Source organism: Pristiophorus japonicus, chromosome 6, assembly GCF_044704955.1.
Source record: "Pristiophorus japonicus isolate sPriJap1 chromosome 6, sPriJap1.hap1, whole genome shotgun sequence".
In the NCBI taxonomy this organism is placed as follows: Eukaryota; Metazoa; Chordata; class Chondrichthyes; family Pristiophoridae; genus Pristiophorus; species Pristiophorus japonicus.
This window is the reverse complement of record NC_091982.1, coordinates 36,813,010-36,928,923: the sequence shown is the minus strand read 5'-3', so window position 1 is coordinate 36,928,923 and position 115,914 is coordinate 36,813,010. Positions and strand designations below refer to the sequence as shown.

Below are 115,914 nucleotides of genomic sequence, written 5' to 3'. Positions count from 1 at the left end.
TAAGACAAAACAAATAAATTTGACACAGAGCAACATAAGAAGTTAGCGCAGGTGACCAAAAGCTTGGTCAAAGAAGTAGGTTTTAAGGAGCGTCTTAAAGGAGGAAAGAGAGGTAGGGAGGTTAAGAGGTTTAGGGAGGGAGTTCCAGAGTTTAGGGCCCAGGCAACAGAAGGCATGGCTACCAATGGTTGAGCGATTATAATCAGGGATGCTCAGAAGGGCAGAATTAGAGGAGTGCAGACATCTCAGGGGATTATGAGGCTGAAGGAAATTACAGAGATAGAGAGGAGTGAGGCCATGGAGGGATTTGTAAACAAGGATGAGAATTTTGAAATCGAGGTGTTGCTTAACTGGGAGCCAATATAAGTCAGCAAGCACAGGGGTGATAGGTGAGTGGGACTTGGTGCGAGTTAGGACATGGGCTGCCGAGTTTTGGATGACCTCAAGTTTACGTAGGGTAGAATGTGGGAAGCCAGCCAGGAGTGCATTGTATAAAGCTTGTACAATCATGCCAACCAAACAACAATCTAACTTTTCAATTGTAGCTGCTGTCCCACGTTCAGCCAGGCCACAGAGGAAGTCGCATCCTGATCTGTCCGCCCGAGTGCTGGAGTCACTTGAAGGAACAATGTGCACATTTAAGATGAACCATAGTGAGCGATAGGTCTGCTTTACATGGAGCAAGAACCCAGAAGTTACAATGGAGACAGCTCAAACCAACTGCTATTGACGTGGGCAGGTCCAAACATAGATGCATGTCATGTGCGCATATCTGTACAATGGTGTAACATTTAACATTTAACATTTAACCACCATATTGAATTATGAGACAACCTCACATTTTCCTTTCATAGAATCATAGAATCATAGAATGGTCAAGCACGGAAGACGCTCATTCGGCCTGTCGAGCCCGTGCCGGCTCTCTGCAAGAGCATCTCAGCTAGTCCCATTCCCCCTTTATCTGGATATATATTGGTAGAGGTACGTAATACATTAATAGGGTTCATAAAAAGGCTATTAGAACACCTGGGATATCACAAATAACTGTGTATCTGTCATGAGACTATTATTAATTTAGATATCTGGGTTTTGCCTGAGACATTGATGTTCATGTATAATGACACCTTGCGGATTAAGAGTGGAAGCTCATGTGAGTTGCGCTGCTTCGTGACCTTTCGAACTTCTCCTGCCTACTGAGGGAGGGAGTCTCATGAACGCAGCAGTGTGCGCACACAAGAAAAGCTGTGTGATGATAGAAGATGGAGCTGCAGGTTACACCGATGACCAGAGCAATGCTGTCAGCATCTACAGGAAACCAATTACTAAAACCACCTATAAGTCATTCCAAAAAAAAATTCAGGAAGAGGATAAACAGTTTTGTTTATTCATAGTAGAGAAAATCTTCGGCAGCACCTCCCAAACCTGCGACCGCGACCACCTAGAAGGACAAGGGCAGCAGGTGCATGGGAGCACGATCACCTGCAAGTTTCCCTCCAAGTTAGGCACCATCCTGACTTGGAAGTATATCGCCATTCCTTCATCATCGCTGTGTCAAAATCCTGGAACTCCCTCCCTAACAGGAGTACCTTCACCACATGGACTACAGTGATTCAAGAAGGCGGCTCACCACCATCCTTTCAAGGGCAATAAATGCTGGCCTTGCCAGCGATGCCCACATCCCATGAATGAATAAAAATAAATCAAATGACATAAATTAACATAAGTTACTTAAATGAAACAATTGTAAGTTAATTGTGTTATATTAAAGTTATATATGCGAGGCAATTCTTTGAAGTGTATTTCTCAGGCAAATGCTATAAAAAGCAACAGCAAAATACTGCGGATGCTAGAAATCTGAAATAAAAACAGAAAATGCTGGAAATATTCAGCAGGTCATACAACATCTGTGGACAGCGAAACAGTTAGGTCGATGACCTTTTGTCAGACCTGTTGAGTATTTCCAGCATTTTCTGTTTTTGTTATAAAAAGCAAGTCGGAAACAGTCAGTGACAGGCTCAGATTGGCTTCAAACTTCACCGGGTTCTTTTTGTTTTATCATAATAATATCAAATCATAAGGACAGAATGTATGGGGTCAAAATTGATCAAAGCAAGTTCCGCCCATTTACTGTTGAAAAGACCGCTAAGATCCTGATGGTGCTTTGGGTGGAACTTTGGTCAAAAAAGGAAAAAAAAGCACCCAGCGGTAAAAATGGGCGTTACATGCTGAATTTGGGCAGCAGAGGGCGGTAGGTAGGATTGTGGGCGGCAAATGCAATCCTGGAGAAAGTTGCGCTGAGGCTGGAGTCGGGCCCAGGGAGGGGGGAACGCACACAAAAAAATGTTCAAAAAATAAAAAGCAAAAAAAAAAAAATCACAAAACCTTCAGAGGACCCTTTAACACAAAATCAGTGCAAAAGAAATTTAAAAAAATCTCACTAACCTTTTCTTACAGGTCTTCGTACCTACCATCCGGGTAAGACCTGCTTCCAACAGGGGTCTTTTCTCCTGCAGGAGCGGAGGATTGCTCGGATGAATCTCGGGGCGGGAGGACTTTTTGTTTTAAAAGAACCGGTGAAATGTTGTGAAAGAAGCTAAATAATGACCATCAATGCAATATCATTTACACATTCATTTACAATATTTTCTAGTGCGGACATACAGAGTGTTACTGTACTTCGATAATTGAGTTGGTAGCATACATGGAAACAGCAAAGGTGAGCATTCAGAATTAAATTGGTTTGGTACTAAATTATTAATTGATAGCTTTAAAATTGTTATGTGTGATTACATGGGGAGTCAAGACCAAGTGTAATCTTAAGATGAAGTGGGGTTAGTGAACATACCGTCACTGATGTAATTTATTCCCCATTTCAAACTTATAGGAGCCGAAATTGATGGTCCTACCACCAACTGCCGCTTGAGTTTTCTCGGCGCTCTCCCCTCCGTGTGAGATTGGTGAGGCCCTCACGCCGGCAATTTGAAAGGACCGCTGGGGAGCGTCCGCCGGCATGCGCCTGCGTGCAACGCCAAAAAAAGTCCTCCCGCCCGATCCCGCCCCGGGATTCATCCGAGCAATCCTCCGCTCCTGCAGGAGAAAAGACCCCACGTGGAAGCAGGTCTTACCCGGATGGTAGGTATGAAGACCTGCAAGAAAAGGTTAGTGAGATTTTTTTTCTTTATTTCTTTTGCACCGATTTTGTGTTAAAGGGTCCTCTGAAGGTTTTGTGATTTTATTTTTGCTGTTTATTTTTTGAACATTTTTTTGTGTGCGTTTCCCCCCTCCCTGGGCCCGACTCCAGCCTCAGTGTAACTTTCCCCAGGATTGCATTTGCTGCCCACAATCCTACCTACCGCCCTCTGCTGCCCAAATTCGGCGTGTAACGCCCATTTTTACCGCTGGGCGCTTTTTCCCTTTTTTGACCAAAGTTCCACCCAAAGTACCATCAGGATCTTAGCGGTCTTTTCAACGGTAAATGAGCGGAACTTGCTTTGATCAATTTCGACCCATACATTCTGTCCTTATGATTTGATATTATTTGCAGTTATGTAGAAAAACTTAGGGCAATTTGCGAAGAAAAGTAGAGCATTAGAGTTTCTCTGCAGTATGTGAGGAAGAGCTGGGAGATGCAAAATAGAGCTGCTGCAGCACTGCCACTGGCAGGAGGGTGTCATTACAGAATGAGGAGTTTACATAGGAAGTTTGCATTACAAAAGTCGACATCGAAATTTATAATAGAAAAGTTGTCAACAGAAAGTGTGTGCAGACAGAAATGCTTTAATAAATGATACAGAATATATATTTTATATCCATATTATAAAGAACATTTACTCATCATATATACATAAACACAGACAAATGTTAAAAGTCATCAATAGTCTGAAATACCTGATGACTTTTAACATTTCTTATATTGACTGTTAGCTTTTGATGTCAATAATTGAAAAAAAACTGTCATCTAGACTGAGACGGGCCATGAGCTGTAAGTTATGGGGATGCAATGCACAATAGGGCAGTATACCAGTAGACAGTAGGAGGAGCTGAATGGCCTACTCCTTACGTTCCAGTGGAGAAACAAAGGTTAGCGGAGAAAGAACATGGCCCTGTTTCCTGTTGTAACTGGAGTGAGAGACCAATGAAACACCCAGGGGAGCAGTGTAAACAACTGGTAGAGCAACGAGTTGTAGTGATCTGGAATGCACCGCCTGAAAGGGTGGTGGAAGCAGAATCAATAGTAACTTTTAAAAGAGATTTGGATAAACAAGTGAAGGGAAAACATTCACAGGGCTTTTGAGGAAAGAACGGGGGTGTGGGATTAATTGGATTGCTCTACGAAAGAGCCAATACAGACACGGTTGGCTGAATAGTCTCCTTCAGTGCTATATCATTCTATGATTCTATGGTTCTATGATTCTAACCCTGCAAAATTTCAGGATCATATATTTATGTTTGGCCAGGATGCCCTGTTCTCTTCCATTTGTTACAGGCTGTATTACTGAGCGCTCGGGCAGATTCGGTTCCTGGATCGTTCCACAACAGTTTGCTTTGAAAACCCTATTTGAGACCCATCCCATAGGACTCTGAGCTATTGGATGTAATAAAGTGTTTATATGCTGCACTACACACTGTTGCAGACTGGGTTTTATAATTGTTGTGTTTGTGTTTGTGTGAAATGGGCCTGTAACATTGAATAACCTGCTCACACTCCCTGTCTAGACTTTCATGTGAAGATTGGTCACCTGAATGAGGTAACAGAGAACCAAAAAGCAAACCAAAAGGAACTGTGCGGGTTTACATCTGATGAATGGCAACTTGGATAAGATACCAGACAGGAGACTAGACCTATATTCCCTAGACTGTAGAAGAATGAGAGGTGATCTCATTGTAGCACATAAAATTCTTACAGGGCTTGACAGGATAGATGCTGGGAGGATGTTTCCCCTGGCTGGGGTGTCTAGAACGAGGAGTCACTACATAGTGTATGAAATGATACAATGAACTCCGTACTGTGAGTCAGTGACTAGGTATAACCTGGTCAGTCTTTAATGGCTTCCAGAAGTGAAGATACAAAGTTAAAGTTCAGGTTATATACTGGGCCCAGCACGAGTGTACCTCTGACCCTAGGACTTCCGACGGTAGTGCCCCCTGGTGGTGGGCAGACCTTATGTACATACATTACAGTCACAGTGTCAGAATAAGGGGTCAGCCAATTAGGACTGAGATGAGGAGAAATTTCTTCACTGAGAGGGTGGTGAATCTTTGGAATTCTCTACTCCAGAGGGCTATGAATGCTCAATCATTGATTATATTCAAGACAGAGACCAATAAAGTTTTGAATATTAAGAGAATCAAGGGATAGTGCAGGAAGGTAGAGTTGAGGTAAAAGGTCAGCTATGATTTTATTGAATGATGGAACAGGCTCGAAGAGCCGAATGGTCTACTCCTGCTCCTATTTCTTATGTCCTTATGTACCCAAGGAACTATACCACAGAATGAGACAGTTGTTCCAGCAAACCTGATTGATGGCACCATGTCACCCAAATCATTGTGAATCTAGTTTACAAACCTGACAAAATGCCTGGCAAACTACTTTGCCATCTAGCAGTGTCCCTTTAATGATATTGCTGAGAAATAGTTTTCCCTTTAGCAATATATGATTACGTTTTGCCATGATGATTTTATAGACCTGAACATAATGGGAAACTATTAAATGAGTAATGTTTAAACAGATGGGAGCATCTGAGTATATATAAAAAAAAACATGTACATAAAAGGATAACAGATGGCTAGCAGAGAGGTAAATGGATTAATCAAACAGAGTGATTCGGATGTCATTATGGACTGTGAGTGATACATGGCAAAATTTCCTAAATAAATTAAGCAATCAAGCTCATTGCCATGGGTATAATCTATGTGTGTGTGTGTGTGTATATGTTTTAGTTAAATTATCGGGCCTTCCCCGATGGTTCTGTTGAGAAATGCACGGACCAAAGCAAAACTGAGCCACACAGATCAACAAGGACCGGGCATCAATGCTTGGTATATGACGATTTACCTGAAACAGTACCAGGGGTTCTATACAAAGGCAAAATACTGCGGATGTTGGAAATCTGAAATATAAACAGAAAATGCTGGAAATGCTCAGCAGGTCAGGCAGCATCTGTGGAGAGAGAAACAGAGTTAACGTTTCAGGTCGATGAAAGATCACAGGCCTGAAACGTTAACTCTGCTTTCTCTCCACAGATGATGCCTGGCCTGCTGAGTATTTCTAGCATTTTCTGTTTATATTTCAGATTTCCAGCATCCGCAGTATTTTGTTTTTGTTACGTTTCAGATCGATGACCTTTCATCAGATGTGACAGGTTTTAAGCAAGTACATGGGCAGAGAAAGGGGGGAGGGGAGCAAAGAACAAAAGGGAAGGTCTGTGATAGGGTGATAGGAGAGATGAAATGACAAAAGGGATTATGGTGCGAGGCAAAAGTTGTATTGTAGCTGGCTTTAGTGTCCTTGTGTCAGGGGGAGACTAGAAATGAATCAATAGCCAGGGTTCCAGCTCCTAACTGCTACTCATTTACCCCACAGTCCAATAGCCTGCTGGCATTCACTGTGAGGTTGGTGTTAGCGTGAATGTTTTCTCAGAAGAATCACTCAACACTCAGAGTCGGTTCCAACGCCGATGCGGCCTTTATTAACGCTTAGCGGAGAGGAAGTCTCAGGACTGTATCCAGGCTTCTCTCCACAGAACAAAGGGTTACATGGATTTTTATATGTTTCACAACAGTTTTTACTACAGTTACTCAGCCCATCACGGCTGGACATAATCCAATCAAAACGATTATAGATTACATATAGGTTCTTTTAACCCAATAGAATTCCCCTGGTGCCTCAGGAACTACATGTTCGGTTATTGTCTGCTCGGGCTGATTGATGACCTTGTTACAGGAGATAGGTTCTCTCCCTATCTCTTTCTTCTTGGGGAAATAATTGGTTTATGACCTTGTTTACAGGAGATGGGTTCTCTCCCTATCTCTTTCTTCTTGGGGAAATAATTGGTTTATTATTCTTATCCTGCATCCAAGGCATTCCTGGTAGTGGGCCTCACAGGGTTATTGCTCGGTCATTGCTCAGTCAATAGTTCACAGCTTGACTACCTGATTTCCCATCATGCCTGGGCAGCCATTTTATGTGTGGCCACTTTAAACTTATATGAGTTTAGATATATTTAGCAGGTGCCTAATGCCTAGTGTTTTGATATATACTGCAGGTGCCTACTTCCTACAACAATTCCCCCTTTCGGTAAAGGGACTAGTCCTAGTCCCCTTTTAACTGACCGTTCTACCTTTACTAGATTTTTGTGCACGGCCCGGTACTCCCTGCCTCAACGTGCTGGCCAGTCACGCGGTTTCAGGAGTCCCAGTTGCTTAAAGTGACAAAGGCCAAATCCTCCTGCCCCCTTATTACACAGGCTTGTTTAGTATCCGGGGAACGGTGATTGGTCCCTCTTTGTTGTGCGTGGTGTCTGCATGCCTGGCAGGCCATTATGCCCCATGTTATCGCTAAGATCAATTGTATCCCGACCAGTATGTGTGAAATTATTCGAATCCATGGATGTATGTTCACATTTATTCCCCAGTCCCAGACCTTTCTCCACCAACTCTGACTTTTTAAGCCTACATCGATATTGGTGATATAGCTTTACGGATTGACCCACTCTGAGCCTCAATTCTCGTAATACTTTGGTTAAATGTGGGATAGGGACCTGATCTGGCTCGTCATAATCCTGCAAATGATCATGGAGCTGATCGGTTACCTCAATAACCTCAGGCTTCCGGCGCCTAACCTGGGTGATATGCGCTTGCCCGATCGCGACATGTCGTAGTGGTGTAAAGCAAAAGTTTGGCTGTGGTATAGGGCACTGCAGGTCATTATACTGGTATGAACGCTCTGTGGTAGAGACGCAGTATCTTCCCTTCCCTCCGTAGCCTGCCCTCGCGAAGTGTCTGTGTGCGGGCACTATTTCTAGTACGCACCCGTCGGTTCGGTTAAACCCGCACTCGTCTAGCTCACCTCGGCCCACCGGGTGAGAGCATACTGTGATTTCCCCCTTTTGCTTGCAATCTGCTAGGGAAATCCCGGTAAGTATGTTGTTTCAACGAACGGCAGAGGTGGTGGTCAGGTAGTAGCGTATGGAGACATTTTCCCGTATTACTCCGATATTCTCTAGTTGGTATAGGGGGAACGGCCCTGAGTCCGGCGTGGCTATAGGGATCATCAGGACTATCCCTATCCCGGTAGTCCTACCCATCTGGCAATCTGGAATTGCTGGGTATACTCGGGTCAGTCCCTTCAGAGTACAATTATCCAGTGTCCCCCTCTGGTTAGCCAACTGAGCTAAATGTGAACTGTCTATCCAATCGGGTACTTCCCCGCGTTGGATCTGATCGAGATTGTGGCGGATCTGTCCCACCATCCACAGACCATAAGCGTGACAGAGTTGCCCCTGTCTTTGCTCTCCTGTATCTTCCTTTTCTCTATCAATGAGGTGATTGATGGTTTTGGCGTGAGCTTCCAGGACTGAGATGCCATCCAACTGGATTTCGGCACCCTCCTTTCCTAGGTTGGCTTGGTCTTCCTGGTTTTGCTCCACCCTCTCCAATAACCCCTTCATCACCCCTGTAAGCTGTTCCACCCTCTCATTTAATCCTTGTATGTCTATCGAGTTCACTACAGAGGTCCCTGTATTGAAAACGGTAGCAACATCATTAACTATTTCCCTCTTCATCCTGGGGGCTAACCCCTGTCCCCGGAACCTACTGGCACCCATTTCATCGGCAGCCTGCTGCATTACAACTTTACTTAATACATTGTACATTTTCCTTGACTATTCAGTACAGTATTCCGGCATCTGGATGCCTGAAATATTGATCAGAACAGGCACAATTTCATGTTTAACATTATCATACAACAGTTCCCTTTCGTTGTACATTACAATCCCATTCTCTGGTCCCTTGTTATGGGATAAGGCAGTTCCTCGGGCAATGTAGTGGTTCTTATGGGGCGCGGTGTTGGAGGGGGTGAGAAACATACATACAGTGATATTGCAGCCGCCCCCGCCTCCTTGTAATACCTACACAGCCCCATTCCCTTCTTGCGGATGACCGATTGCTGGGATTGTCCCGGAGGCGCGCAAATTATGCTGAAAGTACATTCATCGGGCCCTTTGACATCCCTCCGTTTAATGCATCTGCTCCTTATACACGTGGAGCACTGTACACATATCCGGTCCTTATTAGGATTTACTTGTAACCATGCATTAAAATAAGTCCTGTCCTTGCTCCAATCTTTAGTCGCTGGGACACATACTCTGTCCGTCAAATTGAATAACACTCCATAGTTCATGTAATTGTTTATTTCCTGAGTGCGCTCTGCTGTCCGTCGGTGTTGCCCAGGGTACGTGCATGTCGCAGGGCTATCCATATAACGAGTAGCACCGTTCGTATTCCCATTCCATTAAGTATTATCTGTAATTTTAAACAGACGGCCTGGTCGTCACCAGGGGTTAAGTTTTTTTGCTCTACGAGTGTCCCGGTCACCCTGCGAAATCAGAAGCACAAGGTTACAATCGAACCATTTCGAGCTGAATCTGTAGGACGTGCATCCGTGTCTTTACCCACTTAAATATTACCCAAACTCCTACTATCACCAAGGCCAAAGCTATTCCTCCGAACATCGTTGTCTGCTTTACCGTTAGGTTGGGTTTGTGGACTACACCTACCCACCGTGGGGTACATTGGCTCTATTGCCATAGGTGATGGTGCTATGGCCGCGCACTGCACTATCCGTCTAGTCCCGTTATCTCTTCCAGCCTGTTTATCTTAGCTTTTAACTCTTCAATTTGTTTTATTGAGTATCTATTTCTTTATTGTATCAGGCAAGTATTATTACATAAGCTAGTTCTGTTTTTATTTCATGTTTCCTCTGTTAGGTGAGTCTTTTTTTTCTATTAAGAAATCCAAACTAATAATGTTCAGTATCTTAAACGGCTGTCAATGGAAAGGGTTAACTCCTTTCCAGGTTTGTAAGAAGACCTGATGTCATTACGTGACTTCACGTAATCATCTGAAAAAAAAAAAGTCTTTGTGCCTTCAAAACTTACTTAGAAATTAGGAATCCGTTAAACAGCATAAATAATAAAAACCTTCTCATCAGGGAAGACGGCATTTTAGAGTAAACTCCAATGTTTTCTTAACTTCTAATTCAAGTACTTGCCAAATACATTTTTTTTTAATTGATATAAAATGAGACCACACATTTTTAATAGCAATTTTGTTTACTGAAATTCAATTTTTTTTTTTTTTTTAAATTTCTCTCTCAGCACAAAATCTAAACTTCTGTGCCAGTTCCATTTTCTATAAGAATTTAAGAATTCAGTAAGATTCTCTAATTCCCAGTTTTTTTTTCTCTCTGTGCTGAGTTCGCATAGCTTAGATCTTCAAAACCCTCCTGCTTGTTTAGACTGTTCGGGACTTTTCTTGATAAACACTGTCCATTTTTGAAATCTTTTCAAACTGCATTGAAACTTTCTCATAATTTAAAATGTTGAGTGTTTTTTTACCTCTTCCAAATTTTTTTCTTTTTCTAATTAAACCAATATCTTTTTCACAGCAAACATCAACTAGTATTTCGTAAGTTATGTCTTTTTCCATCACAAACACATTTTGTTTACTTTCAAAGTGGCGTCTTTATTTTCTGTGCCTTCTCTGAATATCTCAAAATCCCAATTCAAACTTTGCAATTTCAATCTTTATTTAAAACCTTTTTTTTGCTAGACGCTCTTTTTTTTTAAAGCATTCTTTATCTCATTCTGAGACTAAATTTATGTCTTTCAACCCAATCAATCATTGCATGTTTTCTTTCGACAAGTAAATTCTTTTTTTTTTAACCACCGGGACCATGTATTTTTTATCTTTTGTTCAACAAACCTATCCTTTGTACATTTCCTAGCTCCGTAACTTATCATCCGAATCATCTGATTAAATCCACACCTGCGTTTCTAACTTAAAATGTCTTAAAACTTCCCACATACAGGACAGCACTACAAAGGGTTAGTTAAAATAAACAGACACTTGCATTCCTCTTCCAACCAGGCTTTCAGAAACATGACAACATAAAAATTCATTCCGCAGTCACAAAATCACACAGGCACTTCTCATTTAAAACAGACGTTCACAAAAGTCTCTCTTCTTTCCTATTAATCTTTTTTTTTTCTTTGGCCGGCTCTATTCCTCTTCCATACTTCACTTAAGACAATCACCGTCAGTTTTTTAAATCTTAGCTTCCTATGTTAATTTACATGGGCTCGCAGTATCAAGACCACAGCCTTTTTTTCTTTTTAACTTTCCGTTCCTTCTCCCATCATTCCCTTTGCTTTGCTGGTAGTTCCTGAGGATTCCACCCTGAGCTAATCATTTTTTCGATTAGCTTCTTTTGTTTTTCCGCCAGATGGCGGGTAATGGACCCTTCTGGTCCCCACTCGAGTTTACTTGCTTTCATGGCCATTCCTGGGTAGGACTAGTACCGTTAGGAATCTACTCTCAGACGTCCGCTTCCTTCCTAGCGCAACTTGGAGTAGACCGTCTCCTAGCTACTGTCAGGTCACAAGTTCTGCTGTTACACAAACTTATACAATTCTTAAAACGCGTTTAAGAAATTTCCCGCAGTGCTCTACACCTCCTTAACGACTACCTACCACCGCTCGGCCCGTTGGTCCGACCCTGTTCACAGGTTTGGATTCTGTTAGCCACTGTACACCGCTTGGTTCTACCCCGGGGTATTTCAAATTACACTACTGGGTCCGGAAGATGTCTCTCGGTATCACGATCCCACGGTCTAAGTGTGTTCCCTACGCCTACTTGGTTCCTGGCCGTCACGTGGGACAAAAGTCCTCTTATTTCAGGCTCAGGCTAGGCGTTTGAGATATTAGACCTTCTCCTCGTGTCCATCAACCAGCTTCCACCTTCCGCACCCTTTATAATTAAAAATAGTTTTTTTAAACTCACCCGGGTTTTTCCAAGGGCGTCCAGCGACTCCGGAAAATCCTGCCGACTACGCCACTGTTGCGTGAATGTTTTCTCAGAAGAATCACTCAACACTCAGAGTTGGTTCCAATGCCGATGCGGCCTTTATTAACGCTTAGCGGGGAGGAAGTCTCAGGACAGTATCCAGGCTTCTCTCCACAGAACAAAGGGTTACATGGATTTTTATATGTTTCACAACAGTTTTTACTACAGTTACTCAGCCCATCACGGCTGGACATAATCCAATCAAAACGATTATAGATTACATATAGGTTCTTTTAACCCAATAGAATTCCCGTGGTGCCTCAGGAACTACATGTTCGGTTATTGTCAGCTCGGGCTGATTGATGACCTTGTTACAGGAGATAGGTTCTCTCCCTATCTCTTTCTTCTTGGGGAAATAATTGGTTTATGACCTTGTTTACAGGAGATGGGTTCTCTCCCTATCTTTTTCTTCTTGGGGAAATAATTGGTTTATTATTCTTATCCTGCATCCAAGGCATTCCTGGTAGTGGGCCTCACAGGGTTATTGCTCGGTCATTGCTCAGTCAATAGTTCACAGCTTGACTACCTGATTTCCCATCATGCTTGGGCAGCCATTTTATGTGTGGCCACTTTAAACTTATATGAGTTTAGATATATTTAGCAGGTGCCTAATGCCTAGTGTTTTGATATATACTGCAGGTGCCTACTTCCTACAACAGTTGGTGTGTGAAGAAAGACCACTGGAGGATGGCAGACACCCAGAGAACTATATATCCAGCTCCCCACTGGAGTGGAACTAAACTATAGAACCAATGGGAACCTGTACAACCTTCATCGCCGCCAGGTTAGATCCAAGACTGTCCCATCTGTAGTGTATGAAATGATACAATGAACTCCATACTGTGAGCCAGTGACTAGGTTAGTCTTTAATGGCTTCCAGAAGTAAAGATACAAAGGTGAAGTTCAGGTTATATACCGGGCCCAGCACGAGTGTACCTATGACCCTAGGACCTCCGACAGTAGTGCCCCCTGGTGGTGGGCAGACCTTATGTACATACATTACACCATCCTCTGTCATCAAACTACAGTACACGGACCACGCTTGCGTCTGCACACGTTCAGAGGCCGAACTCCAAGCCACCGTCAACATCTTCACCGAGGCTTACGAAAGCATAGGCCTTACACTAAACATCTATAAGACAAAGGTCCTCCACCACCAACCTGACCCCGATACCCAGCACTGCCCTCCGGTCGTCAAAATCCACGGAGCGGCCTTGGAAAACGTGGACCATTTTCCATACCTCGGGAACCTACTATCAGCAAGGGCAGACATCGATGACGAGGTCCAACACTGCCTCCAGTGCGCCAGCGCAGCCTTTGGTCGCCTTCAGAAGAGAGTGTTCGAAGACCAGGACCTCAAATCTGGCACCAAGCTTATGGTCTACAGGGCAGTAGTGATACCCGCCCTCCTATATGGCTCAGGGACGTGGACCATATACAGTAGACAACCTCAAATCGCTGGAGAAATACCACCAGCGCTGCCTCCGCAAGCTCCTGCAAATCCACTAGGAGGATAGACGCACCGTCAGTGTTCTCGCTCAGGCATCGAAGCACAGACCACACTCGACCAGCTTCGTTGGACAAGCCACATCATCCGCATGCCCGACATAAGACTCCCAAAGCAAGCGCTCTACTCTGAACTCCTACACGGCAAGCGAGCCCCAGGTGGGCAGAGGAAACGTTTCAAGGACACTCTTAAAGCCTCTTTGATAAAATGTAACATCCCCACTGGCACCTGAGAATCCCTGGCCCAAGACCGCCCTAAGTGGAGGAAGAGCATCTGGGAGGGTGTTGAGCACCTTGAGTCTCGTCGCCGAGAGCATGCAGAAATCAAGCGCAGACAGCGGAAAGAGTGTGCGGCAAACCAGACTACCCACCCACCCCTTCCCTCAGCCACTGTCTGTCCCACCTGTGACAGAGACTGTAATTCCTGAATTGGACTGTATAGTCACCTGAGAATTCACTTTTAGAGTGGAAGCAAGTCTTCCTTGATTTTGAGGGACTACCTATGATGATGATTCCAGTGAGTCAGGAGCTATAAAATAAGATCAGTGAGTTGAAAGATGAAAGTTTTGGGGAATAAAATCTGCTGCTTAATAGTGAATTTTTCTTTTTTTTAACAATTATGCAGCTTGCAGACAAAGCAGGGTAGAGGTTGCTTGACACGAGTGAAAAGGTAACACAGGTAACGGTGGCATAATGCCTGACGATCTACGAAACCACACAGGGCCATATCCATTCAGCACCTACGGAACATTTTCTGGCTGTAGACGCCTGGGCTATATACTTCACAACATTTAATGTTAAGTTGCATCAGGTATTTTAACAACCTGAAGTGGTACATAAAACTCCTCTTCAATATGTACCAAGGGAAAGTTCCCTCTGTTTACTATTTGTGGTGAAATGGTAAAGACGAGTATAAATAACATGCTACCAAAGCAGTCAGAGGAAATATTCCTTCCACAGTTATAAAATGAGAATATATGCACACATTACATTTTTCCATTGTATTTGTGTATTTTTAGGGGTTGCTACTCTAACATAGATTAGGTTGCTATTCGTTTAGGGGTAATGCCACTTCAGTAATGAAATACAATGCAAAGACCTTGAGAAAAACAACATGCCAGTTAATGTCATGCAGGTTGGTGTTTGAATAACTGCCTAGCAGATAAAAGTTCGCCACGTATGTTGAAAGAAGTCTTGGGTCTTCTGAAGTCTGGCGATCCAGGCTCAAATTGTCTCTGCTACACATTGGATATTTTTTCTTCATTGTTTTTTAATGTCAAGAATCCTTTATTCCAGCAATGTTCAGCAGCTAAATTTCTATATCTGTCATTGCTATGGGGGATGGGTGTCAACTTGAGTTATAAACTTTCCTCCCAGATTGCTTTTAATAATCCTACTCTGGTTTATTTGCAGCAATGGTCCTAATGCCATTAAGAATAACCTTTTGCAATGTCCTTCTTAATCAGTTGATAGCTTCTTAATCAGAGGATGAGGATTAAGGTTGCCATCTGCGAAGCTATCATTGTCCTCCTGTTGTGGGAGCTGTGCTGTTACATGGTATCACATATTGTCTTCTTCATAAACAGATCCTTGCCCTTCTGATTGTCATGGCTGAAAGAAAAGACAGAAAGACTTATATTTATATCTCGCCTTTCATGACCACCGGACATCTCAAAGCGCTTTACAGCCAATGAAGTACTTTTGGAGTGTAGTCACTGTTACAATGTGGAAAACGCGGCAGCCAATTTGCACACAAGCAAGCTCTCACAAACAGCAATGTGATAATGACCAGATCATTTGTTTTTGTTAGGTTTATGGCTGTAAAACTGACAGGATGAGGGTTAATTTTGGGAACCAACATCCTGCACCCAATGGACACCTGTAAGACATCCGACCAGGAATTGTGTTCATGTGTCCCTTCCAGCTGCCTATAATAGGCATTCGGCCCTTAGGTATGTTAATGAGGGGTCTAACACCGGTCTAACGCCACCAACAGGCAAGTTCTACAAAAATTGTTGCTCTGGGGCCAGGAGGGGCAACAAGCGCTCCCCCGACTCCACAGTGTCCTGATCGCAACCCCCTCCCCACCAATTGGCACTCCACACTCCACCTCTCACGACTTACCTTCGCATCACTGCTGCTGAGGGAGCTCATCCGATTAATATTAATGAGGCCCAAGGGTAATTCTGGGATGGCTTTGGCCTCCCGGTTCGGGCATGCATTGCGGCCGAGTCACTATATCTTTACGGTTTCAGGGTGGTAAAATCACCCAAATCATGGTGCCACTTATTTTCATGTTCCCTCCTCCTTGAGGGCGCTGATTTATGCTGGGAAAGAGTTTCATGGCAGTGAGTGGCAGCAAGCTATTCGACTGAGCTGCGGTTGAGTTCTAATCTATCCTCACCTCTTGCACAGCTACGGACTATGAATAGCGATTAGGAGCAGAAATCCTGCCTGGCTTTTTCCCCTCCCTAGTACTGGAACATGGAGGCCAGTTATGCCAATCCTACCACTAGCCTGACTGAAGTCAGCTAATACAGCACAGACCAGGGATTGAAACTAGGAATGTCTTAGAAAGAAAGAAAATAAGACAGGCTTGCATTTATAGAGCGCCTTTCATGACCACCGGACGTCTCAAAGCGCTTTACTGTCAATGAAGTACTTTGGAGTGTAGTCACTGTTGAAATGTGGGAAACACGGCAACCAATTTGCGCACAGCAAGCTCCCACAAAGAAATGTGATAATAGCCAGATAATCTGTTTTTATTATGTTGATTGAGGGATAAATATTGGACAGGACACCGGGGATAACTCCCCTGCTCTTCTTTGAAATAGTGCCATGGGATCTTTTACATCCACCTTAGAAAGCAGACATCTCATCCATAAGACAGTACCTCCGACAGTGCAGCACTCCCTCAGTGCTGCACTGGTGTATCAGCCTAGATTTATGTGCCTGGAGCGGGACTTGAACCCACAACCTTCTGACTCACTGAGCCACTGTTTTATTCTGTACGGGGAGTTACGTTTAGCCAGTAAACCACTGGAGTAATATTTTACCCAATTGATGCTCTTTCTCCCCTGAAAGCAGTCAGGAAGGACGCTCCCATGGATCCTGCTCCAGTAGCTTAACCAGGGGTCATTCTTCATGTATCGGTCTACACTTTGAACGTTACTGGAGGTCATTAGACTATGGGGAACATCATAGCTCAGCCTGATGCGCACACGTTTACACTTTGAGTAGGAGCCACTAGTTACTAATCAAAAGCATGAACCATGACTGAATTTTTTCCCATGACACGGAGACCAAATGTCGTGCCCTCCCACCCCCATTGCCCCTGCTGACTCAACTCAATGCCTTTGGCACCTTATTAAAATATAACTGCTTTAGGTTCGTTCAAAAGTACTAAACAACGGTATGGACACTAGGGGTTGAAATTCCCTATCGCCCTGGTGGGGGCGGTAACCTCTCTGGGGCCAGATATTCTGCGCCCGGCACAGAAGTCCTGCCCTGGAAGCAAAATTGGGGTTACTGCCCCTCACAAGAAGTGGAGCGCAATGTTGTGCTCGCCATCTACTTTTGGGGCAGGATCGGGGGGGGGGCGGGGGTCGCTACGCGGGCGCATCGCGGACATTTCTCCACGTAGCGCTGATACGTTTCAACGCCCCTCCCCTTCCATTAAAGGGGAGGTACGCTGTGAGCACTGTGAGCTTTTGATGGGCCTCCACTGGGCCATCAGGGATGAGGGGTGCCGTGACCACAGCCCGGCACCGAGTGGAGGGCTGCACGATCACGGCCTGGACCCCGCAATATCATTGGGCAAGGGCCCGATCAGTGAGTCGGGAAAAAAAATGTCAGCGCTCCTTTTAAGTTTCGCCACGCGATTGGTGTGTGGCCCGGTTTGCGACTTGCGAGGCTGGCGGGGCGAAGCCTCACGGGGCGCTGGCCACCTTCTTGAACGGCTATTCTTTTTGTAGCTGTTTGGTACAATTGAGTGGCTCATTAGGTCATTTCAGAGGGCAGTGGATCTGGAGTCACATTTAGGCCAACTCGGGTAAGGACGGCAGATTTCCTTTCCTAAAGGACATTAGTGAACCAGATGGGTTTTTACAACAATCTGGTAATTTCATGATCACCTTTACTGATACTAGTTTTTTTATTCTCAGATTATTTTTTTAATTAACTGAAATTAAATTCCCCAGCTGATGTGGTGGGATTTGAACTCACGTCTCCAGATTGTTAGCCCAGGCCTCTGGATTACTGGTCCAGTAACATAAACACTATGCTACCATTCCCATGGAATTTTGAATGGGACAGTTGGGTTTTCTGGTGGGATAATCATTAATAGTCACCATCTAATCCAGACAATAAAACTAGAAATTGACGTTGGTGATATTAGTGGATAAATACATAACATACTCATAAGATATTCCTTAGTCTACTTTATAACAGCAGCATTAACCTATTGAGAATAAGCTGTGGAAAACCATATATTAGGGCAATGTTTACCTCTGGTAATGGGAGCGCTCAGAAAGGAGAGATGCAGGCAGCTCTAATTACAAAAAGAAATCATTGCCCCAATATGTTGTTTTTCACTGTTACTCGCTCCTAAGTATTAACTAAAGTGGCAAGATTAAGGTAAAGGGAGCAATTTTACCCCAACCCACCAAGCAAGAACGGGGCAGCTGCACAGGTAAAATCACTTCCGAAAACCTGCCTGCTGCCACCTTAACATAAATGAGATAAGTCGTTGGCTGCCCTGGGCTCCTGCTCCTGCCCTTTCCAACCACAAGACCCTGCTGAACCCTCCCCCACCGGGACTTATCAGCTTGATCTTCACCTATCAGCAGCCAGCCAACTGCATCTCTCTGCCCATTGCAGGCATGCAATTGGCCGGTGGGTTGTAAATGAAGTCCATATTTAAAATAACTGGGTCTCAAATTGATAAAATAGTCCAGGGCTCAAATTCGTAAAATAGCACAGGGCACACATTGATAAAATACCTAGGGCCTCAAATTGATAAAAACAGATCAGGGCCTCAAATTGATAAAATACCCAGGGCCACAAATTGATAAACTAGCTCAGGCCCCAAATTGATAAAATAGCCCAGGCCTCAACTTAATGACAGAGGGGTTTGAGCTCTTCCTGCCCCGTTCACCTCATCCACTCAAAACCCACCTCCAATTAAAATTACCCCATAATTACAATCAGCTGTAAGCAGTTTTGATGAACAAATGAAAATGATAATAGGAAAGTGTTCGCTTTTTATGGTAGTCATATACCAAAATTTTGAAGTACACAGGAAAGTACACAAGACATAGAACATTATACATTTGTGCGTAAGATTACCTGGATCTTTTCTTTTTGCAGTCTGAGTGCTTTCATTTTCTTGTATCTTGCCATTTCTTCCATCTGCAAACCATGAGTATTTTGCCTGCGAAAATCATCTTTGAATGAGATGAGGCAGCAATAGCCACATTTGACAACAATACTTTGCTTCCCCATGCTTCAAATTGTGAAGGTGCTGGTAAAAGCTCGACAACAATACTTTGCTTACCCTGGCTTCAATTCTGGAGGTTTTGGTAATGGTTTGGTAAAGCCGTCTTTCCCCACCAGCCAATAGGTCTCTTCAAAGCCTAGACCCTTTTAAGAAAGGAGAATGTTCTTTTCAGTAGCATTGAACACAAAACTGGGGAAATTCTTACTCACAAGGCTACAGCAGGGGAAGTGGGCTGGTGCATACCTTTAGGTTGGTCCTGTCTCTCAGCTCCAGCTTATAACCTTCATTCAGACTTATAAGAATTTTAACAGTAGTGTGATTGACATGAATACGATAAGCTGTAAAAATAGATATCAAATCAAAATCACATGACACTTTTTTGATACATTACAATCAGCTTTACTTTACAATACATTACTTTCACCTAAATAATGCCACCCCATCCTCCAGAATTGCATTCAGCATGCCCATCACACTACAGTAAACAAGGAAGCTTAAAAAAAATCAGTATTTTCTCCCTAATATTTTTCTTCTCTCTCATGCAGGCAGAGACTCTGATTGGGGTACAGCTCCTTTGTTCCTGATGGCCCTGTAGACTCTCATCCAAGGGGTCATTGCTCATGTGTGAGCCAGTTAGTGTTGTGAGGCTATTCAACTAGATAAGGCACCACAACCACAACCAAGTCCAATCCAATCCTCAACCAACATCCACTTTCCAGCAGAAGTCACTGGATAGCAGTCAGGTGCAGGAACAGGCGTTGCTTGTTCCCATTCCTGGCCAAGTGACCGGAACCAATTACAATTCTGTTTGTTGTGAACAAAAAAGAAACATTAAATCAAATGCCCCCTGATTAAAGGGGGGGGGGGACACCAAATACTTTTCAAATGCCATTTTTTTTTTTTTTGTTTTTTGGGGTTTTTGGGTTTTTTTTTTGGGGGGGGGGTTTGAGCACTAAAACCACAAATTATATAAGTGCCCCCTGGCTAAAAGGGGAGGGGGACACTAAAACCCGGCACAATAAATCAATTAAACTTAAAACATATAAAATCAAATTAAAATTTGGTTGCTGGGGGTGATGATGCACTCCAGTCCCTCCGGCGCCTGGGACCAATTACAATGCTAACAAGCTAAGATCAGCTGGCTCAGCATGTACTGGGGTTTGAGCTTGGGACATTCTTATGGCTCAGTCACACACTGGGTAGTGTAGCTACCCACTGGGTCAAAGCTCAGTGCATGTAATTCAAATGATTTTACATTTGCACATATGCAACACAATCAACACATATGCACCCCAGGCAGCTAGATGGCACTTCAGAGCATGAAGGGACGTGCCTAAAAGGAATTTAAAAAAAAATTAACTCTCCCTACTCTTTGTGCCTGTGTTGAGTCTGAATTGCAGCTGTGCTTGCTTCTTCCTGAGGGAGACAACATTGTTTCCTCTCATTCCCATTGTTTCAGTGGAGAGCAAGAGAAAGCAGAAAAATATGATGGGGGCAGGCTTTATCAACATTCATAGCGGCATGGAACGATTAAAATAATAGAGGCTAGCGAAAGCAAAAGAAATGTTGAGAATTATCGCACAGTCAAATCTCAATCCACACATGTGCGGGTCTAAGATCAACTTCAAGATGTGAGACTCCACCCAAATGAGGGAGAGTTGATGGGTTGTTGTTAATCAACAAATGCACTGGGGTAACTAGAGGAACATGTTCCATAGTAACATTTGGGGATTAAGGTCGTCAGAGTAGAATGATAATATATTGCTATTTTATGGGTTAACCTATAATCTGTATGTATGTTGTGTTTAACAGGAGTTTTTAACAACCTTCTGACCTGCGGGTGTGACTTATACACTAGTGTGATGATTATCTTTTCACGCAGCATAAAAAATACCACAGATGTAATTTTTACACAACTGCAAACAACATGCTGGATTTCACAGTATATAAAGTATATCACTCGGCAGCAAGAAATTGAAGTGTAATCTCATTTACAGGAAGTTCCTAGAGGCAGGGTGCAACATGCAACATTGCAAGCACTGACCATATAATCTCAAGCTTCCCCTTTCATCTGCATCTTTCCTTTCCTAACTGTGAAATGTCACTGCACAGCAGGAATCATAGAATCATAGAATGGTTACAGCACAGAAGGAGGCCATTTGGCCCATCGAGCCCGCACTGGCTCTCTGCAAGAGCACTTCAGCCAGTCCCACTGCCCCTGCCCTTTCCCTGTAGCCCTGCAATGTTTTTTCTTTCAGGCACTTATCCAACTCCCTTTTGAAAACCATGATTGAATCTGCCTCCACCACCCTTTCAGGCAGTGGATTCCAGATCCTAAACACTCACTGTGTAAAAAGGTTTTCCTCGTGTTGCCTTTGGTTCTTCTGCCAATCACCTTAAATCTGTGTCCTCTGGTTCTCGGCCCTTCTGCCAATGGGAACAGTTTCTCTCTACTCTGCCTGGACCCCTCGTGATTTTGAACATCTCTATCAAATCTCCTCTCAACCTTCTCTGCTCTAAGGAGAACAACCCCAGCTTCTCCAGTCTATCCACGTAACTCAAGTCCCTCATCCCTGGAATCTTTTCTCACCCTCTTTAAGGCCTTCACATCCTTCCTAAAGTGTGGTGCCCAGAATTGGACACAATACACCAGTTGAGGCTGGGCCAGTGTTTTATAAATGTTCGTCATAACTTCCTTGCTTTTGTACTCTATGCCTCTATTTATGAAGCGCAGGATCCCCCTGGGGAACACCACTGTGTACCCTTCGAAATACAATCGTTCACCACTATTCTCTGTTTCCTGTCACTTGGCCAATTTCGTATCCATGCTGCCACTGTCCCTTTTATTCCATGGGCTTCAGCACTGGAGGTCAAACTAAGCACTATAATATAATTCGAGAACAGTTTCTTTTTGTACAAGCGATACGCCATGAATTACACAGAAAACAATTCACTTTCTGTCATTCAGTGGCCTGAAGCTGGTCACTCACGTTGCCCTGTGGATTCCATGCGTGAGGCTGTCGTGACCGTATCCCCGAAAAGACAATACCGTGGCATGGTCAGACCCACAACTCCCGCAACAGATGGTCCTACAAAAGTCAACATATCTTCATATCTTCTGTAGAAGCGGTGAAGGTGAAATACACTCTTTGAAGCTGTGATATAAATGTTTGGTCGTGGGTGGTGAGCAAGGTCTCCCAATTTTCCACCTTCTTTACTTTCGGCTCCGATTGATGCTCTGGTATGGTCTCCAGATGCCAGCAGCTCTCTACTACCCCACCACAGTGGGCCATCTTCATGCAGTTAACAGTGAGTATTGGCAAGCTATTCAACCATGGGGAGTGTCACAGGGGTTGCAAACTTACCCTAACATAAGTCATAACTGTGGCTCAGTGGGTAGCACAGTCGCCTCTGAGTCAGAAGGTTGTGAGCTTAAGTCCCATTCCAGGAACTTGAGCACATAAATCTAGGCTGACACTCCAGTGCAGTGCTGAGGGAGTGCTATACTATCGGAGGTGCCGTCTTTTGGATGAGACGTTAAACCGAGACCCCATCTGCACTCTCAGATGGACGTAAAAGATCCAATGGCACTATTTCGAAGAAAAGCAGGGGAGTTATCCTGGCAAATTTTTATCCCTCAATCAACAGAACAAAAAAACAGATTATCTGGTCATTATCATAATGCTGTTTGTGGGAGCTTGCTTGTGGGCAAGTTGGCTGCCACATTTCTCACATTACAACAGTGACTACATTCCAAAAGTACTTCATTGGTTGTAAAGCACTTTGAGATGTGGTTGTGAAAGGCGCTATATAAATGCAAGTCTTTCTTTTATAATATCCATACTCATGCATTTTCCAGCAGGGGGCACTAGATAGCAATTGGGAGTGGGAATTGTGGCTGATTCCCCTCTGCCCCCTTCCCCGCCCCTCTCCTCCATCATAGCCAATTGTTACACTCCCAACTACTGCCTTGGTTGCGATGAGTTATCTCAGTTTAGACCCCCAAGGATCAAAAATTGACCAAGTTTCCTATTTATCTCTGCCGGAGTTGCTTGATTTAGATGACTCAGTACTACAACAGACAGTGCATTTATAAACTATGGGAAAAGACATTGAGGGCATTCTTTTTGAGCTCTACAAATGTCCTTCTATTGAATGGCAGGCTGGGAGCTACTGTAATAGATGCAAATGTTTGGCTTATTTGTTTGCAGGTGGCATTTTCGTTCCTACATTCAAGGCATTTTTAAAGGGACAACTACCCACTAAGGCTGCACTATCTTCATTTGAAGGTGTTTGCAATAGAAAGAAAGACTTGGATTTATATAGTGCCTTTCACAACCTCAGGATGTCCCAAAGTGCTTTATAGCCAATTAAGTAATTTTGGAGTGCAGTCACTGTTGTAATGTAGGAAACGTGGCTGTCAATGTTTGTGCACAGCAAGGTCCCACAAACAGCAATATGATAATGACCAGATCATTATTTTAGTGATGTTCATTGAGAGGTAAGTATCGGTCAGGACTCTGGGGAGAACTCCCCTACTATCATTCGAAGCAGTGTCTTAGCTTGTTTTACATCCATCTGAGAGGGCAGATGAGGCCTCATTTTAATGTCTTATCTGAAAGACGGAGATCTTTATAACATTGTAAGCAATGTTACTGGAACTTAGAAAGCACCATGAGTTCTGGCCTCTTCTTCAGGCTCAGTCCACCCAATTCACAAGTACAGGCCATCTGGGATCCACCAACGGACAGGACAGGCCCAGCACCCCAATATCTACCCATACCTAACTTATCCTGCTCAATGAGCATTCTGAACCACCTTCTCTTCTTGACTGAGGCCTCCTGCCAAGGAATGGCTACGGCTCTGTCAGTTTATAGTATAATAAATGTAAAGAGATGTGTACAATCCTCAGTGTATTGTGCAGTTACTATACCGTGTAACCATATCATTCCAAAATGTTAGCGCTTCCTCCTTACCAGTCAGCCTTGCTATATTTTCAATATCCTTTGCTAATGTTAGCATCATAGCTACATAAACTGACGACTGTGGCTTGCAACAATGGATGTGTGAAATACGCACAAATATCTTACAGTGTTTACTTTAGGTCTTTACCAGACACAACATGATTCAACAGTGGGTGTCTTACCTGAGTGCAGACCTATCCTTATTCTAACTGGCACATCTGGCATATGTCTCATTTTGAAGGTGCCTACTGAACTCAGGATATCCAGAGACATATTTGCAATCTCAGCTGCATGCCTGTTACCATTCCTTGTGGGGAGGCCAGAGGCAACCATGTAAGCATCCCCGATTGTTTCCACCTGTGTGCCAAACAAACACAAACATATTTTTAGCTCTGAAATCTTTCGATCGTGGCCTTCGCAGTACTGTGCCTGTTACATAATGTGTAGGAAACTTAGAAAAGGAACAGGAGTAGGCCCCTCAGTCCCTCAAGCCTGTTCCACCATTCTATTAGATTATGGCTGTAGCTCAACTCCATTTACCTGCCTTTGCTCCATATCCCTCGATACCCATGATCAAAACAAAATCTATTAATTACAGTCTCAAAGATTTCAATTGATCCAGCACACACAGCCTTTTGGGTTCCAAAACTGCAGAGCCACACAATCAGTGACAAGAGAAAGCCAGGCAGATGATCCAGTAGTGCTCAACGTTATCATCCTAATAGAAACATAGAAACATAGAAAATAGGTGCAGGAGCAGGCCATTCAGCCCTTCTAGCCTGCACCGCCATTCAATGAGTTCATGGCTGAACATGAAACTTCAGTACCCCCTTCCTGCTTTCTCGCCATGTTAATGCTTGGGAGCTGGGACAGACAGCGGTTTGAGTCCTGCTCCACATTGTCCTTGGTCCAATTTGCACAGAGCATCATCATCATAGGCAGTCCCTCAAAATCGACGAAGACTTGCTTCCACTCTAAAAGTGAGTTCTTAGGTGCCTGTACAGTCCAATACGGGAATTACAGTCTCTGTCACAGGTGGGTCAGACAGTCGTTGAAGGAAAGGGTGGGTGGGGAGTCTGGTTTGCCACACGCTCCTTCCACTGCCTGCGCTTGGTTTCTGCAAGCTCTCGGCGATGAGACTCAAGGTGCTCAGCGCCCTCCCAGAAGCTCTTCCTCCACTTAGGGCGGTTTTTGGCCAGGGACTCCTAGGTGTTGGTGAGGATGTTGCATTTTATCAAGGAGGCTTCGAGGGTGTCCTTGAAACAGTTCCTCTGCCCACCTTGAGCTCACTTGCCCTGTAGGAGTTCTGAGCAGGCACTGAACAGGGAAGTGCCGAGTACAGATTGAGGCATCTTCCAGTGTGTAAGGGAAAATCAGAGGAGGCAGTCACACCTTCCAGGCAAACACTTATAGCCCCTGGCAATGGGTGCACTTCATTGTTGTGGTTTATGATGTCATATAAATTTCAGGAGTGTGTCATATCCTTATACATCACACTCCCAGAAACTTGTTATTCTGTATTTGTCTCAACGATGGGTGCACAATACATATACACTTACCTGATATCCTTGCCACTATACATTAATGATTTAGACGAAGGAATTGAATGTAATATCTCCAAGTTTGCAGATGACACTAAACTGGGTGGCGGTGTGAGCTGTGAGGAGGATGCTAAGAGGCTGCAGGGTGACTTGGACAGGTAAGGTGAGTGAGCAAATGCATGGCAGATGCAGTATAATGTAGATAAATGTGAGGTTATCCACTTTGGTGGCAAAAACAGGAAGACAGAATATTATCTGAATGGTGACAGATTAGGAAAAGGGGAGGTGCAACGAGACCTGGGTGTCATGGTACGTCAGTCATTGAAAGTCGGCATGCAAGTACAGCAGGCGTTGAAGAAGGCAAATGGTATGTTGGCCTTCATAGCGAGAGGATTTGAGTATAGGAGCAGGGAGGTCTTACTGCAGTTGTACAGGGCCTTGGTAAGGCCACACCTTGAATATTGTGTACAGTTTTAGTCTCCTAATCTGAGGAAGGACATTCTTGCTATTGAGGGAGTGCAGCGAAGGTTCACCAGACTGATTCCCGGGATGACAGGACTGACATATGAAGAAAGATTGGATCGACTAGGCTTATATTCACTGTCATTTAGAAGAATGAGAGAAGATCTCATAGAAACATATAAAATTCTGATGGGATTGGACATGTTAGATGCAGGAAGAATGTTCCCAATGTTGGGGAAGTCCAGAACCAGGGGTCACAGTCTAAGGATAAGGGGTAAGCCAGTTAGGACCGAGATGAGGAGAAACTTCATCACTCAGAGAATTGTGAACCTGTGGAATTCTCTGCCACAGAAAGTTGTTGAGGCCAGTTTGTTAGATATAGTCAAAAGGGAGTTAGATGTGGCCCTTACGGCTAAAGGGATCAAGGGGTATGGAGAGAAAGCAGGAATAGGGTACTGAAGTTGCATGATCAGCCATGATCATATTGAATGGTGGTGCAGGCTCGAAGGGCTGAATGGCCTACTCCTGCACCTATTTTCTATGTTTCTATGTTTCTAGATTTGTGCAACAGGATTGAGCATTTGGGCAAATTCAGTTTTACAAGTTTGGTATGCAGCCTGGAATGTCATGATACAGGCTAGTTCTGGAGATTCCCTCAACAATTGCTTCTCTTAAGGAAAATGGTAGCCATGAGTCAAGGCAAGATGTATTCTCACAGGAAGGGAGAGAAGATTGGAGATTAAGTAAACCTGAGCGACCTTTGTGCATCTCCTAGTGACTCAATGCAAACCAATATTAGCTGGGGTCTGGAAGCAGGCAACCTGCCTCACATCTAGTGAGGGAGCACAGTGCAGGAGATTGTGGCTCTTGCAGTAATGGGGCAGATCCATGTAAAATCTTCTCTTTCTGTCAGCTCATACTGACATAATTTTATGAAACCCTCTCTTACTGTCACATGGTACAAAACTACTCAACAATTTTAATAATAGTTGTAGCAAGAGAAAAATTGGCAGTAGTAATGGAACCATTGTGGGTTTGTTAATTTGTAGCTAAAACTTACCTTGTAGACATCATGATTTCCTAGCACAGCATCAAAAAGCGAATAGAGATCATTCAGGAGGTCGACCACTTCGATGGGTTCACTCATTGCTGATATTGTTGTAAAACCAACAATGTCACTGAAGTACAGGGTCACCTGGTCAAAGTATTCAGGCTCAACGTTACAGCCAGTCTTCAGTGATTCTGAAACCGATCTAGGATTGAAGCATTATCTTGTTACAAAAGTTTAAAATATGCAAAACATCGACAATTTTAGTACACTGTAAGTAGTTAGCATGATGTTAGTTTACAACATGTGAAGTCTGGATTTACTGTTGTGAATATTTCAATATTCTTATCCTTGTTTACAAATTCCTCCATGGCCTCACCCCTCTCTATCTCTGTAATCTCCTTCAGCCTCACAACCCCACGAGATGTCTGCGCTCCTCAATTTCTGCCCTCTAGAGCATCCCTGATTATAATCGCTCAACCATCGGTGGCCGTGCCTTCAGCTGCCTGGGCCCTAAGCTCTGGAACTCCCTCCCTAAACATCTCTGCCTCTCGACCTCTCTTTCCTCCTTTAAGATGCTCCTTAAAACCTTGCTCTTTGACCAAGCTTTTGGTCATCTGCCTTAATTTCTTCTTATGTGGCTCGGTGTCAAATTTATCTGTTTTGTCTTATATCACTGTTGTGAAGCGCCTTGGGATGTTTTACTACGTTAAAGATGCTACATAAATAAAAGTTATTGTTCATATTCTTGTTTATGGAATTCTGAAGGGCTCCTAAAGAAAAAGAACTTAAATAATTTAAGCTTGTGTATTTAAAAATAATTGGTACCTTCCAGTGACACCGCTCATGACAGCATATTGTAAGCAATTGTAAGCAAATAACAAGGCCCCAGGGGTTTCCTCTGTCATCAGAGATAGTATTGCATTGATAAGCATAAAAAATTCACTCAAACAAGAAAATCACCAAAATACTATGCCTTTAAGAGTGCATATACTGTTTTTTTGTTCTTCTTGTTTGGGTGAATTCTTAATGCTCATCAATGTAATACTATCCTATTTCAGGCACCCAGTATCAGCATCAACCTCTCCCAGGATTGGTACAGCGTAGCTAGCTGAAGAGTGATGCTTCCTACATTTTTCCCCAACAATGTGCCTTAGCTCCACACTCAGAACAGCATCCTGTGCTACACCAGTGTGAATCTTTCTATTTCCCACACCTTGCAGGTGTACAGTTCATGGGTGCCAGCAGCCCTCCTCTACCTTACCCAAATGGCCATTCTTTATGAGTGAGCCTGGACAGTGAAGGTTAATAAGAACATAAGGACATAAGAAATAGGAGCAGGAGTAGGCCAATTTGGCCCCTCGAGTCTGCTCCACTATTCAATAAGATCATGGCTGATCTGATCATGGACTCAGCTCCACTTCCCTGCCCACTCTCCATAGTCCTTTACTCCCTTATCGCTCAAAAATCTGTCTATCTCTGTCTTAAACATTTTCAATGACCTAGCCTCCACAGCTCTCTGGGCAGAGAATTCCACAGATTTACAACCCTCTAAGAGAAGAAATTTCTCCTCATCTCAGTTTTAAATGGACAGCCCCTTATTCTAAGACTATGTCCCCTAGTTTTAGTTTCCCCTATGAGAGGAAATATCCTCTCTGCATCCAGCATGAGGGCGTAAGACAGCCACTTCCATACTTACCCAACATCCAGATGTGTGCACCTTCGAGCAGGGCTCAATAGAATTGTCACCAGAAGTGAGAACCCTGGCCAATTTTCTCTCCTCCCTAACCCAGGTACACTAAAGCCAATCGCAGTGCTCCACTCTGTCTGGGATCGGTTAACTCAGCACAGACCAGGGATCAAACTAGGATCGTCTGCACCACATCATATTGTGAATTTACCTCCTGAGCCATTTATGGAACTTTGAAAGGAAAAATGACATGGATGACTAAGTAGAGAAAGCTCCATCAAGATTTGGGACAAATACAAAGAAATACAATCAAAAGATATACTCACGGAGGTAACATCTGTGTCAGAAGTGTCTCTGTTTTCTGTTTTTCTATTTCTAACTCTTCAGTTCGCTCTCTTATCAAATCTTCTAAATTACTCGAATATTGTTCAAGCATTCTCAGCATAGAATCAATGATATTGGTTTTTCTACCTTTGTTGATATTTTTGAACTGCAGAAGCAAAGAGAGGTGTGTGTATGTATATAATATAAATAGAATACGTCTACTGTGATTAATGTCCAAAGAAAGGGGAAAAGTGAGGATAGTATGTAGCTGGATTGCTATGACTGCAATAGGGCTAGCTGAATGCACAGAACATACAACTTGGTAAATTGATAAAATCTCACATTATCAAAGACTTCATCACAGAATGGTCTTCTTTCAGGTATTTCATTCCAGCACTGCTTCATTAACTGAATACACTCCACAGGAGCGTAATCGGGGGAAATATTGGGCCGAAGCAGGGGAGAAGGCTTTTTTAAATTCTGGATAATTTCTGGAAAAGATCAATATATACAATTAATATAATTTCAAAATGTTTTACTACTTGTTGTTTTATTAAAAATATGTTCACCCCCAATTTTCCCTCCTTTTCTCTCCTGAAGGCATTGACTTATCCTGAGACAAAAGCAAAATACTGCAGATGCTGGAAATCTGAAATAAAAACTGAAAATGCTGGAAATACTCAGAAGGTCAGGCAGCATCTGTGGAGAGAGAAACAGAGTTAACGTTTCAGGTCGGTGAGCTTCTGCCAGAACTGGAAAAAGTTAGAGATGTAACAGGTGTGTAAGCAAGTATAGGGCAGGGAAAGTGGGGGAGGGGGGGGGGAGATGAAAGAACAAAAGGGTGGAAGACAGGAGAGATTAAGAGACAAAAGGGATGATGGTGCTTATCCTGAGTACAGTTTCACAGAATGCAAAGAAAAAGAAAAAAATTACAAATGTTGGAATTATGAAACAAAAAAGGCAAGAAGATGCTGGAAGTACACAGCAAATCATTCAGCACCTATAAAGAGAAAAGACAGGTTAATGGTTCAAGTGTCACCTTGGTCAGAACTGCAAACAGAAAGGTAATTAAGCAATTTAGTAAGATTGGAAATAAATAAAGGTTCTTTCTGGCCTACAAGACTCAGCTGGATAATTTTGGATTATGCCCTTTTAAAGAAGAAAGACTTGCATTTCTATAGCCCCTTTCAAGACTGCAGGATGTCCCAAAATGCTTTGCAGCCAATTAAGTACTTTTGAAATAGTTGTAGGAAACTTGCCAGCAAAGTCCCACAAACATCAATCTGATGATGATTAGGTGTTGATTGAGGGATAAATATTGGTCAGGACACCAGGGATAACTCCCCTGCTCTTCTTTGAAATAATGTCATGGGATCTTTTATGTCCACTTGAGAAGGCAGACAGGTCTTTGATTTAATGTCTCATCCGAAAGACTGCACCTCTTGACAGTACAGCACTCCCTCAGCACTGCACTGGAGTATCAGTCTAGATTTTGTGCTCAAGTCTCTGGAGTGGGGCTTAATCCCACAACCTTCTGACTCAGAGGCGAGGGTGCTGCCCACTGAGCCACGGCTGACACCTGTGGGAGGAGAAACAACAGGTGCTACAGGCGCGGAGAGGAAATGAATGGGCTGAATAACCAAATAAATGTCAACTTTTCTCTTTACTGATGCTGACTAATTGCTGTTGTATTTCCAATATTTTCTGTTTTTGTTCCAGTTTCACGGTGCTGCCTGCCCTCCACTACCTCAGTCGTGACAATTCTTCATGTGTAGGTCTGAAGAGTGAGTGTTGGCAGGTTAGTTAACCATGGGTGGGCATTAAAGTTGAACCTGATCCGATCCTCACCTGAAGTCATGCACCTGCAGTATCTAGCCGTGGTCATTTGATAGGGGTTACGGAGAACCCTGGCTGATTTTAACTTTCCCTTTCCTAGAGGAGTTCAGGCCTATTGTAGCATGCTGCTGCTGCCTGACTGAGAAGACGTAACCCAGTAGAGCCCAGGGATTAAGCCAGGTCTTTTCATATCTCATTTCTATTCCGGATAGTGCATTTATCAATTAATCAGAGAGTCGGGATAAATGGGTAATTTTCCAGTTGGCAAACAGTGACTAGTGGTGTGCCGCAGGGATTGGTGCTGGGTTATTTATCCAGCACCAATCTATATACAATCTATATTCATGACTTGGATGAAGGGACCGAGTGTAATGTAGCCAAGTATGGTGATGATACAAAGATGGGTGGGAAAGTAAATTGTGAGGAGGACACCAAAAATCTGCAAAGGGATATAGACAGGCTAAGTGAGTGGGCAAAAAATTGGCAGATGGAGTATAATATAGGAAAATGTGAGGTTATCCACTTTGGCAGAAAAAATAGAAAAACAAATTATAATTTAAATGGAGAAAAATTGCAAAGTGCTGCAGTACAGAGGGACCTGGCGGTCATTGTGCATGAAACACAAAAAGTTAGTATGCAGGTACAGCAAGTGATCAGGAAGGCCAATGGAATGTTGGCCTTTATTGCAAGGAGGATAGAGTATAAAAGCAGAGAAATCCTGCGCAACTGTACAGGGCATTGGTGAGGCCACACCTGGAGTACTGTGTACAGTTTTGGTCTCCGTATTTAAGGACGGATATATTTGTATTAGAAGCTGTTCAGAGAAGGTTCATTAGGTTGCTTCCGGAGATGAGGGGATTGACTTATGAGGATAGGTTGAGTAGGTTGGGCCTATACACATTGGAGTTTAGAAGAATGAGAGGTGATCTTATTGAAACATATAAGATAATGAGAGGGTTCAACAAGATGGATGCAGAGAGGATATTTCCACTCATAGGGGAAACTAAAACTAAGGGACAATGGGCTCAATTTTCACCAAAGCAGTTTTTTGGAGTACTTGAATAGTTACGCCCGATTTTTTGGAGCCCAAGTACGCCCCCAAAAAAATTCTGAAGTTTCCCTGTTGGATTTCTTCATTTTGGCTGGTGTAATCCTACGTTTAGTTTTGGGGGTGGAGCCTTGAACTGCGGCAAAAATATGGGCTGCCATGGTAACCAGGGACACAATGCGAGCTGAGACTGCAAAGTGAAGCATTCACCAAGCTCCCAACACATTTAAAGTATTGAAAAACACATAATAGCAACTTACCTCCAACCTCATCCGAAGGGGTTGCTGGACCGGTCCCATTCTCGGTCCCCATTGGTTCGATTCTCTGATCTCTCTCCCTCTTTCTGTATCTGGCCGAAGGGCTTGCCGGTGCGCTCTCCCACCCCTAGCCCTGGCCGAGTGATCTCCCGGTCTGCTCCCCCGCCCCCTAGCCCTGGCAGAAGGGCTTGCCGGTGTGTTCTCCCGCCCGAACCCTAGCCGAAGGGCTTGCCGGTGCGTTCTCCTGCCCCGAGCCTTGGCCGAGTGGCCTCCCGGTCCACTCCCCCGCCCCTAGCCCAGGCCGAGTGGTCTTCCCCCTCCCAGCCCCCGCAACTAACTACACCCTAAAGCTCCCCCACCCCCTCTCCCTCCCCACATCTCTCTTCCTCCCCCACCTCTCTCTCCCCCTCTCTCTTACCTTTCCTGCTACTGCTGTCCGAGCATCTGCTGCACTTACCTGCGCCAATTTCTTTAACTCTCCGCAAGGGTTTTCTCGAAAGACCACGTACGCTGGCCTAAATAGAAATGGAGTAACTATCAGCTGGCCAAAGTTGCCTAAATGGCCAGAATTGGTGTAGGTGGCTGGTTATGCCCCCTTTTGAGAAATAAAAAACTTACCTAAAATAAAGTAACTAACTGAGTTACATGGTGCAAATTGATTGGGAAAACTGGGGATTTTTAAGTTAGGCCAGAAAAAGCAGCCTACTCCAAAAAAAACAGTGCAAATACTGGGGAAAATTGAGCCCATAGTCTCAGAATAAGGGGCCGCCCATTTAAAACTGAGATGAGGGGAAATTTCTTCTCTCGGAGGGTTGTAAATCTATGGAATTCTCTGCCCCAGAGAGCTGTGAAGGCTGGATCATTGAATATATTTAAGGTGGAGATAGACAGATTTTTGAGCAATAACGGAGTAAAAGGTCATGGGGAGCGGGCAGGGAAGTGGAGCTGAGGCCAGGATCAGATAAGCCATGATCTTATTGAATGGCAGAGCAGGCTCGAGGGGCCAAATGGCCTACTCCTTCTCCTATTTCTTATGTTCTTACGTTGCGAGAGCCAGTACTTTCTTTAATCTCACACAGGAGATGCTTACCTTCTGCAGCCACCTCGAACATGCAATATGGTGGCCCTCGCAGAATCACCTCCTGCATTATGATTGCGAAACTATAAATGTCACCTTTGAAGGTACCATTTATTAAAGGATTGGGTTTTCGTAGTATCTCAGGAGCAGTCCAAAAGAGTTCTGAAATAAAGTAAAAGTCAGTTATTTTGGAAATATACCAAATATATATTTACAAATCAAAAGAGGCTATAGAGTTACCTCGTGCAGCTCTGATCACTTAATCACAGCAAGGATAGTGTTGCCTTGAAAGGGCGCAGTACCGGGTAACTAAGATGATTCCAGCTATACAGAATTTAAGTTATTAGGCTTGCTCTTTTTGGAAAAGAGGAGACTTTGAGGTGACTTCATTGAAGTTTTAAAGCTTATCAGGGAAATTGATAACGTTGATTCAGACAAATTATTTATTATGAAGAGTTCAAATAGTTTACTCTTAATTCAAATGATGTAATCATTCATTTGTATCACTAAATTCCTAATTTGGCACGTTATTTACATTGCTTGCTTCAAATTACTGGATAACTCAAAATATTCTAGTGCAAAAATTAACTTTGACTCTACTGTAGCACCATGTAGCACAAGTTTAAAAAGTTTCCCACAGACAAAAAGGTCGCGCTCAAAGGAGTTCATGGCCTGTTCTGTACAAAAAAATTGCCCTCACCCCCCAATAAAATGCTGTAAAGGAAAATAATGAAAGTGCATATGTTGCCAAAACAAATTATTACATTCATCCGTCAAGTACATTGGTTCTTATGTGCTTTAGGTGCATGATTAACAAATAAATACTGCATTCATATGTTGGATGTAATCATTTGTTTTGACAACATGTGTACTGCATCATTATGTTCCGTTACAGCACTTTACTGTTGTGACCAATGTCTTTGCATAACAAAAGATAGCCTCGCTGGAAATGACCTCTGAAAAGATAACTATCAATAATTTGTTTGAAGTTGGTTATTTACTTGTATTTAGCCATTTTTTACCGTGTCTATCTGTCTTGGGTTTGGAGGGAGGTAATGACTCTATATATGTGAATATTCCTTCCTACTAACCACAGATATGTATGAACACGGCCTTTACTCCCTTCACTTTATAGTGGACATTATTTGAGTGTGCATCATAAAGTCATTTATATGGTATGTTGTAAAAGAGCAACATAATGTATGGAAGCTTCTTAAAGGGGAACTGTCTTCATGAAAAAGCATTTGCTAAGTATTTTCCATTTGTGTAGAAACACATTAAACAATGGCATAAATGACCCTGAAACTTAGTCATAGTGTCATGTTGGTGTAAATGACTTATGGGCCTTCAGGTTTCCTACCATCCCAGCCAGAAATTATTAAATAAGCACCAAGACTATGGCACGTTGTGATAACATTATTTGTAATGCTTACCTTTAAGAAGAAAGAAAGAATGCCTTATCTAGCCCACAGACTGACCCAAAGCATTTCACATCCAATTAATTATCTTTGAAGGGTAGTCACTGTTGTGATGAAGCACTTATTCAGCAGTTTCACAAGTCATGATTTTTTAAATAATAAAAATATAGATGCCTGCATAATGATGCTATGTGATTTAAGTTCTGAACCCAAATGGTTGCCATTATAATGTTAGGAAGGAATGAAAAAAGGGTGAAGAAAACAACAGATTTGTCAGGAACAGCCTGGAATTTAAACAAATGTTAGCTGTGAGTAAATGCAGGGAGTTACTTTGGTCAAAGGTGGAAGCAAATAATGTGCATGTGGATATTGGGTGAGGGCAGGACTGGCTCGGCTGTGATGGCCTCCCAAAGTTAAATAGTCGACTTGCATTTATATAGCACATTTCATGACCACTGGACATCTCAAAGCACTTTACAGCCAATGAAGTACTTTTGGAGTGTAGTCACTGTTGTAATGTAGGAGGCAAGGCAGCCGATTTGCGCAGAGCAAGCTCCCACAAACAGCGATGTGATAATGACCAGATCATCTGTAGGCTCATATACGAACAATAGCTATTTGGGTGAGCCACCAGATTGCTACCAGGACCCACGCAGCCTTGCTTCACTATGATTTACTGTCCTTAATTATGGCAAAAGCTCCTCATAGTCACTTCTGAAATCAAATAGTAGAAGCAAATGATTTGAAACCTCTAAAATGTATTTGTGCAACCCAGATATCAGTAAGACACCAAGGGCTAGAACCTCCACTTTTTTTGCATGCTTAACGCCCACTTAACGCCCATTTTACTGCTGAAATGACGTATAACGCCCAAATATCGCCCATTTAGCCACAAAATGGAAACTGACGCCCATTTTTAGGAAACTTATCGGCGAGCGTTACTTTCCCCATGTGCTTAACGGCGGGAAAAAATATTACCGTCCGCCCATTTTCTTTGGGCGGAATCATCAGAATGGGTGAAATCAACGCCCATAATATCGCCCAGCGTTAATTTCCACACTGAATTAATGCTGAGATTCAATAATACTGCCTGCCTACTTTTTTTGTTGTAAAGAGCATCTTTACCAAAACTAGCAGCCATGAGATCGCGCAGTGTCAATTTCACAACCTTGCACACATATCACCCACAATATCGCTCGCCCAAAAAACCGCCCACAAAAAGTGGAACTGTTCTGAATGAACGGCAGTGGTGTGGCTGGCATTTTTTAAATCCCACTCTTACATGAGGAGCTGATATCGGAACAATTTGCCTGATAGAGCGTTGATGTGAGTGACAACGCTGACACACTGCTGTATGTGTGCAGATCAGACATCAATGGTGCCCATCACCTTGGTGCCAGTTAATGTTTACATTGATTGATGTTAAGTTGTATTTAACCCTTTCAGGTTAAGGAATCACTAGTGTGAAATGATGCAGCTATCTGAGACAATGCGTAACAAGCTTATGTTCAATAACAAAAATTTTATACCAACATTGGTCTGAAATCATAAGTATCACAGGCAATTACACCTAACCCCCGCCCACATCCCACTTTTTCCACCATTGACATAAATCACATGTTCAACATGTCCAGCAACACAGAATACAAAGGCAAAGTAGGAGCGTGGTCCCCAGCCCCCATACATTGCAACAAATCACATACACCCAGATGGAGATATAACACAGCCATCACCTGCACCTCACTTTCCTTCCCCACTCCCCTTCTTCTCCCCACCTCTACTCCTTCCCCTCCTCGCTCCACGGCACCTGGCCGAGGAGCTCCTCAGCCGGTGCCGCATTGGAGGGGATGAAGGCAGATGCGGTCATTGCACGGGTATGGGTGCGGGGGATGCCAAGGGGGCAACATTCTCTGATGCAGAAGCAGGACCTTGGTCCTTGCTCTCAACTGTCGTTCGCAGTGGTGGTGCGGAACCTAGGGTGGAATGCCACACTCGGGGACCACTGGGAGGCCTGTGGCAGCAGTGTTCCTGGCTATCGCATCCAGGGCCTCTGCCATCCGCGGAATGTACTCGGTCATGGTGGCCAGCTGTCAGGATATGCCCCCCAATGATGCGATGAGCTGGTCACCAATGACTACAATCCTCCTGAACAAATGTACCATCTCTCTGCTGTCATGTGGCATTCGTGGAACAGACCTGCTGCGTCCACGGGACCTCCTAGGGGTCGGCGAAGTCCTGGGGACAAATGGGGTGCCCTGTAGCGAGGTGCTTGGGGCTGGTACCTCCAGAGTGGAGGCGGGAATGACCAGAGGACCTCTAGATAGCCTTTGGGGTGGAATGGCTTCTAAGAATCGGAGCTCCTCAGCACCAGATGTAGGATTGTCTGCCGACTACTGCCCCGTGCCCCCACCTTCAGGTCTCTGTGGTTTTGCCTTGGGACGCGCTGCTGGCTGAGCTGAAAAACACAAATGAGATTATTAGAGGAGCAGGGGATGCTAGGGTCACAAGGTATGTCCAGCGCGACACACAGCATATGCACGACAAAAGCACCACCGCTCTCAAAATCATCGCAGACATCACATTTCATGACCATCAACACATTTGCATTCCAATGATTTTCATTTGGCCATCATTATTTCTATGACAATTTTAGAAATCATCTATCATATATGATTGTTCGGATATGAGTGGGTGTGGCATCTATTGACTTTACATCACGCAATGGTGGAAGCTTTACTCATGTGGTATCACTTCAGGGCCTGCAGATGCATCCGTGGCATTCCGAGGGTGCTTCCCCACGAGTGTGAGCACATGCTCCTCCATGTCAGTGATGTCGCTGGGTACTGGTGGCCCCCCATCCATTCGCTTCTGCTCGGACCTCATTGTCAATAGCTTCTTCTGTAAAAGGTGACAGGATGGCATGGCATGAGATCATTGCGTGATATCATTGCTAGGTACTGTCACAGTGACTGATACAAGACATAACTGACAGATGTAATCATGATTATTATTATGAAAATGATCATTCTTTACCTAAAGACGTACACTGTGACCGCAGGCTTTGAGTAAAACATTCCGGTAAAAGTGCAAGACCTCACATCTGCTGATAGTCACTCATGACTGTTACAAATCAAATTATATAAATACATAAGTAAATCAATGTAATACTTACTCTTGCGGATCCCACAAGGTCATTCCATCGTTTATGGCATTGGTTGCCCTCACGCACCTTGTTGGACGCCGACGAGACCATCTCTGCTATCTCGGTCCATATCCTCTGGTATGCCTGTGGGGTGGGCTTCCCACGCCCTCCCTGTGTCAAATCACTCCAGCGTGACTCAACCTCCTGCAGGAGGGAGGCATTTGCCTCATCCGAGAACCTCCTGGCTCTTTTGCAGCCTCCAATGTGCTCCTCTCTCACCTCACTGCTCTCTCCAGCATCAGTCTCCACAGAGTGCTGTGATGCCTCCTCTTCTCTCTCCATTATAGGCCAAATTCGGGAAAATATGTGGCTGGTAACAGCTCATTTTTGTTTGCCTACTTGCTGTGAAGCTCTAAAGTCTCCCTCCTTCCTCCCAAAGCAGCCACACCACACCCAGACACGCCTTCAGTCCCTCTGAGCTCCCTCTCTCTCTCTGTCTCCTCTTCTGCGCATCTCATGATGACCCTTGACCTTCAGAATTACGGGAATTGAGCGTTGCCATGTCGTTGCTAAGGGCGGCCACACTTTACGGGCAGAAGGTCAAAAAAATGTAACTCTATTTATATTGCTTGCGGTAACGCCCATTTTCAAAAGTGGAGACTAGGTGCTTTGAGAATGGGCGAGAAGCTGGCGATCTGAAAACCCTTTTTTAATACCCACACCGAAAATATCGCCCATTTTTGGGCAATAATCACAAAAGTGGAGATTTTAGCCCCAAGGTGTTGAAATGGCAATATATGAGGATTGGCATATGAACACTTAATGCATTTGTGTGATGTTACTTATTTTAACAGAGGCATTAACCCATTTAAAATAGATAACCATGCCTATGTTAAAATAGTCAAAGAAGGAATTTAATACAATGTGTTAAGTATTCATACTGGAGTCTTCATATGGTTGAATTTCACGGCTCAAAGTACTTGCAAACATTAAAGACATTGCAGCTGAAAAACAATTGCATATTCGGCAGGCCTCACAGCTCAATAGGAAAAGTTGATGTGGATTGTGTAATGTATGCACCTGTGAGTATGCTCACAGGTTTGGAGAGCTGTTGTCTATACTCATGGCCTTCCCCGAGAGGTGGGCACCGGAGGGACTGGAGTGTCTCATTTCAACAGGGAACAAAATGTTAATTTAATTTGATTTGTCAAGGTTCCCTGTAATATTGGTTAGTTAATTTGTGGTTTGTTTGCCCTTACAAACGGGAGCACTTGAATTAACATTATTTTAAAATAGTTGTAGAGCTGTTGCATTGTGAGTGGCTTAGCCAGTCACATGCTGTTCACAAGATTCACTAAAACTCCAGTCAGTTGGGTCTAGGTTATCCATGATGAGGTATGCATTTGTGAGCCTAGTGGCTGAACTGGTAATGTGCAGTGTGATTGTTACACCTTTGTTAATAAACCAACTAGTTCTTAATAGCAATGTGTTGCTATGAATTCTTAAGCAAAGAACCCATGAAACAAATACATTACATATTGCTTATGGAAAACTTATTATAATAAATGTACATCAAGGTGAGAAATGAGGGAAAACGCTGAACGCAATCTGCTCTGCCTGATTTACCTTCTGCTGCAGGTTCCGCCAATTGAATGTGCTGGGCTACAGCCACTTCATGATATCCATAGTCTGTTACTTTAAGCACAAAGCGTCCATCTACCACACAGTTCCGTGACTTCAGGTTTCCGTGCACATATTCTCGATGGTGTAAATACCTAATGCCCTTTGGTAATAAATGAATGGAAAATTATCCAGCTCTTTGCGAGGAATAAGAACATAAGAACATAAGAATTAGGAACAGGAGTAGGCCATCTAGCCCCTCGAGCCTGCTCCGCCATTCAACAAGATCATGGCTGATCTGGCCGTGGACTCAGCTCCACTTACCCGCCCGCTCCCCATAACCCTTAATTCTCTTATTGGTTAAAAATCTATCTATCTGTGACTTGAATACATTCAATGAGCTAGCCTCAACTGCTTCCTTGGGCAGAGAATTCCACAGATTCACAACCCTCTGGGAGAAGAAATTCCTTCTCAACTCGGTTTTAAATTGGCTCCCCCGTATTTTGAGGCTGTGCCCCCTAGTTCTAGTCTCCCCGACCAGTGGAAACAACCTCTCTGCCTCTATCTTGTCTATCACTTTCATTATTTTAAATGTTTCTATAAGATCACCCCTCATCCTTCTGAACTCCAACGAGTGAAGACCCAGTCTACTCAATCTATCATCATAAGGTAACCCCCTCATCTCCGGAATCAGCCTCGTGAATCATCTCTGTACCCCCTCCAAAGCTAGTATATCCTTCCTTAAGTAAGGTGACCAAAACTGCACGCAGTGCTCCAGGTGCGGCCTCACCAATACCTTATACAGTTGCAGAAGGACCTCCCTGCTTTTGTACTCCATCCCTCTCGCAATGAAGGCCAACATTCCATTCGCCTTCCTGATTACCTGCTGCACCTGAAAACTAACTTTTTGGGATTCATGCACAAAGACCCCCAGGTCCCTCTGCACCGCAGCATGTTGTAATTTCTCCCCATTCAAATAATATTCCCTTTTACTGTTTTTTTTCCCAAGGTGGATGACCTCACACTTTCCGACATTGTATTCCATCTGCCAAACCTTAGCCCATTTGCTTAACCTATCTAAATCTCTTTGCAGCCTTTCTGTGTCCGCTACACAACCCGCTTTCCCACTAATCTTTGTGTCATCTGCAAATTTTTTTACATTACACTCTGTCCCCTCTTCCAGGTCACCATTTCCAGGCTGAGTAACACTAAAAGCATCCTTACTTGTTCTGACAAAAAGTCCACAAACTGTCCTATATTCTACATAATACCACACAAATTATCAATGATGGGTGCTTTACTATGGTTGGATGACAATTGGATGTCATATAGAGCTACATGTGAATATAATGACATAGCCAACTAAATCCTAAAATATTTTGGTTAGTACTAACTTATATTCTGTAGTTGCTTCTATATAAATTACATTTTACAAAGCAAAATATTAAAGGTATAGATTCTTTTTGAGTTTTTTTTTACAATTATCTCCCTTCCATGTTGTAATTCCATAAGCAATAGTCATCTAAAACCGGCAGCCTATTAGTCCATTCAGGCTCTACAACCAAACCTGATCCTCTCTTTGCAAAATGGTCACACACATAGGAGTAAGAACTCTGGCTGCTTTCCCTCCTCCCTACCCAAGGAGCAGCAAAGTCCATTGTGATATCCATATCGTTGCTCCGGTTTAAATCAGCTAGCTCAGTACAGACCTCGGTGAAAAAGTATTAGAAAGTATTTTGGAACCCTAATATATTTGTTTGCTAAAATACTCGGATGCAATGAAGCAATGTGCACCAAAATGCACTAATGTGCCAGACTGCTATCTACCTCTGTGTACTGCATTGATACATATTCCCTTCCACTTTCACACTCACAGCAAATGATTCACTAGAGAGGAAGGTCATCCCAGGTTCCCTTGTTGCAATGTAAAGTTGATCTTTTCCCTACAGTGAAACTAGATTGAAAGAAAAAAGAAAGACTTGCATTTATATAGCGTCTTTCACGTGCTCACCGGACATTCCAAAGCGCTTTACAGCCAATGAAGTATCTTTTGAAGTGTAGTCACTGTTGCAATGTAGGAAACACGGCAGCCAATTTTCACACTGCAAGCTCAACAGCAATGTGATAATATCCGATAATCTGCTTTAGTGATGCTGGTTGAGGATAAATGTTGGCAAGGCCTCCAGGGATAACTCCCCTGATCTTCTTTGAAATAGTGCCATTGGGATCTTTTATGTGCACATTAGAGGGAAGATGGGGCCTTGGTTTAACGTCTCATCTGGAAGATGGCACCTCCAACAGTGCAGCACTCCCTCAGTGTCAGTCTAGATTTTTGCGCTCAAGTCCTGGAATGGGACTTGAACCCACAATTGTCTAACTCAGAGGAGAGGGTTCTACCAATTGAGCCATTGGCTGACATACTGCATGGTTTAACAGTAACAATTTCTGCAATGTTGACAGTAACAGGAAGGAAAGTGCCACTAATATTAGGCATATCATCTACCTTGATCAGATCCAGCAGAAGTGATGATTTGAACATCCAGTCCAATTTCACATCTTCATTTCTCAGCAGATCTAGCAGGCTTCCGCGGATGCAGAACTCTGTCACGATTGCAAGCAACCCGCAGTCATAGAAGAAGCCAATAAAAAGATTTATGTTTTCATGCCGTACGTCCTTCATCTAAAGCAATGAAAATCTATCATTAGGTGTAACTACAGAAAAGACAGATTCAAAATAAAGAAAAAGTAATATGAAATAATCTTTCTAGTTTGTGCTCACAAATATCATCATGCCGACGAGAAAACTAGGGGCTAGACTTTCCACTTTCAGGCTAAGGCCGAAAAAAATGGGCCATGTTTCAGCGATGCGGGACCTGTCGCCCATGCTGATCGCCGGCTCAAAGCCCATTTTTTTTTTGCGATTTTCCACTCGGGCCTTACCCCAGCAATGTCAACTAGGCGATGTGATTTCTCGGTGATCTCACGATCGCCCAAAGAAAATGGAAGTGAATGAAAAAAAAGCTTCCCGAGCAACGCATCACTGCGCATGTGCAGGTTGATTTTTTTTTTCAGGTTGATGCTTCTTCCCGTGTTTTGGGAGGTCAGGGGTCATCACACATGCTCAGAAGCTCTGTGAGGGTCAGGGAGAGAGAGAGAGAGAGAGAGAGGAGAAGATATTTTGTGGTCTGAATCAAGTCATAATAATCAACATGGAGGCAACACTTGAGAGGCGGGGGGCCAAGCCTTTCAGCGAGGAGGCCAATGAGGCCCTCGTGAATGTTGTCAGCACCAGGTGGGAGGATCTGACACGGGGTGGTCATGGGAAACCTCCACCCCGTGCATATCGGAGGATTTGGGCAGAGATTGCCGACGTGATCACATCGGCATCTAATGAAGCCCGGACACCGGACCAATGCCGCAAACATTGGAGCAGCTTGCTGGCAGCTGCGAGAGTAAGTTGAAATTTGTAATGATCTAAATAGTAACAAGAATCTGCAATGTTATTTGGTTACATTTAAACATAACTAAATTATGAATAAATTTATGCAACCCAGCATAAAGTTAAATGTTGTAATGTGAAATATGCAACATAATGCTAATTTGTAATAGAACATTTTAATCTGTCAGTCTTAAATGTCTTCAATGTCTTAACTCGCCTGATCCATTTGCTTATGCCGGGCAATGTTATCGTATCATTTACAGAAGAAGATTTCGATCAATAATCGGGAGCAGCGCAGGACGGGCGGGGGCCCTGCAATGTTGCACACTCTGACTGGCTACGAGGAGCTCGCGGTGGCCTTGGTGGGACCAGAAAGCCGCTCGGTCACATCCCGTGGTGTGGCTGAAGCCACCCTTGAGACATGTGAGTAATGAGAAATGTGCATTGTTCAATGTGTGAATCATTAGTAAATACTGAAAATATCGTAGTTACTCATGTAATGTTATGCAATTAAAATGTAATTTGATGTTATGCAATGTTATGTAATTACAATGTAATGTTGTGCAATTTTAATATAATCTGATATATAATGGTGATGTACTATAGATGTTTGAATGAGGTCATGTTAGGTCATGTTAAAGCTTGTGATCACCTGTGCATATGGGATAAATGAAAGCATTGCAATGTTTTGACTTCGAGAAAAATGGTAATGCAATGATTTGAATAGTTAATTGTTGTTTATCAAATTAAAGGTCAAGTGGTCGTCAAGTCAGTGGAGTCCACTACCACTGAACCATCTCCAACATCGCAGGAGGCTGAAGAAGAGGAGCCACTGCAGACTCCTGCTGCTGTGCTTCAGCAGGAGGAGGAGGAGGACGAGGAGGAGATGGAGACGGAAGAAGAAGAGATTTTTTTTGCGGGGGGCGGGTGGGGGGACAACCTGCGGCCATCTCATTTGAGATTGAAGAAGCACCGGGACCAAGGTGGCAACGCCAAGGTGCGTCACATTGCAAACGCCGACCCCACGGAGGTCTGGTCAGCGTGGCCAGACAGAGAGCTTGATTTCCCTGTGCAGGGAGACGGTCGCGATTGGTCACGACCTTATCCACGGATTCGAGGGATTCTCTGCGAACTGGAGCCAGTTCTCTGTGAACTGGAGCCAGTTTCCAGTATCCTGGAGCGAGTTCTGCCAGAACTTCTCCAAGTGGTCTTCTGAGCAGTCACTGACTGCAAGGGAGACCTTGGAGGCTATTCGGCAGAAGACAGCCGCAACCGATGCCCTACGGCATGCGTTGCTGGCTGGACATGGCGCTGCACCCCAAGGTGTCGTGTCTGCTCGCAGCGAGACCCCTAGCACGCAAGCGAGTACGGAGGACACAGTTCCTCCGGACTCGGAAATAGAGCCTCAGGCTTCCGCTTCCTCTCCGTCACCTCCACCACGGCAGGAAGTCTTGACATCCCACTCTGCACGACATCTTGGTGTCGGTCTGCGTAGACCAAAACGGGCGGGTGGGGTGCGAACACGGGGTGGGACAGGATCTGGAGGGAAACGTGGCTGCAGGTAGAGAGGGGGGGGGGAGTTCTTGTCTATGTAGTTCACTTGTTTTAAAATGTTCACTTGCTGTTATCAATTTATTATACTCTTGTTATTGTTATTGTTACTGTTATTGTTACTAAATTGGCCAATTGTATTCAATAGTTTAATGTTCACTTGTTCACTTTTTATCATTACTTAACTGTTCACTTTCCATTCTTTCTGAAATGGTCACTTTTTAGCGTTACTGAAATGGTCACTTGTTAGCATGACTTAAATGGTCACTTGTTGTCATGACTGAAATGGTCACTTGTTATCATTACTTAAATGGCCACTTGTTCTTTAAAATGTTCAATTTATTCTTCTTCTAACGTTTTGGGAATTTTGAGGGAAGGGTGGGTTGGTGCGGGGGGTGGGGGGGTTGGAGGGAAGGTGTTGTTCATTAGTTCTTGAAAAAAAATTATTTTTGTTAATTAAAAAAAAAACTTTCTACAACTTTTGTACCTTCTCTATTATTAACATAAGTTTTACAATATACAGTTCTTCATGCAGATTTGTTTGTTTATTCTGTTTCACCACAGAATATCATTACATAACTTCAGTGTGTAAAAACTGTTTATTAAATAATTCCGATATATCATGAGATCTATTTAGCATAGCTAATGTGATAATACCTATTTATATTCCCTGTCCTAAATTTCTGAGTACAATTGGCTTCAATTTTACTCTCTAAATAACTCAGAACAATTCTCCACCCTTCCTCAGAGGCTAAAAATGGTGTCCGTAGTGCCCATTTCCCTCTCTAAGGCCCTGAAAAAGCAACTATTTTTGAGCACTCTTTTGGGCCATGCATCGGCCCAGTGAAGTCATGCTAAGTGCTGAAACTTGGGATGGGCCTTGTGTGGGCGATCATTTGGGTGATCATCTCAGCGAACAAAGTGGAAACTTGGGGGCCTATTTTTCCGGCGATATTTTGGGCCTAGTTTCCACTTTTTGTTCAAAATAGGTGATAGAGGTCCATTTTGGGCCATAGATGGGCCTTAGATGGGCGATGTGAAGTGGAAAGTCTAGCCCTAGGCTTCTGGATCTTTGATTTTCGCTATGGCTCCTCAACAAAAATGTTTATTCAACACAGCAGAAAAATATGTATGTTCCCTACTCCAATTTTGTTGCCTTTGATTATTCAGTAGTTATATCCTGGGCTGTCCAACATGTCCCAATGGAGTATGCAGTTAATCAGCTACGAAGCCTCCCTACCAATAGCACTCTGTAAGAACTTCCAGGAGATGTGCAATGACTGCCTTTTGTTTTCTCCTTCTTCCTATTTTAAAAATTTGTTCCTGTGATATGGGCATCGCTGGCAAAGCCAGCATTTATTGCCCATTCCTAATTGACCTTGAGAAGGTGATGGTAAGCCGCCTTCTTAAACTGTTGCAGTCCGCATGGTGAAGGTACTCCCACAGTGCTGTTTGGGAGGGAGTTCCAGGATTTTGACCCAGCGACTATGAAGCAATGGCTATATAGTTCCAAGTCAGGATGGTGTGTGACTTGGAGGGGAACTTGCAGGTGATGGTGCTCCCATACACCTGCTGCCCTTGTCCTTCTAGGTGGCAGAGGTCGTGGGTTTGGGAAATGCTGTTGGAGAAGCCTTGGCGTGTTTCTTGTAAGGAAGCATCTCAGTTCCACTCAGGTGACCTGGACCAAGATTGGAAAATCTAATTTAAATATATGTTGCAGGCATGGGCCCATGTAATGCCGCTCTTTTGCTGAGTGCATTACATGTTGTGATGTTAAGCTGCTCTGTCAAGCAATAGAGTTTTAATTTGTCATTTAATCTTAAATTGTTCATTTAACCTCTTTAGTTGGGTTGGTTCAATTCCGATATCATGGTGAGTTCTTAAAAGATAACCGTCTTTATGTAAAGTATTTGGAACGCCTATTATTTAATAACACATATGACATAAATTACATGGAAGTCATTGTCATGTCACTGGTATGGGATTCCACCCTCTATCCAAACAGAAATAAAGTTTGCAAAACATTTTTCAAGGAAAACAGTGACTCCTAATCAGATTGACAGCTGGTGGATAGAACAGTAATGTCCTGAGTTGTATTATTTTAGTGTATTTCACTCATGGCACCTATTTTAATATCCAATATGAGGTATCTTGTAATTGTCCGTGTTGAACTTCAGTAGCCCAGGTATATATCCTCCTGAGCTTTCTTTGCAAGATTTTATTCGTCTCCTCAATGTGTCATCTACAAATTTATCTTCTTTGTATTGCTTATATTTACCTTAATCTGTATGTGGATGGGGGAAATAGGTATACAAGCATTGCAAAGAGTAGTGCTGTGGACTATGATACCATAAGGTAGAAATTACTGTTGATTGTGTTACAGTGCTAACATTTAAAACCAGTGTTAAAATAGCAGAGATAGAAATTTGGTACAAGCATGTTACGCATTCTTATAATATCGCTGACAGTAATCTTACCCCCATGGATGAGCCGCAGCATTGGCTGACATTCCCATGCCAACTTTCTCGCCATTGCTGATCCTGACTGGATCACCAGATGCATCATTGACTAAAGGTGTTGTCATGTATGTACTTTTTGGATCACTAGCCACTAGATGGCATCACGTTGGAGGCCATTGGGCTGCACGCACGTGTGTGCAACCCATGTATAAAAGGCCTGCCATTTTGTATATTCGTCACTTTGGGCCTTAATAAAGCAGAGCCAAGGTGATACCTCTTGGAGTTAAACAGTACTCAGTCTAACAGTTATTGCATACACAGCATTTGGCAACGAGGCAACAAGAACCTATGCATGCAAAAATGAGCACAAGTGGATTGTTGGAGCGATTTGTGGAAGGAGAAGATTGGGCAGACTTTGTGAGCCATTTGAGCCAGTTCTTCGTGGCCAATAAAATGGAGGAGGACAGCGACGCAGATCAGCGCCGGGCGGTGTTCCTCACGGTTTTCGGTCCAAAAATTTATGGTCTGATAAAGAATCTACTCCTACCTGTGAGTCCAACAGAGAAGACGTATGAAGAATTGTGTACACTGGTACAGGACCACCTTAAGCCAGACGATGGCATCATCATCTTGAGATACAGATTGTACACGTACGTTCACTCAGAGGGCCAGAATGCGGCGGAATTCGTTGCCGACCTGAGACGTCTAGCGAGACCGTGTAAGTTCAGAGCTGTGTTGGCAGACATGCTGTGGGACTTCTTTGTAATCGGCACCAACCACAAGGTGATCCTGCGTAAACTAATGGCGGTGGAGACGTTGGACTTGAACAGGGCCATCACGATCGCTCAGTCATGCATGACGGCGGATTGAAGTCTAAAGCAGATATCAGTGAGAAATCGAAACTCGGCAAGTATTGTAAATATGATTGATTCGGCATTCGGCAGAGCGGCACATGGCAGGGCCTACCCGACTGTGTACGCAAAACCTGTGGCTCAAAGTCCGCCAGCGGGAATGCATCAGATTTCTCCATGTTGGCTTTGTGGGGGAAATCACCGGTACCAGCAGTGCCGATTTAAGCAATATAGTTGTAAAGGCTGTCTGAGAGAGGGTCATATCCAGCGCAAAGTGTCCGCAGATGACCAAGCATGCTGCGATACACCACATGGAGGATGATGTTCAGACTAGTGCGGATCCAGATACGCAATCTGAGACACCAGAGGAGGAAGTGTATAGACTGTACTCATTCCTAAGAGCAAGCCGATAATGATCAACGTGAAATTTAATGGGATGCCAGTATCGATGGAGCTGGACTCGGTGACGAGTCAATCAATAATGAGCCAGAGGGCATTCAACAAGCTGTGGGATACTAAGGATGTGAGATCCAGGCTGAGTCCTATCAATGCCAAGTTGCGCACGTACACCAAAGAGCTCATAACGGTGATTGGCAGTGCCACAATTAAAGTGTCGTATGACGGTGCGGTTCACAAGTTACCACTATGGATTGTGCCAGGCAATGGTCCAACGCTGTTCGGCAGGAACTGGCTTGAAAAAAATCAGATGCGATTGGAACGACATCAAGGCGTTGTCGTCGGAGAAAGATACATGTGCCCAAGTACTGAGCAAGTTCTGCTCGCTGTTCAAACCAGGCATCGGCAACTTCACAGGAGCCAAGGTGCAGATCCACGTGGACTCGGATGCAAGACCCGTCCATCATAAAGCTCGGGCAGTTCTGTATATGATAAGGGAGAAGGTCGAAATCGAACTGGTCAGACTCCAGCGTGAAGGGATCATATCACCGGTTGAATTTAATGAATGGGCCAGCCCCATTGTTCCTGTGCTGAAAAGTGACGGCACAGTCAGAATCTGTGGAGACTACAAGGCTACGATCAACAGGGTTTGAAACAGGATCAGTACCCGTTACCAAAGGCTGATGACTTGTTTGCAACGCTAGCCGGGGGGAAGACGTTCACCAAACTGGACTTGACACAGGAGCTGGTCGCAATGTTGAAGAAACTTTGCATTAACACGCAAGAAGGACTGTTTATTTATCACAGGTGCCCTTTGGAATTCACTCGGCTGCAGCAATATTTCAGAGGAACATGGAGAGTCTACTGAAATCCGGTCCCAGAACCGTCGTGTTCCAAGATGACATCCTGATCACAGGTCGTGACTTCGAAGAACATCTGAACAACCTGGAAGAGGTTCTACATCATCTGACAAAGTGGGACTCAGACTGAAATGCTCGAAGTGCATGTTCATGGCACCAGAGGTCGAATTCCTGGGGAGGAAAATTGCTGCTGGCTCACGGACGCGAAAACCAAGGCCATCAAGAATGCACCCAAGCCGCAGAATGTGACGGAGCTGCATTCGTTCCTGGGTCTACTCAACTACTTCGGTAACTTCCTACCTAAATTGAGCACCTTATTAGAACCACTGCACATGCTGCTAAGAAAAGGCAACAACTGGGTATTGGGTGCATCTTAAGACAGAGCTTTTGAGACAGCCACTAATCTGCTTTGCTCTAACAAGCTGCTGGTACATCATGACCCATGTAAAAGTTTAGTATTGGCCTGTGATGCTTCGACATATGGAATTAGTTGCATACTCCAACAATGAGTCGGGTAAACTTCAACCAGTTGAGTATGCTTCAAAAAGTTTGTCTAAAGCGGAAAGAGCCTACAGCATGGTAGAGAAAGAAGTACTAGCCTGTGTGTCTGGGGTTAAAAAGATGCGTCAGTATCTGTTTGGTCTTTGGTTTGAAATGGAGACAGATCACAAGCCGCTCATTTCACTTTTTTCCGAGAGCAAAGGTATCAATACCAATGCTTCATCCCGCATTCAGGGGTGGGCGCTGACATTATCCGCTTATGATTACATCATTCACCATTGACCTGGCACTGAGAATTGTGCCGATGCTTTGAGCCGTCTGCCGTTGCCCACACCGGAGGTGGAAACGCCACAACCGGCGGACCTATTGTTAGTTATGGATGCTTTTGAGAGTGAAGGAACCCCTTTCACGGCTCAACAAGTTAAGACCTGGACCAGCCTGGACCCAATTTTATCGGTGGCGAAGAGTTGCATTCTCAAAGGTGATTGGTCTGCCATACCCAAGCAAATGTGCGAGGAGACCAAATCTTATATTCCTCACAAAGACGAACTGTCTATTCAGTTGGATTGTATACTGTGGGGCAATCGTGTTGTTATGCCCAAGAAAGGAGAGAGAAATTTGTACGTGAGCTACATATCACACATCCTGGCATTGTAATAATAAAAGCCATTGCCAGGTCTCATGTATGGTGGTCAGGAATTGACTCTGAGCTGGAATCATGTGTGCATCAGTGCAACACTTGCATGCAGCTCAGCAAAGCACCAGCGGAATCGCTGCCGAGTCTGTGGTCATGGCCGTCCAAACCATGGTCCAGGATCCACATAGACTTTGCAGGTCCCTTCCTGGGGAAAATATTTTTAATTGGGGTGGATGCATATTCGAAGTGGATAGAGTGTATAATCATGTCATCCAGCATATCCACAGCTACCATTGAGAATCTCAGTGTCATGGTCTGCCTGACATCGTTGTTAGCGACAACGGATCGTGCTTCACCAGTCAGGATTTCAAGAGTTCATGAAACTCAATGGTATCAAACATGTAAGGTCAGCACTGTTCAAACCTGCATCCAATGGGCACGCAGAACGTGTTGTCCAAATCATAAAGCAGAGTATGAAGCGAGTAACCCAAGGGTCACTGCAGACCCACCTGTCATGCATACTGCTTAGTTACAGGACAAGACCACACACGCTTACCAGGGTCTCACCTGCTGAACTAATGATGAAGAGAGGTCTTAAGACCAAGCTATCTCTTGTACACCCTGACTTGAATAATCATGTTGAATATAGAAGACAAAGTCAGCAAAGGTATCACTATAATGCAGTTGTGTCACGCGATATTTCTGTAAATGATCCTGTATATGTTCTGAATTATGGTCAGCGTCCCAAGTGAATAGCTGGTACTGTCATGGCCAAGGAGGGCAACGGAGTATTTATTGTCAAGCTCAAAAATGGGCAAACATGCAGGAAACATAAGGATTAGACAAAGCTGCGGCTCACAGATGAACCGGAACAGTCGGAGGAAGAGACAATCGACGACTAACCAACCAACCCCCAGTCATCAGAGGACTCAGTGGTCACCAGTGAATCAGGACTTTCAATCACTGACATGGCCATTGCCACTCCCACCAGGTCAGCTACCCAGCCAACAGTCACAACAGACTCTGAACATCCACCCAAGGCTGGAGTTGAACTGAGGCAGTCAACCCGGGAGCGTAAAACACTGGACCGTCTCAATTTGTAAAAGACTGTTAATATCTCAGAGGGGGGTATTGTCATGTATGTACTTTTGGGATCACTAGCCACTAGATGGCATCACTGTCGGAGGCCATTGGGCTGCACCCACGTGTGTGCAGCCCAAGTATAAAAGGCCAGCTATTTTGTACATTAGTCAATTTGGTCCTTAATAAAGCAGAGCCAAGGTCATACCTCTTGGAGTTAAACAGTACTCAGTCTAACAGTTATTGCATACACATTAGGTGTCTATCCAAAGGAGAATCAAAAGGATGCTCCTCCTCAGCCAATCGGAACAGGCTCGAAGGGCTGAATGGCCTATTCCTGTTTCTATGTTCCTTTGGTACCCCCTTTCTACTGGCCATAAAGTGCTATTGGTCAGACCTGATCTCCATAATCACGACCTTGCATGCAGCCAAACCTTAAAATATTTTTTTTTCTTTGAAACATACCATTTCAAACATAGCACTTGCGCCTGGCTTTATATCTCCATATACTTCACAAGGAAACTTTTTCAACCAAACCCAGTCACCCTGTAAAGAAGAAAAGCTCTAGTTTAGGATGTGTGATTTCCTTTTGATGAATGGTTATATTTGACAGACACATAGTAAAATAAATAAATCTCATGGCAGAAACGTATTAAATAGGCACTGCTTTTAAACAAAAATACTGGCAAACTGTTTGAGCTTGTTTGTCACACGCTAGTAATGATATAAATTACAAAAAGATGTTGCTTGCATGTGATATTAATGCAGCAATGATGAGCTTAGCAACTATCTGCTTTAAATCCTAACTGCACTGTGGGAGCCTGATTTAAATCTTATAACGTGTCCCGCCCCTCCAAGGCAGGACACAGACACACTATTGAACCCGCCATCGTAAAAATGGTGGCAGGCATGTACGCAATGTTACATTTTGAATCCCCACAGCCCTCTGACTCTCTCTCACCTGTCGTGGGGGCTTTAATATCGGCCCCTTTGATGCCGATGTTTTTTTACCGTTAAAAATGAGAATTGTAAATATTACAACTAAAAGTGTGTGTATAGGATATAAAATTACCTCATAAACTGCTACATTTGAGTTTTCATGGCTGGCAGGGGTAAGACTTCTCATTGAGTGTGATTGCACGTGAGACATCCGGCTCCTGGTCTCGGAACTGCTGAGTCCCCCTTCACTAGGTTGACTGTTCTCAGCACTGATTTTCTTAAAATCAGACCGGAGAAAGTTAGAGCCAGACAGAATGATAAAATGCATGATTAGACTGACTTTATTCACTATTTTTTAAGATTTAGACTGAAAAATACAGATATTATAAAGCAATATAACTAGTAATATAATTGATAGCCGGCCAAATTACAAACCTTTTTACTGAGCTCTGGGTTTATAAATGTTACATCATCGAGTGTCAGTAAAATCTTATCAGGGCCTTTCATTAACTTTATTTGAATTATCCGCCGCCTGGAAATGAAGAAAGCAGAAATCAGACCATCAGACTATGTGTATAAGAAAGAAAAAACAGTAGCAAAGGTATCACGATACTTTGTAACAATTTGTTTCGGGATGTGATCGTCGCTGGCAAGGCCAGCATTTATTGCCCACCCCGAATTGCCCTTGAGAAGGTGGTGGTGAGCCGCCTTCTTGAACCTCTGCAGTCGTTGTGGTGAAGGTACTCCTACAGTGCTGTTAGAGAGGGAGTTCCAGGATTTTGACCCAGCGACGATGAAGGAATGGTGTGGGAGGTGAAGAACCCTTGGCGAGATGCTGCAGTGCATCTTGGAGATGGTACACACTGGAGACACGATACATCACTGGTGGAGGAAGTGAATGTTTATGGTTGTGGATGGGGTGCCAATCAAGTGGGCTGCTTTGTCCTGGATGGTATCAAGCTTCTTGAGTGTTGTTGGAGCTGCACTCATTCAGGCAAGTGGAGAGGATTCCATCACACTCCTGACTTGTGCCTTGTGGATGGTGGAAAGGTTTTGGGGGGTCAAGAGGTGAGACACACGCCGCAGAATACCCAACCTCTGACTTGCTCTTGTTGCCACAGTATTTATGTGGCTGGTCTAGATAAGTTTCTGGTCAATGGTGACTTCCAGGATGTTGATGGTGGGAGATTCGGCGATGGTAATGCCGTTAAATATGAAGGGGAGGTGATTGGATTCTCGCTTGTTGGAGATGATCATTGCCTGGCACTTGTGTGGCGCGAATGTTACTCGCCACTTATTAGCTCAAGCCTGAATGTCGAACCAGGTCATGCTGTATTCGGGCATGGACTGCTCCATTATCTGAGGAGTTGCGAATGGAACTGAACACTGTGCAATGGAGGGAAGGTCATTGATGAAGCAGCCGAGGACACTGCCCTGAGGAACTCCTGCAGTGATGTCCTAGGGCTGGGATGATTGACCTCCAACAACCACAATCATTTTATTTTATGCTAGGTTTGACTCCAGCCAGTGGAGAGCTTTCTCCCAGATTCCTATTGACTTGAATTTTGCTAGGGCTACATGATGCCACACTCGGTCAAATACTGCCTTGATGTCAAGGGCAGTCACTCTCACCTCCCCTCTGAAATTCAGTTCTTTTGTCCATTTTTGGACCAAGGCTGTAATGAGGTGAACCCAAACTGGGCATCGGTGAGCAGGTTATTGATGAGTAAGTGCCGACCCTGTGATAACACTGTCGACGACATCTTCCATCACTTTGGTGATGATTGGGAGTAGACTGATGGGGCGGTAATTGGCTGGATTGGATTTGTCCTGCCTTTTGTGGACAGGACATGCTTGGGCAGTTTTCCACATGGTCGGGTAGATGCCAATGTTGTAGCTGTACTGGAACAGCTTGGCTAGAGGCGTGGTTTGTTCTGGAGCACAAGTCCTTAGCATGTCAGCCGGGATGTTGTCAGGGCCCATAGTCTTTGCTGTATCCAGTGTGCTCAGCCGCTTCTTCATAACACGTGGAGTGAAGTGAATTGGCTGAAGTCTGGCTTCTGTGATGGTGGGGACCTCAGGAGGAGGCCGATATGGATCATCCACTTGGCACTTCTGGCTGAAGATGGTTGCAAACGCTTCAGCCTTGTCTTTTGCACTTGCGTACTGGGCTCCACCATCATTGAGGATGGGGATATTCATGGAGCCTCCTCCTCACATTAGTTATTTAATTGTCCACCACCATTCACGACTGGATGTGGCAGGAGAGCAGAGCTTTGATCTGATCCGTTGATAGTGGGATCGCTTAGCTCTGTCAATAGCATGCTGCTTCTGCTGCTTAGCATGCATGTAGTCCTGTGATGCAGCTTCCTGAGCTTGGTACCTCATTTTTAGGTATGCCTGGTGCCTTTCCTGGCTTGCATTTCTACACTCTTTATTGAACCAGGCTTGGTCCCCTGGCATGATGGTAATGGTAGCGTGAGGGATATGCCGGGCCATGAGGCTACAGATTGTGATGGAATACAATTCTGCTGCTGCTGATGGCCCAGATGCCTCAAGAATGCCCAGTTTTGAGCCCTAGATCTGTTATGAATCTATCCCATTTAGCACGGTGGGTGCCACACAACACGATGGAGGGTGTCTTCAGTGTGAAGATGGGACTTGTCTCCACAATGTGCGGTGATCACTGCTTCCAATGCTGTCATGGACAGATGCATCTGCGACTGTAGATTGGTGAGGACGAGGTCAAGTAGGTTTTTCCCTCGTGTTGGTTCTCTCACCACCTGTCGCAGGCCCAGTCCGGCAGCAATGTCCTTCAGTAGTGGTGCTACCTAGCCACTCTTGATGATGGACATTGAAGTTCCCCCATCCAGAGTACATTCTGTGCCCTTGCTACTCTCAGTGCTTCTTCCAAAAGATATTCAACATGGAGGAGTTGATTCATCAGTTGAGGGAGGGCAGTGTGTGGTAATCAGTGGGAGGTTTCCTTGCTCATGCTTGACCTGATGCCATGAGACTTCATGGGGTCCGAAGTCAATGTTGAGAACTCCCAGGGCCACTCCCTCCCAACTGTATACCACTGTGCCTCCACCCCTGGTGGGCCTGTCCTGCAGGTAGGACAGGACATACCCAGGGATGGTAATGGAGGAGTCTGGGACATTGGCTGAATGCATGATTCTGTGAGTATGATATTGTCAGCCTGTTGCTTGACTGGTCTGTGGGACAGCTCTCCCAATTTTGGCACAAGTCCCCAGATGTTTGTGAGGAGGGCTTTGCAGGGTCGACAGGGCTGGGTGTGCCGTTGTCGTTGCGGGGCTGGTGCCGAGGTCGAAGCTGGGTGGTCCGTCCGGTTTTACTCTTATTATTGCGGTTGAGTGGCTCGCTCAGCCATTTCAGAGGGAGGTTAAGAGTCAACCACATTGTGGGTGGGAAGTCACATATAGGCCAGACCGGGTAAGGACGGCAGATTTCATTCCCTAAAGGGCAATAGTGAACCACATGAGTTTTTACAACAATCCGGTAGTTTCATGGTCACCATTCTTGACACTAGTTTTTTATTCCAGATTTATTTAATTAACTGAATTTAAATTCCACAGCTGCCATGGTGTGATTTGAACTCATGTCTCCGTATTATTCGACCAGGCCTGTGGATTGCTGGTCCCGTAATTTAACCACTGTGCTATCGTTCCCATGATGTCATGTTATCTCCACTCTGTTTCACTGTTGTTTCACTCATAGAAACATAGAAACATAGAAAATAGGTGCAGGAGTCGGCCATTCGGCCCTTCGAGCCTGCACCGCCATTCAATGAGTTCATGGCTGAACATGTAACTTCAGTACCCCATTCCTGCTTTCTCGCCATACCCCTTGATCCCCCTAGTAGTAAGGACTACATCTAACTCCTTTTTGAATATATTTAGTGAATTGGCCTCAACAACTTTCTGTGGTAGAGAATTCCACAGGTTCACCACTCTCTGGGTGAAGAAGTTTCTCCTCATCTTGATCCTAAATGGCTTACCCCTTATCCTTAGACTGTGACCCCTGGTTCTGGACTTCCCCAACATTGGGAATATTCTTCCTGCAGCTAACCTGTCTAAACCCGTCAGAATTTTAAACGTTTCTATGAGATCCCCTCTCATTCTTCTGAACTCCAGTGAATACAAGCCCAGTTGATCCAGTCTTTCTTGATAGGTCAGTCCCGCCATCCCGGGAATCAGTCTGATGAACCTTCGCTGCACTCCCTCAATAGCAAGAATGTCCTTCCTCAAGTTAGGAGACCAAAACTATACACAATACTCCAGGTGTGGCCTCACCAAGGCCCTGTACAACTGTAGTAAAACCTCCCTGCCCCATACTCAAATCCCCTCGCTATGAAGGCCAACATGCCATTTGCTTTCTTAACCGCCTGCTGTACCTGCATGCCAACCTTCAATGACTGATGTACCATGACACCCAGGTCTCGTTGCACCTCCCCTTTTCCTAATCTGTCACCATTCAGATAATAGTCTGTCTCTCTGTTTTTACCACCAAAGTGGATAACCTCACATTTATCCACATTATACTTCATCTGCCATGCATTTGCCCACTGACCTAACCTATCCAAGTCACTCTGCAGCCTCATAGCATCCTCCTCGCAGTTCACACTGCCACCCAACTTAGTGTCATCCGCAAATTTGGAGATACTACATTTAATCCCCTTGTCTAAATCATTAATGTACAATGCAAACAGCTGGGGCCCCAGCACAGAAACTTGCGGTACCCCACTAGTCACTGCCTACCATTCTGAAAAGTACCCATTTACTCCTACTCTTTGCTTCCTGTCTGACAACCAGTTCTCAATCCATGTCAGCACACTACCCCCAATCCCATGTGCTTTAACTTTGCACATTAATCTCTTGTGTGGGACTCTTAGCTGTCCTCAAGGTGTCAGCCTTGGTTCAATGGTAGCACTCTCACTTCTGAGTCAGTAGGCCAGGCGTTCATGCCCCACTCCAGAGACTTGAGCACACAATCCAGGCTGACACTCCAGTGCAGTACCGAGAGGGTGTGACACTGTGGAAGGTGCTATCCTGTGGATGAGACGTTAAACTACCCTCTCAGGTGCATGTAAAAATTCCCATGGTACTTTTCATAGAAGAGTTGGGAAGTTCTGGTGTACTGGCCAATATTTATCTCTCAACCACCATCACTAAAACAAATTACCTGGTCATTTATTTAATTGCTGGTTTTTTTTTGCTGCTGTATTTTTCTATATTACAACAGTGATATTTGAAACACTTCAAAAGTACTTAATTGGCTGTAAAGTGCTTTGGGATGTCCTCAGGTTATGAAAGGCGATACATTAATACAAGTCCTTTACGGTTTTTTTTACTCTGTTTCACTGTTAGCTATAGTAGCACCCTGTTTCAGAGTTAGAATCATTCTGGTTCATTGTCAGCTGCTCCGCACTCTTTCGCTGTCAGTACAGTATCTGAATATGGTTGGGTTAAACAGATACAACCATTTCCGACTGGAGAAGGGTTTTGAAGTTGGCAGAGCAGAATGTGCCATCCACCCAAAGCCGGCGTCAGGAGGTCGGAACCACGGTTGGGTTTGGGCACCGTCCTGCAGTTCATCGGTTGTGGGAAATCCTCCAGCTCCCAATGCGGGGAAACCAATCCTGATGGTCAAGTCCCAGTTGAAACTGCATCAGGATGCAAGTGACTTATTAAGCTCCCGATTTGTTTCTATTTATGAGGCTCCCGCCTGCTTAATAGCAGGATCTGAGCGGGACATAAGCGGCCCAGTTTCTGCCAGATGGGCACAATTAAAATCCACCCATGCTGTTGATTCACAATCATGTGATGGCCAAAAATGTGCATAAACATTTGTGATAGAAAAATAGATTTATACTTAACCTGTAGACCTGGAACTTGTGTTATTAAGGGTAATTTGCCAAAGACTATACCTTATAAAATAAGAAAGTCCCACGCTGAAAAGCACAGCAAAGATAATCAACAGTGGCACTGTTACAGCAAAGAAAGGGTTGATACCTAAAATACAAATGAGGAAAAGTAAATAGAACAATATGACAATAGAATAAAGTTAAAGAGAAATAAAAGCTTTCGTGCTGATGAATGCTAGAAACTTATGGAAGTTTATTATTATAAGCCTACTTTTTTCCATAGTCCTACACATGGAAGCCTAATGAACACACTGTCCTTTCACCTGTGGGATCCGTGTTTGAATCCAGCCCAGACTGAGGAGGGGAAAGATTCCTCACTGTTGGCTGCAAGGGTGTGAAATAATTGAGTTCAGTTCCTGTTAACATCTGTCATTGGGAAAATGTTGGAGTCCATTATTAAGGAAGCAATAGCAGGACATTTGGAAAAGCATAATTCAATCAAGCAGAGTCAGCATGGTTTTATGAAAGGGAAATCATGTTTGACAAATTTTCTGGAGTTCTTTGAGGACGAGGAACGAGGTACCAGAGGATGTGGTGTGTTTGGATTTCCAGAAGGCATTTGATAAGGTGCCACATAAAAGGTTACTGCACAAGATAAAAGCTCACGGGGTTGGGGGTAATATATTAGCATGGATAGAGGATTGGCTAACTAACAGAAAACAGAAACTCGGGATAAATGGGTCATTTTCCAGTTGGCAAACAGTGACTAGTGGAGTGCTGCAGGGATCGGTGTTTGGTCCTCAACTATTTACAATCTATATTCATGACTTGGATGAAGGGACCGAGTGTAATGTAGCCAAGTTTGTTGATGATATAAAGATGGGTTGAAAAGCAATTTGTGATGAGGACACAAAAAATCTGTAAAGGGATATAGGCAGGCTAAGTGAGCAGGCTAACATTTGGTAGATGGAGTATAATGTGGGAAAATGTGAGGTTATCCACTTTGGCAGAAAGAATAGAAAAGCAAATTATAATTTAAATGGAGAAAAATTGCAAAGTGTTGCAGTACAGAAAGACCTGGGGGTCCTTGTGCAAGAAACTCAAAAAGTTAGTATGCAGGTACAGCAAGTAATCAGGAAGGCAAATGAAATGTTGGCCTTTATTGCAAGGGGGATAGAGTATAAAAGCAGAAAAGTCCTGCTACAACTGTACAGGGTAATAGTGAGACTTCACCTAGAGTACATACAGTTTTGGTCTCCGTATTTAAGGAAGGATATACTTGCATTGGAGACAGTTCAGAAAAGGTTCACGAGGTTGATTCCAGAGATGAGGGGGTTGATTTATGAAGATAGGTTGAGTAGGTTGGGCCTATACTCATTGGAGTTCAGAAGAATGAGAGGTGATCTTATTGAAACTTAAAAGATAGAGAGGGCTCGACAAGGTGGATGCAGATAGGATATTTCCACTCATAGGGGAAACTAAAATTAGGGGACATAGTCTTAGAATAAGGGGACCACCCATTTAAAACTGAGATGAGGAGAAATGTATTCTCTCTGATTGTTGTAAATCTATGGAATTCTCTGCCCCAGAGAGCTGTGGAGGCTGGGTCACTGGATATATTTAAGATGGAGATAGACAGATTTTTGAGCGATAATGGAGTAAAGGGTTATGGGGAGTGGGCAGGGAAGTGGAGCTGAGTCCATGATCAGATCAGCCATGATCTTATTGAATGGCGGAGCAGGCTCGAGGGCACAAATGACCTACTCCTGCTCCTATTTCTTATGTTCTTATGTTCTTAAGTGGAGGCCCACAGCACAAACCTGAAATAATTTGTTAGTCTCATTCAAAAGCCACAAAGACGGCTGGTGTTCAAAATGATAAAACTTCATACAGATCTTCTCTCAAGTACACCTAACCTAGCAGCCAATGTGCACACTTACACTGGCAGTCAACGTGCACACTTACATGGCAGTCAATCTGCACACTTACACTGGCAGCCAATGTGCACACTTACACTGGCAGTCAATCTACACATTTACACTGGCAGTCAATCTGCACACTTACACTGGCAGCCAATGTGCACACTTACACTGGCAGCCAATGTGCACACCTAAACTGGCAGTCAATGTGCACACTTACACTGGCAGCCAATGTGAACACTTACACTGGCAGTCAATCTGCACACTTACACTGGCAGCCAATGTGCACACTTACACTGGCAGCCAATGTGCACACTTACACTTGCAGCCAATGTGCACACTTACACTGGAAGTCAATGTGCACACGTACACTGACAGCCAATGTGCACACCTACACTGGCAGCCAATGTGCACACTTACACTGGCAGCCAATGTGCACACTTACACTGGCAGTCAATGCGCATACCTACACTGGCAGCCAATGTGCACACTTACACTGGCAGTCAAGGTGCACACTTACACTGACAGCAAATGTGCACACTTACATTGGCAGCCAATGTGCACACTTACACTGGCAGTCAATGTTCACACTTACGCTGGCAGTCAATGTGCACACTTACACTGGCAGTCAATGTGCACACTTACACTGGCATCCAATGTGCAGCCAATATCTTTCTCTATAAGCTGTGGATTTTGATAGTGAAAGTAAATAAATATATTAAAACTTAATATAATCTTTTCTTATTTGCATCTTTCTGTGTTCACCAAATAGGCACAGTCTGGGGGCAAGTTGTGCGGAGCACACCAGAAGTGCACCCTGCCACATGACAACCTCTGTGCCCAATCTTCCTGTCGAGCCTGATTTTAATACCTCATCATCATCACCATAGTCAGCCCCTCGATACGAGGATGACTTGCTTCCATGCCAAAAAGGGATGAGTTCACAGATGTTTCAGTGAAGGACCTAATATTCCAGATCCTGAACTACATCTTGAAGGGTGGAAGATGCCTTAACGTGTGGTGACCGTTGCACACCAGCCACCACACGCGCTTGACAGAGCTAGGTCTTGGTCCAGTGGCAAGGATTAACCAAGATGACTGGAGACCAGCTCTGCTGCATGGACCTAGTGCGCTCACATATTGCAGTGTGGGCTGGCCCATGCTGCCCCAGGCCCTAGCCTCCTCTGGCCCCGAACTCATGCCTCTCCTGGATCCCGATCACATCCCTCTACATTCTCTCGCCACTCCTTCCCCCCGACCTCGCCACTCCTGCTGTACCTGCCTACACTCCCATCACTGACCTGGACCTTGATGACGTCCCTCTTCACTGCCGTCGCCCTCCTGCACCAGCTCGCGCTGTACCTTGCCGTGGTACATCGCCATGCTGCCCATGGCCGCCACTCACCGCTCCTTTTATGGCCCCGACCTGCCGCTGATGGTCTCTCGCATATCTATATGACAGCAGCACCCCAAGTTACAGTTCGGGTACTTTGGAGTCTATGTTGGAGGCAGTTAGTAAAAAGGCACCAATATGGGGCCAAACAGTAGATGGAAGAAGAGGGATAATAAGTATGGGTATCAAGAATAACGGGGATGGAATCATAGAATCATAGAAATTTATGGCACAGAAGGAGGCTGTTCGGCCCATTGCACCTGTGCCAGCCTAATCCTAGTTTCCAGCTCTTGGTCTGTAGCCCTGTAGGTTACGGCACTTCAAGTGCTTATGCAAGTCCTTTTTAAATATGATGAGAGTTTCTGCCTCTACCACCCTTTCAGGCAGTGAGTTCCAGACCCCCACCACCCTCTGGGTGAAAAAAGTTCTCCTCAACTCCCCTCTAATCTTTGCACCAATTACTTTAAATCTATGCCCCCTGGTTACTGACCCTTCTGCTAAGGGAAATAGATCCTTGCTATCCACTCTATCCAGGCCTCTCATAATTTTATACACCTCAATTAGGTCTCCCCTCAGCCTCCTCTGTACCAAAGAAACTACCCCAGCCTGTCTAATCTTTCCTTATAACTAAAATTCTCCAGTCCAGGCAACATCCTCATAAATCTCCTCTGTACCCTCTCTAGTGCGATCACATCCATCCTGTAATGTGGTAATCAGAATTGCACGCAGTACTCCAGCTTGTGAACTAATTATTTTTTAGGAAATCTAAAGAAGGGTTCTGAATGGGCTATGAGGCTTTTCTTTTCATTGTAAGTGGGATTGAGTAATTATATGGTCAACAGGAGGGCAGAATTCTTGTTTGTGCAAGGGAACACGTATTTGTCACTCAGGATCCAAAACTAGGTGGAAATATAAGTTGTGAGGAGGATGCAAATAGGCTTCAAGGGGATATAGACAGGCTAAGTGAATGGGCAAGAACATGGCAAATGGAATATAATGTGGAAAAATGTGAGAGACTGGGAAATGTTGGTTTTCAGAGGGACCTGGGTGTCCTTGTACACGAATCACTGAAATTTAACATGCAGGTACAGCAAGCAATTAAGAAAGCAAATGGTATGTTGGTCTTTATTGCAAGAGGATTTGAATACAAGAGTAAAGATGTCTTACTGCAATTATATAGGGCCCTGGTGAGACAGCACCTGGAGTACTGTGTACAGTTTTGGTCTCCTTACCTGAGGAAGGATATACTTGCCATTGAGGGAGTGAAATGAACGTTCACCAGACTGATTCTTGGGATGGCGGGGAGGGGGGAGGGGGGGAAATGTCTTTTGAGGAGAGACTGAGAAGAATATCAGATGATCTCATTGAAACATGCAAAATTCTTACAGGACTTTACAGGGTAGATGCAGGGAGGATGTTTCCTCTGGCTGGTGTAGTCTAGAACCAGGGATCACAGTCTCAGAATAAGGGGTCGGCCATTTAGGACTGAGATGAGGAGAAATATCTTCACTCAGCGGGTGGTGAATCTTTGGAATTCTCTACCCCAGAGGGCTGTGGAGGCTCAGTCTTTGAGTATATTCAAGACACTCGAGAGTCCTTGGCCAAAGACCCTAAGTGGAGGAAGTGCATCCGGGAGGGCGCTGAGCACCTCGAGTCTCATCGCCGAGAGCATGCAGAAGCACAGGCAGCGGAAGGAGCATACGGCAAACCACCCTCCCTTTCCCTCAATGACTGTCTGTCCCACCTGTGACAGGGACTGTAATTCTTGTATTGGACTGTTCAGTCACCTAAGAACTTCTTTTTAGAGTGGAAGCAAGTCTTCCTCGATTTCGAGAGACTACCTATGATGATGATGATATTCAATAGATTTTTGGATATTAAGGGGATCAAGTAATATGGGGATAATGCAGGAAAGTGGAGTTAGAACATAACAACATAAGAATTAGGAGCAGGAGTAGGCTATTTGGCCCCTCGAGCCTGCTCCGCCATGCAATAAAATCATGGCTGATCTTCTATCTTAACTCCACTTTTCTGCACTGTCCCCATATCCCACGATTCCCTTAATATTCAACAGTTGAGGTAGATGATCAGCCATGATGTTATTGAATGTCACTCAATGCATTTCAATGGTGAAGCAGACAGAGAGGTGGCATTTTTGCGACGCTTACAGCAGAGCGACGCATTTGGGACAGCAACTTTTGAATTTCCGCATTTAACTTTGCATTTGCCCTTCACCTGAAGTTGCTGTAGCATTTTGCATAAATAGCCTCACCATTAATTTGAGAGCAAATTATGGTGCACTAAATCAGAAGAATATACTATATGATCTTTGACATCTTTGAAATGTTAAACTTGACATTTTTGCCCAAACAGAAAATAAACTCCCAGCTGGAACTAAAGAAGTCTAAGAAAGTGTAAGATGCTAAAGATGCCACTTTACCTCCTGTGCAGATTTTCCCACGAGTAAACCAGCATGCAGAGTCTGTTTTAGGTAAGACTCCATTGGGAAAATGAATTGTTCTCCCTGATAATCGTATTAGATCTGCTTCCATATCTACGATATAAGTGCGATGCAATTCAGTTCCTCTGCCGTCAGTGTCCAGGATTACATAGTCAGTGAAGCTGTCCCCATTTGCATCTGTCCAGATCCTCTGATTAAAGCCATCAAATCTTATGTTTCTGGAATATTTTGCTATGTTGCTGCCAGAGACCCAGGCTCTGTGTTTTCTATTGTTATTTATAGCTTTGGCGAGAAAGTAGATTGAGTTATAGATTGTTCCAAACAGCGGTGACACCTGGTGACAAAAAAGAAACTGTTTCAAAACCTATCCTGGTAGGGCCACCACGGGCAGGAGGATTTAATTAAACCGCGGCAAGTTTACCTAAGCAGTTTCCATTATAAATGTGGGCACAGGGATTTATAAAGGAAATATAAAAATAAAGACAGAATGTATCAGGTTAAAATGGGGCCTGAATTATGTCTGAAGGCCCTGCTGTGGTTATCCGCCAGCCTCTAATCGTGCTTCACATGAAGATTGCACTTGGCCTCGACTCCTAGGGAGTAAGAGGGTCAAGGGTTATGGGGAGCGGGCGGGGGAGTGGAGTTGAGGCCAGGATCAGATCAGCCATGATCTTATTGTCTGGCGTGGCAGGCTCGAGGGGCCAAATGGCCTACTCCTGCTCCTATTTCTTATGTTATGTTCTTATGTTAATGCTACAGAGGATTGACCAGTATGGTACAAATGTGTGAAGAAAGTGTGGCTTAGTGGATAAATGCATCAGGCAATGTGGTTACTGAGCCATATAGGCCAAAATGATCTCTGGATTGAAGCTGGAGCAGCAAGGGATGCTATAATTGACCTTAATGCCTTTGGACGAAGGAAGAACAATAAATTAACCAGCATTCCTCTGAATGATCATTACCCAATGGCAAGAAAGCATGTATGGATGTTAGGCTCTGGCCTTGGTTGTGATGGTCAAACATGCCCAGCTCATCCATGAAAAATGGCCACTTGGGCAAGGGAGCTGAAAGAATTGTACCCCAGCACACAATCACTGTCTTTGGCAGAAGTTAGGGAGATAGCTCAAAACAGTAAGTACTAAAAGGTGTACCTGTTCAGGCTTCAGGTGAGTTACAATTTCCCGGCTCTGCACGTATTCCTGAAATGCCTGGTGAAATGACACTTTCCCAGAATCCACAGTGATTGTCAGCACTGAATCATATGCCTTCTGCAGCTTGGAGTTGTTCACCAGCACTGGGTAGGGAGTGTTTTGATATGGGAGACTGTAAAGAAGAGCATCGTATGGTATAAACACGTAGCTGCCATCAGTCATCTGCAAGTCATGGGCAACCTCCAAAAGGTTTTTCTGTTCCACACCTCCAATAAGAACTGAGTGCATACACATGATTATCACTGAAAAACATACAGAAGGGTTTTGTTATCAAGCTGTTATTGTAGGGTAAGAATTCATAATTCTATCTTGTTGTTGGAAAAAAGGTATTATATCACCCAAATAACACTGGCATGTATGTTGTCTTTTGTTATGGTTTGATAATCAATGCAACACTTGCATTATTCTCTATATAAAAGTGATTTAATTAACCAATCTTATCTAATTTCCCTTCACTAGGTTTTCTTTCATGAAGACACATAGGTGAAAGGCAGACACTATCAAAATTGACAAGACTAAGAGAGAAGGTGAGTTAAGGAAGGAACTTACATTTATATAAATGTAAGGATCCTGAAATCATGGGTCAATTATCAGATTCTCAGGATGTCTCAATGCATGAATTATTGCTGTGGAGTCACTGTTGTTATCTAATCAAATGTATTGAGGGTCTGGGACAGAATGCTTGGAGTAGAAGAAGATGGGCTGTGTCTTAACTTCGATACGGTGAGAATGCACAAAGAAAGCAGCGTGTTGAGGAAGCTATACTGGGAGCATAGGAAGAGCAAGAGAGGAAGTTTCAGAACCACGCCTGATTAGTAAAATGGGGAAAGATAGGAAATATTCTGAGGGAATGAGAGAGGTTGTTAAATAAGTTAGGTTGAATTACTGCTTGCTCCTGCTGTTTTCTTTAATGAGACACTTGAAAGCATGGGTCAATAATAAAATTGTTAGCTGTGCAACTTTCTGAAAAATTTGTACGCATAATTCTTAGCAACAAAATTGCAAAATGACTTCAAATGTCAATTAAAACTGAAATGCAAGTTTTCTGGTAGGATTTCAACACATCTTGGAGTTTAATACCCTCTGGTTAGCGCAGTCCATTGCATTCTAGTTGCAGTATTTTATTGTAGTTGTTAACCTGTTTATTTTAAACAGATTAGTGACTACATTAAATTGGAACAGACAGCAATTTAATGGCAGACATTATGGCCCGGATTTTGCAGTAATAATAAAGGTGAGGCTATCAGCGCTCACTATTATTAAACTATAAATCAGACACAAATTCCAGCGACCACACATGCGCAGTTAAACGTGAAAATCAGGAAGTTGCTGTCCATGTTGCTCTGCTTCTTAGATGCTTCGCTATAAAAGTATCTCACTGAGAGACTTGACATTCAAATACATGGAAGAGCGGTATTTACTGGTTTAGCCATTCACTGCCAGATCTGGCTCGATCACATACAGCATTATCAGGTTCTACTCTTGTCCACAAAAGGTGCTCACTGCTCTAGGATCATTCTGGAATGCAAAGATAAAACCTAGCTACTATTCTCTACTGTTAACTATCTTTTTAAACCCCTCTCAACTGTCGCCACCACACTCACCTCCAACAGCAAGTGTGAGGAGCTCATTGACTTCTTTGTCTCAAAGATTGAGACCATCCGATTAGCAGCTTCTGCCAGTTTCCTTCCTGACCCTAACCCACTGGGCCAAAATTCCTCTGAGGTTCCTATTGTCTTCCTAACACAGATGAGACTGCACACAGGGAGGTTAAAGTAACAGTGACCTCAGTCTTTATTAAGACAGTCCAGGGTGAGTAACAGGCCTTAGGGGCCGGCTTATATACAGTGCTCCCAAGGGATGCTGGAATCACTTGGGACTTCAGGGGATGAGCTCCCTGGTGACGGAACATGGGAGTGCATGCTTTACAGATACACAACATCACTCCCCCCCAAAGTCAAAGTGAAAACTATTTACAAGGTGAGGCGTTCGGGAGCCTTTCTTTCCCTGGTAGACTGCCTCGGTACAAATGTCTGTTCTGGTGTGTTGGCTGTGCCCTCGCTGGGCAGGCGTGTTGTTGGCCCTGCAGGGCTGCTGGGTGAGCCTGGCCTTGCTGGGCTGTTGGGCGTGATGGGTTCGATTTCCTGGTCCGGGGTGGTGTCGTTGATCCTTTGGGTGTGTGTTGTGAGCTCGAAAAAGGTGGTGTCTGCTGTGAGTTGTTCAGGGCAGTCTGTGAACCGTAGCCTCGTTTGGTCCAGGTGCTTCCTGCAAATTTGTCCATTGTCTAGCTTGACTACAAACACCCTACTCCCTTCTTTAGCTATCACCGTGCCCGCGATCCACTTGGGACCATGTCCATAGTTTAGCACATACACAGGGTCATTCAGATCAATTTCCTATGACACAGTGGCACGACCATCATTTACATTTTGTTGCTGACGCCTGCTCTCTACCTGATCATGCAGGTTGGGTTGAACCAGCGAGAGTCTGGTTTTAAGTGTCATTTTCATGAGTAGCTCAACCGGGGTCTCGTGCGGTCGCTGAGCAGTACTTGGGACAGGCGGGTTTGGAGTGAGCCTTCTATGACTCGTTGAAGGCTCTATTTGATTGTTTGTGCTGCCCGCTCTGCCTGCCCATTGGAGGCTGGTTTAAACGGGGCCGAGGTGACATGTTTGATCCCATTGTGTGTCATGAATTCTTTAAATTCGGCACTGGTGAAACATGGCCCGTTGTCACTGACCAGTATGTTAGGCAGGCCGTGAGTGGCAAACATGGCCCTCAGGCTTTCAATGGTGGCGGTGGCGGTGCTTCCCGACATTATTTCACATTCAATCCATTTTGAAAAAGCATCCACCACCACCAGGAACATTTTACCGAGAAAAGGGCCCGCATAGTCGACATGGATCCTCGACCATGGTCTGGAGGGCCAGGACCACAAACTTAGTGGTGCCTCTCTGGGCACGTTGCTCAACTGAGCACATACGCTGCATTGCTGTACACAGAACTCTAAGTCAGAGTCGATACCAGGCCACCACACGTGGGATCTTTCATCATTACTATACCCGGGTGTGTCCTGTGGAGATCCGAGATGAACATCTCCCTGCCCTTTTTGGGTAGCACTACACAGTTACCCCACAACAGGCAGTCTGCCTGAATGGACAGCTCGTCGTTTCGCCACTGGAACAGCTTGATTTCAACGGGGATGCTGGCCCACCTCCCATGCAGTAAACAGTTTTTTACTAGGGACAGCAGAGGATCTTAGCTGGTCCAAGTCTGAATCTGGCGGGCCATGACAGGTGATTTATCATTTTCAAACACTTCCATGACCGTCAACAAGTCTGCGGGCTGCGCCACCATCAACAAGTTTGCAGGCTCCTCCATTTCCAACCCCGTGGTGGGCAATGGTAGCTGACTGAGAATATCCGCACAGTGCCTGGCCTGTGGCGGATGGTATAGTTATACTCTGATAGCGTGAGTGTCCACCTTTGTATGCGGGCTGAGGCATTAGTATTTATCCCTTTGTTTTCAGCGAACAGGGATATGAGGGCCTTGTGATCGGTTTTCAGCTCAAATTTGAGGCCAAACAAGTACTGATGCATTTTCTTTACCCCGAACACACACGCTAATGCTTCTTTCTCAATCATGCTGTAGGCCCTCTCGGCCTTAGACAAGCTCCTGGAGGCATAGGCGACAGGTTGCAATTTCCCCGCAATGTTAGCTTGTTGTAATACACACCCAACTCCGTACAATGACGCATCACAAGCTAGCACAATTCTTTAACACGGGTTATACAATACAAGCAGCTTGTTGGAGCATAAAATGTTTCTGGCTTTCTCAAAAGCAATTACTTGGTTTTTTCCCCATACCCAGTTCTCACCTTTGCGCAATAACACATGTAGGGGCTCTAAGAGAATGCTTAACCCCGGTAGGAAGTTACCAAAATAGTTGAAGAGTCCCAGGAACGACCGCAACTCCGTGACGTTCTGTGGCCTGGGCGCATTCCTGATAGCCTCTGTCTTGGCGTCTGTGGGCCGAATGCCGTCTGCCGTGATCTTTCTCCCCAAAAACTCCGCTTCTGTTGCCATGAAGCCGCATTTCGACCTCTTCAGCCGCAGCCCTACGTGATCCAGCCGCTGGAGGACCTCCTCCAGGTTTTGTAGATGCTCGACGGTGTCCCGACCCATGACTAATATGTCGTCCTGAAAAACCACCATGCGTGGTACCGACTTGAGTAGGCCCTCCATGTTTCTCTGGAAGATCGCTGCAGCTGACCGAATTCCAAACGGGCATCTGTTGTAGATGAACAGTCCCTTGTGTGTGTTGATGCAGGGGAGGCCCTTCGAAGACTCCTCCAGCTCCTGTATCATGTAGGCCGAAGTCAGGTCGAGCTTGGTCTTGCCGCCTGCCACCATCGCAAATAGGGCATCTGCCTTAGGTAGCGAGAAACGATTAATAGTTACTTTATAATCGCCGCAAATCCTGACCGTGCCATCACTTTTGAGTACTGGAACAATCGGGCTGGTCCACTCACTGAATTCCACGGGGGAGATGATGACATCACGTTGCAGCTTGTCCAACTCGATTTCCACTCTCTCCCTCATCATGTGAGGTACCGCTCATGCCTTGTGGTGAATGGGTCGTGCCTCTGGGACCAAGTGGATCCACACCTTCGCCCTGGAAAAGTTTCCAATGCCTGGCTCAAAAAGGGAAGTAAATTTATTAAGAATCTGGATACATGAGGCCTCGTCGACATGTGATAGTGCTCGGATGTCATCCCAGTTCCAGCGGATTTTGCCCAGCCAGCTCCTTCCAAGCAGTATGGGGCCATCGCCCGGGACAATCCAGAGTGGCAATTCATGCACTGTGCCCTCGTAGATGACCTTGACCATGGCGCTGCCCAGGACAGTGATAAGCTCTTTGGTGTACGTTCTCAGTTTCATGTGGATGGGGCTCAGGGCTGGTCTGAGTGCCTTGTTGCACCACAGTCTCTCAAACATCTTTTTACTCATGATGGATTGGCTAGCGCCAGTGTCCAGTTCCATGGCTACGGGTAAGCCATTCAATTTTACATTTAGCATTTTAGGTGGACATTTCGGCAAAAATGTGTGCACCCCATGTACTTCAGCATCTGCCTCCTCTCTCTGAGGCTTGAAATTGCTTTGATCCACCATGGACCGATCTTCCTCTGCCACGTGGTGGTTAGCAGGTTTTGCAGAGCTTGCAGCTCGTCTGCAAGCTCGTTGGAGGTGCCCCATTGTTCCACAGCTCTTGCAAACATACCCTTTGAAGGGGTATGAATAGGCTGAATGGAAGCCTCCACAACACCAACAAGGTGCGAATTGCCTTGCATTCATCCTTTGTTGCAGACTCTGAGTCATCTGGTCACCTGAGACCTGCTGGCAGTTGCAGACTCGTGGTTTCTGCCCTGTACATTTCTGCTCACAAACACAGTTCCAGTTAGTTTATGAACATTGCGAGCACTTGTGTGCTGAGAAATTTGTTTGGTGTTATCACTGGTGGACATAAACACCTGTGCTATCGCAATGGTCTTACTGAGGGTCGGTGTCTCTACAGTCAAAAGTTTTCGTAGGATGGTCTCGTGGCCAATGCCCAGTACAAAAAAGTCTCTGAGCATTTGCTCCAGGTAGCCATCAAACTCATATTGTCCTGCAAGTCGCCTTAGCTCGGCGACATAGCTCGCCATTTTCTGACCTTCAGATCGCTGGCACGTGTAGAACCAGTACCTCGCCATCAGCATGCTCTCCCTCGGGTTAAGATGCTCCCGAACCATTGTACACAGCTCTTCATACGACTTATCTGTGGTTTCACCAGAGCCAGAAGGTTCTTCATGAGGCTGTAGGTCGGTGCTCCGCGGACCGTGAGGAGGACCGCTCTCCTTTTTGCAGCGCTTCCTCCTCCGTCCAGCTCGTTGGCTACAAAGTACTGGTCTAGCCATTCGACATAGGCTTCCCAGTCCTCACCCTCCGAGAACTTCTCCAGGATGCCCACAGTTTGCTGCATCTTTGCGTTGGATTCGTATACTCGTCGCCAGTTATTGTGTTCCTAACACAGATGAGACTTCACACAGGGAGGTTAAAGTAACAGTGATCTCAGTCTTTATTAAGACACTCTAGAGTGAGGAACAGGCCTTAGGGACCAGCTTATATACAATGCTCCCAAGGGATGCTGAGATCCCTTGGGACTTCAGGGGATGCGCTCCCTGGTGGCGGAACATGGGAGTGCATGCTTTACAGATACACAACAGTTCCCCCCTGCCCTAGCCCTAAATTTGCATCTTTCTCGAGTTTCTCTCTGATCTCACCTCTTGACCTCTCCACGCTCATCTTGTGCATGAGACCCACCTCCTGCTCCCTTGATCATATTCCCACTAAACTGCTGACTACCCAACTTCCTTTTTTGGCTCCAATGTTAGCTGACATGGTTAACGGTTGTCTCCCCTCAGGTACGGTCTCCCTCGCCTTCAAATCTGCTATCATCACCTCTCTCCTCAAAAAAACAACGCTTAACCCCACTTTGCTTTCAAGCTACCGCCCCATTTCCAACCTCCCTTTCCTGCCCAAAGTCCTTGAATGTGTTGTCGCCTCCCAAATCCATGTCCATCTTTCCTGGAACTTGATGTTTGAATTCCTTCTATCTGGGTTCCGCCCCTGCCACAGTACCGAAATGGCTCTCATCAAAGTCACACAATACATCCTTTGTGACTGTGACAAAGGTAAACTATCTCTCCTCGTTCTCCTGGACTTGTTTGCAACCTTTGACAAAGTTGACAACACAATCCTCCTCCAACGCCTCGCCACCATCATCCAGCTGGGTGGGACTGCATTCGCCTAGTTCCATTCTTATCTTTCTAATCGTAGCCAGAAAATTTCCATCAATGGCTTCTCTTCCCACTCCCACATCGTTACCACTGGTGTAAAGTCCTGACCCTGCAGTACAGACATACACAAGGCACATGCTGAAGTCAAGGTCACTCTGGACCTGCACCTTTATTTCACAGCTCTCGAGTGCCACACTTGCCTGAGACCTGCCTTTATAAACCTGTGTGGAACAGGTATGCAGTGTCTCCTGCAAGTGCACCCCTGGTGGTAAAGTATGCTTGTGGTTACAGGTCATATCTAGTTACAGTCATGTATAGCATGGTAAGATACAGTTATATACAGAAGTGTGAGATACATGACATCACCCTCCCCCAAGGTCTTATTGTCTTTATAGATTCAGTCTCTCAGGTGGTCTACGCACTCGCGTGGAGCGTCTTAGTTGTGGTTCAGTTGTTTGCCTTGGTGCCTGTTTTTCTTTCGGTGTGATTGCTGGTATCTCTCCTGGACTGTCTGTTTCATTCAGTATGATTGCTGGTGTCTCACCTGGGCTGTCTGTTGGGATTGCCCTTTCCTCAGGTTGTTCCCTCTGTCTGTCCACCAGGTGTGGTGTGAGTTCCACATTGTAGTCTGCCTCTGGTTCTGCAGTGTTGTTGGTGAATCTACTTTTGACTTGGTCTACATGCCTCCGGCAGGTTTGGCCATTGTCCATTTGTACAACCAGTAGCCTGTTTCCTTCCTTGCCTGTTACTGTCCCTGCAAGCCATTTGGGACCCCTGCCATAGTTTAGCATAAACACTTTGTCCCCTATCTCATTCCACCTCCCCCTCGAATTTCGGTCATGGTACTCAGTTAGCTTCCGGCGCTTTGCCTCAACAATTTAATGCATGTCTGGGAGGATTAACGAGAGCCTAGTCTTTAAGGTCCGTTTCATCAATAGTTGCATGGGGGGAACCCCAGTCAACGAATGCGGACGAGATCTGTATGCCAGCAGCAGCCGTGACAGGCAGCTCTGCAGCGTGGGACCTTGGATTTTTAGCATGCCTTGTTTAACGATTTGCACGGCTCGCTCTGCCTGGCCATTGGAGGCCGGCTTGAACGGTGCCGTCTTAACGTGATTTATGCCGTGGTCAACTATAAAATCTTGAAATTCTGCGCTGGCGAAGCACGGACCATTATCACTGACCAATATGTCAGGAATTCCGTGCATTGCAAACATGGCTCTAAGGCTCTCCACAGTGGTGGAGGTGGTGCTCGAGTTTCAAATGGTGCACTTGATCCACTTTGAAAATGCATCGACGACTACGAGGAGCATTTTGCCTGCATAGTCTACATGCACCCGCGACCACGGTTTGGTGGGCCAGGGCCAGGGGCTTAGGAGGGCCTCCCTGGGGGCATTACTGAGTTGGGCACAAATGGTGCACCGCTGGACGCAGAGCTCCAAGTCTGTGTCAATGCCAGGCCACCAGACGTGGGATCTGGCTATGGCCCTCATAAGGATGATCCCCGGGTGCTCACGGTGGAGCTCCCAGACAAACGCCTCTCTGCCTCGCAAGGGCATAACTACTCGGCTGCCCCACCTCAGGCAGTCTGCCTGTAGTGATAGTTCATGCATGCGCCTATGGAAAGGTTTGATCTCCTCGGGGCAGGCATCGCGAGCCTCTGCCCAGTCACCAGTTAAAACACATCTTTTGACTAAGGATAACGTGGAGTCGCTGGTCGCCCAGGCTCTGATTTGGCGAGCTGTCATGGGCGAACCTGTGGATTCAAAGGCATTGATTGCCATGACCATCTCACAGTCCTGTTCATCAGACCCTTCCATGGTCGCCAGGGGTAGCTTGCTAAGCGCGTCGGCACAGCTGTCTGTGCCTGGTCTGTGCCTTATTGTGTAGTCGTAAGACGCCAGCATGAGTGCCCACCGCTGAATGCGCGCAGAGGTGTTGCCGTTTATTGCCTTGCACTCGGATAGCAAGGACGTGAGGGGTTTGTGGTCGGTTTCTAACGCGAACTTGGCCCCGAAAAAGTATTGGTGCATCTTTTTGACACCATACACGCACTCGAGCGCCTCCTTCTCAACCATACCGTACCCGCGCTCCGCCCGCGAAAGTGACCTGGAGGCATAAGCGATGGGTTGTAATTTACCCGCATCATTGACATGCTGTAAAACAACCCGACCCCGTATGCTGACGCATCACATGTAAGAACTAGCTTTTTACCTGGGTCAAAAAAGGCTAAAACACTGTTGGAACATAGAAAGTTGCGTGCCTTATTGAAGGCGCGTTCTTGGACGTCCCCCCAAAACCAATCGCACCCCTTTCTGAGTAGCACATGGAGAGGCTCCAGCAGCGTGCTCAAGTTCTGCATAAAGTTCCCAAAGTAATTGAGTAGCCCGAGAAGGGCGTGCAGTTCCGAGACGTTCCGGGGCCTGGGTGCCAGACGAATTGCTTTAGCTTTGGATTCTGTTGGGCCGATTCCATCAGCGGCAATCCTTCTGCCCAAAAATTCAACCTCGGGCGCGAGAAACAGACACTTGGATTTCTTAACTCTTAGGCCTACCCGATCCAATCGACTTAGTACTTCCTCCAAATTGCGGAGATGCGAGTCGGTGTCCCTGCCCGTGATGAGTATATCATCTTGAAACACCACCGTCCTCAGGATGGACTTGAGCAGACTCTCCATGTTGCGCTGGAATATAGCAGCTGCTGACCTGATGCCAACTGGGCATTGATTGTACATGAAAAGGCCTCGATGTGTGTTGATGGTGGTGAGTAGCTTAGACTCTTCGGTCAGTTCTTGCGTCATATACGCATATGTGAGATCTAGTTTCAAGAAAAGTTTGCCTCCAGCCAATGTGGCAAATAGGTCCTCCGCTCTGGGCAGCGGGTATTGGTCCTGTAGGGAGACTCTGTTTATGGTAGATTTGTAATCCCCACAGATTCGTACGGATCCATCAGGCTTCATGACTGGGACGATGGGACTTGCCCAGTCGCTAAATTCCATGGGTGAGATAATGCCTTCCCGCAGAAGCCGGTCCAGTTCATGTTCAATCCTTTCCCTCATCACATAAGGCACAGCTCTAGCCTTGTGATGGACCGGTCTGGTATCCTGTGTGATGTAGATTTTAACTTTAGCCCCTTTGAAGGTGCCCACACCTGGCTGAAAGAGATGTTCAAAACGACTTAGAACTGTTGAGCAGGAGGTCCGTTCCTCTGACGACATGGCGTGAACATCATCCCATTTCCAATTTAGTTTTGCCAGCCAGCTTCTCCCCAACAGTGCTGGGAGATCTCCGTAGACAATCCACAGGGGAAGTCGGTTCACCGTCCCTTTGTGTGTGACTGAGAGCATGGCGCTGCCAAGGACTGGGACGATTTCTTTGGTATAGATCCTTAGTTTGGTGTCGATCCTTGTGAGTTTTGGTCTGTTGCTTTTGTGCGGCCACAGCTGTTCAAGTTGTTGGATGCTCATGAGAGAGTAACTAGCTCCCGTGTCCAGTCCCATATTGATGGGTATCCCGTTGAGTAGGACCCTCATCATTATTGGAGGCGTCTTGTTGTAAGAACAGTGGACATTGATCGTGTTGACCCGCTGTACCTCGGTGTCCCGGGCACTGTCCCCATCGCCTTCTGGTCCGCTCTCTGACCCTTCCGATTCGTATACCAGCCGAGCTGCTGTTTTTCTGCACATGCGGGCCAGATGCCCTGTATAGTTTCAGTTTTGCAAACAGCATGCTGAAATCGACACCACCTTGTTGAGTGCCTTCCCCCACATCTCCAGCACAGACCGCTTCCATTGGTTCCAAAGGATGGTCTGCATCTGGCTTGAGCTTCTCTTAGCCTGTAGTTGATTGCTCGCATTGTGGGTTGATGAGGTGTGATCGGCCGTTCATGTGGCCCTTGATGGCTTCTGGTGCCACTGCCTGCTGTTGAAGGCCTGCTCTCCTGCGTTTGTCTGTGTGTGGGGGTAGCGGCTTGTTTCACGCTGTGAACCCCTTGTTCCGATGTTTCGTTAGTTGTCATACCCGCAGTATAGATCAACCTCGTTTCTTCTTCCCCTGCCAAGAGTGTCTGTGTGACCAGCGCTGCTGCCTCTAGGGTCAAGTTCTTGGTCTCTATAAGCTTTCGGAATATGCCTGCATGGCCTATTCCTTCAATAAAAAAGTCTCTCAGTACTTCTCTCCTTAGTTCATCGGAGAACTCACATAAACTAGCCAGCCTCCGCAGTTCCGCCACAAAGTCAGGTATGCTCTGGCCTACACAGCGTCTGTAGTTGTAGAACCTGTGTCTGGCCCTGTGTAGGCTGCTCGCTGGCTTCAGGTGGTCTCTCACCAGTGTGCTCAACTCCTTAAATGACTTGCTTGCTTGTTTCTCGGGTGCCAGCAGGTCCTTCATTAAGGCGTATGTTTTCGAGCCACAGCTGGTCAAGAGATGGGCTCTTCTCTTGTCTGCCTTATCGTCGCCCAACCAGTCTTTGGTTACAAAACTTTGCTGGAACCTTTCTATAAAATCCTCCCAATTGTCTCCAGCATTGTATTTCTCATCTGAGCCGTTGGTAGCCATTCTGTGGATTCTGTGATTCCGTAACTCGTCGCCACTGTAAAATCCTGACCCTGCAGTAGAGACTTACACGAGGCACATGCTGAAGTTAAGGTCACTCAGGACCTGCACCTTTATTTCACAGCTCTCGAGTGCCACACTTGCCTGAGACCTGTTTTTATATACCTTTGTGGAACAGGTATGCAGTGTCTCCTGCAAGTGCACCCCTGGTGGTAAAGTATGCTTGTGGTTACAGGTCATATCTAGTTACAGTCATGTATAGCATGGTAAGATACAGTTATATACAGTAGTGTGAGATACATGACAGCTGGTGTCCCCCAAGGATCTATCCTTGGCCCCCTCCTATTTCTCATCTATATGCTGCCCCTTAGAGATATCATATGAAAAGATGGAGTCAGTTTCCACATGTACACTGATGACACCCAGCTCAACCTCACTACCAATACTCTCTTAACCTCTCATAGTCTCTAAATTGTCAGACTGCTTATCCAACATCCAGTACTGGATAAGCAGAAATTTTCTCCAATTAAATGTTGGGAAGACCGAAGCCATTGGAGCCGAAATTCAATACCACTGGAAAGCTGGTGCTCCCCCACCTTTATGTGGCCATTTGCGCCAAAATATTTTCGTGGCTGGGCTACCCCATATTCCACTCCAAAAGTGAACAAATGGGTTCCAGCTCTAATGAATCCTTCCAAAGTGGATTTTTCAGCGGTGTGGCTGTCTTAATTTGAGTGTTATCACCACTGAGAAATTCAGCATACAGGTAGGGGTTTGTAATGAGCCAGCTGCTCCCTGGCCTATTTAAAGACCAGGGCTTGCAGCAAGGCCCTGAGGGGGGAAGGAGTTTGGAAGGATGGCTGGTGTAAGATGTGCAAGGAGAGCCATGAACTCATTGAATGGCGGTGCAGGCTAGCAGGGCCAAATGGCCTACTCCTGCACCTATTTTCTATGTTTCTATGTTTCTACAACAGGTTCACTGATATGGAGCTGGAGACACTGATGGATGGTGTGGAGGACAGAAGAAGAAAACTGTTTCCTGATATGGGGAGACCTGGCAGACAGGGAGTGCATAATGCAAGGAGGGAAATTGCAGGGGAGGTGTCAGGCACCTCCATATATGTGAGGACGCACCCTCCCAGGAGGGTGCTGGCCAGTCCACACCCGGCCTTTCCAGGGTGGTGATGGGTCGACTTCTCCTAGCTCTGGGGTGACGGGGATCCTCCTCCTCTTCCTGCGCCTCCTCAGGTGGTACTGCTGGCTCGACCTCCAGCATCTATCCCCTCATGATGGGCAGGTTGTGCAGCATGCAGCAGACCACGACAATTATGGAGACCCGTTGAGGAGAGCACTGCAAGATGTCACCAGAGTGGTCCAGGCACCGGAATCTCTGCTTAAGGATTCCTATGGACTGCTCGATGATGCACATGGTGGCACAATGAGCGTCATTGTATGCTTGCTCTGGTGCTGTCCTGGTGTTCCACAGTGGAGTGAGCAGCCACAGGGGATATCCCTTGTCCCCAAGCAGCCAACCGCAATCCTGATTCAGGCCGGTGAAGACAGCGGGCACACTGGTCTAGCGCAGAATGAACGAATCACGGCTGCTGCCTCCCTTGCCCGCTGCCTGTCTGCACGGTGCTGATGGCGACGCCTTCCCCTGCGTGCCGCCCTGCTTCTGAGCAGGTGTACCAGGTACCAGGTGTCGTCCTCCCAACACTCCTCCCATCCTCAGGTCTCTGCAGACCCACAGGACTCCACTAAAGAGTCAGACCTGAAAGTTGTACAAAAGTACAGGGGTATGTGCAAACTTCTGAGCAGCACTCAGCAGGTTTAATGGAGCCAAAAAATTAATAAAACTATGTGAAAAGATAAATACTGCGGATGCTGGAAAATGAAACAAAAACAATAATAATTAACAAAACTATATCAAAAGATAAATACTGCGGATGCTGGAAAATGAAATAAAAACACTAATAAGTAATAAAGCTATTTATCTACCAAAGGGCCCCATTCAAAAACCTCACGGGGCACTGCCGGGAAAAGTCCTACCTTTTTCTTGGTGAATTTAGCTGTGGTAATCCCTTCCCAGCGGCCTGCACGCTGCTTTCCTCCCCACTGGCAACTTACCTTTACAGCGGCATCACCACGCCGTTTCTGGCGGATGTACACACCGCTCAAATCCTCCCCGAGCTGAATATGGCTTGGGGAGAGAAAAGTACCTGACCACGGCAGCTGATCGATTTTTTCAATCGACCGCCCAAACTCTGCGGTAGCCGTCCCTTCGGGGACGGTGAATTTCGGGCCCATTGCCTTTGGTCGCCGACACAAACTGCGTTCCCTAGCATCTATCTGAGGCTAAACCACACTGTTCGCAACCTAGGCATCATATTTGACCCTGAAATGAGCTTCCGGCCACATATCCGCAGCGTAACTAAAACCGCCTATTTCCACCTCCGTAACATTGCCCGCCCCTGCCTTAGCTCATCTGCTGCTGAAACCCTCATCCATGCCTGTGTTACCTCTAGACTTGACTACTCCAACGCACTCCTGGCTGGCCTCCCACATTCTACACTATGTAAACTTGAGGTCATCCAAAGCTCAGCAGCCCGTGTCCTAACTCGCACCAAGTCCCGCTCAACCATCACCCGTGCTCGCTGACCTACATTGACTCCCGGTTAAGCAATGCCTCACTTTCAAAATTCTCATCCTTGTTTACAAATCCCCCCATGGCCTCATCCCTCCCTATCTCTCTAATCTTTCAGCCTCACAACCCCATGAGATATCTGCACTCCTCAAATTCTGTCCTCTTGAGCATCTCTGATTATAACTGCTCAACCATCAGTGGCCGTGCCTTCAGTTGTTTGGGCCCTAAGCTCTAGAACTCCCTCCCTAAACCTCTCGACCTCTCGACCTCTCTCTCCTCCTTTAACACGCTCCTTAAAACCTACCTCTTTGACCAAGCTTTTGGTCATCTGCCAATATTTCTTCTTATGTGGCTCGGTGTCAAATTTATCTGTTTTGTCTTATATCACTGCTGTGAAGCGCCTTGGGACATTTTACTATGTTAAATGTGCTATATAAATACAAGTTGTTGTTGTAGTTGTAGATACCCACTAAACTCAGCAGAAAATGTTAGGGCTTGTCCATTCAAGTGTAAGTGAATTTTTAACGGCGTGGTAAGTTTTAATTTCTATTAGTCAATCTCTTTGGCACTGAAAAGTAACTTTTACAAGTGTGGAGTCTCATTTCTTCAGATTTTAATTATTGTTGGCGATTTAAAAAAATGTAAATTGATTTGTCGTTCTGTCTCTTTTATCTCTCTCTTAATTCCATCATTTTTTTCATTTTCTGCACATGATTTGACATTGAATTAAATATTCTAACTTACACTTCCTGGTTTAAACTCTGCGGGGGCATTTTAACCCTACTCGCCTAGCAGAAACCTGATGGGTGGGCAGTTAAAATTGCCCTGGCTCTTACCTGTCCGAAAGCAGTTATGATCAAAATATCTGCAATTTTAAGCTGCTCTTCTGAGCAGGCAGCAAGGACACGCGCTCGGAGCCAACAGGATCCTTCTTAACACATGCATGTTGCGGCCCGATGACATCATTGAGACCCGATGGTAATTTTAACTCAGGCCTGAGCGGCCACGCCACCTGGTGTTAAAATCGGGGCTGCGTGTCTCAGTAAGGATTCTTCAGTTTGATTATTTAGAGACACACCGTTGCTTGCCCTGTTCACACAGGTCCCAGATCCACTGTAGATAGGTTTTTTCTCTCCAATAACCACAAGTTCCAGTGAAAACGGCCACAGATAATCTGTGGACAAGTGTAAGTCTAATGAACGGTGAGTGCCGTTCTTTCACCGCTGACCGCAAAATCTGTCCATAATGAATTTGCTTACCAATGCAGAACTTCATGCACTGAAAGGACATATCAGGAGCTCAGGAGTTCACAGTGCCCCTTGGGATTTAATGTCCATTACTTTTAACGAATGAAAGGTCTTGGGGGGGCGTGGGGGGGGGTGGCATTCTTACCTGTGTGTCCAAATTCCCTATACATGCAACCAGTGAATGTAGATCAGCACTGGCAACACAAATTTGTAAAATCTACCCTTTACTGTGAATGTATTGATGCACTGAAACTAGTACACTGAGGGAATGAAATCCCCTAATTTTCAATTACCTAGATTATCTATGTTAAATCATTGTCTTTTACTGCGTACATAACAGCAAAGCTCAACTCCATGGAAACAAATTGACATGTCAAGAGCTGATCGAACATTTCCTTCACTATTGCAACCAGTACTCAGGCTTATGTATCACTGACATAGGAACAAAAGGGTAATTTCCTCAATTCCAGGCTCCCTGGAGAGCCATGCTCAATGGAAGCACGGGACACAAATTGGGTTACACCCTGTAGTGTCAATTCCCCAACCTGTGCTCTCTTCAAATGCCAGTTGGTGAATTTACCTAATAGTATCATGGAATCAAGGAATGGTTACAGCACAGAAGGAGGCCATTCGGCCTATCGAGTCTGTGTCGGCTCTCTGCACGAACACTTCAGCTAGTCCCACTGCCCGGCCCTTTCCTCATAGCCCTGTAAATGTTTTTCCTTCAGGTACTTATCCAACTCCCTTTTGAATGCCATGATTGAATCTGCCTCCACCACCCTTTCAGGCAATGTATTCCAGATTCTAACCACTTGCTGCATAAAAGTTTTTCCTCATGTCGCCTTTGGTTCTTTTGCCAATAACAAGAACACTAATAAACCATTTGGCCCCTTAATTGAAGAGCAATAGTTCACGACACCACCAATAAAATAAATTGACAACGTAAATCAAAAAGCAGCAATCAGGTGATACCAAGTATGGGTTTTAAAAGCCTCAGATTTATAGAAGGAAGGAAACACTGATGGAGATGAAGAATACCGCAGTTTTGAGGTTCTAGGAAAGAATAAAATACAGTATGATAAGAAACTAAGGAAGAGGAAATTCATGTAGAATATTATATTTTGAGTTTTGAAGGAATAATAGAGGAAGATTCAGAAAAACAATAATCATGGGGATTGCCAATAAAATGGAGAAAAAAATGCTTGTTATGTTATGAATGTCTCATCTCCTGACCCTCAGAGAGCACTTCATATATTGATACAGTGAAAAATTGAGTACTGCTGAAGGACCTGCACTATCTTCTACTGTTAAGGCTCTCTATAGCATTCAGATATCAGCAATGTTCTAATAAATAGATTAAAATTGTAAATTTCTAGTGACTATTTCCTAGAGAAAAATGTATACATACTGTGAAGTTTGTCGACAGTTTTTATTTTCTCCAGAACTTTCCTGACACTACCAGATTCTTTGCCCATTGGCAACACAATTCCCACTGGCAGGCCTTGTTTCCTGAGGGCACTAGCCAGCTTTGCAGCTGTATCCACCCAAATGTCTTCAGTTGATGAGATGATGGCTACATGGGCCCACCGGAAGTATTTCATCACAGTGAAGAGAACTCTTGTTGGAGATGGTAAAGTTCTCGCAAACGTTGGATAATTTGTAGCATCGTCCAGTTCATAGTTTATACAAGCCCATGAAAATATGATTCTATTCCAATTTTTTCCCAGAAGGGAAGCAGCATCACAGTAGCCTGGATTTGTTGGACCTATGAATCCAGATGCTAGATTTGAATACTCAAGAAAAGCAGCCAAAGCTTTGGAGGTCTGACAGTCTTCATTAAGTATCACGTAATCAAAGTGGTTGCCAAGATTTAAAGAGGAATCCTTGTTGATTCGATCAATAGCTAATTTAGCAGCAACCTTTGGAAGAGCTTTGGCAAAAATAGGGTCACATGTCCAGGGTCCTATGACCCCCACCTTGTATGTTATGCAATGTACTGAACAAGGAAGAATTAACACTAGCAGAATGATCCAATACAATAGGAAGGGTGACAGTGAATAAGATGTAAACCGTCGATTTTTGGTGTCAATCCAGATTGAATGGTTTGATAATTTCAACATAAACCTATAGAAATAAGAGGAATGGTGCAGCATGGCTATCTTACAGCACCCTAGAGCAATCAGTAGGAAGGATGCATTTAAAAGTTAATCCAAATTATTTCAAACGTGGTTCCAGAAGTAAGCCCTGCAAAAAAAAAAAGAAAGGTTTATTCTTCCTATGAATGCCTACACATTCTCGCAGTCACTTTCTTGTCTGTATTTTGTTGATACTATTATGGCATTGCTCCTCTTGATCTTTCTAAGTTCCAAATATACCATCCTATAAGTCCTTCCTAATTCTTATATCTTCACTATGCTGAAATCAATGGCTGATTCAGTGCTACCATGCTCCCAGTGAAGAGTAGCACTCAGAGGAAACACATCATGAGAACTGTCCATCAGTTTGAATGGATCGAAAATCTTGCTCTGTGCATCTGTGATTTCTTCAACGCACTTTCTCGGAGTAAAACTCCCTGGTGGGAGTAGAGAATTGGCCGCAACAGTCATTGTAACAGCTCCTACTTTAACTTGTTCTTTACTAAGATCTCAAAGCTATGAACATTCATATTTCCCTCAGTATGTTCTACCTTCTTTAATCCTCAGTCTCTTAAAATTCAAGTTTAGGCATCACCTAACAACTATTATTTGATTTATCTCACCTTCTTCCTACATATTTGGACTTTTGTGGTATCCTGCTCTGTTCACCATCCACCTCGGTTTCTCACTACAACAAAATCTACCATTTTAAGTCCTAGCTCAGTGCGGTGCTATTCTACCATCTATTACTTCTATTATCTCTGTATTGGACCACACCTCATTTTCTGACAAAGTCTTATAATTTCTATCAATTAATTTGGTTGGATAAATTTAAATTTGCATTACTTTGATCCATTTTGAAATCAGGCCAAACTGGATACAATTTTGATAAAATCATGAAATTGGTCTTCCAGTACAGAGATGAATTGCAATTAATGCGTATTTACTAATTCTGTAAGAAGTTCTATGCAAAATCATTCTGCCTATACATTATACAACTGAATACGCCTCACATGCTGTACAATTGAATATATATCTAATACACTGTGCAACTGAATATACCTTGCACATTGTACAATTGGATACACAAAAAACAATTCCAAAAGGTTAGAGAACGGAACAGTTGTTGAACCTTAATATAAGTTGAAGTGAATTGACAACCCAGAATTATTGGAATTCTGTTCATTTATATACTAATATCTCACATCCATTGTTACTCTATTTGCTGAAACTAAACTGTACATTTACATTTTATTAAGTGCAACTTGTAACTATGCCAAAACTGGATTATTCTGCCAATCTCACAATCTAAAATACTTTCCCTTTGAATTTTATTCATGTTAATATAAATGACCTTTAAAACAGTGAAGAAAAATCTAAACTTACCAATTTTTAGGGTGAAGAAATGAGAATGTTACTTTCCCTCATTCTCAGTTTAACGAGGTCTAAGGCTTTAGATACTGATCTGATTAAATCCTATCACTTCAGCCGTCTTAGCACTTTGCACCATTCAACATTAATAACACATGTTCCTCGTTCGTTTTTTTCCCAGTATGCTAAACTTGGCTCGTGTCAAAACATTTCTCCAGAAGATGTATTTCTTTTGCTACAAACGATGGGGACAAACAGTTGTAAAGTAAAAGGTTAGCACTTTGGATAGTGCAGATTGCAGCTTACAGGCAGTGTGTTGACAAGGTATAGTAAATCCTTTAAACTGATATGTACCAGCGCAGTGTATTTCAATGACCTACATAGAATGACCTTAAGATTATGTTTCAATTGTCCAGAAATGCTAAATCCCAGTGCAGGACAGCAGAATTTTACTTAGGGAGATTTCAATAGAGAATGAGGGGGAAATGAACAAGGACAAATAATCTGTTAAATTACAAATTAAAAAATAGTAATGAAATAACGTGCACATTTTACAGTGTGTATGTAGACCTTTTGTGAACTTAAGACAATTTATTGTCATAAATGGAATTAAAAAAACACAATGTGGTTGTGAATTTCTTCCAGATATTTACAACATTTCCCATTCAATTTTGCTGTATCAATTGCCAGAATGTAGTTGCAGGCTCTGGCCTCTAGATGCCTCTGTCGAATTAGTTTCTGAAGTCTCTTTCCTGACTCCATTTCCACCTTGTGTAAAAAAAAATGATATAATCAACTGACCATGGGAAACACCATAGGTAATTTACCAGTTGTATTATAAAAGAGTCAACGTTATTTCAACCAGAAAAAGGCATTAGAAAATCACTATAAATATTAAACAATTTATGAAAAAATGTAATTTTTAATTTATACATCTACACAAAGCTACTAAAAAGGTTCATCAAGCTTTTATAGAAGGGCATTAAACTATGGAATATTGAATAGCCTACTAGCATCATTGAATAGAGATACCCATGTTAATGTTTCAGAGGCAGTGGGAAATCCTGTCAGTTGCTACCTATGTTTCTGGGTCTTTGGAAACCATCCCTCCCACAATGCACCTTACATTTGAAAGTACTGTTCAATGATAAATCCAAGCAGATGTGACTGCAACAAGTGGGAGACCACAGATCACTGCAAAGGGTGCACTCAGAAAATGAAAAATTTCATCTGAATTTCATCTTCTCTAAATTGACTTAATGTAATCTAAAATATGGAATAACTTATTTATCTATGATTGTAGTATTTAAAAGGATACTCTTTTCATGGAATTGTGAATTGGCAAATTTTTTTGGTAAAAGAGCTAGATGAGCTATGCCTCATTTTTATCACATTGACCAATTGCACAAATGTCAAGATCTTTTGTTTTGACAAAGTTTATTCTCATGGGTTTATTTACAAATGCATTTCATGAAGCCATTATCCCTATAATGTTATCTGTTGTTCCTCTGCTGATTAAATTAATTGCAATTATCAAGGTTTGGCTCAGCCCTTAAACTGATAAAAGTTATGGGCTGAATTTTCTTGCAGGTGCATATAGTATTTTTGTGATGGTAACTATATAAAAGACTTGGATTTATATCACGCTTTTCATGACCACCGGATGTCCCAAAGCGCTTTACAGCACATGAAGTACTTTTGAAGTGTAGGCACTGTTGTAATGTAGGAAATGCGGCAGCGAATTTGTGCACAGATAGCTTCCACAAACAGCAATGTGATAATGACCTGATTATCTGTTTTAGTGGTGTCGATTAAGGGATAAATATTGACCAGGACTATTTAACTAAGCCTACTCAATGCCAAACTAGAAACATAGAAATATAGAAAATAGGTGCAGGAGTAGGCCATTCGGCCCTTCGAGCCTGCCCCACCATTCAATAAGATCATGGCTGATCATTCACCTCAGTACCCCTTTCCTGGTTTCTCCCCATACCCCCTGGTCCCTTTAGTCATAAGGGCCATATCTAACTCCCTCTTGAATACATCTAACGAACTGGCATCAACAACTCTCTGCGGTAGAGAATTCCACAGGTGAACAACTCTCTGAGTGAAGAACTTTCTCCTCATCTCAGTCCTAAATGGCTTACCCCTTATCCTTAGACTGTGACCCCTGGTTCTGGACGTCCCCAACATCAGGAACATTCTTCCTGCATCTAACCTGTTCAGTCCCATCAGAATTTTATATGTTTCTATGAGATCTCATTCTTCTAAACTCCAGTGAATACAGGCCCAATCAATTCAGTCTCTCCTCATATGTCAGTCCTGCCATCCCGGGAATCAGTCTGGTGAACCTTCGCTGCACTCCCTCAATAGCAAGAACGTCCTTCTTCAGATTAGGAGACCAAAACTGAACACAATATTCCAGATGAGGCCTCACCAAGGCTCTGTACAACTGCACTAAGACCTCCCTGCTCCTATACTCAAATCCCCTAGCTATGAAGGCCAACACGCCATTTGCCTTCTTTACCGCCTGCTGTACCTGCATGCCAACTTTCAATGACTGATGTACCATGACACCCAGGTCTCGCTGCACCTCCCCTTCTCCTAATCTGTCACCATTTAGATAATATTCTGCCTTTCTGTTTTCGCCACCAAAGTGGATAACCTCACATTTATGCACATTATACTCCATCTGCCATGCATTTGCCCACTCACCTAACCTATCCAAGTCACCCTGCAGCCTCTTAGCATTCTCCTCACAGCTCACACCGCCACCCACCTTAGTGTCATCTGCAAACTTGGAGATATTACACTCAATTCCTTCATCAAAATCATTATTGTATATTGTAAATAGCTGGTGTCCCAGCACTGAGCCCTGCGGCACCCCATGTGTCCATGCCTGCCATTCTGAAAAGGACCCGTTTATCCTGACTCTCTGCTTCCTGTCTGCCAACCAGTTCTCGATCCACGTCAATACATTACCCCTAATACCATGTGCTTTAATTTTGCACACCAATCTCTTGTGCATGACCTTGTCAAATGCCTTTTGAAAGTCCAAATACACCACATCCACTGGTTCTCCCTTGTCCAGTATTAGTTATATCCTCAAAAAATTCTAGAAGATTTGTCAAGCATGATTTCCCTTTCATAAATCCATGCTGAGTTGGAACGATCCTGTCATTGCTTTCCAAATGCGCTATTTCATCTTTAATAATTGATTCCAACGTTTTCCCCACTACCGATGTCAGGCTAACCGGTCTATAATTCCATGTTTTCTCTTCCTCCTTTTTTAAAAAGTGGTGTTACATTAGTTACCCTCCAGTCCATAGGAACTGATCCAGAATCGATAGACTGTTGGAAAATGATCACCAATGCATCCACTATATCTAGGGCCACTTCCTTAAGTACTCTGGGACACAGACTATCAAGCCTTGGGGATTTATTGGCCTTCAATCCCATCAATTTCCCTAACACAATTTCCTGACTAATAAAGATTTCCTTCAGTTCCTCCTTCTCACTAGACCCTCGGACCCCTAGTATTTCCGGAAGGTTATTTGTGTTTTCCTTCGTGAAGACAGAACAAAAGTATTTGTTCAATTGGTCTGCCATTTCTTTGTTCCCCATTATAAATTCACCTGATTCTGACTGCAAGGGACCTACATTTGTCTTCACTAATCTTTTTCTCTTCACATATCTATAGAAGTTTTTGCAGTCAGTTTTTATGTTCCCAACAAGCTTCCTCTCATACTCTATTTTCCCCCTCCTAATTAAATCGTTTGTCCTTCTTTGCTGAATTCTAAATTTTTCCAAATTCTTGCATGGTAGTTTACTGCCAATTGTAAATGATGTATTCCAATGTAACATAACATATCAGATTAAACAACTTGAATTTATATAGCGCATTTAATGGAGGAAAACATCCCAAAATGGCCCACAGAGGCGTAATCAATAAATGGGTGCCAAGCCAAGGAAGAGGATATTATGAGGAGTGACCAAAAGCTTGGTTAAAGAGGTGGTATAAACAGGTGGTTTTCATCATCATCATCATAGGCAGTCCTTTGGAATCGAGGAAGACTTGTTTCCACTCTTAGAATGAGTCCTTAGTTGGCTGAACAGCCCAATACGAGATCCACAGTCTCTGCCACAGGTGGGACAGACAGTCATTGAAGGTAAGCGAGGGTGGGACTGGTTTGCCACACGTTCCTTCCGCTGCCTGCTTGTTTTCTGCATGCACTTGGCGACGAGACTTGAGGCGCTCTCCCAGATGCACCTCCTCCACTCAGGGCAGTCTTTGGCCAGGGACTCCCAGGTGTCGGTGGGGACGCCGCACTTTATCAGGGCGGCTTTGAGGGTGTCCTTGTAACGTTTCCTCTGCCCACCTTCAGCTCGTTTGACGTGCAGGAATTCCGAGTAGAGCACTTGCTTTGGGAGTCTCGTGTCTGGCAATGTGAACTATGTGGCCTGCCAGCGGAGCTGATTAACTGTGGTCAGTGCTTCAATGCTGGGGATGTTGGTCTGGTCGAGGACGCTGATGTTGGTGCGTCAGTCCTCCAAGAGAATTTGTAGGATCTTGCGGAGGCATCATTGATGGTATTTCTCCAGCAACTTGAGGTGTCTACTGTACATGGTCCATGTCTCTGAGCCATACAGGAGGTGGTTTTAAGGAGGCTCTGAAAGGAGGTGAGGGATGTAGAGAGGCAAAGGGGTGTAGGGATGAAATTCCAGAATGTGGCGTCTAGACGGCTGAAGGCATAGCTGCCAGTGGTGGTGGCAAGAGCGAGGGATACACAAGAGGCCAGAGACTAACAGAGTTAGGAAAGGGAGGAGTGGCGGAGTTGTAGGGTTGGAGGAGGTTACAGAGATAAGATGGATGCCGCCAAGAACGAGATTTAAAAATGAGAATTTTAATTTATAGATATTGGGGAACCAGGAGCCAACATACGTAATTGAGGACAAGGGTGATAGATAGGTGAAACTTGGTGCATTTTAGGATGCAGAATAGGGAGCAGAATTTGGACTTCGGCCTTCCTAATATATAGCTGGACAAAATTGCAGATCATCCATCTGTCAATTGTAAAAGCTAGAAAATGGTGTGTAAAACCACATCAAATGGAAACAATACCTCGGGGAGCTTGAATGCTTCTAGTTCTGCAAACTGTATAAAACATATAAAAATGCTGTACCTCACAACCAAGATTAGTCATTAAAATATCTCTAAGAAAAGAGCCCAGTTAAGGAATCAAATAAGGGTAAAGGTCAGTTTGCGCCATGAACCTCCGTTGCTGACCCGACCAAGTTCGTGGGGTCGGGGACATCTCTTGATGTAAACTGGGATGTCAATCCTACAGGTTTTTGGCTCCAGGCGATATTGTTCCTTGAGGAAAACTGGAGTTTTATCTTGAGGTAATTCTGCAGTGGAATTCTCTTCTGATCAAATTTCTTCATAACACAGTATTTTCTATATTCCTCAAAATCTCTGAGCACATTTCTTTTAAAACTCAGTAAATATCTGGCTTACTTGATCAATTTGTATTTAAATTGGCCTAACAAGCGTACATTAATGGGCAAGCTTCAGAAAAAGGAAGCAGGTAACAAATAACGCTTTAAATGGAGCATTTATACCAATGAAACACCCTAGGAAGTGGCTCAATTGCTGTGCACTGCAGAAGCTTTCCCATATGTACTGCAGGATTGTTTCCATAACAGCCAACAACAACAGCAATTTGCATTTATATAGCGCCTTTCATGTAGTAAAACATCCCAAGGCGCTTCACAGGAGTATTAAAAGACAAACCCATATAAGGAGAAATTAGGGCAGATGACAAAAGCTAGGTCAAAGAGGTAGGTTTGAAGGAGTGTCTTAAAGGAGGAGTGGTAGAGAGGTTTAGGCAGGGAATTCCAGAGCTTAGGACCTAGACGGATGAAGATACTGCCACCAATGGTGAAGTGATTATAATCAGGGATGCTCAAGAAGGCAGAATTAGAGGAGCGCAGATATCTCGGGGGATTGTGGGGCTGGAGGAGATTACAAAGATAGGGAGGGGCTAGGCCATGGAGGAATTTGAAAACAAGGATGAGATTTTTTAAATCAAGGTGTTGCTTAACCGAGAGCCAATGTAGGTCAGTGAACATAGGAGTGATGGATGAACAGGACTTAGTGCAAGTTAGGACATGGGCAGCTGAGTTTTGGACGACCTCAAGTTTACGCAGAGTAGACGTGGGAGGCCAGCCAGGAGTGCATTGAAATAGTCAAGTCTAGAGGTAATAAAGGCATAGATGAGGGTTTCAGCAGCGGTTGAGCTGAGGCAAGGGTGGAGAACATAAAGCCAGAACATAAAAACAAGTGTACGCATACAATTGTTTTTAAGTCACTACTCATAACTACGTAACTGACTGCTGTACCCAGATATTCAACCTGAGGAATATTTTACGACGTCAATTTGACCAAGCCAGGTACCAGAAGCATGAGGTCCAGCCAAATTTACTGTGGATTTATGCAGTGCTTTATACGTTCATAGCTCAAGGTTGTTGAAAAATGTTTAATACAAAGCACAGTAGAAAACTAAAGTAATGAGATCAGTGTGTATATATTTAAAACGTGCAACTGATTTTACAGAGTTGATGGGGACAATCCTGACGAGGTGCAGTTCTGGAATGTTTGCTGTATCCAGTGCAGTGGTCAGGGAGGGTCCACACAGGCAGGCGTCAGCGAAGCTGGCATCAGTGGCCCTGCCAGCTCGTGAACCACTGGTATATTGCCATGGCGGCAGTGCGGCCTGTGGTAGGCTCCGGCCGAGCCCCGGCTACTTGGTCTCTCCCAGGTTGAAGCAGCAGAGTAAAGAAGAAAAGCTGGAAATACACCGCGCATAAGTCAGCATCTGTAGAGAGAAAGGACGTTGGTTTAGACCAGTGACTGGAACGAAATATGCTCCATGTTGGCAGATGTCATTGTCCATTAGTCACAACATCCAACTCACCCCCACGTCTAAACAGTTTCTTAAAAATAATAAGACACCTTAAAATATTTAATGCGATTTGTTAAATACATCGGGCTTTCACTCATTGATTCAAGAATATATATGTTTAAAAGATCCACGTCTGCTGCCCTCACCAAACAAAGAAACGTTTCCCATCAGCAACAGGGCAGCGCGGAACTGGAGTGGATGGTCCGAGTTTCCCCGGGACCGAGGAGGATGATGATACAGCGGCGCTGCACACCGGAAGCGGAAAGGCTGGCAGTTTGCCCGGAGTTGGTGTGGGAGCGGGGGCTTGAATCGGAGGGACCGGCCGCGGGCTCGGGGCCTGGGCTGCTGGCGCTCCATGGCCGGCTCTCTGGTGAGTAATGGCCCGGCTCTGACTATAACTACTGATCTTCATTTGTCCCTTTCTCGCCATCGTCAGGGCCGGAGGGATGGGGGACTAATTGGACCGCTCGGCACAGGCTGAATAAATCCCCCACCACCAGCACCCTGTGTCCGCACGATGCTACAAATCCCTTGGGAGGGCAGACGCACCAAGGTTAGCGTCCTTGGTCAGGCCAACACCCCCAGCCATCATCATAGGCAGTCCCCCGGAATCGAGGAAGACTTGCTTCCACTCCCAAAGTGACTTCTTTGGTGACTGAACAGTCCAATACCAGAGCCACAGTCCCTGTCACAGGTGGGACAGACAGTCGTTGAGGGAAGGGGTGGGTGGGACTGGTTTGCCGCACGCTCTTTCCGCTGTCTGCGCTTGATTTCTGCACGCTCGGCGTTGAGACTCGAGGTGCTCAGCACCCTCCCGTATGCACTTCCTCCACTTAGGGCGGTCTTTGACCAGGGACCAGTGGGGATGTTGCACTTTATCAGGGAGACTTTGAGGGTGTCCTTGTAGCGTTTCCGCTGCCCACCTTTGGTTCGTTTGCTGTGAAGGAGTTCCGAGTAGAGCGCTTGCTTTGGGAGTCTCGTGATTGGCATGCGGACAGTGTGGCCTGTCTAGCAGAGCTGATCAAGTGTGCATCCAGGAGGGCACTGAGCACCTCGAGTTTCATCGGTGAGAGCATGCAGAAATCAAGTGCAGGCAACGGAAAGAGCGTGCGGCCCAAAACCTGTCCTACCCTCCCTTATCCTCAATGACTAATTGTCCCACCTGTGACCGGGACTGCGGTTCTTGTATTGGACTGTTCAGCCACCTAAGGACTCATTTTTAGAGTGGAGCAAGTCTTCCTCGATTCAGATGGACTGCCTATGATGATGATAGGGCTCATCATTGACCAGAAACTTAACTGGACCAGCTGCATAAATACTGTGGTGACAAGAGCGGGTCAGAGGCTGGGTATTCTGTGGCGAGTAGCTCATCTCCTGACTCCCCAAAGCCTTTCCACCATCTACAAGGCACAATTTGGAGTGTGATGGAATACTCCACTTGCCTGGATGAGTGCAGCTCCAACAACACACAAGAAGCTTGACATCATCCAGGACAAAGCAACCCACTTGATTGGCATCCCATCCACCACCTTAAACATTCACTCCCTCCACCACCGGCGTACCGTGGCTGTAGTGTGTACCATCTACAAGATGCACTGCAGAAACCTTCGACCTCTACCAGCTAGAAGGACAAGGGCAGCAGACGCATGGGAACACTTGCACCTGCAAGTTCCCCTCCAAGTCTCTCACTGTCCTGACTTGAAAGTATATTGTCGTCCCTTCATCGTCACTGGGTCAAAATCCGGGAACTCCCTCCCTAACAGCACTGTGGGAGCACCTTCACCACAAGGACTGCAGCGGTTCAAGAAGGCGGCTCACCAGCACCTTCTCAAGGGCAATTATGGATGGGAAATAAATGCTGGCCTTGCCAGCGATGCCCACATCCCAGGAACAATTACATTTTTAATTACCTCTTTCTGTGCTGTATGATTCCATATATCTGCCCATGCCACACAGCATTCCCTTGCCAGGTGGATGACTGACCAGACATCCTGCTCCCAGTCGTCTAAATTCCCCTGCAAGAAAGTAAGCTTTCCCCCATTACAACTTAAAGGCTGGTGCGTGGCTTCTACTGAACTTCTTGATGGCGAGGCTGCATTTGGGAACTTGGTGCCTGTACAATCGCGAGTACAAGTTTCATGCCACTTTGCAACGTAGTGTATTGCAATTCCGGTACTTTACTGGAGTGCCTTACTACTATAGTAATGGAATAGACCTTGAGAGTTGAGTCAATAAACCTTTGCACGCTAATTCGTTAAACACAGCCTAGTACTGTAGCTGAAATGCAGTATAATGGCCTGGAATTTGAGGTCAGGATGATGGCGAACTGGCAGCATTTGCCGTCAATCCATCTTTGAAACTGACTGCAACCTCAGGAAATTCCAAAGGCACAGACTGTCATTGACCACACCAAAACAGGCTGTGCTGTGCCCCGCACCCCCGCACCCCACAGAGCTAGAAATCTGTGAAATCTCATAATCATTGAAACTGATGAAAACTTCGGCTCTTCAGCAGTAATTACGTTGTTAAATTCCCCATTAAAAGTTAGACCCAGCGGGATTAGGTGTAACTGGGGTTTTAACAGCATATTGACTGCTAAACTGATATTAAGGGCCTGGAAAACTAATTTTAATTTTGTGCTGTGTGAAATTTGTCAATTTTAATTTTTATCAAAATGAAGAAACCTTTCCAAATAAATTATTTTTAAGGTTGTCCACCTTGATCAGGTTTGTCTTTTGCCCCCTGTGAGAGCCCCAATCTTACTATTTTAAGGGCTACTCACTTCCTTGTTCGCTGTGTGTCTGTGAGAATTCTTCCTTTTGATTGGTTGCTTAAACAGCCTGTTGACGTCAGAGCAGTTCGAACAAGGGGAACCCCATTAAGCTCTTGAATTGAATTGAAGGTAGTTTTAGAGCAGAATTTGCATTTTATAGATACAGGTATTTAATTTTTTTATATATCTCTCAAAAATGTTTTTTTAATTTTCAGGACTTCAAAACTCATGCGGACCAGGCATGCAGGGCAGCAGATGAATTTGTCAACATTTATTACGAGACCATGGACAAGAGGAGGAGAGTGAGTACTCTCCGGGATGTGCATTTCCATAGCTGGGCGTGGTTTTCCTGTTTTCCTTTTTCCCCTCCTCTATAATCCTGCAATTCAAGCTATCTTGACTGGGTTACAGGAAGGGGAGGAGATATTGGAGAAGAGGCCAAGCAAGGCCAAGAGGAAAAAAAAAGAGAGATATAATAGGCACCTGCAGGTTCATTCCCAGCAAAATGTTGCGCCCTTTTTTAATAGTTTTGTAGATAGATGTGACAAAAAAAGCTTCTGGTTTGCATGTGACTCTTTATTCTGATTGCAGGATTGGTGTGATAAATATGATTATGTATAGAAGGCTATTTGAGATTGTTTAACATGTAAGCAGTCTCTCCTGGCTTATCTTACCTTCTTAAATTTCTGGCGTTCCAAGGAGTTCTGAGATACCAGTTTTTAAGATCACAGGAATGTGGAAAGGGAGGACCTTGAGACAATCACTATCACTAGGGGGGTAGTGCTGGACAGGCTAATGGGACTTGAGATAGACAAGTCCCCTGGTCCTGATGAAATGCATCCCAGGGTATTAAAAGAGATGGCGGAAGTTATAGCAGATGCATTCGTTATAATCTACCAAAATTCTCTGGACTCTGGGGAGGTACCAGCGGATTGGAGAGCAGCTAATGTAACGCCTCTATTTAAAAAAGGGGGCAGACAAAAGGCAGGTAACTATAGGCCGGTTAGTTTAACATCTGTAGTGGGTAAAATGCTTGAAGCTATCATTAAGGAAGAAATAGCGGGACATCTAGATAGGAAGAGTGCAATCAAGCAGACGCAGCATGGATTCATGAAGGGGAAATCATGTTTAACTAATTTACTGGAATTCTTTGAGGATATAACGAGCAGGGTGGATAGAGGTGTACCGATGGATGTGGTGTATTTAGATTTCCAAAAGGCATTCGATAAGGTGCCACACAAAAGGTTACTGCAGAAGATAAAGGTACGCAGAGTCAGAGGAAATGTATTAGAATGGATCGAGAATTGGCTGGCTAACAGAAAGCAGAGAGTCGGGAAAAATGGGTCCTTTTCGGGTTGGAAATCGGTGGTTAGTGGTGTGCCACAGGGATCGGTGCTGGGGCCACAACTGTTTACAATATACATAGATGACCTGGAAGAGGGGACAGAGTGTAGTGTACTCCTGTTCCTAATTCTTATGTTCTAATAAATGGCAATTTAAATTTATGCCAAATATTTGGATGTTGTTGGTCAGACAACTCCAGCTCCCTTAAGGCCATTAATGAGGTAACTCATTCAGGGTGCTTTGCATCCAAAGTGAGATTTGGCCTGGCATTTTAGTGACCAAATTAAATTACAATGTCCCGAACATTAAAAAAAAGGTCACTTGGCCAGTTATCAGCCATTTAAGTGTCTATTTTTAAGATGAGAGTCCCAGCTGCAGAATGGGCAGCGGGGCATTGGAGATTCAGAAAAACAGACATGTGTAATGTAGCCAAGTTTGCTGATGATACAAAATGGGTGGGAAAGCAAATTGTGACAACACAAAAAATCTGCAACGGGATACAGACAGGCTAAGTGAGTGGGCAAACATTTGGCAGATGGAGTATAATGTGGGAAAATGTGAGATTATCCATTTTGCAGAAAAAATAGAAAAGCAAATTATAATTTAAATGGAGAAAAATTGCGAAGTGCTGCAGTCCTTGTGCATGAAACACAAAAAGTTAATATGCAGGTACAGCAAGTAATCAGAAAAGCAAATGGAATGTTGTCCTTTATTGCAAGGGGGAAGAGTGTATAAAAGTAGAAAAGTCCTGCTACAACTGTACAGGGTATTGGCGAGGCCACACCTAGAGTACTGCGTACAGTTTTGCTCTCCGTATTTAAGGAAGGATATACTTGCATTGGAGGCTGTTCAGAGAAGGTTCACTAGGTTAATTCCGGAGATGAGGGGGTTGACATGAAGATAGGTTGAATAGGGTGGGCCTTTATTCATTGGAGTTCAGAAGAATGAGAGGTGATCTTATGAAAACATATAAGGTAATGAGGAGGCTTGACAAGATGGATGCAGAGAGGATATTTCCACTCATAGGGCAAACTAAAACTAGGGGACATAGAATAAGGGGCCGCCCATTTAAAACTGAGATGAGGAGGAATTTCTTCTCTGAGGGTTGTAAATCCATGGAATTCTCTGCCCCAGAGAGCTGTGGAGGCTGGGTCATTGAATATATTTAAGACAGAGATGGGACAGATTTTTTGAGCGATAAGGGAAGTGGAGCTGAGTCCATGATCAGATCAGCCATGATCTTATTAAATGGCGGAACAGGCTCGAGGGACCAAATGGCCTACTCCTGCTCCTATTTCTTATGTTCTTAAGTTTAAACAATGAACTCTGGAAAAACACGTTAAAATATATTGAACAGAGAAAACAGAATAGGGGAGGAAAAAAAGACAGCAATTATTAAAAAAGCATTTTGAATAAAAATCTACGATTGCTGAAATATTCCCAGGCCTGTAGCAGCAGTACTGCTTATAATATACTGATTGGATATTTCACACATTACGCAAGGTCATAAGAATTAGGAACAGGAGTAGGCCATCTAGCCCCTCGAGCCTGCTCCGCCATTCAACAAGATCATGGCTGATCTGGCCGTGGACTCGGCTTCACTTACCCGCCCGCTCCCCATAACCCTTAATTCCCTTATTGGTTAAAAGTCTATCTATCTGTGATTTGAATACATTCAATGAGCTAGCCTCAACTGCTTCCTTGGGCAGAGAATTCCACAGATTCACAACCCTCTGGGAGAAGAAATTCCTTCTCAACTCGGTTTTAAATTGGCTCCCCCGTATTTTGAGGCTGTGCCCCCTAGTTCTAGTCTCCCCGACCAGTGGAAACAACCTCTCTTCCTCTATCTTGTCTATTCCTTTCATTATTTTAAATGTTTCTATAAGATCACCCCTCATCCTTCTGAACTCCAACGAGTAAAGACCCAGTCTACTCAATCTATCATCATAAGTTAACCCCCTCATCTCCAGAATCAGCCTAGTGAATCGTCTCTGTACCCCCTCCAAAGCTGTATATCCTTCCTTAAGTAAGGTGACCAAAACTGCACGCAGTACTCCAGGTGCAGCCTCACCAATACCCTATACAGTTGCAGAAGGACCTCCCTGCTTTTGTACTCCATCCCTCTCGCAATGAAGGCCAACATTCCATTCGCCTTCCTGATTACCTGCTGCACCTGCAAACTAACTTTTTGGGATTCATGCACAAGGACCCCCAGGCCCCTCTGCACCGCAGCATGTTGTAATTTCTCCCCATTCAAATAATATTCCCTTTTACTGTGTTTTTTTCCAAGGTGGATGATCTCACACTTTCCGACATTGTATTCCATCTGTCAAACCTTAGCCCATTCGTTAAACCTATCTAAATCTCTTTGCAGCCTCTCTGTGTCCTCTACACAATCCGCTTTCCCACTAATCTTTGTGTCATCTGCAAATTTTGTTACACTACACTCTGTCCCCTCTTCCAGGTCATCTATGTAAACAGTTGTGGTCCCAGCACCGATCCCTGTGGCACACCACTAACCACCGATTTCCAACCTGAAAAGGACCCATTTATCCCGACTCTCTGCTTTCTGTTAGCCAGCCAATTCTCTATCCATGCTAATGTATTTCCTCGACTCCGCGTACCTTTATCTTCTGCAGTAATCTTTTGTGTGGCACCTTATCGAATGCAGATAGAAACATAGAAATTTACAGCGCAGAAGGCCATTTCGGCCCATCGTGTCCACACCAGCCGACAAAGAGCAGCACGACCCTTAGTCAGCAGCCCTGAAGGTTACATATCATCATTATCGGCAGTACCTCGCAATCGAGGAAGACTTGCTTCCACTGTTAACATAAATTCTTGGGTGGCTGTACAGTCCAATACGAGAACCACAGTCTCCGTCACAAGTGGGGCAGATAGTCGTTGAGGGAAAGTGTGGGTGGGCCAGGTTTTCCGCATGCTCTTTCCGCTGCCTGCGCTTGATTTCTGCATGCTCTCGGTGACGAGACTCGAGGAGCTCAGGGTCCTCTCGGATGCACTTCCTCTACTTAGGGCGGTCTTTGGCCAGGTACTCCCAGGTGTCAGTGGAGATGTTACACTTTATCAGAGAAGCTTTGAGGGTGTATTTGTAACTTTTCTTCTGCCCACCTTTGGCTTGTTTGCCGTGAAGGAGTTCCGAGTAGAGCGCTTGCTTTAGGAGTCTCGTGTCTGGCATGCGATCTGTGTGGCCTGCCCAGCAGAGCTGATCAAGTGTGGTCAGTGCTGGGGATGTTGACCTGGTCAAGGACACTAACATTGGTGCGCCTGTCCTCCCAGGGAATTTGTAGGATCTTGCGGAGACATCGTTGGTGGTTTTTCTCCAGCAACTTGAGGTGTCTGCTGAAAAATGGTCCATGTTTCTGAGCCATACACGAGGGCGGGTATTACTAAAGCCCTAAACACTATGAGCTTGGTGACAGTTTTGAGGGCCTGGTCTTCAAACACACTTTTCCTCAGGCGGCCAAAGGCTGCACTAGCGCACTGGAACATATAAACCTATGAACAATGACGGAAAGGCAAAGAGCACCCAGCCCAGCCAGTCCGCCTCACACAACTGCGACGTCCCTTATACTGAAACATTCTACACTCCACCCCAACCAGAGCCACGTGATCTCCTGGGAGAGGCAAAAACCAGATAAAATCCCAGGCCAATTTAGGGAGAAAAAATCTGGGAAAATTCCTCTCCGACCCATCCAGGCGATGACCCTGGCCATATTCGATTCCCTGCAGTACTTACCATTAATACTGCGTCGGCCAACAAAAGGTCATCCAGTCTAATCCCAATTACCAGCTCTAGGTCCATAACCCTTCAGGTTACGGCACTTTAAGTGCCCATCCAACCTTCTCTTTAAAAACTCTTTCAGGCAGCGAGTTCCAGATCCTCACAACCCTCTGCATAAAGAAGCCCCCCCCCCCCTCCCAAATCCCCTCTAAACCTTCCACCACCCACCTTAAAACTATATCCCCTCGTAATAGGCCCCTCCACCAATGGAAATAGGCCCTTACTATCCACTATGTCCAGGCCCCTCAATATTTTGAGCACCTCAATGAGGTCTCCTGTCAACCTCCTCTGTTCCAATGAGATCAAAGCCAGCCTATCCAATCTGTCCTCATAACTAAGATTCTGCATTCCAGGCAGCATCCTAGTAAATCTCCTCTGCACCCTCTCTAGTGCAATCACGTCCTTCCTATAATACGGCGACCAGAACTGCACACAGTACTCCAACTGTGGCCTAACCAAAGTATTATACAATTTAAGCATAACCTCCCTGCTCTTATATTCTATGCCTTGGCCAATAAAGGCAAACATTCCGTATGCCTTCTTAACCACCTTATCCACTAGACCTGTTACTTTCAGGGATCTGTGGACAACACTCCATTGTCCCTTTTTTCATCTACACTATTAAGTGGCCTACACTTAATGTGTATACCCTTTTCTTATTAGCCCTCTCAAAGTGCATCACCTCACACTTCTCTGAATTAAATTCCATTTGCTAAGATTAACAAAATAACATTGCATTATGACTTTGTCTTCAGCTTTTCCATTTTGATCATTGTTTTCAACTTTCATTTTATTCTTTTTTGCAGGTATTGACCAAATTGTATCTGGATACAGCAACCTTAGTGTGGAACGGCAATGCAATATCGGGCCATCAAGCACTCGCTGAATTTTTCGAAATGTTGCCTTCTAGTGATTTCCAAGTAAACATGCTGGACTGCCAGCCAGTTCATGGTATGCTTCAGTTACACCTGATAAGAATTGTATCAAATATAACATGTTAAATAACTGCATCTATGTCACTCATCTTACAGTAGGTCTGAGTACTTTTCTAATTTGGACTATATTTGTGATATTTGAAATATCAAAGGCAGCAGAAAAATGGTTGCGTGGATTGTCCATGAATTGTGTAATCATTACTTTTCTTTAGCATTCTCCTCCTTCACCTGCAGGAAACAAAATCAATAAAAATTAGATTTGTTTTGAAAATAAAATAGTATTTGGAAGCCGTAAATAACTTCCCTTTATCCTATATTCTTTTATTTTTATTATTTAACTTAGTTTCTGTCTATTTATCATATTCGCCTCCTGGATTCAATCATCCGTTTAGGAGATAGTGTTAATATTGAAAACATTATACTTTGCCTGGCTATAGTCATGAACTGGTCAGGCGTTTACTCAGCTCTTCTAATGTCAGATACTTGTGTGCTAGTTTTTCAGTCGCCTTGTCTGTAATACCAATAGGCTGTTTCACCAGAGGGCTCATTTGTTTGCAATGCAGCAATGGTTAAGCACAAATGAGTGTTGGGTATATATTTCACTATAGCGGGATGCGTACAGACCACTAGCTCTCCCTCAGCATGCTTCCCAGGTGTCTAAAACATGCACTTTGTTGAAGGGGCAGTGTTATCTAGATAAAATGTCCAAGGCAGTTTATAATGTTTGTACACAAGGGAACAATATATAGGATGCATGGCACAGAAACAGGCCAACCAGTCCATGCCAGTGTTTATGCTCCACTCGAGCCTCCTCCTGTCTTTCCTCATCTAAATCTATCAGCGTAACCCTCTTTTCCCTTCTCCCTCATAGATAGGGCTTTAAACTAAATAGTGGGGGGGGAGTGAGGGATCCGGTGAGCGAAAATTTAAAAAGAGAAAGGAGAAGGCAAAAGTGGGGGGTAGCGATAGGGGTAATCATGACCAGAGTGTGACAGGTAGGGACAGAGCGTATACACATAAGAGTGCATCAGAAAGAGGTGTCGGAGAAGAGAAAAATGGCAAAAAGACTAAATTAAAAGCTCTATATCTGAGTGCACGCAGCATTCGTAACAAAACAGATGAGTTGACGGCACAAATAGAAATGAATGGGTATGATCTGATAGCCATTACAGAGACGTGGTTGCAAGCTGACCAAGGCTGGGAATTGAATATTCAGGGGTATTTGACAATTCGGAAGGATAGGCAGAAAGAAAAAGGAGGGGGGGGCGGTTGTGGCTAGCTCTGTTAATAAAGGATGGGATCAGTGCAGTAGTGAGAAGTGATATTGGCTCAGAAGATCAAGATGGATGGAGATAAGAAGTAATAAGGGAAATAAGTCACTGGTGGGAGTGGCCTACAGGCCCCCAAACAGTAGCCACACTGTAGGACAGAGTATAAATCAATAAATAATGGAGGCTTGTAAGAAAGGTATGGCAATAATCATGTACGATTTTAATCTTCATATTGACTGGACAAATCAAATTGGCAAAGGTAGCCTTGAGGAAGAGTTCATAGTGTATTCAGGATGGTTTCTTGGAACAATATGTTGTGGAACCAACCAGGGAGCAGACTATTTTAGATCTGGTCATTTGTAACGAATCTGGATTAATTACTGATCTTGTAGTGAAGGATCCTCTTGGGAAGAGTGATCATAGCATGGTAGAATTTTAAATTCAGTTTGAGGGTGAGAAAGCTAGGTCTCAAACTAGTCTCCTGAACTTAAGTAAAGGCAATTACAAAGTTATAAAGGCAGAGTTGGTTAAAGTGGACTGGGGAAATAGATTAAAGGGTAAGACTTTTGAAAAGTAGTGGCAAACATTTAAGGAGATATTTCATAACTCTCAGCAAAGATATATTCCAGTGAGAAAGAAAGACTCTTAAGAGATGGATGAACCATCCGTGGCTAACTAAGAAAGTAAAGGATGGTATCAAATTGAAAACAAAGGCATACAATATTGCGAAGAATGGTGGAAAGCCAGAGGATTTGGAAATTTTTAGAAACCAGCAAAGTATGACAAAAAAATGATAGCGAGAAGATAGCTTATGAGAGTAAACTAGCAAGAAATATAAAAACAGAAGGCAAAAGCTTCTACAGGTATATAAAAAGGAAAAGAGTAGCTAAAGTAAACGTTGGTCCCTTCAAGGATGAGACTGGGGAATTCATAATGGGAAACAGGGAAATGGCAGAGACCTTGAACAAATATTTTGTACCGGTCTTAACGGTGGAAGACACTAAAAGCATCCCAATAATTGATAATCAAGGGGCTATAGAGGGGGGAGGGGAGGGGAGCTTAAAACAATCACTGTCACTAGAAAAAAAAGTACTAGGCAAACTAATGGGACAAAAGGTGGAAAAGTCCCCTGGACCTGATGGCCTGCATCGTAGGGTCTTGAAAGAGGTGGCTGCGAAGATAGTGGATGCATTGGTTGTAATCTACCAAATTCCCTGGATTCTGCAGAGGTCCCAGCGAATTGTAAAACCGCAAATATAATGCCCCTATTTAAGAAAGGAGGGAGACAGAAAGCGGGAAACTATAAGAGCAGTCAGCCTAACATTTGTCATTGGGAAAATGCTGGAGTCCATTATTAAGGAAGCAGTAACGGACATTTGGAAAAGCATAATTCAATCAAGCAGAGTCAGCATGGTTTTATGAAAGGGAAATCATGTTTGACAAATTTGCTGGAGTTCTTTGAGGATTTAACGAGCAGGGTGGATAAAGGGGAACCAGTAGATGTCGTGTATTTGGATTTCCAGAAGGCATTTGATAAGGTGCCACAAAAAAGGTTACTGTACAAGATAAGAGCTCACGGGTTGAGATAATATATCGGCGTGGATAGAGGATTGGCTAACAGAAAACAGAGTCGAGATAAATGGGTAATTTTCAAGTTGGCAAACTGTAACTAGTGGAATCAGTGCTGGGGCTTCAACTATTTACAATCTATATTAATAACTTGGATGGAGGGACCGATTGTAATTTAGCCAAATTTGTTGTTGATACAAAGATAGGTGGGAAAGCAAGTTATGAGGACGCAAAGAATCTATAAAGGGATATAGTGAGGCTATACAAAGGCTAAGTGAATGGGCAAAAATTTGACAGATGGAGTATAATGCGGAAAAATGTGAGGTTATCCACTTTGGTAGGAAAAATAAAAAAGCTAATTATTTAAATGGAGAGAGATTACAAAATGCTGCGGTACAGAGGGATCTGCGGGTCCTTGTACATGAAACACAAAAAGTTAGCATGCAGGTACAGCAAGTAATTAAGAAGGCAAATGGAATGTTGGCCTTTATTGCAAGGGGGATGGAGTATAAAAGTAGGGAAGTCTTGCTACAACTGTACAGGGCGTTGGTTCACGAGGTTGATTCCTGAGATGAAGGGGTTGTCATATGAAGAAAAGTTGAGCAGGTTGGGCCTATACTTGGAGTTTAGAAAACTGAGGTGTGATCTTATTGAAATGCATAAGATTCTGAGGGGGCTTGACAAGGTAGATGCAGAGTGGATGTTTCCCCTCATGGGGGAATCTAGAACTAGGGAGCATAGTTTCAGAATGAGGGGTCGCCTGTTTAAAACTGAAATTAAGAGGAATTTCTTCTCTGAGGGTCGTGAATCTTTGGAATTCTCTGCCCCAGAGAGCTGTAGAGGCTGGGTCATTGAATGTATTTAAGGTGGAAATAGATAGTTTTTTGAACGATAAGGGAGTCAAGGGTTATGTGGAGAGGGCAGGGAAGTGGAATTGAGGCCAGAATCAGATCAGCCATGATTTTATTGAATGGCAGAGCAGGCTCGAGGGGCCAAATGGCCTACTCCTGCTAGTTCTTATGTTGTTATATGCTTGTCCAGCCTCCCTTTAAATGCATCTACACTATTCGCTTCAACCACTCCCTGTGGTAGCGAGTTCCACATTTTCACCACTCCTTTTGGGTAAAGAAGTTTCTTCTGAATTATCTTATATTATCATGTCTGTATAGTTGTCATGTCTGGCATCTTCATTTTTTTTTCTTTTACAAATGAAGGAGAAGCTTTTTCTTGGTCTGTGCTCGATTTGAAACTGTCTGCAAAGATGAAAGGGACCCACTGTTTTTCCCTTCTCCCTCCCTGCACATTTACCTGAATATTTTTAGTTGTTGCATATGAATTTTTCACTATGTTCTGTAAGGCAGGGTGGGATAAGAACTTAAGAATTAGGAGCAGGAGTAGGCCATACGGCCCATTGAACCTGCCATTCAGTAAGATAATAGGATGGCAGCTTGTTTTTTTTTTTTGCTTTATTTTGCAACGTGCTCTTCGAATGTAGCCGAAGCTGTCAATGTATTAAAGGCCAAGTATCAAACACTGGGTGTCCAAGGGAGGTATAGTCTGGAGTAAGAACAACGAGGGAAAATGAATTTCATACCAGGAATTAAAATGAAGGCAGAACAACTTTGACGTCAATATTTCTATTGTGTAAAGTTCTTTCAGCATTCTACCTATTGCTTTAAAGAAAAATGCATTTTATCCCTTTTTGCAAAATTGTGTGCCTGGTCATTCAGTAACAACTTTATGATTGTTCTACATAAAAGTTATTGGATGTGTTACTAGATTTACTTTGGGATTTATCTATGTTGTAGTGAAGCTTTTTTTTATTCTCCAACTAGAGCAAGCTACTCAAGGGCAGACCACCGTGCTTGTGATTGCCTGCGGATCAGTGAAATTTGATGGAAATAAACAGCGATACTTCAATCAAAATTTCTTACTCACAGCACAAGTAACCCCCCAAAATACTGTGTGGAAAATCGCCAGTGATTGCTTCCGCTTCCAGGACTGGGCCAGTTAACTCCCGGTTTTAATCAGAGGTGTACAATGAATTGACACTGTTTTGGATTTAATTCTGGAAGTTAATAGTGGAAAAGGTGAAAGAATAAACAATACAGGAATTGCGTGAAGCATTGTGACCAGAGTGGCAGAAGGAGGGGAAAGGAAAACTTGGATCATCCCCTTGTAGAGAAGCATATAGCCACCACGTCTGATATTCAGTGTTTGCTTTATAGATGGTACTTAGCAAAGGCACACTCTGCCTGGAGGCTGCGGTTTTAATCTGAAATCTGACACTCGTCTTATTAAAGTTTTCACTTGCTTTGCATACCGTGCTGTTTGAAACGGACTTCAATAAACAAACAGTTTAATTAGATTGTGTTTTTGTGTTGCTTATACATTAGATTCTCGCCTAGTGCTTTTTTCCCTACTCCAATTTTCACTCCATCTGTACTGGGACATAGGATCAGGAGTAGGCTATTCAGCAACTTGAGCCTGTTCCGCACATGGTTGTATTGGTGCTGGTCATCCTTGGCACCTTATCCCAGCAGGCACATTCCTCACGTTTGTTTTTAGACAGTGAGTGTTGGTAGGCTTTCTGATCCTGATATTGGCCTCACTTGAATTACGTGTGCACTTTCCAGCTGGATAGCAAGCAGGAGCCGAACCATGGCTTATTTTTGTCCTTGGGCTAGGGTACAGAGTTCAATTGTAGTAATTGTGTCATCTCCGATGAGAGCAGCGAACTCAACACAGACTGTAAATTAAACCTAGGACCTTCCTGCTTTATGGCTCAGGCCCACACTGAACACTCTGGCTTCAGGAGACTCCATCTTAGTTGAGCGTATATAGTGGGGTGGGTGAGTAATAGTGGCTACACTTGCTCTAGTAAAATATGGCAATTACTTAATAATTGGGGAAAAAGATTTATGATTGAATAATGAAGTAGAAAATAATCAAATGTATAAAAGGAGATGACCCCCTAATCAATGAGGAACAAGTAAACTGACTTGACAGTCATCAATGTAAAAACAAAAACCTCAATGAACGCAAAAGACAAAATAAATATTAAGATTATTACACTACCTAATAGCATTATTTTCAGATGGGTTTCCTTTTTTTTCCAGTTATGATGCTCATTATCCTTTTGGCTTATATCACTCCGGCCGAGCAACCACAGAAGAATGGAGAGTTCTTTTGAGCCTGCGAATGTTAACTCATTACAGTACCTGAGATTCATATTATGCTGAGTACTTACCCCTTATTCAATCAGTCATGCTAAAAATTACACCCATTATTGTTATTATGCAGATAAATACTTAAATCACTGACACCTCTCTTCTTCGTTTTGCTCCACAAGACTGGGTGACGCCCTAGATCGGACCACACCCTGATCTGCACATGCGCTTGTTCGTTTGTATATTTGCATTTGTGCATTTGGAAAGCAGTGACAGGATCAGTCCAAGTCAGCAGGGATTTATGAAAGGGAAATCATGCTTGACAAATCTTCCAGAATATTTTGAGGATGTAACTAGTAGAGTGGATAAGGGAGAACCAGTGCATGTGGTGTATTTGGACTTTCAAAAGGCTTTTGACAAGGTCCCACACAAGAGATTAGTGTGCGAAATTAAGGCACATGGTATTGGGGGTAATGTATTGACGTGAATAGAGAACTGGTTGGCAGACAGGAAGCAAAGAGTGGGAATAAACGGGTCCTTTTCAGAATGGCAGGCAGTGACTAGTGGGGTACCACAAGGCTCAGTGCTGGGACCCTAGCTATTTACAAGATACATTAATGATTTAGACGAAGGAATTGAAGGTAATATCTCCAAGTTTGCAGATGACACTAAGCTGGATGGCAGTGCGAGCTGCGCGGAGGATGCTAGGAGGCTGCAGGGGGACTTGGACAGGTTAGGTGAATGGGCAAATGCATGGCAGATGTAGTATAATGTGGATAAGTGTGAGGTTATCCACTTTGGTTGCAAAAACAGGAAGGCAGATTATTATCTGAATGGTGACAGATTAGTAAAAGGGGAGGTGCAACGAGACCTGGGTGTCATGGTACATCAGTCATTGAAAGTTGGCATTCAGGTTCAGCAGGCAGTAAAGAAGGCAAATGGCATGCTGGCCTTCTTAGCAAGGGGATTTGAGTATAGGAGCAGGGCGATCTTACTGCAGTTGTACAGGGCCTTGGTGAGAGCACACCTTGAGTATTGTGTCTCCTAATCTGAGGAAGGACATTCTTGCTATTGAGGGAGTGCAACGAAGGTTCACCAGACTGATTCCCAGGTTGGCAGGACTGACATATGAAGAAAGACTGGATCGACTAGGCTTATATTCACTGGAATTTAGAAGAATGAGCGGGGATCTCATAGACAGATATAAAATTCTGACTGGATTGGACAGGTTAGATGCAGGAAGAATGTTCCCGACGTTGGTGAAGTCCAGAACCAGGGGTCACAGTTTAAGGATAAGGAGTAAGCCATTTAGGACTGAGATGAGGAGAAACTTCTTCACTCAGAGAAATGTGAACCTGTGGAATTCTCTACCACTGAAAGTTGTTGAGGCCAGTTCATTAGATATATTCAAAAGGGAGTTAGATGTGGTCCTTACGGCTAAAAGGATCAAGGGGTATGGAGAGAAAGCAGGAATGGGGTACTGAAGTTACATGGTTAGCCATGATTATATTGAATGGTGGTGCAGGCTCGAAGGGCCGAATGGCCTACTCCTGCACCTACTTTCTATGTTTCTATGTACAGTGATTCTCTTGGGACAGCTGTGACAAATGGTGATTTCTTGCTTGCTGCTATGCCTGTGCACAAAACGTCCCGTTTCGGATGCTGATTACAGTGATTCTCCCGGGCTCTGCTGCTTGTGTCCGGCCGAGCCCGCAACCCTGCCCCGTCAGTACTCCGACCTGTGCCTGGAGCTCTGGCCAGCAACGATTGTGTTGGGGTGGACAGTCGCAATTTGGATGAAAAAGAACAACCTTAAACCTAACCCAGCAAAGTTATTTCAGTTCCCTCCCTCTGAAAAACGTACACATTCGTTTATTGTCTCGCTCCAAAAACTCAGAAATTATTTTCCGAGTTATTTTCAGTGTACCCTGTCCAAAAAGATCCATGTATTTGTACTTTATTTTGTTGTGTTTTGCCTGGCCCAATGTCCTTTTGTGCGCTGCGCCGATTTCCTTAAGTTCACAGAAGGTTTTTTTTTCGGGGCTTCTTGTCAGTGTGCGTGCGCTGAAAAAAAACGTGGACGGCCAACATCGCCTAACTGTAGAAAAACGTTGCCTGAGCCCGTTTTCACTCATGTCTGCACGAAAAAATTTTAAACTGCCGCAGATGGTCTGCGCCGGCATACAAACGTTGTCGAAAATTGAAAACTGAGGATTTGAAGCCAAAAAATGTTTGGACGCCAAAAAACAGCGCACAATCATGGCAAAAATAGGGACCTATATCCTGTTTAATAAGATAATGTTATTTTTAAACCCTTTAACATATGTACAATTATTTTTCAAAGAATTTAATTGTTTTAAATAATGAATTAAATTGCATTTTGATTAATTTTAACTGTGATGTTTTAAATATATATATTTTAATTGTGTGTGTTTTGGGGAGTATTCCCATTCAGTCAGTGATTCCGTGTAATCATCATAAGAATGAATGGGAATACCCCTATTTGGATTGTTTGGGCTGGCCCACATGATCCCAGGAAGTGTGCAAAGCGCTTATGTCCATGGAATACGTGGGCCTCTATACAGGCCTTCGCCTAGAGGCCCAGGACCACAAGTCTCTGAACCTCCCGTACCATCAGGTAGATTCGTAGAAATTTTTCAGCTCGCAAGCATCCGGCCTCGCGAAGCCTCCGACTGCAACTTCTGGGCCAACATTTGTTTCTCTCTGCACAGATGCTGCCTGACTGGCTGAGTATTTCCAGCATTTTCTGGTTATACTTCAATATTAGGAGGCATTGGCTGTACGAAGAAGTTGAGAGAATGAAAGACATGAACAGGATTGGTGAGGCCGCCAGACAGTTCAGTCCAACCTAACTTCAAATTCCATTGAAATAAATGACTTGAAGCTTATTGCTACTTTAAAAATCATTCACAAGGGAGTGGACACACCAGGTTCTCCAAGCCTCCACTAACCATCGACTATTAAAGGAAAAGAAATATATGGAAAATATACTAGTAATGTGTAAATATGCCATTTACACATCACTGGTATATTTTTCGTATTTGTTTATTTTTCTTTAGTGGCCAATTTTTCGTGTCTGTTACCATATAATCTGGTTAATATGTTAAAATTTTTGCATGCATTGTGTAATGTCATACTACTTCCTGTTCACTAATTAGTCATAACCCCTAGGTGATAGACTGTATTACTATATAAAGAGCCTATGTATTACTATATAATATAGCCACTATTATGCATATAGCCTATATATTATATATAGCCTATGTATTGCTACATAATATTTTTGGCTGATTTGCGCCCCATTTAGCGCCTCAGCGGGGCACAAAAATGATTTTTTTTGGGGGCGTGAAACAAGGCACACAAGATTTTGCGCCCGGGGCGGAACTTTCACCAATGATTTTGCGGCGACGCTAACACTTACTGCCTCGCGCTGTTTTGACCACTGGGCTGAGGTAAATCAGTGTGCATTGCTGCGCTAGTGCCCCGGGCGGAACTTTCAAGCCCGATTTAGTGTCCGCTCGGGAACCCGCCCAGAAAAACCAGTGCGCACTCGGCGTTAATGGCGCCATGTTGAAATCAAAGGAGAAATTCGCACTGGTGAGTGATTAACAGGATTGGGAGAAGAACACTGCATTACTGCTTACTTTTGCTTGTGAAGTTTGTAGTTTGTTTTATAAAGGACATTTAAGGACATTTTAAAAGATGGGGGCCATGCTCGGGTGGGCGCCAGTAATCCTGGCTGCTATTGCCATACGGCTTCAAGTTGGAAGAAGGCTTATTGTTGATCATTTGCAACGTAATCGAAGAGGTCACAGATGTATGTGGAGGAGACCTTTCCCCCCACAAGTTTACAGGGAACATCGTTCATACCTCCAGCTCTCTGAGGCACAGTGCGTTAGAAGGCTGTTCTTCCGAAAGGAGGTGGTCACAGAGATATGCCAGCTCATACAGGCAGACCTACAACCTACCAGCGGCAACAGGATTGCACTGCCCATCAAGGTGAAGGTGACTGTGGCACTTGCCTTCTATGCCTCCGGCTCTTTCCAGGTATCTACGGGGGACATATGCTCCATCTCTAGCACGCTATACATTGCTGCATTTGTACTGCACTGTACGCATGCAGAATAGAATTCATAAACTTCTCAGTGACCAAGGAGACCCAAAATGAGAGGGCTGTAGGTTTTGGACGATTTTTTGGCTTCCCCAAGGTTCAGGGTGCCCGTGACTGTACGTACATCGTCCTGCGAGCACCTTTACAGAATCCAGAGGTTTTCCGAAACCGAAAAGGATTCCATTCCATGAACGTACAGATCGTCTGTGACCATACTCAGCGCATCATGGCAGTCAACGCCCAATATCCAGGGAGCATTCATGATGCTTTCATCTTGCGTGAGAGCAGTGTCTCACGCCTGTTCAAACCTCAATCACCAGGCCAGAGCTGGATGCTGGGGGACAAAGGTTATGGTCTCGCCACCTGGCTCACAACCCCCCTCCGGAATCCTCAGACAGAAGCCGAGCATCGCTATAATGAGAGCCATGCAGTCACACGCAACATCGTCGAACAGACAATTGGAGTGCTCAAGCAGCACTTCCAATGCCTGGACCACCCTGGAGGCTGCCTGCAATACTCTCCTCAGCAGGTTTCTGAGTTCATTGTGGTTTGCTGCATGCTACACAACTTAGCCATCATGAGGGGACAGGAATTGCCAATGGGGATTGCAGGACCCACCTCAGGAGAAAAGGGACGAGGAGGAGGAGTCTGGTGAGGAATCCATGCCACCACCACCACCACAACCACAGGGGAGGCATAGTGGAGATTTAGCTGTTGCAAAAGCCTCATGTCGGCAGCTCATAATTGAATGCTTTGCTTGAAGAGTGAACAGTACATTTGTGCTTTGCCTGGCGACTCTATCCACCATGTTGATTATTCTCCCTCTTCTTCTGCAAATTAGACACTACACAGGGATGGTTAAGTTGAACAAATTAAACATTGTAAACTTTGTAATCTTTATTGTGAAACTTAAATAAAATAAAATGAGCTGCATCCAGCAGTGTGATAATTCAACAACATTATCAACAACATATACTTTAACCTCATATTATTGTGACATAAAACATACGATGCATCCAGCATCAACAACATAATGCAGCGACATCATATTCTGCCCCACTACTTTTTCCCACGGCCTTTTGCCCCCCTTTCCCATTATCACCCTCTCTTGCTTGCTGCTCCTACTCATAGTGGCCCCAAGATGCGTGCAGCAAGGCTGCCAGAGCACTGCTGTGTTGGGGGGAGACGCCGTCTGAGGACGCATTGGACCAGCTCGTGGCTGGAAGGCCCAGCTTCTGACTGGCGAGCCTCTTCATCGCCAGTCACAGGTGGTTTGGGTGTGACAGTGGAGAAGGCAGAGAGTATGGGACTCCACGACCTCTACTGGAGGACACCAGCCTCGTGTGGGCATTGATGGCCTCACTGATATCATGGTTCGCACTGACAATCTGCGACCCTACCTCCGGAATGGTCACTGTGAGACTCTCGATGCTCGTGGGTCCTACCCAAGGCATGAAGGAGCTGACTGCTGACCTGGATGCTCTCCCTGGACATTCCCACGTCCAGTTCCACGTCTGCTTGTCTGTCAGCAGACCGACTTTGCCGACTCACCCTCCATAGAGATGGCCTGTGGGATTCAACCGCAGCACTGCATTGCTGCATGTCACTGGGCCCAGGAGCCTGTATTTCATCAAACCCCGAGAACGTCACGTCGTCCTCAGAGGAGCTGAGTGCCGATGGTGGAGCAGGGGTCGACTGATGCTGTGCCGGAGTCGGCTCATTGGTATCCTCCTCTCTCTCCTCCTCCAGACGATGGCCTGACGTGGAGAGGTCCCTTGAAGGTTGCCATGCCTGTCGTTGATCATCTGCAAGTAGAAAGCAACAGACGAGTGGTTGGCAGCAGGGGAGGTGACAGGGTGACATGAGGAAGGTCGCATAGTACAGACTCATTCGAAGGACCGCCGCTAATCCATTATATCTAGCGCAGAGACACTGCAGGACATTGCCCCAACCCAGCCCCGGGAGTGTGCAGGATATTGCCCCAACCTATCCCAGGAAGTATGCGGACTTACCCTCAGTTTCCGAGCGGGGATCAGCGCCCCCAGTGGTAGCTGCCCGACCTGAGATGCCGATGAGGCCTGTCACACTCCCTTCAATGTCAGTGAGTGGCAGAGTCTGAGGCGGAACGTCGCCTGTCCACACCTGCTCGCGGCAATTATGGGACTTTTTGGCCTGCAAAGATGAAAATGGGAATGGTTACAAGAGGGTCCATCTGCACTTGTGGCACAGATAGCCACCAAATCACTTGTACCATATTGTCTGAATGTAATACAGTCTTCTGTTTAATGGCCTTGGAAGTTGCACGTGATTCATCAGGGGGATATTGAAGGGCGGAGCAATGTTGTGAGATCTCAGAAAGCAATCTTAATAATGTGTAAAGATTATTCATGGCAAATAGAGTGCAAATTAAGCCTACCTATGTGTCATTTTAGGAGGCAACCCACAGAATGCTGAGAGGCATCAACAGCATGAGAACAAAAAGTGTGTCAAATTTATAATTGAAGTAATGAGTGCGATATGTCATTATATAGTATAAATGCACACGAGGTCCATACTTGAGAGAAGGTCACTCTGTGACCAATTACCTTGACTATCAAGACCTCAAATGATGAAGGTGGGTGGAGCTTCCCCTTTTATATCTGAAAGTCCAGGTTAGGAGTGTCTCCCACAAGTTCACCCCTTGTGGTCAATGTTCTCATAGTGTACAACTTAGGTCAGCTTATACATGGGTTACAATGATAGTTGAATACGTGACATCACCTCTCCCCCAAAGTCTCTCTGGTGGTTTACGCTCCCTTGTAGAGCGCCTGAGTTGGGGCTCCGGTTGTTGGCCGCTGGCCTGAGTGTCTGCTGTTTGCGGTGCCTCAGGCCTGTCCTGACTGCCCACAGTGACTGGGCTCTCCTCCACTTGGTTCTGGTGTTCGGTCACCTGTGGTGGAGTAAACTCTATGTCTTGTTCTTCCTCTGCTTTTTCTACGGGGTTGCTGAAACTCCTTTTAGTTTGATCCACGTGTTTGTGGCAGATTTGTCCATTGGTAAGTTTAACTACCAAAACCCTATTCCCCTCTTTGGCAAGCCATTTGGGCCCTGCAGCGTAATTAAGGACAAAAACAGAGTCATTGACATCAATACATCACGCACTCGCATTCCTGTCATGGTAGTCACATTGTGACTGACGCCTGCTCTCAACAATTTCTTTCATAGTAGGATGTATAAGGGATAACCTGGTTTTGAGCGTCCTTTTCATTAGCAGCTCTGCGGGTGGAACCCCTGTGAGCAAGTGTGGTCGGGATCTATTGGCCAACAGGAGGCGTGATAAGCGGCTTTGTAGGGAACCCCCTTCAAAGCATCCCCTGTTTGATTATCCGCACTGCTCGTTCCGCCTGGCCGTTTGAGGCCGGCTTGAACAGTGCTGTTCTGACATGGTTGATTCCATTGCCTGCCATGAAGTCCTGGAATTCAGTGCTTGTGAAGCATGGGCCATTGTCGCTGACCAAGACATCCGGTAGACCATGGGAGGCGAACACTGCCCGTAGACTTTCTACCGTGGCAGAGGATGTGCTTGAATTTAAAATGGCACACTCAATCCATTTGGAGTAGGTGTCTTCTACAATCAAAAACATTTTTCCGATGAAAGGACCTGCGTAGTCCACATTGATGCATGACCATGGCTTGGCGGGCCAGGACCAGGGGCTAAGGGGGGTTTCCCTGGGTGCGTTGCCCAGCTGAGCACACGTGTTGCACCTGCGAACACACAGTTCCAGGTCTGCATCTATCCCTGGCCACCAAACGTGTGACCTGGCAATTGCCTTCATCATGACAATGCCTGGGTGCTTATTGTGAAGTTCTCTGATAAACACCTCTATGCCCATCTGGGGCATGACTACTCGGTTTCCCCACAGTAGGCAATCGGCCTGAATCGAGAGTTCATCCTTGCGCCTATGAAATGGTTTAAATTCCTCAGGGCATGCACCATATGTGGCTGCCCAGTCCCCATTCAGGACACATTTCTTAACTAAAGACAGTAGCGGGTCTTTATTTGTCCAGACTTTAATCTGATGTACTGTCACAGGTGAGCCTTCGCTTTCGAAAGCTTCAACAGCCATGACCATCTCAGCATCATGCTCAGTTGCCCCCTCAGTGGTGGCTAGTGGGAGCCTGCTGAGTGCATTGGCGCAGTTTTCAGTGCCCGGTCTGTGCTGAATTGTGTAGTCATAGGCGGCTGACATAAGTGCCCACCTCTATATGAGGGCCGATGCATTCACATTTATGGCCTTGTTGTCGGCCAAAAGGGATGTTAGGGGTTTGTGATCTGTTTCCAGCTTAAATTTCCTGCCAAACAGGTACTGGTGCATTTTTTTTACTGCATATACACATGCTAGTGCTTCCCTTTCTACCATCCCGTAGTCTCTTTCTGCCTGGGACAGACTTCTGGAAGCATACGCTACCGGCTGTAACTGACCATTGGCATTCGCATCTGCAACACACACCCGACTCCATAGGACGACGCATCGCACGTTAACACAAGTTTCTTACATGGGTCATATAACGTTAATAGTTTGTTGGAGCATAACAAATTGCGTGCTCTATCAAAAGCCCTTTCCTGGCTGTCCCCCCAGACCCAATCGTGACCTTTGCATAGGAGCACGTGTAGCGGCTCTAGCAGCGTGCTCAATTTGGGAAGAAAGTTACCAAAATAGTTCAAGAGCCCCAGGAACGAATGTTGCTCTGTCGTGTTGCGGGGTCTGGGTGCTCTCTGGATCAATTCCGTTTTGGACACAGTAGGTCTGATCCCGTCTGCTGCTACCCTCCTCCCCAGAAATTCTACCTCTGGAACTAAGACGACGCACTTATCCTTTTTCAGTCGCAGTCCTACCCGGTCCAGTCTGCGTAGCACCTCCTCCAGGTTGTGGAGGTGCTCTTCAGTATCGCAACCCGTGATGAGGATGTTGTCTTGAAAAACCACCGTCCTTGGAATCGACTTGAGGAGGCTTTCCATATTTTGCTGAAAGATCGCGGCAGCCAAACGAATCCCGAACGGACATCTGTTATACTCAAAACAACCCCTTGTGTGTCGTGATGGTGGTCAGCTTCTTCGACTCACTCGCCAGCTCCTGGGTCATGTAAGCTCAGGTCAGGTCCAATTTTGAAAAAAGTCGCAAAGAGATCCTCCGCTCTCGGTAGCGGGTACTGGTCTTGGAGTGACACCCGATTGATGGTGGCCTTGTAATCGCTCATTGCTGTAGGTGGTGCTGTAGATGACTACGTTTCAATTTGACATTTCAATAAGTTGTCTGCACCTTAGTTCACATCTCTGGCCAGTTGTTTGCTGGTGTTCCCACTCAGCCCTGTTATTGCCTGTAAGCCATTGCTCCTACATCTGTTGGCTCTCGCTCTTGCGGCCCCTGCCCTACACTACTCCCGTCTTCGCTGGCAAGCAGAAAATGTGTTTTATAAGCACATGCAATGATTCAATCTATGTATTTCTGTTATAAACAATTAAAAAAAAGAAATTGCCAGTTTCACAGTAATGACGAGGGAGGGCAAACTGGTTTGTGTGGCCAAGGCAGTGAGATTGTGATGGTGGCAAAAGGTCTGAAGCATTCCTCTCCTGCTGCTGTGTGGTGGTACAGGTGTGTACCCGAGGAAATATAGGGTTACACAGGGGGCTGCATAGGGCATATAAGGGGGCCTGCGGTGGGGGGCGTGGGGTGGGGCTGCGGAGGTGAAAGAGCGAGGATAATTAGTAAGGGAAATGGAAAAGATACCACACTCGTGCAACAGAGGATGGGCTGAAGCACACTGTTAAGGTAGAGTACATAAGAACATAAGAATTGGGAGCAGGAGTAGGCCATTCGGCCCCTCGAGCCTGCTCCGCCATTCAATAAGATCATGGCTGATCTACCTCAACACTTTCCTGTGCTATCCCCATATCCCTTGAATCCCTTAATATACTCAACGACTGAGCATCCACAGCCCTCTGCAGTAGAGAATTCCAAAGATTCACCACCCTCTGAGTGAAAAAATTT

At 44.6% G+C, this 115,914-nt stretch overlaps 2 protein-coding genes across 2 annotated transcripts; one reads left to right on the top strand and one right to left on the bottom strand.

Annotated features, from left to right (window-relative positions):
- Positions 1-19,179: 19,179 nt before the first annotated feature.
- Positions 19,180-91,352, bottom strand: LOC139265620 (retinal guanylyl cyclase 2-like). The gene is made up of 20 exons (XM_070882775.1): positions 91,036-91,352; positions 90,539-90,802; positions 83,940-84,159; positions 81,827-82,662; positions 65,076-65,377; positions 63,904-64,258; positions 58,215-58,299; positions 52,703-52,799; positions 52,401-52,544; positions 51,794-51,874; positions 42,058-42,234; positions 39,561-39,717; positions 33,387-33,536; positions 29,498-29,646; positions 29,158-29,321; positions 27,154-27,346; positions 24,273-24,447; positions 22,117-22,215; positions 19,370-19,464; positions 19,180-19,269 (listed from the first exon to the last, which is right to left on the bottom strand). The coding sequence occupies exons 4-20, from the start codon at positions 82,569-82,571 to the stop codon at positions 19,180-19,182; spliced, it is 3,258 nt and encodes a 1,085-aa protein (XP_070738876.1). The 5' UTR covers positions 82,572-82,662; positions 83,940-84,159; positions 90,539-90,802; positions 91,036-91,352.
- Positions 91,148-104,951, top strand: nxt2 (nuclear transport factor 2-like export factor 2). The gene is made up of 4 exons (XM_070882776.1): positions 91,148-91,259; positions 93,878-93,964; positions 99,615-99,759; positions 104,419-104,951. Exons 1-4 carry the CDS (start codon positions 91,245-91,247, stop codon positions 104,595-104,597), a joined length of 426 nt encoding a protein of 141 aa, XP_070738877.1. The 5' UTR covers positions 91,148-91,244; the 3' UTR covers positions 104,598-104,951.
- The last annotated feature ends 10,963 nt before the right edge of the window (positions 104,952-115,914 follow it).

Bases quoted from the DNA above. Each gene is read 5' to 3' on its own strand.
- LOC139265620 (XM_070882775.1), bottom strand. From the start codon at position 82,571: ATGCTGCACCATTCCTCTTATTTCTATAGGTTTATGTTGAAATTATCA. The intron at 58,300-63,903 runs GTAAAGTGGCAT...TTTGTATTTTAG, and splicing joins TGGGAAAATCTGCACAGGAG to GTATCAACCCTTTCTTTGCT. The intron at 29,647-33,386 runs GTAAGCATCTCC...GATCTTTTCCAG, and splicing joins GTTCGAGGTGGCTGCAGAAG to AAATTATCCAGAATTTAAAA.
- nxt2 (XM_070882776.1), top strand. The intron at 93,965-99,614 runs GTGAGTACTCTC...TCTTTTTTGCAG, and splicing joins CCATGGACAAGAGGAGGAGA to GTATTGACCAAATTGTATCT. The intron at 99,760-104,418 runs GTATGCTTCAGT...TTCTCCAACTAG, and splicing joins GGACTGCCAGCCAGTTCATG to AGCAAGCTACTCAAGGGCAG.